A 121896-nucleotide genomic window follows, 5' to 3' on the forward strand; every position below is an offset into this window, starting at 1 on the left:
AATGTCTTCCTTGTCGCAAAGGTTATTTACGTGTGTCAGGTACTAAACTGCTCATGAGATAACGATCAGGCAGTACATTTAGTATTTCCCGCTTTCGTGTGGGGTGTCAAAGCCAACCAACTTCGAAGGATAATTTGTTTTCCCTTTAGTATCTGCGGGAATAATGCATTTGTTTGTACACTAACTTATGCCTCGGTTTGTCTGATACAAATTGGCAGATTGTTCCCACTTTTACACCCACGCCAAACCTAGAGAATGCTTTGTGGCTTTCCACTTCTATGGACCGTGTACTCAGGCCTACGTGACTGCTTTTCAGTGTGACATTACAGCCGTAGATATAAGGGTTTAGCAAAATGCGTTCCTCCCTAAGGTCCTTTTTGTTTGCCGATGCGAACACGGATATATGCCGACTCGTAGGAACTGAGCGAAGTTAAAAAAACATAAAAAATGACGATAATAACGAAATGATCTCACCCCAGAACAGTGGGAGTATGGGATGGTCAGCTATGAGCTCGAGATTTCAGAATGCCTGATCTCCCGGGCTTTATCTGCCGAAAGCGTAATTATCCGAACATGTTCGGCAATTCTCGTCTATTGTTCTTTGGTGACCAAACTATCCTCATTAAAAGTGCCTAAACTTCCTCTTGATTTTTAAATACTGCAATAAAGATCGCAAGCCGGACAAGGTGCGAAAAGAGTCGTTGATTTGGTTTTGTTCATGGAAATGTTGACATGAAATGTTATGAGCGAAACGGGTGTTCGGCCATTTAGTTTTCAAAACTAGAATTGCAAACGACGGCTGTTTGAACGGCTGGTTTAAATAAAAAAAGATGAAATAATTGCCGTTTACTTTCATAAAATGCTTTTATGGATCACTGGACGCAAGGGCCTCTGTGGTAGTGCATTATGGTAGTGCTGCTCTAGCCACTAAGAGGCGCGGTGATGGCAGCTTTCCTCCCGGGCCTTCCTTCACCCTATAAATGAACCGTGGATTCTCTTCGGTGCAAATACTTGCGTCAGGACTCCTATATAGAGGCGCCGCCGTGGCCATGGTTACGTGGGCTTTCCTGCTTCGGGCGGTTTTCTGAGCGAATGATTTCAAAAGTTTATTCTATTTGTCTATCTGTACGAAGGGGGAGCGCATCCAGTTCATCGTGTACGATTGTGTGTGGCTCTGACCTATAGTCCTTCGCCGACATATTTTCGGGTAAGTCGCCGATGTGTCTAGACAGGCTGGACAGTATTGTATAGGGGGGGGGGGGGGGTATGAGGTGAGAAGGAGCGTTAGCTGGTATAGAAAGCTTGCAGTGAACGAAAACATCGCACCAGTGTTAACAGGCATCACAACTTAAAGAAGTGTTGTTTCGAATAAGCGTCGGAGTCGCCGACAGTGATATAGCGCAAAGGAGTGAAGGGTGGGGGACTGCAGGTGGCTGCGCTGCCGCCAAGGGGGCAAACAATGGCAAGGTATAAAGGGTGAGGGGGGCATGCTGTCACTGTAGTTTTGCTCGACCTTGGTTACGCGAAGAATAAAGACAAACTTCGGAGGCGCATGGTCGATTCAAGGACAGAGTTGTATTAGGCGCGTTGCTCATAAAGTTACCTTGCCTGTTCTTAGCCGAGCCAATTTAAAAATACTGCTTCTTGTTGAATTCGAGGCTCTGAATTATTTACTAATGTAGGAAGTTTGAAAAACAGCACGCGGACAAAAACGTCATATAGCTTTTAAAAAAGACCAAAAATACATTCCCATTCTATTCCGGACATACTGTGCTTAATTCCATTCCCATTTCATTCCTTGATGCGTTGTCCCCATTACATTTCCAGTCCATACCGGGGTCGCGAAAACTTGAAATAATTCCGGAATCATTTCCTTTCCGGAGTAGTAACTCCGCAACACTCACACAGACAGCACTCTTGCTGCGGGCTGGTTGTTCTATTCTACCCCCCTTTTTTCTCTTCCTTCTTCCCTGCTTCTATAGCCGGAAAGCCACGGCCCCACTGTTCGCTGCACCTTAAATTCTCATGAGCACAGAGCGTGACAACGTTACCGTCCCGTCGAGACCATGTGCACTCTCGCATCCGATTCATGCCAGATCCTGCCCAACCGTATGCATGCGAAGTAATAAAAACGGATGAGAAAGCCACAATCTCAGTCTTTAAAACAGGTAGAAGTATACTGCACTAGAAAGGTACTATAGTAGATAGCTTGTACGTGCGTTTTCTTGAAAGTGGTGAGTGATGTGTTGCCATTTTACCGCCGGCGTGAAGCTGCGTAGCTCCGTTGCTTTAGGCCGGATGAGCACTCTTGATATTTATGTTACTCTATGGAACAACCTAGCTCAGTTTCACAGACGTTAAAGAACATCCCTAAATAACTAGGCCAACACGGCCGTCAGTTTAGTCGCCTATGCGGGGAACACGCTCAACCGATTGAACTTGTATTTCAGGCATGTCTTTGATAATGTCTCTAAGAATGGCTTTGCACAAGTTCACTACAGTTTCATTAGCTGCTTCCTGGAATCCATAAATAACGATATTCTTTCGGTGGCTTCTATTGTCTAGCTTATCCAATTTGCCAGTCAATACTAGCCTACTTTGTTCCTTTAGTGCAATAAAAGCGTAAAATTGATGGGGAAAACACTAGGTAAAAGTGAGGTTGATTTGTAAATACGGGCCTTACTATTACGTTGCTGATTATGCTACTGTGACTCGTTTTGCTAAAAACTCGGTTTATAAGAAATTAATTTTGAGTCTGAAAGCAAAAGTGCATTTTTGGGGCCACCTTGAGTCGTGATACAAACTGTGCCGCGGTGATGCACGAACGTGGGTGTAGTTGAATGCCCTCTCCCTTCACATGAACGCAACGCCAAGTCCTCACGCCGAGCGCTTACCCGCCATAGCGCGTGCGTGTGGTAAGTCCTTCAAAGATGAAGTAACGCTATTTACATTTCACTTAGATGTACCGAAGGCTCTCAAAGCACTGATTAACACCTATTCACATTTATCTTAATTGCCTCGGCGATCTGGCTGAAAGCGAGGGACTCACAGTCGTTTTTATCTGTGACTATATCATTCATCATGTCTCATAGTGCTATTAAACACTTCTTTGAACTGTGCAGATGACACGTTCCTGCAGTTCAACAGAAATGCCGAGCGCCACTGCCCACCTCTTGCACCAGTGTTGCCAGCGCCAGCTGAGGGCCGCACCGTGTTTGGCGGACGCGACATCTGGAAGAACTTCAACGTAACTACGTTTCGCGCACAGATTGGGCCGACTGGCGGCAGCCGTGGTTACGAAAAGGTCACTGGCCAGTCTGGATGGGGAATCTCATGGTGGATCAACGAGGAACTCATTCCAGTGTTGCACGTAGAACGCGGCAAGACGTACACGTTTGTAGTTGAGGGCGGCGTTGATCCAAGCAACTCTGCTCGCTACCATCCTTTCTACATCACCGACAGCAGCAAAGGCGGCGGCTCCAAGGAAAATCCGGCCGTACTCGGAAAGCCGGTATGCAATATTCTCTTCTCAGACGCCCCACTCAACTTGACTTTCTTCAAGCAGAAAATTATTCAGCCTGCTTTGATGCAGGTTATTGTGGTGCGAAGTATTTCGCTAAGTCTTCTCTTTCTATTCCTTGCCAGGGGTATCTGCTAGTACCCTTTCGTTCGGCCGAGCTGCGAAAAAATACTTTTTGCTCGCGACGTTCGCTAACACTGCATCCACTCACGGTATTGGGTCCAAGTCATTCACGAGTACCTTGTGAATGCGCCGAAAATCAACAGATACTTTGTTGGACCCTTTTTCGTCACCACTAGCGGCGAATTTTGTGTAGATGTGGAGCATTCAATCACCCCCAGTTTTAGCATCTGTCCGAACTCATTATCTATGGCCTCATTATCTCATTATCTAGGGGAAGAGGGTACTGCTTCACGTTTACTGGCTTGTTCGTTAGCTGAATGGTACATTCGAGCACCGTCGTCCTGCCTGGGAGGTCGGAAAATATTTCATCGAATTCCTTCAAAACACCACCCACTTATTCTTTTTGTGCTTTATTTAAAGTCTGCTACACTTTCTCGCCCCATACTTTTGTTGGTCATGTACCTAGGTATACCTGCATCGTGTGCTCTTTCAGAAATCTCTTCTGTAATGGTCATCCTTTCCTTAAGGCCTCTGCTTCTTTGTCTCGTTGCCTCTCTTCAGCAGGCTGATATGTCATACTTTCTTTCTTCGTGCGATTTCAGCTTGTAATATACGTTGCTTTCTCTTCTTTTTACTTCAAGTGGCCTTTTGCAGCTCATCGTGACTTTTTTGGTGTCCTTTGGCAGCAATATCAAAGCCTTATTTCCAGCCCTAAAGCACTCTCTTTTGGCTTTTGTTGTAATGTTCCTGTTCGATGCCTGCGCTTCAATGAAACTCTCCCGTACAATGCGGCATGTTTTTTCAAGCTTATCCCTTAGCTCGAGTAAATATGCATACGAGTATTTTTGCTTGTCCTTCAATTGTGTGCTTGATGATGTCTGTCGCAAATTATTAATGGTCCCCTCACTGCTCTTCCACAAATCAGCTCAAATGGAAAAAAAAGCCAGTACTGTTTTGCGACAATTCTCTGTATGCAAACGAGAGTGCACGTAAATACCGATCTGAATTCTCGGGATTCTCTTGGCACACTTTGCGTAACATGCTCTTTAACTTACCATTAAACACTTCCAACACACATTACACAAAGGGTGGTATGGGTTTGCAAAGAGGTGACACAGAGAACTCATACTGCAACTTTCACAGGTGACACAGAGAGGTGACACAGAGACATCATTCTGCAAGTTTCACTATCTGTCAATATCTATGTCGAGATTTCATACTGTGTAAACGCGCCCACGAGAGCCTCAGCAATCATTACAGTATCGACCATTGTAGGTAAATTCACTTTGGCATATGTAGTTGCGACAGCCATCATTGTGATGATGTACGTGTTTCTTTATAACAACGACTGCGACGTTTTCAAATGGTTGTTCAATGACCGACATAGCACCTAGCTGTACCTTTGACACTAGCCCTTTTGGTATGGTGTTCTGGCACTGGCCACAAGAACGGACATACCTCTTATTATCACTTTGCGTACATGGCCATCAGAATTCTTCAGCTACCTGATTGGTCATCTTCTTTATTCCTTGGGACCCAGCAGTAACAGACTCTTGCACCTGGTTGAGTACGACCCTTGGAAAATCCACTGGTGCTACTAGCTGTCTTTTCTCCCCTCAATCTCGGGTGTACCAATCTACAAAATATATTTCCCATCATCTCGAATTTATGCATACCTCTTCTTATAGTGAATCTATTTCCTTTGAAGTTAGAATGGACGTCGCAAAATCCTGTCCGTTTCTTGTTTTTTCTGTTATTTCAGTTGCAGTTACATTCAATATCGATTCCACCACGTCATTATGATCGTCCTTTTCCTTATTCTTGTAACTTGTCGATTTTTCAGCTGAACACACTGTAGCTTCTCGTGTGGCTGTGTTCAGGTCTTTTATTTTCGCCGTCTTCCGTGTCCTAAGACACTTCCTGTTTCGTGCCTTTTAATATTTCTGCTGTGAGAATGCTCTACAAGGGATCGGTCTGGTCCAGGCTTTTAACGCCAGGTGCGTTTCCTAGAATCATATCATACAATGGCTTCTGTACACATGCGGCTTCTATCCATCTACAAGTCAAAAACATGACTCGCGCTATAGTCATCCGCCTTACACTTTCATCCGCCAAACGAACTGTTTCCTCTGTCCTGAAGAATTTTGAATTTGGAACCAAGGGCTGTTTTACAAGCACGGTATTCGATCATGTGTCTCGATAACCAGACACTCCTCGTCCGTCTGGAATTCCAGTTACCGCTGACATCAATGTATCCGTGTCTTCCGACCTTGAGGACATTGCAATACATCGGCCTTGTTTTTACCCTCATTCGCTACCACATTTAGAGGGTCATCTTTCACAGGACCGTCATCTGCTAAAACGCGAGGCGCCTTTTTGTCTGGCCTTGCTCTGTACGTTTCCACTGTGTGTCCTGTACGTCCGCACATGTCGCACTGTGATGGTGAACCAAGTGCACGGCCCAGCTGACAACTTGCCGCTCTTTGTCCTGCCTTGCCACACAGGAAACATTTGGCCCACTTCGAGCGTGCTCTTTCTCCTATGACCCCTTCTCTTCTTTTCTTTTTTTTCAGTTCTTCTCTCCGCCCGGCCGCTGTGGTCCAGTGGCTAAGGTACTCTGCTGCTGACCCGCAGGTTCCGGGATCACATCCCGGCTGCGGCGGCTGCATTTTCGATGGAGGCGTAAATGCTGTAGGCCGGTGTTCTCAGATTTGGGTGCACGTTAAAAAACCCCAGGGGGTCGAAATGTCTGGATCCCTCCGTTACGGTGTTTCTCATAATCATATGGTAGTTTTGAGACATTAAAATCCACATGTCAATTAAGTTGTTCTCTTCTTCGGCATCCAAATACCGGTCCGCATGCTCTGCCATCGTGTTCAGGTTGCGTTGCTTAAGGAAGGCAGTCACTATCAGATGACAAGACGCCAGAAACTGTTCTGCGATCATGCTGTCCCTGAGTTCTTCGACTGTCTTTTTTTATTTTCCCATCTTCAACCAGCGATAAAATGGTTGGAGATGCGAGTGGCAAATAGTTGTTCTGTCTCGTTTTCCCGAGGCTTGGAAGTCCTGAACTTCTCCCGCAATCCCTCGGCAGTCAGTCGGAACCGTTGCAACAGAGCGACCTTCAACTTGTCACAATCGATTGCTCCGGCTGCTGGGATCCGACTGAAAACCACAAACGCTTCCCCAGCAAGACATATACTAAACCCAGTTGCCCAATCGATCTTTTGACGCCCTTGTGCAGTTGAAATTCTTTCACATAGCTGAATGTAGGCATCTGAATTGTCCCTCCTCTCATCAAACGGCACGATAAACTTTTGGGGACACACTTTTGCTATCCTCTGGAGTGTAGTTTATGATACCGCTCCTTCTGACCCTTATCTACTGGTTGCACTGGTTGCAATCACATGCAGCTGCAATTTCTTCTCTGTTCTCTCCTTCTCTTGCATTAGGTTTATTTTTGCACGTTCGTCGGCTGCCTCATCTCGTTTCGCTGCTGCCTTAGCTACATCCTTTTGTTGTTCTGCAACCTTCTGCGCGCTTTTGTAGCCTCCCAACCTCCCGCGCCTATCAATCTCTTCTTTCCATCATCATATATTTACATAATAGCCTCGGCTGACAAAATCGCTCCTATAACCATTCAACGTCCATGCGGGCGCTCCAAACAGTTCAGGGCACGTGACAAAATGAAAGGGCCGGCTTGCCAATGTCGTCACAATGGGGATAGCGCCCGGCACGTTTTGCTTGAGTCAGCGGGACTGACACATGAAGGCGACATGGCGTGACACAAAAACACCCTTCAATTCACTTAACAAACAAGTTACATGCCTACAGGATAACAAAGTAATGGCCACGTTCTATTACGACCACGTTCTGCGTGTGTCCCTAATCAATAGTCAGCAAGCGTCTATGGGACAAAGAGGATCGAAGTTGTTGGTCTCTTAACAGCGTCTTGCTACCGTCACTCACCACGTCTCTTAATACTGTCTTCGCCGCTGGTGCCGAACGGTGCTTTATGCGCGATACAAGTTGCTCGCTCGTCATTCCCGTTGCAAACCAGTGCAGGCAGGCACTCCTGGCACGCCCAAGAACACGCTGGTTGGTATGCAGCTCTGGGGCAGACAGGTGTCTGCGAGCACGGGCTCGCTGAAGGTCGGCGGCGCAAGCGCTCGTCGCAAGCGTCGGCGGCACGACAGCTCAAGCGGCTCCCGAGGCTTGGCAGTGTGGGGGCAGGAGCCGGGCTGCCCGAACCATCCGCTGTACTGGTCACCGTTCTCTACTCCACGCGGCCCTTCAATATGGCATGCCCGCGCGCAACTCTCGCTTCCTTGTCTTCTTCGTATTTTTGTTCCCTTGCCCATTCATTCCCTTTTCTCCTTTTTCCACTTGTCTTGGCATACCTGACAACCATAAAAACACCCAGATCTTTGCCTCAGTGCACTGTAGACCTTTATGAGAATGCATTTTGGTCTACCTTTCCTGAAGAGTGAGATAGTGTTGGGTAGTTTGAGATATTCACTCAGAAATTTCGCTAGTATTAATCGCAAGATGATTCTCCCGTAAGCTAGCTACCTCGAAGGTACGGCTTTCACTGGCGTAGCGCGTATATTCTGGAAAGCATCGCAACTTCCTGCAGGCATAGGATGTCCGCAGGAAGTCGCAAAGTTGTGCTCGCATAGTTTCAATTAGGTAGACGTGATGTCACTCCGTGAAAATGCAGAATGCTTTTTGATTACGCAGGTTTCACTGGAAAGGTGGTGTGGTATTGTACACTGTAAAAGGGAATGGTTGCAGCTATGAAGCTCAGCGCGCGTTCTCCATAGGCTCCGTGTTCCTTCGCCCTCGTCTTTTTGTTGCGGTGTGTTTCCCCAGCTAAGCTTTATGGACTAACCCAAATCAAAGTCTTGCTAAGGAGCACGAAAGCCAGTTGTGAAGATACGTATATCCATAAAAAGCTAAAACACGGTAATCGCACGCGACTTGGTCGCACCATGTGCCGACAACTGTAGCCATATGCGGTGCTCCTTACTGAAATGCAACAACTTCTGTTGCAAAAAAAAAATATATATGCGTTATAAAATAGCAAATGTCGCGTGATCGCGTGTTCATTGATACCGTTGGAAAGGAGTGCGTGGATCTTTTTTTTAATTGCTCTCGAAAAACTTAGCGTCACGCACGACAAGCAGGCAACTTTGGACGTCACATCACCCACATCGCTAAAATATGCCTCTATAAATTAGTCGAAGGAATAGTTTTCGTAGATCAGTGCGACAAAATGACCTCTTCCTCGAATGATAATCAGAGCTGCTTCACAATTCAGTTTTATGTTTTGAATGTTTTTACAATCGAATCGATAGTCAATTTGATTGTCACTATAGCATAAAAATCAAGGTTTCTCCATAAAATTTTGGGGATTCATTTCTCCATTGGTTGCCATCGAGTTCTTTGAGACAGGAAAGATTTCTCTATTTTTTTTATTGTAGAGCACTACTGGCACTGCGATTGGTATGCGCGTATTTTTTACAGGCGGAGTTCGCACGTAATAATGCAAAGCTTTTATTTTTTAGGGCCATTTACTGCTCGCTGGAGTTGTCTTGAACTCCGAAAACAAAGTTGACGTTTCCAATGGTGAGTAACTTCTGCTTGCCCCATAGCAGAAATACAACCCACTTCAAAGCTTTTGAATGACACTGTGCATGCTCTACGTTGCTCTTCCTTTTTATTATTGAAGGGAATAGACTGAATATTTTAGGCTATTCACAGCTGTGCAGATAGACCAGAACTTTTTCAAATGACTAAATAATTCATTATGCACTTCCATTTCAATGCAACAACACCACATATGTCCTATCAAGAAAACTTTTATTCATTAGCTATTTACTTGTGTCAGTCAAAGAAATGAACTGGGGGGTACAAAGTACGACTGTTTTTGAGTTATCGCGCTTGTTCCGACCTTGCATCTATAATTATATCAACACATATGCATAAAGTTTGGAGAACCGCGTGTTTGTTTATAGGCAGCAACAGTGCAGTTTAATGAGTAGAAGATGGAAGTTGCCTTGCTTTGACAGTTTTCACTCATTCGCTGCTTTAGCGCAGAAAGATCTAATATTGAGAAAAATACCGTTAATCAACAAGTTTCTGTGAATTACTCAGTTAAATCTAACTTAAGTGTGGTAAAGTTATTGCACCTTGGGTAGAGTTCGTTTGCGAAGATGACAGGGTGACTATTATAGTTATTTTATTCTACATTGTCTAAAACACTTCCTGTGCGAAGAAGGTTACGGTCGTAGCGACAATGACGACTAAACCCGTTGAAGTATATAATATAAATACTATCGCAATAAGATCTCGCCCTAACTAATGGAAGCACATTCAGAATGCAAGACACGTTCAGGTATGGAGGTAACCAGAGGGGAAAATACCACGGGTATCTTCAAGATTATTTGGAAAACTTAATGACTTATTGGGTGGTCGCTTGTCACGAGGAAAATGTGCATGAAAAAGGATACGTCTGTTGAGCAAAAACGAAGCACGTCACGAGAATCAAAATCGGAGTTGAATAACGAAAGAGCGTGGGAAGCCGCGCAGTTGTTTCTCCGGCCCAGAGACGTACCTGCTATGTTGATCGCGTCATCCCGGGTTAGATCTGGAACCTGTCTGCCCCCCGCGACCAACCACCTGCTATCGTCTTTGGCTAGGCATGCTGTAGACCACGTCCTTTGGCCTCGAGATCTTGGAGTGACACCCGTCCATGTGTGACGCCACTTTGTGGACTTCGCTTTAAACTCAACTGCTCCTGTGCGCGCATCGTCTACTTCAGGCGGAAACTTTGCCGAAAAAACAGCCTCACGAGGGTCAGCTAGCGCCCACAACGGATGTTTTCGAGTGCAGTTGTGCCTTTGTTTTAGTTGCAGCCCAATCTGCAGGGCCAAGAAGCTTTCCAGGTGGCCGATAAGCATGCCGATGCCACCGATCTCATTCCTGGTCAGAAAGTGAAACTATGTGGCGGTGTTCTCGCTCATCATCTGCAGTTTTTGCCGTGCGATGCTAATTAGTTAGGGCGTTTCAAATTTTCAATGAGCGTGCATTACTCCAGAATCCATGTAGATACAGAGAGCGGAACGTCGTGCTGTCTCATCGACGGTGCTGTGGTGTACGACGCAGGCCACGTTATTGAATTTTCGCAAGTGATGCCGTCAATGGAGATCGCATCGCATTCGCGAATCTCGTCCTTAAAACACTTGGATTTGCGACCCCGCCGCACAACGTCCCCGTGGTGATCGAGTGCGGCGCAGTGGTGAACTACTGCTCTGTGCCTCTGTGTGCTTCGTACGCCCATTATAAGTATGTTAGTTTTCAGAACAACCTTACAGAAAAGGTAACGCCTGCCCTTTCTATTGGGTATTGTTTCTGTAGTGCAACGATAGTAGCAGTGAACACAAGAAAATGTGTGAGAATTGCTGATTTCTGACACTCTGGCATTTGCTAACAACACATGAGATAATTTTTGCAGAGCAGCTGTTTCAATTGCTGCTTCGGCAGTCAACCGACTGTTCGTGGCATCTACTCTAAAGGTGAAGCAGCATCGAAATACCGAATTTGAGATAGTCCTGCTTGAATTGCAGTTACGAGCATCGGCATGGTGCAAGACCGTGTTGTATCTCAGTAAGAAAAGTCTTGAGGGGTGCCCCCTTTCCGAGTCACTGGTGTGACTCGGAAAGGGGGCATGTTCCGCCTTAATGCACCCCCTGGCCAATGCAAATGACTCTAGTTTGTCTCAGTAATGCTGGTTTAATGAGAGCAACATCATGAAATAGTTCGTATTAATACCACACGGGGCCGTAGATCAGGTATCATTGTGTAACAAATAGCTATCACTGATTGGATATACCGCGCACAGGGCCACAAAAATCATTCGTGACATCGTTTTTTGAATGTGCAAAATCATTTGTGACAGGCGTTTTTTGAATAGGTTTCGCCTATGAATTTATGGTAAGCAGTGGCGCGGGCTTGTCCTGATCAGTAGCTTACGTGTATGTGTATGTACACTAACAAAATAAAGCTGTAGACTCAAATGTCTTGCGCCGCTCAGCTACGCTCACGAGGCGCGCTTATTAGGCGATTCGGGGGCCGTGTCAACGGCTCCTTGTCTAGGGCCCTTCGCAGTTGGTTTTGGGGTGGCCCCTCACCTGATGTAAGTTGCCGATGCGTGTAGCCTGCGTGCAATAAATGGCAGAGTACTGGCGAGGCGCTGCAATACGGTCAAAAGCTTACTTGAAAGTGGAGCGTAGGGCGGGTGTAGCAAAAGTCACTTTCAGCGAAGTGCTTGCTGCCCACGGTCGATGAAAGTGCGGGGCGCTTTTCCTCTCGGTGTTTGACTACCCACTTCTTACTCAGCTTTGGGTTCATAGGATAGTTATGGAAGCGAACGCCCTTTTCACGGGTCGGTGATCATATTGAGGCACAGAGTGGTACTCGGCCACTGCACAGCACTCACTGCGGAGACAAGCGGCCGCTGTTTTAAGAAACAAAGCGCTGTGGTCAAAGTGGACACCCACGGCTGTATGACGTCGGTTTAGCTTAGATAAATATTTTCTATTGCCCTAAGTTGTCCTGTCTGTTCCTAGAGCAAGGAAATTTGTGCGGTTATCCAGGCAGGTTCACAATGATAAATATGTTCTTTGTGTTTGTTTGTGTTTGTGTTTCGTACCCTCATTATGCTTGAGTACTCAGCGTTCTATATTTGTAATGAACGCAGTAGCACATTTGATCACCAATTCATTATACGCGTACTTCAGTTTGCTTCCTTATCTGCGCATATTCTTCTTGGAATTTTCGTTATGCATTAGGTCATCTTACAGTATTTTAAGAATCTGTAAGATGCATCTGTCAGTCCTTGAGGCACGAAGGTGTGCGACCTTCGTTGTTGGAACTTACATCCTTTCAGCTTTTCTCAAAAATACTTGCTGCTCATGTCATACTGCGTATTCACCATAAAACAATGGTCAATATGCAGTATGGAGATAAGTGGAGCGGAAAAGCTACTACGAAGTGCAATGACTACCTGTAATGTGCTTATACTTTATAGAATCTTGCGGCAAATTAACTGTGCAAAGATAAACAGTAAATTTTCTTTCAACATGGTGTGGGGTGGGAAGCTACGTTTTGACAAAGCTTCTGTTGGAGCCTTGAATACCGCTTGTTGAAGCGTGCTTCAGCGACACATCGTGTTCGAGTACATTATTGTCCCTAACTATTCATCTCAGCCTGAACTTCCGTCTTTTGCTCAACTAGTCTTTAATTGCATTATTTCAAATGGAACCAGCTCGCTGGGTATGCAAATTGTACGCGTGCACCGCTCGCACCACAGCGATGCATTAATTAATAGGCAAGCTTATTACGGTGCCCTTTCCCTAAGAAGATGAGAATGCCCATTACGAAGGTGTGCGACGACGCAGGCACTGGACGCTACTGCGAATGGCAGCATAAGACTGTGGACATGAGTGATGAATCTGACACCTGGGAAAGCTTCAAGCAAACCTTGAGGCTGCAGTGTGACAGCGGGCAGCCTGGAACATTTACCTGGACTCCGGACAAAGACACGCCCAAGCTTGTCTACTACCAGGTATCTCACTCTCTCTCGATGATTCTGTCTGTTGACTCTTCCTTTTTTCAGTGCTTCACCCACTACTATCTCGGCTGGAAGATCGTAGTCACGGACCCTGAAGAAGCTGAGCAGGCGATGGAAAGTGCGGCCAGCCAAGTGCTTCTATCACACCTGCTACTGTTGTTGTTTTCAGTCGCTTGCCTTGTGCCACTTTGTTAGTGCTGCTGAAACGTCTCCGGAAATTTGCTGTCGTCTGATCTGCTCCCATTGTTTCATCGCTTTCCATAAAATCAATACAGCTTATCTGCGTGGTTAACATCGCTTGCAAATAGTATTTTTAAATTAATTTTTTTACGCCAAAGTTTATATGCAAAATTTAGAACCCAACTGTGAGCAGTTTCGCATGACCAGCTGTTCATAATCAAGGTGTGCGTAGCAGTAAGCGCACGATTGTCATTATTTTGTCTGCTTGCTTGCATCTGTGCGAAAAAAAAAACTGAGCTGGGGCTCTTTATGAGCACAGAGTCGCATGCTCGGTCGAGCACTTACAACAGAGTGAACAAACAAGCGAGCATGAAACATTCGCAGTTGTTTAGTGGGTGACCAAGGCTTCTGTTGCTTTCTCTGGTTGTGCATATGCGTGTGTGTTTATGTGATGTCGTTTGAAGAGGTGCATTATCTTGTGCACGCTTTTCGCCAAATATTCTGAAGAAATGTGATAATCCTGAGTTTTCTGTTCTTTTTTAGCAGTTTTTTGTTTTGGAATAAAAGAATGATGGGACGTTTCCCATTGTTTAGTTGTACCAACGAACTAGTTGTCCTTGCTTTTTTTTGTGCAAGACATGTGCATTGTCTCGTATTACTAAGAGCGTAAAGCATCATACATACAGAGATGCGCAATGTATTGTTGCACACGACCATTGCATAAAAAAAACTCTGTAGGCACAGCAATGGTAGCTTTCCGCCATCTCTGCGGCGTGTTAAGTCCAAATGATCCGCGCCCTGGCGCAGGAAGGGGTAGCTTTCACGTAGTTTTTTTTGTTTTTTTTTTGCCTCTCGGATCAATTTTCGAAACATTGCTGCACCTTCGTCAGAAGCAGTATTGGGCACGGCAGAGAACTTTCGTGAATTGCGCCATTCGGCAAGTGTGCATGTTTAGCCGAATGGTCGACAGGCCCGCGGTCGGACCGTAGAGGTATGGTTTCGAAACCAGGCACCACTAAGAAGTTTACTTTAATTTTTTTGTCTACAGCGACATAAAAACGAATGGACAGTGTTCTCGTCAAGGTGTACAAATGCTTAGAAATTGTGAAAGGAAACAATCGGTGACAGCACCTCGGCCTCGTACCAAGAAAATAACAAACGAAGACCTACAAAAAAGCCACAGTTTTGATGGGTTTGGGTCAAGTTAATGGCATAATATTTAAAAGGGTCGTATGGGTTGAAACGTGTCTATTTAAAACGATCGTTGAAAGGCCATTGTGATCCGGTGGAAGCGTGTTCTGCCTTGTCTTTGCGCAAAACACCTGCTGGTACTCGCTTTTCGTATTCGGTGTGTATTCCTCTAAGGGGTCTCCCTGGCCTCCCCTGTTTGACGCCAATGAGCTCAACTCCATGGCACACCGCACACCATGCGCGCGTGCGGAAGAGGGCCTTGTTGGCAGTGGCAACGGAGCGCGTGAATATTTATTTATTTTTTATTTATTTACAGTACCTTACAGAGCCCTCGAGGGGCATTGTGTAAGGGGGGCGGTACAGATATGTTAGAAAAGTATATATACATAATATCTACACATACATAGGCAAATAATGAATATAATACAAAATGCAGTTCAACTTATGAACATGTAAGCAAAATACATACTAGAAAAGTGAGTTACAGTATGTGAAGGTGAAATACAAAACAAAACTATTATGACAGCAACTACAACCTAGCAATAGTGCAAAAACATCGGCAACAGTCCTATAAACACTGATGATTACGAAGATGCGATAGAGCAGTTTTTGGTGCATAAGTATTTTTTGAGAGTATGATAGAACTTTGTGTGGTCTTGTTCTGACGCAAGATCATCTGGCAAATTATTCCACAAACGAATAGCTCGTGGAAGAGCCGACTGGTTGAAAGCGTTAGTATTGCCGTACATGCGTGATAAGCTAAAGGTGTTATGTAGTGTGCTCGAAGTTCGATGTGCTAGACTAAGGTGAACAGATGGCATCATGCTGGTGTGGTTGAGTTTGTGAAATAGTGATAAACGTGAGATGTCGCGGCGAATTTTCAGTGGCTCGAGTGCAAGGCTATGCTTAATCTGTGTTACGCTGGACGGGTAGCTGTGATTACGCGCTATGAATCGACTAGCTCTGTTCTGTATACATTCTAACTTATCTATGAGGTATTGTTGATATGGTGACCAAATGGAGGATGCGAACTCCAGTTGAGGACGGATTAGAACAAGATAAGCCAGTTTGCGCACATCGGAGGGAGCACTGTATAGATTTCGGCACAGAAAACCTAATGATCTTGATGTGTTGGCACATATAGAAGAGATATGTGTGGACCACGAAAGTGTAGAATATGTTACCATATGTTACCAATGGTCTCATTCACGCGATTAATCCCGAGGTATCCCCAAACGGAACTTATTCAACACGCTCTGGGAGTAGAAGGCAGCGTCCACTTACTCCTATACTGCCTCGCCCAAGTGGGAGGCAGCCTTCGATTCCGTTCAGCATACGGCCAACAGCCCCAATGTGAGAGTCGCCCGTTGCGCGTACCTTGCTGGACGTGAACGAAGTTTTTCGAACAACCAACACACGCTACATTAGTCTCGACCAGTGTTCTGTACTTTTCTGTACTGTAACTGTACTGTGTTCTGTACTGTAACTAATTGCAGCTCATGATTACTGAACTGAACGTGGTAATCAGAAGAGTAGGTCTGAAAATTATTATGCACTAAACTAAAGTAACGTGCAACAGTCTAGGCAGAAATAGCACAGTGCGATAGGTGGAGAGACGCTAGACGTTGTAAAGAGTTATGTCTACTTAAAACAGGTAGTAACCGTGGAGTCGAACCATGATAGTGAACTAGAAGAATAAGGATGAGGTGTATCACATTCGGCAAGCATTCTCAAATCAAGACGGTTGATCTGCCACATACCATCAAGAGGAAGGTATTTAACAGCTGCATCTTGCCAGTACTTACACCCCGCCGCGGTGGTATAGTGGCTAAAGTACTCGGCTGCAGACCCGCAGGTCGCGCGATTGAATCCCGGCTGCGGCGGCTGCATTTCCGATGGAGGCGTAAATGTTGTAGGCCCGTGTGCTCAGATTTGGGTGCACGTTAAAGAACCCCACGCACGTGCTCGAAATTCCTGCAGCCTTCCACTATGGCGTCTCTCATAATCATATGATGGTTTTGGGACGTTAAGCCCCACATATCAATCAATCACTTGCCAGTACTTACCTACGGAGCAGAAACCTGGAGGCTTACAAAGAGGGTTAAGCTAAATTAAAGACGACGCAGCGAGCGATAGAAAAAAAATGGTACGTGTAACCTTAAGAGGCAAGGAGAGCAGAGTGGGTCACGGAACAAACCGGGGTTAAAGATATCATAGTTGAAATCAAGAAGAAGGAATGTAGATGGGCCGGGCACGTAGCACGTAGAAAGGATAACGACTGGTCATTAGGGTAACTGACTGGATTCTGAGAGAAGGCAAACGCACGTAGAAGAGAGAGAAAGTTAGGTGATTATTCTTTTTGTTTGTTCGTGCACTTGAACTGCCAGTTACACTATGCATATCCAACTAGCCCAACTTTCGATTCTGTTGAAGACCTGTTTAATTTGCGGATCATGGGAGAGGCCTTTGCCTTACAGTGGCTGTAGCCAGGCTGATGATGATGATTATCTTGGGAGCGGCCGCAAAGACTGGAATGAGAGCTGCCTAGATAGCACACCAGACACACTTTATCAAACAAATAAAATGGCTAAAATCCGCGAACACTCATACCTAACTCATTAATGAAGCATGCACGTAATAATCGAACCAGGAACTAACTGGAACCCGACCGTCTAGCCCTAAGCCACTCTGTATTTACCACAGTTACTCCGAGGCTTTTCTAATCGAGTTCTCTATAAACTAACACCCTTTAAGGGGGGTGCCAACATATTTATCGCTTGTGCGTTCTTTGCTGCAAGCGTTTCTTATAGGCGCCGAGCATGGAGTAGGCATGGACTTGTGGTGCCTTTGTCGGAGGTGACGGAGAATTATTGCCATGTGATTTGAGTGCAGGTTAAAAAAATTCCACGTGGTCCAAAACTTCTGGAGTTCTCCACTATGGCGTCACTCATAATCATATGGTAGTTTTGGGATGTTAAACCCTACATATCAGTCAAATCAAAACTAGTGACATATGGCTGCCGGAATGGGCATGTTCGGGGCTGGATGCTACTTTCCTTTCGTTGTGCTGTCATTGCTTCTGTCGCGCGCGGCCGAAATCTACGTGAAGTGTACGAGGACTAAAGATTACATCATGTGTTGAAATTTCAGGGTCGTCGAAGCATGGAAAAGAAAGCAAAACTGGAGGTGCTACAATTAATCAACTAGTGCAATCAGTGAAGCTTCGCGTAAAGAAATATGAAAAGGGAATGGTAGATGTACGCTCTTTTTCATAGTTAGGGGCGAATATTAACGTGTAGACACAATAACAAAATATTAGAAAACGTTCGGCGGATCCCAAGCATTGTGGATCGATTTATACAAAGCAGTCTTCGAGTCTATGGTGCATTTTAGGGGTGAAGCTCCTTATAATACAAGGCAGCCCACCCCTCCGAAGTATCCAGACGTATGGACTGCCCTGGGCCATATTTACGGGCACACACGCACCCACACCAATGGACAGATCCACGAACAGAAGCACGGACGCACTGATGGACGCACGGACGGACGGACAGACGAACGCCTCCGGGGATATGCTGTGATTTTTGTTAGCTTTGATTCAAGTGTAACGAAATGCATGAACGTGTTTTTCTAATTAGAGTTGTTTTTTTTTGGACAAAGTGGCCTTGCCAGCCAGGCTGACTGCATTGTTGTAACTTATGGTCAGGAAGAGCTGTCGTCGTTTTAAACGAAGCGCACGCTATGATGCCATTCACAGTTCGCGTGCGATGCAGTGAATATCGTACGTAGCATGAGTGATAGTGTCGCCCCGGAGTCAAACAACATCGAGTTACAGCTTGCTGAGTGATAGAAGTGCATATGTAATGTTTATCCAAGAGTTATAAAAGCGCAGCCAACACGTACTGCAACCGAAATTGGCATTAGGCTGACATAACATTGCTACCACAGCATTAGGTGGACATCTATTTTTTTTATCACATAATGCCAGATGCCTTTTCCAAACCATGGCAGGAGTGGGTACATCACATTACAATATTACACATCCTATCGTTTCAGTCGACAAACGAAAAAGAACGTCACAGCTTTGCCGCAATGGCGAAGCAATGAACAATAGCAAAGAAATTGATTGATATGTGGGGTTTAACGTCTCAAAACCACTATATGATTATGAGAGACGCCGTAGTGGAGGGCTCCGGAAATTTAGACCACCTGGGGTTCTTTAACGTGCACCCAAATCTGAGCACAACAGTAGCAAAGAAATGGGAAGGTCACGCGCAGAATGGCACGCAGATTGAAACGTGCCCCGCATGTTTATTACACACAAATGACGCACGAAACGTACTCACAAGTACACAGATAAACGCGAATAAGCGTCTCAGTTGTTACTTCGGTGTGTCTGAAAAGCGCGTCTTTTCGCATACGGAGGCTGTACAACGGTTGCAGTGACTTTGTGTGCCCCGTAACTACAACAGAATCGTTACACTCAAGCCGAACGACAGCCAAGATGTATGATCCTCTCCATCTGGAGATAAGGGTGCTCGAGAGATTGTCCACTCCCCTCCTCTCCACGGGCCAAAGTACGCGTGAGAGATGAGAGCCGTCGCACGCTCTTTTCGCCATCTTGCTGATTATGCTGAAAACACGATAGTTCCCCACCGAGATGCCCGCCAACAGTGGTAAGTGGTAGGTATAAACAGCTTGCCGTTGAACGTTGAAGGACGTAGCCCTCCGTGGCTAAAGCCTCACATTCCGGACGTGGAGGTCCCACGTTCGATACCGTGTGCCGGAGTGATTTGTCTAGATATTTTTCTTTCTTACGTTTTCATGTATATAGATACGTATAAATATACGTTGCATGATACCGACGCCGGCGGCGAAATCCAGCCGAGAGTGTCCATATAAATATAAATATTGTGGGGCTGTAACACCCCCTGTAAAGTTGCACCTCATGACGCATGTGTCTCGCGCAGAGGCCCCATTCCGGGTTCACAGCTATCGAGTGGTGGGTGGCGTTTTGCTCGAGAGCGTTTTAAGGTTTGTCGATGCGCGCGCCCCCGTCTGCCGTTTTGGAGGGGGCAGATAACCGCGTCGTCTGCTACGGAGTCTGCCATTACGATGCCCTCTCCGCAAGCCGCCTATAGCCACCACGGCCAGCCAACGAGTGTTGCGCGGTTGCATAGAGGGTTTGTTGCGTCAAAAAGTGTGGTACCCAAACAACATGAGAAAAATATTTTTTTTTTCATCGGTAGTGTGAAGGTCTTAGATATCTACTCTCTAGTCTTCATTTTTAAAGTTACATTAGCAGCTGGAGTTGCTCGCAACAGAAATATACCATCAACGCAAGCCACGTTCACACCTCAATTAGCGTCTCTTTGGAGTTGTCGCTAACTATTTATACAGGTTAAAGATGTGAAACACCCGCACCTAAGTCACATGACCTTTAAATGTGTCCCTGGGCTGTGTGTATTCTACAAAAGTGTAAAAACAGTTTGCCATTTGCCAGCTGGCTGAAAAAAAAAGAATAAAAGATACATGCTGTCGAGGAAAAAAAAAGAGAAAAATCACAGCAGATCACCGGAGTGAATGATGATGTGTGAGGCGAAGCGTTTATCCGTGCTTCCATCCATGCTTCTGTCCGTGCGTCCGCTCATGCCTGTCCATACGTCCATTCATATGTCCGCCCGTTCAGCATATCCGCGGAGCACAGGATAGCACGGACGGACGAACGCTTCGTTCCACTAATCATCAATCATGATGAGTGGGGCTAAGCGTACATCCGTCCGTCTGTTCTTGCTTCCGTGCGTCCATGCATCTGTCTGTCTGTCCGTTCGTCCATCTGTCTGTCAAACACACTAGCACCACTTGCTCAATGAGTCATACAACTATGTGGTTACGAACCGGTCGCATACATGCATGCACCAACCCATGGTTTTAGAAGCTTCATCCCGAAAATTGCGATTGCGTAACATATTTTCATATATTGTTTTGAATTATTCAATAGCGACCTCATTTACAGACCACACATTGTAACGCACAGTATATTGTACGTTGTCTTCGTCTCTTATACCTTATGCAAACAGCAGACTGGCAAAAAATTGTTGAAAACACATTATACTATTTGGTTTTCTACCTGTGGCTTTTATGGCAATAAATCTTGGCTCACACGCATATATTGACTGTCAAACCAGGTTTAGCATGTTTCCTATAGGAATATATAGTAAATTACCAATTTTGAAAGCGTTCATTGATATCGGTAAAATGAAGCAGCCACACGGCTTTACAACAATGAGCAAGCAAATTGCATTTATCATACAGCAGTTTTGGATTCCACAGCTCTATTTGGACGATAACTTTACTATACTTCAAAAATAAGTGCTATAACTCACTGCAAATTAAGCGCAGCGCATATCTTGCTTCCACTTCCACTAGCTTTCGTTGTTTCGATTTGGCGCAGGTGAATGCGCAGCTTTACTCGTGCGTAATTTGATATCAACCTTTTTTTGAGAGAAACTTTCGATTGCTGGCATGCCTGCATGCTGCACTTCGTCCTTTTGATTAAATATTCAGTTACAGCCTTGAAAGTGGACATCAGGCTGAACAAGTTGTCTGCCCAGGATGTGATTCCTTTCAAGTCCTCTTCACAAGACATGAGCGAGCTCATAACCTCACCACTCGGATAACACAAGTTCTCTCCATTCTGAACATACTCTATCAGTGCAATTATATATGCGTGTGCCTGCCTCACCGGGCCCTTCATTGCAGTCCTGCACTGCCCACAATCTGTTTCCTTCAAGATTCCTTACACAAGAAGTCCACCTATATGGTGCAAAATGATGCATTCTACGGCAGTCAATGCTTCAATGAAAAGATTTTCGCCATCATCAATTTTCTCTTCAGCATCCGAATGACACTTTATTTTTCCTTGGGAAATCATGTCAACCGGGTACTGTGAGTCATAATTTTTGTAACTAGAGTTCGCTGGCATGTGTAAAAACTGGATGACGCATACAAGCTTTAAACTGCATTTCATGTCGTAGGCGTTAGCAACGGGCGCATGGACGGACGCACAGATGGACCGAAATGCGGACAAACGCAGGGACGAAAAAATGGAAGGACGCACAGACGAACGGACAGACACACGGACGGATGGATTGATGCACAAACTAACGCAGGGACAGACGGGCGGATGGACGCATAGACGGACGGAAGAACGGATGCATGTAAGCACGGACTGACTCATGGACGCTTCGCCCCACTCATGATCATTCACTCTGTGGATATGCTGTGACAACGTTTTAATTGACATGCAATGCAATGCAACTGGCAACTACAACTACGACGACACGCGACATTCGACCCACGGCGTAAACCGGGCTTTGCCTCTAAATAAATAGTTGAAGGCGCCGGCAGCAACAAGCGCACAACGTAGGCGCACATGTTCGCGCAATTACAGCTGGTGTACAAGAAGCAATTGAAAACAACGCATTTGTATGATCCAAAATGAACGAGTTAAATACGCATGTACACAGCATGCAAATGAACATGTATTGCACCCGGTGCACTGGTAATCGCAATTAAGCCCGATCGGAATCAAATTTCGCAACAGTGATTGGCGCCGTTTTGCAGCTGGTGTGAAAGAGTCAATCACACCAAACTTTATTGCGATTGAAAGTACCAGTGTGAAAGCGCTTTAAGTTATAACTCTCGAAATGTTGATATGGCATAAATTACGCTGCACAAACACGAACGCTCTGTGTCTTGGCACTTCTCACGCTTAATCTTTACTAGCCCCAAGAGTCGCCTTTTCGAATCTTTCGGAAATTCGAACATTGTATAGCCATCTCGCGAGTGGTTCGTGCACTCTGGCACGCAACACCCGGGAATTTTGCCTGAGAAAACGCCGCGCACGTGTCTCACTCAACCAGCCGTGACGAGACGGGGGGAGCTGAATGGCGGGCGCCGATCAGAAGGCGGCACTCATTTCTTCAAAGAGTGGCTCCACCCTCCAAAGGGGACGTGCGCATCTAGGAACCTTAGAGCGTTTAACACCACCACCAACATCATCGTAATTACTATGGTGGCGCCGGCAGTACGCCTGGCGGCAAGCCTTCGTGGCAGCACTGGAGAAATAAGCGGGTCTCTTTGGCGGGTAGAGAGAGATTGTGGTTATGGAAGGAAAAAGAAGAGAAAAGTGAGCCCCGTAACTGTCTGCATCTGGTGTGACACCTCAGCCGTAGCTCAAAAGGCATGGGGGTAAGGACGGATTAAAAGGATAGAAATAAAGGTGTATATATAGAGTGAAATGCGCAGGGACAGCAAGCGACGACGTAAGTAAAGAGAAGATAGGAAAGATGAAACACGGTCACAGGAGTCCGAGGACGGGGTACCACTGGCGAGAGCGGCCGCACGCCCAGTTCCACTCTGTTTTTGCTGTCCGATCCCGGTTTTCGACCGGTCAATATGCGCCGACAACTTTTCGGCCTCGGCCGGAGGGGACGAGGCCTGAAGCTCTCTAGGTTGCTGATTGGCTAGAAAAGACCGGTGGCCCATGACGTCATCACGCAAGCCGGAGCCGGTCGTGAAACATGGCACTCGGCTGAAGCGACGAAGTGAGTGGCAAGGCCTAGTCGGTAGTCGCGTAAAAGAAGCTTATTTAAGCGTTATTGCAATTAACACTAGAGTCAATGAGCATCCGCGCATATTTTCATCACAAGGTAGCAGCACCTTCCTGCTCTCGTCACTGGCTGCGATCGCCGATGGAACCCGACTGAGGGTTGTGTTTACGCGAGGTTCGGAAACCGACGATTTCGTGTGTTTCGTGTCATCGTTCGCTTTGACTTGTAAAGCGGAACTTCAACATCTGCAGGTGTCGTCTTCGGATGACACATAATTGTCGTCAAAAGTGTTCGATCGCTGCATGCAGAGTTTGTGATCTGTATGTGCGCCGTGTTCGTGGTTCATTCGTGAGGAGTACTGGGTGATGACACAACCTGCGGTGATAAAATTTATCGTCGTCATTCGACATGTTATGCGGCGTGTTCGCTGCTTTGCCGCTGGCAATATGATGTGGTGACCGTGTCGTGTCCGAAGTGCTCGATCGTGTCCCCAGTTGACTAAGTTTGCTAACGAGATACCGGTCGGGGTATGAGCCTGCAATGTTCTGTAGCAATGCTAGACGCAAAAGTTATTTGCGGCGTGTTTGGGCTCTGAAATGTGCCGTGAAGAGGTGCGTCAGTGGAGCTTTATTGTATATCTGGCATATCGATACAGGAATTCAATCAGACTTGAATTTGCTGTCCAGCTCGCGTATGGTCTGCTCGAAATTCTTTCCGCACTTGCACGCTTTGCTTTCATACAGTGCTGTATTAGGTACGTGCAAGAATGTTGGAGTCATAAATGACAACTTCAGGTAGCGTTTATATCTAACGTGTGAAAATAATACACGCATAAAATTTTACATAAGGGAAAAGGGAAGTCGTGATGCGAAAGTCTTTTTGATGCTCCCCAACCACAGAGAAAGCTTATCGGTAGTCAAGTGGAAAAAAAACTGCTGCGGTTCCGTACAAATTTTCATATTATAATCGAAGGCTAAATGCATATAAGGAAAAATACAGTGTAACTGTTACAAAAGTGCCACTCTAGCGTCGCCAGCGCGAAGTCGGCGACGGGAATGACAGCAGGTCGGTTCGTTCCGTACGCAAGCAGCGACAGTGAAGAGATCAGAGACGTGGGAAAACAAAACAAACTTTACTCTAGTGATATTGCAGCTACACGGGATCTAATACAACACTTCAATACAACTAACAAAATACATCGACACTTGATACAACTAAAGAAATATATAACAGAAACAATAAATCAGCTTACGAGAGAGAACTATTACAAACTACACAACTAACACAACAGAACTACAGAGGAGAAAGTTCGAAGATACAGGTGAAGGCATACGTGTGATGACCGGCAGCGTTGCGTCCCCGACGATCGGATGCGAGAAGTCGAAAAGAGTTCTGGCACGACTGCGATGTCGGCGGTGTTGCAACGCTGGTGGCTCCGGGAGGCTAGTGCTTGCAGGTGACTTCGAGCAGGTTGAGCTAACTCGAGGCGAAGTCCCGATGTCTACGTTGCAGACGTTAATATCGCGTCACAGCTAGACGAACGGCTAAGTTTAGGTGGCCAGCCGATACAGAGCCACACTAAAACTTCTAGAAGAGATGCTTGTTGATCTGTTTCTACACCATCTTGGTCAGCGACTAGTCTGCCTAGCAGGGAAAAATCCTGCGCTTAAATCCCCCTCGTGTCTCCTCGCTCTCTTCCTTGGGGACAAGAGACCTCTACCTGGGTCCAATCATGCGCGTTTAATTGATGGGGAACTCCGCCCCAAAAAATGTTTTGGCCCCACCCCTTTTTTAATTGAGAGAGGGCCCGCAACTAGCGAGAGTGACAACCTGTCGGGTTGTTGTCATACGGCTTGGCCACCAGAGCGTTTCCCACGCTTTTCCCCGTGGGAACGGTCAACCACTTAGCTCTCAGTCGGTGCGTCTTGCAGTCTAATCCTTGTTCGGGGTATACCGCGGCCTTCTACGACCTTGCAGACGTCGCCACAGTTACAAAAGGATTAACTGTCGGCGGCGACGTTCTAAGAAGAGCACCCCATTTTGCACTTCTCGGATCCCTTTCAAACGCCGCCGTTTCTCACGGTCAGTCGGGGAGTACGGCGCCCGTTAATTGCCGTGAGGCGGTGTCGCCAAAAATAGCCATCCGTGACATTGCCCCCCACTTTCAGAATGTTATTCATAACATTTGTTCACACGGAGGGGAATTTTTCGACAACAAGGAACAAAACACCACCAACAAGGGAGACATGAGGGCTGTCCCTCTCATACACAACATAACTAGGCAGAGTGCATCAAAGTAACAACAAAAGAAAAAAAACAAATTGTTAGAGTACCAGCTTCAGTTACACGCAACAATATCAAGGCGCAATACAAACAAGAAGAGGAAATAGCCGTGTACGGCAGCCATCAATACAGAATACACTGCACGAATGTATACTACGAAACAAAACGGAACAGGTGCGCTCCTCTACCGTAGTGCAATCCTTCAATGTGCATTACCGCAAGTAAAAACAACCAATACACCAAGCCAAAAGAAAATAACTCAAAATACACTTCTTATACAATGAAATACGCCCATACAAACAGAAAACAACCGGCGGAAGGAAAAAAAACATGCTCATAGACCTCAAGTCTCAATGCGCGCAACGACAACTGTACCGGGTCACGCCAATCTTAATCAATTTACGAGATCATTCGGTTTATGCTAACATCTTCCTCAAAAGCTCATTCATGCCACATCCCCATGGCAGTGGAGGCATACGATGCCACACTAAACCTTTGAAACAACTAGAAAAATGACACATTTTCTCGGTTTTTACCTTATGCAAATTTTCTTACTCATGATTAAACTAATTCGATGCTAACTTTCAGCTTTTGGCTCGGCGGTTTTTCTTCTGAACAATTTACACCGCATCACGTAACTTGCAAAAACTATGACTGAAGTCTGCATCTGCAAAGCAACACTAAGTAACCATACTTAGCACGCACGTGCAACAATTCTTCAAACTGACCGCCCCCCTTTTCTCAAGTAGATTCGCTTGAATCGCACACGATGGGGTTGCGTTCCCGGCGGCTTTCGAGCACGCCAGAGGTTACAAAAAGCACGAACGCCAGGCTGTGTCCTGCTGTCACGCCTCATTCTGCATTTCGGCCGGCTCCCCTCAGGAATGTGCAAGGGACGCCAGAAACAGGGGGGAAGCCTGGGTAATAGTGTCTTTGTGGTCGCCCCCACGCAGTACTTAGCCGTTGTGCCTTTTCGACTTTGAACCTTCGGGCAAGGCCGCTTTCCCGAAGTCGTCGAAATGAACCGCGCGTTTCGTTCGGGTGACGCACCTCCTTTTCCCCCTCTACACCTGGCTCGCCGCTTGTGCCCCCATGAACGCCACCATTGACGTTTCTTGAAACGGATGCATGGCCTAGCCTGTCGTCTTTGTTGGGAAGGAGTGGGACCTGCCCTAGGCTCACAAAGTGCCGAACGCCTCCGCTTCTTCCTTTTCCTGCGATGTTTGCTTGCCCCCTTTCTCTCAATGCCATCATCATGTCGTGTCGGGAACTGAGTGGTTGGGAAGCTCGTTGGAGCTTGTGCTACATTTTGCCCCATGCTCAAACATTTTGAACTCGGTGTCACGACGGACTGCCGGGCCAAATTATCTTTGTTAATGCTGATGAAACCATTAACTGGGCCCTCTCCGATGGCATCGCTGCACTCCTGAAGCGTCGCGTTCTCGCTGTGTTTAGCCACTGTGCTAACCCTATCTGCATGTGACGATCTCGAGACGTCCTCTCGAGGCATGAGGATGGTTTCCAGCTTCTTACTGAGTCCATTAGGGCTGCTGGCACACACCTCATCCTCGCTAGGACCGTTTTTTGATACTGTCTCTACCTCGAGACCGGCCAAGGCCTCGTTCTCTACATCATTTATATGGATGCATTCGAGAATATGCGGGCCCTTTTCTAGCGCGATTTCTGGTTCTGGCGTTTCATGACGCGCTTCAATGTCCAACGCTTTCCGACGCGCCTTGCTTTCAGACTCTTGTCTTTCTGCTTCGCGCTCTCTTTCAGACTCTTGTCTGAGCTGCTCTTCTTTTGTCCAGGCAGAAGTTCCGAATGTCCGGAACATCTCTGCCTTAACTACCTCGTAGTTGTTCGCGTTCTGCTGACTGAGTCGCGCAACAGCTTCATTTGCCTCGCAAGGCAGAACCGTGAGTAGCCCTTGACACCATGTGTCTCGCTCAACTGACAGTTCCTCGCCGGCATCGCCGTGCTCACTGCTGGATCGGCTCACCCTGCTACCCTCACTGAGGCGAATCTTTAATTGCAGTAACTGCACTTCCCGTTCTCCGGCTTCCCTTGCCGCTTTCCTTGCCGCTTCTCGTTCTTTCGCCCTTTCTTCGCGCTCTCTCTTCCTTTCTTCGCGCTCTCTCTCCCTTTCTTTTTCCCTTTTCTCCCGGGCCCGTGCCCGCTCTTCTCTGGCTAACGTCTGCGCCTGTTCCTGCTGCTCCTTAACACATTGTCTCACTTCGGCGCCCTCGAGGCCTAACTGTTTACCGTACGCGATCCACTTATCAAAATCCATACGCTCCATACTGCAACTGTCGCTATAATGCCACTACAAAAACAGCGCAATCATTGCAGGATGCAACCGCTTCAACTGTGCGGCTCTATCACCACGCTGTCCACACGGTTCTCGTTCACCCCTCACTGTCTTACTCTTTTACGGAACGTCCTGTCTCGCGGACGCCAGTTTTGTTACAAAACTGCCACTCTAGCGTCGCCAGCGCGAAGTCGGCGACGGGAATGACAGCAGGTCGGTTCGTTCCGTACGCAAGCAGCGACAGTGAAGAGATCAGAGACGTGGGAAAACAAAACAAACTTTACTCTAGTGATATTGCAGCTACACGGGATCTAATACAACACTTCAATACAACTAACAAAATACATCGACACTTGATACAACTAAAGAAATATATAACAGAAACAATAAATCAGCTTACGAGAGAGAACTATTACAAACTACACAACTAACACAACAGAACTACAGAGGAGAAAGTTCGAAGATACAGGTGAAGGCATACGTGTGATGACCGGCAGCGTTGCGTCCCCGACGATCGGATGCGAGAAGTCGAAAAGAGTTCTGGCACGACTGCGATGTCGGCGGTGTTGCAACGCTGGTGGCTCCGGGAGGCTAGTGCTTGCAGGTGACTTCGAGCAGATTGAGCTAACTCGAGGCGAAGTCCCGATGTCTACGTTGCAGACGTTAATATCGCGTCACAGCTAGACGAACGGCTAAGTTTAGGTGGCCAGCCGATACAGAGCCACACTAAAACTTCTAGAAGAGATGCTTGTTGATCTGTTTCTACACCATCTTGGTCAGCGACTAGTCTGCCTAGCAGGGCAAAATCCTGCGCTTAAATCCCCCTCGTGTCTCCTCGCTCTCTTCCTTGGGGACAAGAGACCTCTACCTGGGTCCAATCATGCGCGTTTAATTGATGGGGAACTCCGCCCCAAAAAATGTTTTGGCCCCACCCCTTTTTTAATTGAGAGAGGGCCCGCAACTAGCGAGAGTGACAACCTGTCGGGTTGTTGTCATACGGCTTGGCCACCAGAGCGTTTCCCACGCTTTTCCCCGTGGGAATGGTCAACCACTTAGCTCTCAGTCGGTGCGTCTTGTAGTCTAATCCTTGTTCGGGGTATACCGCGGCCTTCTACGACCTTGCAGACGTCGCCACAGTTACAAAAGGATTAACTGTCGGCGGCGACGTTCTAAGAGCACCCCATTTTGCACTTCTCGGATCCCTTTCAAACGCCGCCGTTTCTCACGGTCAGTCGGGGAGTACGGCGCCCGTTAATTGCCGTGAGGCGGTGTCGCAAAAAATAGCTGTCCGTGACAGTAACTTACCAAAATTGTGTGTTCAATATAAAATCTGTTGACGTGAAACTGTTACAACTTATGTCAAACATTCATGGCAGTTATGATGATAGTTACAAAAGCCAACCGAGTCACCAAAATTGTAGCTTTTCAATACCTTGCTGGGTGGCTTTCGCTCATTCTATTGTTATAGGCATATCTTTTTGCCATGAACCTTTTACTAAACGGTAACAAAATTGGTCCGTGTTAGCCAAACAGTTTTCTTGGAGCCTCCTTCGAGTACGTTTTCATTACCAATTTGGTTTGCAACCGGTGCTGGATACCATGTTCTGAAACTACTCATGCCAGTAAAATATTCCCATGAGCTATTTTGCACTGTCGCCGATAGGTTGAGAAAAGGGCACTGACAATAGACGTCTTCAGGTGTGCTTGAATTGAAACACGACGCACACATGAAGTGACTGAGCATGAGCTAACGCCTAATCGCCATCTGCGCAAAAGAAGCTTATATGGACGTCATTGTGCTTTAGTACGAGAGCTAATTAGCACTTTTGGAATTATTCATCGAAAACAGCAAGGCATTGCTACGTTTTGAATGTAATATCACCCATGGAAAGGCACAAAGTGTGCTTTGTACGTGAGTGTCAGATGCTGTCGATTGTATGTGTTTCATGCCATTAACTTCTCAAGTAATCTTATGCAGGTGAAATCTACATATTGTCACGATGAGTCAGAAGTACTGGGGGATTAATTAAACCACCGGGTAGCTAGCACTAGGACGATGCGTCAGTCGTGGCTGGCTCTCGAGCAGAGAAGAAGCACGCGATCTTCTTTTTTCCTCCAGATTGAGAGCCGCTCTTGCCGTCAACCCACTACGTGCTGGTGGCATTATCCCCCCTTCCGAAAAGAAAAAAAAACAAGTACCAAAAAGAGGAAAGAAAAGTACATAGCGGCACCGCGATGCTACTACATAGGCACGTGAAAAAAAAATTGGAAATTCGGATAAATTGAAAGTAGAAACTGAATAGTGTGTCAATACAGGAAACGTCAATGAACGAGAAAGCAAGTTCACAAAAATGAACAAAAAACACAAAGAACGCTGTACGGTAAAGGAAAAGTTACGAACAACGCGCAATAAATGGTTTCATGCGCAAAATATGAACGACGTCCGGCATCAGTCGTGTCCTGCTCCGTGCATGGGGTGTTGAGTCCAGAACCACTTCGTAGTTCACGTCCCTGACGCGGCGTAACACTTTATATGGGCCAAAGTACCGGCTCAGAAACTTTTCAGCAAGGCCACGGCGGCGGACGGGCGTCCACACCCAAACTTGATCTCCGGGGCTGTAAAACACTTCTCTGTGGCGGGTATTATAGCGTCGTGCGTCTGCCTGCTGTTGCTGGCCGATGTGCAGTCGAGCGAGCTGCCGGGCTTCCTCAGCACGCTCTGCGAATTCTTCGGCGTCAGTTGCCAACTCGTCTTCGTCTTGACACGGTAGCATAGAGTCTAGCATGGTCTGCACTTCGCGGCCGTAGAGAAGCCGAAATGGCGTGAATCGCGGGGTCTCCTGCATGGCGGTATTCTCCGCGAAGGTCACGTAAGGTAAGATCCGGTCCCATGTTTTGTGTTGTACATCGATGTACATTGAGATCATGTCTGCGAGGGTCTAATTCAGTCGTACGGTTAGTCCATTGGTTTGCGGATGGTACGCAGTTGTTCTTCGGTGTCTGGTGTTGCTCAGTTTGAAAACTTCGTCCGTAAGCTGCGCCGTGAATGCCGTCCCTATGTCCGTTATTATACTGGAAGGAGCCCCGTGTCGTAACACGATGTGGCGCATAAAAAATTCTGCTACTTCAGAAGCCGTGGCTTGTGGGATCGCCTGCGTCTCAGCGTAGCGTGTCGAATAGTCGGTCGCGGCGATCACCCATTTGTTGCTGTCCGCAGACAGGGGAAATGGGCCGAGAATGTCCATGCCAACTTGGTCGAACGGCGTGCAGGGTGCTTCAATGGGCTGAAGCAAACCAGCTGGCTTAACAGATGGTTGCTTTCGGCGCTGACATTCCCGACAGCTCTTGACGTACTTCTTGACGCTTGCTGAAAGTCCTGGCCAATAGTACCTCTCGCTCACCCTGGCAAGTGTTCTTGAGTAGCCCAGATGACAGGATGTGGGTTCGTCATGGCAAGCGAAGAGGACGTCGTCTCGCATGTCTCGAGGAACCACCAGGAGGTAAGCATGGTTGTTCGAACGAGCGTTGTTCTTGTACAGCACACCGTCTCGCAGGCAAAACGACGTCAACGAGCGGGATAAATGACGTGGTATGATTGCGCCCTGGCCCTCTAAATGATCAATGGTTGGACGAATCTCTGCATCATCTCGCTGCCGTTTTCTCAAGTCTGATGCGCTAACGGCGCCCAGGAAGCCTTCGTTTTCCTCTGCTTCCTGTCTGACGACATGAAGGGGTGCGCATGACAGCGTGTCAGCGTCTTCATGCTTACGGCTGGACTTATGGACGATGGTGACATCAAATTCTTGCAGCCGCAAGCTCCACCATGCTAGCCGTCCTCAAGGGTCGCGCCGGCTTGCCAACCAACAGAGCGCGTGATGGTCGGTCACTATCTTGAAGGAACGACCATAAAGGTACGGGCGAAGCTTGGTGATTGCCCACACGACTGCGAGGCACTCTTTCTCCATAGTGGAATAATTCGCCTCGGCACGGGATAGAGAGTGGCTGGCGTAGGCTATCACTCTTTCGATGTCCTCTTGACGCGGAACGAGCACTGCACCGAGCCCAATGTTACAAGCGTCGGTATGGACCTCTGTTTCAGCATCATCGTCGAAATGAGAGAGAATGGGCGCTGATTGCATGCGCTGTCGCAGCTCATTGAAAGCTGCTTGTTGCTCGTTTTCCCAGACAAACGGCGTGTCATCCTTTGTGAGAGGAGTGAGAGATTCTGCTATCTGTGAACAGTCATGAATGAACCGGCGATAGTAGGCGCACAAACCAAAGAAGCGCCGGACGGCTTTCTTATCGACAGGAGCTGGTAATTCCGCAACAGCGGCAAGCTCGTCCGGATCGGGCTGAATTCCTTCGGCGCTAACTACATGTCCAAGAAATTTTGGTTCTTTGTAGCCGAAGTGGCACTTCTGTGGCTTTAGTGTGAGGTCCGCCGACCGGATAGCCTCCAGCACGCTGCGCAGGCGGTGAAGGTGCTGCTCGAACGTGGTAGAGAAGACCACCACATCATCAAGGTAGACAAGACAAGTCTGCCACTTGAGCCCTGTGAGGACAGTGTCCATCATTCGCTGGAAAGTTGCCGGCACTGAACACAAGCCAAAAGGGAGCACTCGAAATTGGTATAGACCGTCTGGAGTCACGAAGGCTGTTTTCTCACGGTCTCGCTGATCTACCTCGTTTTGCCAATACCCGCTTTTGAGATTGAGAGAAGTGAAATAATGGGCACGACGAAGTCTATCCAGCGAATCGTCGATACGTGGCAGCGGATACACATCCTTTTTCGTCACGTTGTTAAGCTTTTGGTAGTCGACGCAGAAGCGTAGCGACCCGTCCTTCTTTTTGACAAGTACGACTGGAGATGACCATGGGCTGTTAGATGGTTCAATAACACCATCGTCAAGCATCTCGCTGATTTGCGTGCGTATCACTTCACGTTCTTTGGCCGACACGCGATAGGAGTTCTGGTGTATCGGGTGTGCGTCCTCGTACGTGATGATCCTGTGTTGAGTGATGAACGTCTGGCAGATCTTTGAGCAACTTGCGAAGCAAGACCTGAACTCGAACAAGAGCGCTCGTAGCGCAGTCTGGTTATCGGTGGACAGATCAGGATTGATGTCAATATTACTCATTGATGTGTAGGCGGTATCCACTAGTTCCGACGTGAGACAGTTGGTGACGTTTGCTACTTTGTGGGCAAACGCTATCGAAGTGCCACGGGAAAGATGTTGATGCTCGTTGCTAAAGTTGGTTACGAGCAATTCAGATCGGCCATCACGAAGGTGTAATACACTTCTAGCTACACAAATGTCTTGCTGCAGGAGGTGTTCTAAATTTGTCTCAGCCACCACATCACCATCGCCCAAACCACAGCAGGTTACGTCGACTAGAACACTTGCTCGTGGAGGAAGCGCCACGCTCTGTTCAAGAATACAGAGTACGTGGACACGCCTTCCGTCATCCTGCACGTTGATTGCTCGCTGGGCTGAGAACGTAACGCGGCGCTTTTGCAGATCAATGATAGCTCCATTTTCCTGTAGAAAGTCAACTCCCAGAATGACGTCACGGGAACACTCGCGTAGAACAAGGCAGCTTGCTACGAATGTATACCCTTGAATCTGTACTCTAGATGTGCAGGCACCCAGAGGAGTAACGACGTGGCCACCAGCTGTCCTAATCTGCGAGTTATGCCACGGCGTGATGACTTTCTTCAGCTGCGTTGTCAGTTTCCCGCTCAATATGGAATAGTCTGCGCCGGTGTCCACTAACGCATTAACTGCACAACCATCAATTGTCACTGCTATGTCGAGTGAAAGTCGGCCATTCTTTGCAGCAGTATTTGATGTCGGACCAGTTTCTGTACGGTTCTGCGTCAATAGGAGGTCTTCAGCGCTTCGACGTTCAGCGACCCCGCCCCCAGAGGTCACTTGGGCTAGTTTTTTGGCGGGGGCTGGGAGACCGTGTGGTAGAATACCACTGGAGCGTTGATGAAAATCGCCTCGGTGATGGCGAGCGCGACTGGCGCCCGGCAGACGGTGGTGCATGCTGCTGGGAGAGGTAGTTTTCGATTTCGCGCGGTCTCTGGCCGTAACGGGGTGGCGGTGAGTATGCAGAGAAGCCGCGAAGCCCAAGACGGCGATATGGGCACTGGCGGTACAAGTGATCAGCTTCTCCGCAGTGAAAGCACAGAGGCCGGCGATCAGGTGTGCGCCAAACATCAGACTTCCGAGGAGACGTGCGCCGATCGTCGATGTACTGAACTGGTTACACTGAACGATGGGCGACCGAAGCGCAGGGACAAAGGCCAACGGTGGTGGCGTGTACGTGCCTTCGTACTACGGTATGTGCTGCGCTGACTGTAGTGAAACAGCAGGAACAGGATGGACGAATAATGGCGGCGATGCAGCAGGGCGTTTCAAGGCTTCCGCATAGGTTGTCTCACGACGGTATTCAGCAAGAGCTGGCACAGCTGTATCAGGAGGCAAGGTGTCCTGGAGGGCCTGGTGCAGCTCATCCTTGATCACAGTTGCAATAGAGCTAACCGTAGGATGAGGTGTTACACCAGCCTTTTGTAACTCTTCACGTACTATATCACGGATGAGTTCACGTAGACAGTCGTTCCTGGCGGTGAAAATGTCGGAAGTAGACATGCCACTGACTTGCCTGTCGTATTGGTTGGATCGCTGCTGCAGCATTTTAGGGGCGAAGCTCCTTATGGCGTGGCTTGTGCGTCCCTCGTAGTACGTAACCACCAGTGGCACATACTCGAAATAGCGGTCCTTACGATTTTGACCTCTAAGGTGGTTCCGGTGAGAGATTTCTTCTGTGCGTTGTTGAACAATAAAAGATAGTGCTCAATGCACATGTTAATGGCTGCTAAAGGGGAATGAAAGACAGGAGCATTCGGCCCTTAGGTAACGCGCACGCTGCAATCCCCATTATCAGCTATTGGCATGTACATTGAGTACGATCTGACAAGAAAGGGTTGCTACGTTATACTCGCTGGGTGTAACCTCCTTGGTTTTAGAAAGGTTTAGCGAGCGTTGGGCCGCATAGCCATGAATACAGTGAACTAGTATATACCATGAACTCGAGGTGGTTAAAGGTGGGAAGTAAACCCGAAGCGCAAGCCGTAAAAAAGTGTGCATGTGCCACCTCCCGTTTAGTCCTTGAAATTTCCGCTGGATGGCGATGCTTTTACATGGGGAATATACGATGAAAAGGTGCGAGATGGTGGTAATTAGAGTGTTCAATAGATGGACGAACGGACACACAGACAGATGCATGGATGGACGCATGAACGGATCCAGGGGTGGATGCATGGACGAGTGTAGGGACGGACGCACGAACAGACGCACGCACGGACGGGCGGACGGACGCATGGACGGTCACACAGACAGACGCATGGACCGAAGAAGCAAGAACGAATGGACGGACGAATGCTTCGCCCCACTCCCCATCATTCACTCCGTGGATATGCTGCCATTTTTTTTCATTGTCACGGCCTCGGACAAGAACTGCGCGACCATCTTCGGAGGGCTTCGCACGAGGCCGGCAAAAAGCTGGTCCTTAACACCGCGCATCAACCGACGCAACTTCTTGTCCTCCGTCATTCTTGAACAGGCCCGTCGGAAGAGGCGCGTCATGTCTTCGACGTACGTGGTCACCGTTTCATTTGACAACTGGACGCGGGCCAGAATAGCTCGTTCAGCTCGTTCTTGGCGATCAGCACTGGCATAGGTCTGCAGAAGTCTACGAGAGAATTCAGGCCACGTCGTCAGCTGCTCCTCTCGGTTTTGATACCACGTACGTGCCCCGTCTTCGAGATAGAAATAGACACGACCCAGTTTTGCCGCGTCGTCCCACTGATTCAAGGTGGCTATGCGCTCAAAGTCCGCCAACCAGTCCTCAACGTCCTCGTGCTCTGTGCCATGGAACGTCACCGGTGCGCGTGGGCTTTCCAGCGTGTAGCGGTTCGACGTCGTGCTTCCCGTGCCGGTTGCCGAGGTTTGCACCGAAGCGCTGGTCATTTTTGTCGACGTGGTGGGAGCAGTATCGTCGGCTTCCGGAGGCAATCCCCTGATTAGGCGGCTGGTCCGATGCACGGGAGTATTGACTGGCACTGGACTCGAATCACGGCTTCTTGGGGGGGGGGGGGGGGGGTCTGCAGCATCCGTGTGACTACCCAGCTCCTCCACCAGTTTGTCACAATGAGTCAGAAGTACTGGGGGATTTATTAAACCACCGGGTAGCTAGCACTAGGACGATGCGTCAGTCGTGGCTGGCTCTCGAGCACAGAAGAAGCACGCGATCTTCTTTTTTCCTCCAGATTGAGAGCCGCTCTTGCCGTCAACCCACTACGTGCTGGTGGCAATATGACTGATGCTCATTGAACACAAACGTGGAACGCATAGATTGCTGCGTTCGGTATACAGAGTACACAGTAAAATGCATTAGTTTCACTGCCTCTTCATCGCTGTCACGCATGGTTTATTGTTTCTGAGCTATTTTGCTGTTTGTTTTGCTCTATGGTGACGGCATAGCTTTCGAGGGACCGATAGTGTCGTTTGACGTATACCTGCAGTGGGTTGCAGCAGTTTTAGGAGCTGTTTTATGTGTTGTGCATTGTGCAGTGTTTTTGTATTACTAATTAATCCATGCAGGTGCTCTTCTTGATCAAACTATAAAAGCTAGATTTATCTGCATCTCTCACGTACTATTTGTTTGATAAGTTAGTTACCTTTGGGCTCCAAGTGCATCTTTTGGTGGGGTGCAACTACAAAGTGGCTTAATTTGCATATGCTGACAGGTTTACACACTACTTGTAGGAGTGTTTTAATTTGAATCTTGGGTGCCTTCATTCTTTATACATGGACGTTATGGAAATGGATGACATGCATGGGTATGGTTTCACGTTCAGACTGGAACATTTCGCACACTAAAGAATCATAACTTCTCGGTTCTCGCCGGTGCCTAAATGTGTGGATTTTTAGTACACGCATTTGTGAGAGCAGATGACTAGTGAACAAATATTTGGTGAGGACTGTAAAGTTGATTTTGATGTGTTACATATCTTTGTGTTCTGGTAGAAAGCTATGTCTGGGTAAGCATCCAAATCAAGTCACTCGAATAGTTGGGCTATTACCCTCGTTTTGAGAACAGGATCAGGTGTGTTCGGATGATCACATTCGTAAAGGAGCCTGATCTAGACGGTCGTTTCAAGGAAGTTTTACACTCTCATAAGGTTCTGATTGCAAATAATGCAGCATCCGAACTTGTAAAGTACATTCGAAGCCTTTGTCGGACAAATCTAAGCCCAGTAAAGCGGCATATCATCCTGGAGTATATGCGCAAAAAGCATAGTATGTTTATTACATACTCTAAAGATTTTGATATGTGGGGTTTAACGTCCCGAAACCACCATATGATTATGAGAGACGCCATAGTGGAGGGCTCGGGAAGTTTTGACCCCCTGGGGTTCTTTAACGTGCACCCAAATCTGAGCACACGGGCCTACAACAATTCCGCCTCCATCGTAAATGCAGCCGCTGCAGCAGATATTCAACCCGCGACCTGCGGGTCAGCAGCCGAGTACCTCAGCCACTAGACCACCGCGGTGGGGCTACTTACTCTAAAGGCATATGGTGGATTATTCTCCTCGTGTTCTATAACATCAACCTGAAATAATACTATTATGAAACTATGGCAGGGAATATGGAAGTGCATGGCAAATAACCTCGAACACACTGTTGCATTGTACATGGCAGCAGCTGATGGAAACACAGGAAAGGGTGTGAAATCTGACGACTTTGTTCATAGATGAATGGGTTTTCTGGACGAATAGACCTGGAGAGATCAAGCAGTGCGTCTCAACACTGCCATTTATTCGAGTGAAAAGTGCAAAGATCCTCGTGTCACGCTTCATCCCTCGTTTTTCTGTTTTTAGCGTGTGCTATGTTCTCTGTTTTTAACAAAGAGTATCATGGTTCTACTAAGCGTCGCTTTTGCCGCCTTGCTAGTGCTGATACAAAACAGCAGCTGATTGTATCACTAGCTGCTTTTGAATTTAATGTGATAATGAAGCATAGTGCGGCGACAGCCATTCCTATCCACTCGTGCTCTCTCTCACACTGCTCACAATAATACACTGCTCTTGCCCTTTGGCCCCATCGGAATGTAGGCAGCATCACCAGGAATCAAAACTTTTCTTATACTTAGCAGCACAACGCTTGGCATGCTAAGCTACCCAGACACCAATGTTACAGTGATGAGTACAGTTGTCAAAGAATCTGATACAGCAAACAATTATTCTAGGTTTTCATTAATGAGTCACTACATAGGTGTTTGGTTGTGTACTGCGCTATTTTCATCATGCTTGCAATCGATATCACCCCTTTTCCAACCACACTTCTTGCTGGAAGCAATAAAAAAATACTGATTTTTTTTACTTTCATATTTGATTCTATGTGTCTTTATAGAACAAGCAATTTTTTTTTAATGTACAGAGGACTGATTTAACTCCATTGCACTACATAAAGTGCCTTAACCTCTCCAGCCATCAGTGCAGAAGATGTCCAACAACTAAAATTTTAAAAATAATGTGCAGGGACAAGCGAGCCAGTGAGTAAATTGATTTATATGCGGAGTTTGACGTCCTGAAACCACCATATGATTATGAGAGACGCCGTAGTGGAGGACTCCGGAAATTTTGACCACCTGGGGTTTTTGAACGTGCACCCAAATCTGAGCACATGGGCATACAACATTCAATAAAGCCTGTGGGGGTTAGTATATCTACCAGCACCAACTAAAATTTAAAAAATAATGTTCAGGGACAAGCGAGCCAGTGAGTAAAGCCTCTGGGGGTTTGTTTACACCTACCAGCATCCACTGCTTGTAGACGTTAAAAAGCGGTGAAAATCTTATTCATCAAATTTAGGAAAAAAAAGGCGATGCGTTATCTTCTTCCCACAAAGGTGAAAATTATGATATACAATGCACTGGTATTATTTCTGTTACAGTACTGTAGCTTAGTGTGGTGCACAACCGGTGTGACGAATTTGCGCAAGTTACACTTACTACAGAAAAGGGCCATACGACATATTGCGGCTGAACACTATCTGCCCTCTACAAAAATTCTTTTTCAGAAATATGATATTCTTCCAGTTTTCTTTTTGTACAATTACAGGCTGATATTATGCTATAAAGAGTTTGTCAAACATGGTACCAATAACACAATAAATTTTGCTAAATTAGCGTAAACACAAGTGTTCGACTCACCAGGCACAAATAAATTTGGACTGTACCCACCCCAAGAACTTTTTTATGACAAACAATCATTGTCCTACAGACTACCTTCTTTGTTAAACTTTTTAAACCCCGAAGATTTCGATCCTTCCTCTAAACAAGACTGTCAGATTAAACACTTCGCCCAACTGATACATTATCCTCAATGATACATCTCTCAGAATTTATGCCCATTCTTTCCTTTTTATTATTGCTTTTCATGTTCATGCCACTTCATGACCATAAATTTGAACTACTCTCTTTTTATCTTAGCACTGTTTTCATAAACTTTTTGCATTACTTTTTTGTGAGGTTACGCCTATATGTTTATTTCATATTTGTTGTGCATGATTGACTGCCATTCCTGCTGCTTTGTCAACTTGTGAACGGGGTCAGGACCTCGTCAAGCTCTTGAGCTTTTAGTCCTGTACTCCACGTTATCTAAAAGAAATAAATTGATTGATTGATTGATTGATTGATTGATTGATTGGTTGATTGATTGGTTGATTGATTCTGTGTAGTTTGAGCCACACTCTCGGCAGAAGTGAAATTCGTCATTTCGCAATGCTCAAGCAAGCATGCGTTTTATTATTCCTCTTTTTCTAAACATAACTGCAGCTATTTTTATTTTGCAGTTGCCATAACTCATTCCTATCTTTATAAAAATGCACGCGTTGAGCGTATTTCCGTTGCACACTTTGAGCGTATTCCCACGTACTATCTGTTTGAAAAGTCGGTTACCTGTGTGGTTCTTCAAGTACATCGTTTGGTGACGTGCAAATACTAAGTGGCTTAATTTGCGCGTGCTGAGAAGTCTATATACTACTTGTAGGAGTATTTTAATTTGAATTTTGGGTACCTTCATTTTTATATGTGGACGTCAGTTGGAACTAGACGATATGCATGCGTATAGTCTTGTGTTTAGACTAGAACATTTCGCACGTTAAAGAATCATAACTTCTCGGTTTTTGCAGGTAAGTAATTGTGTGGGTTTAGTACAGGCATTTGTGAGAGCAGATAACTAGTGAGCACATATTTGGTGAGAACTGTGAAGTTGATTTTAATGTTTTACATATCTTTGTGTTCTAATAGAAAGCTGTGTGTGTAAAAGCATTCAATTAAGTCATTCGAATAGCTGGGCTACTTTTCTTAGTTTGAGAACAGAATCAGGTGTTTTCGGATGATTACACTCATAAAGAGCCCAATCTAGACGGCTGTTTTATGGAAATTTTGTACTTTTATTAGGTACTATTTGCGAATAATGCAGCATCCAACTCGTATTATATAAGTAAAGCCTTTGTTGGACAAATGTGAGCCGCGTAAACTAACATATCATCTGGGACATTATTCACAAAAGCCATAGAATGTGCAAAATGCACTGCAAAGGGATATTGTGGATTATTCTCCTTGTGCTATTTAATATTAACCTTAACATTAGCCGAAAAATAGTACAATAGCGAGCACTATGGCAGGAAACGCGGAAGTGCGTGGCAAATAACCTCAAACACACTGTTGCGTAGTTCACGGCAGCAGCTGATGGAATTACTGAAAAGGGCGTAAAATCCGAAGACTTCGTTCGTAGATAAACGGGTTTTTGGCACGAATACGCCTTGAGAGATTGAGAAGTGCGTCTCAACGCTGCCAGTTATTCTAATGAAAAAGCGGCAAGATCCTTCTGCCACGCGCCATCTTAGCTTTTCTGTTCTTCTAGCGCGCGCTATGTTCTCTGTTTTTAACAAAGGGCACCATGGTTCTACTAAGCGTTGCCACTGCCACCTTGCTAGTGCTGATACAAAACAGCTGCTGATTGTATCACCAGCTGCTTGTGAATTTATTGTTATAATGAAGCATAGCGCAACGACAGCTATTTCTCTGTTTATCCACTCGCGTTCTCTCTCACACTGCTCGCAATAGTACACCGGTGCCCTTGCTCTCTGCCCCCATTGAAATGCAGCCACCATCACCAGGCATCGAACCCGTTTTCTTATGCCTAGCAGCACAACACTTTGCCTGCTAAGCTACCAAGACACGAACATTACATTGATGAGTACAGTTTTCAAGAGCTGGATATAGTAAACAATTATTCTAGGTTTTCATTATTGAGTCACTGCAAATTCCAGGACTACTTATGTTTGGTTATGTAATGTCCTATTTTTACCACGCTTGTAGTTGGTATCGCCCCTTTTCCAACAACACTTTTTGCAGAAGAGATACAAAACAATGAATTTTTGTATTTCCATATTTGATGCCACATGTAATTATGCGACAAGCAAATTGTTTTTGTGAATATGCAAAAGATGGATTTCACTGTAGCACAGAAAGTACCACAACGTCTCCAGCCTTCAGTGCAGAACCCATCCAGCTGAAATTTTAAAAAATAATGCGCAGGGATAAGCGAGCCAGTTATTAAAGCCCGTGGGTGTTTGTTTACATCTACCAGCATCCACTGTTGGTAAACGTTAAAAAGGAATGATAATCTTAATCAAAAAATTTAGAGAAAAAAAGCCTATTCTGGGTAGTTGGAGCCACACTCTTAGCAGAAGTGAAATTTGTCATTGCACAAAGCTCAGGCAAACATGCATTTCCTTTTTCTAAACAGAGCGGCAGCTATTTTGAATTCACAGTTGCCAAAATCCCGTCCTATCTCTATCATAATGCATGCTTTGAGCGTATTTTAAAATTTTTAGTGCACTGTTTGTTCAAACCACGAAAAACACTGGCATAACTTATTCAAAGCATCTTGAATGCGGCCTCCTAAACACTTCTTTCAGGGTGAATGAGGCCTACTTGTTTTACGTAGAAGAGGTATAACTGTGTCGATGAGCTCAGCTCGTCGTTAGGGTGAGTGTTGAAATGATGGACACCATTTAAGAATGTTGCAATACATGAAGGTGTGGCTTGCTACGAGGTAAAAAGTGCAACAGTAAGGTTTTAGCGAAACACAATAACAGTAAAAGCAAGGAAGAAATACATGTGCTACTACCTGTCTGAAAGAATATTGCCGAAGTGCTGCAAGCAGTGCGAAACTATGAATGCATGCAACCATATGAATTGAGAAAGCTGGTGAGAAGTGACGCTCCATAGTCCATCAGCACACACGGTAAGGTTTAAGCTGCAATACATGGAAGACTTCAAGTCATGTGTAGTGCCACTACAACGGCGTCATACCATGAGGCTGCAATTCATAGCTCATCGTACCAAATTGTTGGAGTATAATATGTACCTAAAGCATCACTGCAAAAGCTTCTCAGTAAGCTCACGTCGGTGTTCCTGCGCTCTCACAGTAGTGCCCAGTAATCGCCGTTAAGTCCACTTGTGATCAAATTTCTCAACATTAATTGTTCTGAAGACAGATTTTCATCACAGTCCTTTCTGTATTACAGGATGAAAATAAATTTGATTGAATTCGCTTCATGCCCGCTACCACTTGAGATTACTTGCTCACATTCATACTTGTGTCTACTTACTCACTCTCTGCACGCACTCATACTGACTCATGTCTTTTGAATGAGTGTAACTGAGCATACTGACCAGTTAGTATACCAAGCTATGCTCTAAAAAAAACGAGCTCTAATTCAGACAGCAGCTCCAGCAGCCTGAAGTGCCGATATGATGCATAGCCATGTATGTTTTTGTGAGACTCATTTTGAAATTGCAGTGCAATAATAAGAGGTCCATAACTTCATGCTCCGAGGCTTGTTTCTTTCCGCTACAATTGTTAACTAAAAAGAAAAGCGATAGCTTTTGTTGCTGTTCACCACGTTAAACCAAAAAAACCCAGCTGATCAGGGCTTAGCCAAATTTGTTGTGCTTTTATGCACTAATCAATAGAAAAACTACTGATCGAAGTTGTGCAAGGTACAGGTCACTCATATTTCATTTACTCTGAATTATCTGGAGATGATGCCATGGCAGAACACTTATGTATTTTGCGAGCATCCACTATGGTAATCAACAATGCATCAGTGTGTATTTTGTGCTTATTACCATTTTTATGCTACGTGTTTTTGTTTTTTTTTTCGAAATGGTCAAGTAATGTTCAGATCATTTATTATGTACCACAAGCAATGTGTTTGAATTTGTAAGCCTAAGATTGTAAGCACTGTTTGACTTCATGCAGTACATATGTTATTGTTGCGATAACCCTTTTTTCTGCATTGCCCTCGGGTGAAATGCAGGCAACGCATTAAGAAATAAATTTGTAAATACTAGCGCATCAGTGTGGCTTCATAACATGCACTGCATTGCATTTCTACTTATTCAATGAAGTACTCACAGATAGTTGTTATAGTTTGGCTGACACAGCAGGATTGAGTGCACCAAAGGGGGGGGGGGGGGGATGCAAGTGAGGTATAGCCAATGAGAATCGATCTGCAAAATAAACTCGGCACGAGACTCAGTGAAGCACCCGAGGGCCCTCTGTCTTAATGTGACTATGATACCCTTCAGTGCCGTAGGTATGTGAAAATAGAACTACACACAAGCCACCTAATCTAGGAGCAAGAATCTAGTGCACCTCATGCCATGTCACATGAACTGGCACGTTTACATAAAATAGCGACAAGCCTGAACAGTTGCCCTGCGCAAGAGCCAGTAATATACACTTTCTTAACTGATATGGTTAGTGAGACAATAACTCCCACTACTAGTACACGCAGCGTCCAGCAATATTCGTCTTGCAATCACTTAACAGGAGACCCAACATATAGCCATGGGAGATGTGGCTTTGCAATCTGTAATTGGAAACCAATTGGCAACCGTTAAGCTACAATAGCCAACAGGGCCCTGCAAAAGGGGCTTTATCCATGGTTAAACCCAGGAATGTTTTTCGGGCAGTGTTTTTGTGGGGAACAGCTAACTTTAGCCACAGGTGGTTGATGTGAAGGCGTGTAAATACTTTAGTGCAACCCAAAAAGTTCAAGCATGAAGAAGCTGTGGAGAGTGTCCGAACACACTCAACTATTCCCTTGCGCTGTCTCCTTCCATAGTAATCGAGCAGTCTTTATTTCGATAATGTTGTTTTTCATTGTCTTACATGTAGTCTCGAGCTGCAGAGGTCAAGTTATTTTGACTGAATATTCTTAGATGGATGTGAAGCAAAACTATATTTACATTGGTGACATAGCCAATCCTCATATTATTTCAAACTTTCACGATCGTTGTGTCATATGGAGTTGCGAAATTTCTTTACCGACACCTACTAGGTGACTTGCTGTTTACTTTTCACTGAATCAAGTGCAGTAATGAAAAACAAAAGATGGGGTAAAAGCTTGCATTAACCAATGCAGGAGCAATACAGGGATATGTACCAGCAAAAGCAAATAACTATACTAGCAGAAGGGGAAGTAGTTTCTGAAGTAACTACACACGAAGGCGAGAGTCCATACGGGATCTGCACGCTTTTATGTAGAACGCAACAACAAGAAAGACGAGGAACTCTCTGGCGCGCGGTAAACGAAAAGACCGACCCGTTGCTGCTTTCTCAGCTTCATAAAACACGACCTCTGTCTTCGCGTCGCGACAATATGAAATGTGTGCCGGCCCACTGGTCTGTGTATGAGTCGTAATATTGCGCAACCTGAATTTCTCCCCTCACATTCTCAGTTTGGTAGGATGAGGAATCCAGCACAGGTAAAAGGAAAAAAATGGCGAATTGAGAAATATGTAAAAAACTGGAATAGATCGATATATAGAAGTACTGGTATTTTTTGCACAAATGTCGCAAAGTTGCAATTTACAAACAATTAAAACTTACACGTGAAAGTCTACTTCAGCACAAAATTGCTGTCAGCCTTCAGATAAAATGTCACAAGGTAAGGGGTGGGGGGAGCTTGGACGTCGTGCGGGGGCGCGCGCATGAGGCCCGGCCGCAGTAGGTTGCCGAGCCCTGGTTTGTGCATTGTCACATTGTGCCGGCGCTGCGCACTTCATTAGAGTGGCCCGCGGTGCTGCTCTATGAAATTAGCGTTTCTAGAAGGGGGGGGGGGGAATTAAGATTTGTGTCTGTCTGTCTAGACCTACATGTCTGTAACCTTGCGATCAATGGCCTGATCGTCGTCAGCGTGCCTACTTAAATAATCTGTTGTGCGATTATACACAAATTCCAAATCCGGACGGACGTGGTCTGTTCCATTGATTCGCACGCGATTGGCACATTTGAGCCGTGACGAATGCTGTGACGTTCTATCTGACGTGGGCCGAGGTGTCACGTGACTGTTTATTCCGGTTTTCGGACGAAGGCAAAGGAACAATCGGAGAGACCATCCAAAAAGTACCAGATGGATTGAAATTGCTCCTAGGCGGCATGGATTGGATAGAAATGTAAGGGCTTCGCGACTTTTCAGCTTCCGGGCACTTAGACAACATGGCATTTTCCACTGCCACGTTTTTTTGTCTCGCCTGTCTAGCAGCTGCAGCCAAGCAGAGACGACGAAGCGAGGTTAAAGATGCGTTTGAAAAGTTCACTGAAGAAGAGTCCCGGCAATGTTCTCGTCTGTCCGAACGAACAGTGCCTAGCTTGTGCGACTAACTTGTCCCTATCATCGGATGCCAGCGAGTCAGTGGCCTTTCCACAGAAAGTGTTGTGTGCACTGCGATTTTTCGCCACAGGTTGCTTCTAGTGGAGTGTTGGTCGCGAGGAGCACATCGGCAAGTCTCAGACGGCCGTGAGCAACACTATCCACGAGGTGACTCAGGCCATCATCACCGTGGCTGTTAGGGAGAATCTGGCGGACTTCCCACTGACAACAGCTGCTAAGGACGAGGCAAAGGCGGAGTTTGTGCTACGCGGTTGCATCCCAGGCTTGCTGGCGTGTGTCGATGGCACGTTGGTCACCATTCGAAACTCAGAGGGATTCATACTGGCCGACACGGCGAGCTTCATGTCCAGAAAAGGCTATTATGCCCTAAACGTCATAATTGTAAGTACCGTTAAGATCCTTTCTTACTCGCCCATCGGAGCAATTGTTCAGTTGTGACGCCCAAGCTGGAAAAAGTAATAATGCAATGAATAAAAAAGAACCTACAGGGAACTGGGTGCGAGCTAGTTGGAGGCTCGCAAGGCCTCGGTAATAATAAGTGGGAAGTGTTTTGTGCGTGAGCCAGTTGCCGTTTTTGTACTGGCGTGCATGCGCAATTGAGTTGTGCATTTTGGAGGTAATCAGTAATATCCATGGGCCGCAGACGTAGCAGAAATATACACACGACAGGGAAGTATTTAAAACACAAAAATGCTTACAATCACGATTGCATGAGCTGGCTTTGGCATTTACGAGCGTTTTTTCCCAAGAGTGACGCGTAGGTTTTCACTCATCGATCATTCAGTGGAAGTCGTAGCCATGTGTACAGAAGAGGAGGGGTCATTGCCCCCCCTCCTCCCTCCTCAGTGTGCTACACCCCGTGTTTCCTTCTAGGTGAAGCTTCTTGTACCAATGATTGTACTAGTGCGCATTGTTTCCTGCATATGCGTAGAAAAAAAAAAGAGATTTATTTTGAGTATAAATGCAGTACTATTTTATGTCGCTCCTCATTGCAGGTGTGCAACGCATGGCTGCGCATCCTTGTCATGGACGCATGATTCCCAGGTTCATGCCACGACTCCTGGGTGTGGGAACACAACCCACTGCGTGCACGCCAAGCTGCACATCTGCAGCCTGGCAAATATCTGCTTGGTAAGTATTAATGTGTACTAACTGGGGCAGAGTACTCAGCTTTTATGTTTCTATTGCAGGAGACGCAGGGTATCTCCTCGAGCCATGGCTCCTAATTCCAGTCCTTGGCAGTCAACCGCGCAACACTTCCGAAAGCCGATACCTCAAGGAGCACGCATCCGTGCGCAATGTTGTGGAAAGATTTATCGCAGCTTTGAAGAGCAAGTTCTGCTGCTTGCAGCACTTTCGAACGATGCTCTACAACCCTAATCGGGCAGCGCAAATCATCTATGCTTGCGTTGTTCTCCACAACGTTGCATTGCATGCGGGTGACTGGACCTTGGACGAGTATGTTGTGGACATGCCACCAGCTGAGGATAAGGAGCCAAAGGAGAACCATATGCTAACACCACGCAATGTGCTGCTCAGAGGACAGCAGCAGCGCAGGGCTGTCGTGGGCCTTTTTTGAAGTACACAGGAACGGTGAGTTTTCATGTTTTCATATCGCACACATTAGTTATTCCAGTGCATCTAGGTATAACAGGGCTGTGTTTGCCGAATTTGAATACACAAAGTACTTACTCGTGCTTCATTATGAAGCAAGATTGCAATGTAAAAATGCGCCATTTTCTTTAAATGTCACATGAAATATCCAACACAAACACCCTTTACTATAGTAGTGATTACAGTCACAACAGACTAGATTGGAAAGCATATATGAGTGGCACTCTGTGCTGAATGTTGCCATCAGAAAATTGTGCGAACAATGCAGCAACGTCACACAATTTCTTTCACCAGAACGCATAAAAATTACGATTCCATTAGTAACATGTTGCATGAACACATGATACATATGTCCGTCTCTTCTCACAGTCACTGACTACAAGCATTCAATTGTGCATGCCCGGCTTGACGAGCAATTGTGCTCGTCAAGTTGTGCTGGTTTTTTGTCCGTTGTCCTAAACATTGTATAAATGGTGAAATAGCATTTGGTTTGAATTCTCGTCTGTAGTCATGCTGCAATGCAAAAAATACGTAAATCAAGACGGCAAACAACAGGCGAGTTCTTTTGATAACATACAGCACGAATAATTGGCTCAGCGGTCTCGTGGCTCCGAAACCATACCACGTTCAAAATTTATTCCCGCAAAGAGTCGTTTACAATGAAAACTAGATGAAATAAATCACTGGCATGTTGCTGTGATGACCATTTTTATTTGCGAAACTGTGAGACATGACCGCTTACTAGCTTAGTGCTCTCAAAAAAGACTCAGAATGTAGTTGTTGTACCTTAGCCTCATTGTGCTGAAATGAAAATATTAGAGTGAGCTGCAAAACAGTGAGGCAAAAAGATATCACATTCCTACGCTATGCGGTAATGCTGCATAAAAAGCGCAGTGAGCTAGAAAACATAGTGGGGCAATACATTTTATCACAGTGCCAGAAACCTTTACAGAAAATGTCAACTATACGCTAGTGGTCTCCGTGTGAATGACTAGACACCTTTGAATTGTGGGACAAAAACACTGCCACTGGAGCAGCTCAAACATACAATTAAAAACGTATATATTGAACATAAAAACGCTGTACTCCTTGTACAAAGTAAATGCTAACCCAAATCTAGTAATATGTACTAAATGCAAACAAAAAACGTGTAAAATAGAACATGAACAGCTACACGTAAACATATCAAAACCACTAAACGAATACTGAATGATAAAACATTGAAAATATGGCGAAAAACAAACTAAACTATGTATATGTCTGCCGAAGCGTATAAAATTGAACATGAACAGCAACACCTAAACACATTGAAAGTGACAAATCAATAATAAATAACGACAAAAAACATTGAACACATGACGAAAAAGTAAACTAAACTACGTATCCCTATCTCGCAGAAAACCCTCAGCCATTGTCTTTGCCAAGGAATGGATCGCCTGCAGGAGGCCCTTCTGCGTCGTTGCCACATTCTCCTGTGCTGCTGCCATACGCCGTGCTGCAGAAGCCATAAGGGTGTTTGATGTTTTCATCCCCCGCAGCACCTGCGATGAATCATCCCGGTGGAAAGGTTTAAGTGAGCTGCCGGTAAACTCTTAAAGGGGTGGAGCCACCAAATTTCGAGGCTATTCCAAGCTTGTTGTGGATTTCCTCTGTATACAAAGACACGAAGGGTCGTACGCTACAAATACGTACAATATATTTTAATTCACTTCTAAAAGTGTAGCAATGCTCACTCTCGCAATCTAGGCCCATCGCTTGCGCAGCAGCACTGACGTTTCAGAATAAAAGAAGCAATGGCAGTTGTCGTCACGTCACACCAAGTCTGTACTGGCGTGAGTGACCTCCCCCATCTACGAAACGAGTGTACCCAACGTACCAGCAATGCATTGGTTGCTGTAGTACTCGCAGAGTTTCGATCGCTTCTTGGCTAAGTGCTACGCATCGAAACCTGCGAAGGCGTTCTGTTTTGCTGGCGCTTGTGTGGCAACCGTGAGTGAGAGCAGACGAAATTCAGCACGATTCGCGTCACAGCCTTGAATGATCACGTGGCCAAGCCACCTATATGTATTGACGTCACTGCCCAACTCGGCGCCGCGAAACCGAAACCGAAAATGGTCCACATAAGTAGAGCAATATTGAAATATTTAGCGGAAATACACGAGTCTTGGTGCGTGCATCATGCTTCTTGGAGCTGAAGGAAACGCTTACAGCAAAGAACACCCATGCCACAAATTTGGTGGCACCACCCCTTTAACTATCTCGTGGCTGCAAGCTGCTGCTGCCAAAAATTGCATTTCCCCTCAGTTGAAGATCCACTGGCCTGATGGCATCCTTTAAAAGTGTGAAGCTTCGTGTACAAGCTATCCCCTCCTCGTGCGGACCAAAAACATTTGCTGGAACTACTCTTCATCCATCTTCTCAAATGCATGTCTCGCCATCAAACAGCCCTTTTCAGGGCTAACCAGCCTTTTGCCCGGCAGTTTATCATTGCAGAAATCCAATACCGTGCCCTCAATAAAATGCATGGTTTTTATTTACAGCCCATGTTGGTTTAGGTCATTATAATAGAGCATGAAGAATGATTACGCCCCTTATGTCAACTTTAAACAAAGGGTCTACTCATCTTGAGCGCCTTGTCGTGCTGCTCAAGACTCCGGTCCTGCGCTCAATAAAGCACTAAGTTCTCAGATGCTTGCGTGTTACTGTGTCACGGCTATCTGCAGCCGCTTCAGTCGCCTCCACCTCCATTTACACTGCAGCAGTGGGAACATCTGCCTGCTGAAAAGTGTCGTAAGCATGATCTTTCAGAAAGTGGGTATTGGTTATTCTGCCTATTTTATAACCTTACGTACTAAACATCTGCGGAAATGTTCTGCAGCTGTTCAGTGGTCAATGATACCATGTATTACCATTTTAGTGCATGCACTTGCCTGCAGGCATTGCGCGTCCAATGATAAATAAATACCCCTTGTACTGCAAGGTCTGCAAACTGAGATTTTAGTTGATATACCTACCTGCTTTTGAATTCTTTCTCCTGCGCTATATTCCCGTTTAACATGGTTCCGCTAAAGGCACCCCTTCAGGTATCAAACTCTGTCATGGCACCGCTCAGGAACCCGTGATACTGCGGCGGCAGAGTGCTTACCTGTTGATAGGTGAGACCAGAGATGCCACTGAAGCGTGTCATCCCAGTCAACTGTTGAACCCGGCCGCGGAAACCAGGCAGCCAACCCCCTCTAGTGCCCCTGAAAATACACACCAATGTGTATTTGATGATGATGCTTCCTTATCATCAGTGCACTCGTATAAATATCTTGGGCTTAACATTACTAACAATCTATCCTGGCAGAAACACGTCGAATACGTCACTAATAATGCTAACCGCATGCTCGGATATTTGCGACGAAATTTTTCTTCCGTACCCATGTCAGTGAAACTAAACCTTTACAAAACGTTAGTACGCTCTAAACTGGAATACGCGTGCGCCATCTGGGATCCCGGTCAAGTAACCCTAACTCTCACTTTAGAAGCCGTTAAAAACCGTGCAGCCCGTTTCATTTTGTGCAATTATTCCCGTCATGCCAGCGTCACAGCCATGGAAAAAAACTCTGAATCTAACCGACTTATCATTCCGTCGAAAATGCTCTCGCCTTTCTCTTTTTCATAAAATTTATCATTACAATCCATCTTTAAAAGAGAGCCTTCTCTCTTCCCCCTCTTACATTTCACCTCGTTTCGATCATTGTTTTAAAGTAGGTGTGTCATTTTGCCGAACAAACCACTACAGTGATTTCTTCATTCCCAGAACAAGCAAAGACTGGAACTGCCTTTCCGCTGCCACCGCATCCCTCATCGACCCTGCAAACTTCAAACTCTCCATTTTGCAGCAATTGTAACATTTCGCTTACTTTTTGTTGCATAACCCCCACTCCTTTCTGTAAAGCCTTCGGGCATGGAAAGTATTCAAATGAATAAAATAAAAAATAAATAACTATTCGGAACAGATTCGCCCTACTACATCTTTCCCAAGTGGACCCCCATAGAAACACAGCAAATATTCTATGCAGCTTTTGCATGTGCACTCGTGAGCAACACAAAACCTGCATCACATACCATAATTTGCTCATTAAAATGCCGCCATATCCACAAAGTGAATGATGATGAGTGGGAGAAGCTCCGGAGGTAAACCTGGTAAACCATGAATCCTCCGTACATTTTGCCCACTCGATTTTATTGCAACGCTCCCCCTAGCGTACGTCGCCGCACTATATCGAACGATGACACGCGCCATATGTGGCATCATTCCTATTTTATCACACCTCGCATCTTTCATAATCAACTACACGTACCGCCGTCTAGTTTATAACATCTTGCATCTTTTGGACGGACGGATGGACGGACGGATGGACGGACGGACGGACGGACGGACGGACGGACGGACGGACGGATGGATGGACGGACGGACGGATGGACGGATGGATGGATGGACGGATGGATGGACGGACGGACGGACGGACGGACGAACGGATGGATGGATGGATGGATGGATGGATGGATGGATGGACGGACGGACGGATGGACGGATGGATATGGCTGTACCCACGGAGGAAGGAAAAAGTAAGGAGAGGCCCTGACGTCACTCGTTGTGAAGCCGCGATGAAGCCGGAAGTCGGCCATATTGAATAGGCAAATTCTCCTCTCTTGTTTACATATGAATGCGAAGCAGAAGGCGCGACTCCCTCTCCGGCTCGGAAAGCACGTGGGCTGCGCAGCGCGTGTGTCGTGACGATCCGAAACTAATGGAACTGGGCTCATCACTCAGAGCCAGCGGGACACCTTCAGCGAAATCGCTTCGTCCGAGTAATAACAAAGAGTAACAGCTCGCTGACAACGAAGCAACTACGAAAGAACGCGCGCTAGATGCACTGACAACGGCGAGTGCTTTCACGTCATTAATTCAGCAACTGTACAGACAACACGATCGGTCGTGCGCCTTCTACAGTTGCATTCCGCCACGCGACTGACGCAGCGTCCTGCCACTGTGTCCGTGTTCCGCGTGAAACTCACCTGCGTCAGCATTCTGCGACCGTGGTGACTTTGAGCACGGTGCTAGTGACAGTTGAACGTGGTTGCTGTTACGTTGAGATTACATGCAATGCTGGTGGAGAGTGTACCAAGCGGAACAGAAAAGGTGTTTTAATACGCACATGCAAGTTGTTACTGTACACACACAACACGAAACTACGTATGTGCACATGGTCCCCACGGCGTCTTGCTGGGCTCAACAGCGTCGTCCGTTGTCACAAGCAGGAGCACTGCTCAACCGTCACTGACCTGCAAGGCGTTCGTCGTCATTCAGCTTCGTCATGGTGCCCAACGCCATTTCGCTGAACACTAACTGCTTCATCCGCGTCATCCGCCGCACGACACATGGATATGCACTTGTTCTACGCACTGTTGAAACCCCGTGATGGACAAAGAGATTTGTAAACATTGCTAAGAGTAATGTAACAGCCAGACGAACACTGCGTAACCAATAACGCGGCGCAGAGCACAGATATTGTCCGCCACGGCTCAGCACGAGACCTGAGGAGGCACACATTCCGCCGCCAGCCGCGGCCGCTCACTGCTAGACCAGCTTCACTGCGCAACACGTAACCATAACAACGCCGCCATTGTGCCTACTGAATATGGCCGCCATGATGTCATTTCCGCCACATTTTTTACGCCCTGCGCCGGCTGGGCATGCCCTCTCCTTACCTTTTTCCTTCCTCCGTGGCTGTACCCTTTAGATCGGGCGGTGGCTAGCGTAATACTTAGAACTGAACGAGAGGTGGCTACATACAGGGGACGCACAGCCTACGCCTTAAGGAGCTTCGCTCCTAATATGTTGGATACAGTGGCTCTTGCAAACATTGAGAGACAGTTGCCATTCCACTGCGCTGTCTTTTAGCACGTTTCTTTTATTTGTTCAGTCCAGTAGTCATTAGTGTCTTTGTAGTGCTGGAAAAGCACGCCTAGGTATTTTACTGGAGTTTTAAACCATTGAAAGTTAGCATAGATATCAGGAGATGTTGTCCAATCTCCGTGCCACAGCCCCAGGCACTTTCCCCAATTCACCTGACTTCCTGTAATTTCTCCAAAATTGTTGACAACGGCAACTGTCTCTTGTACACTTTCTTTGGATGTACAACACACTGCTACATCATCAGCGTATATGCCAAAACTTTTTCCTCAGCGTCAAGCAGTCTGAAACCGTGGATGGTCTCGTTTTCTATTATGGCCGAATAGAAGATTTCTATGTACAATGCAAACAAGAGTGGACTTGCCAGACAGCCCTGGCGTACAGAACGTTCCAGCCTAACGAGAGACCCCGGGATCTTGTTAATAATTAGTCACGTTTTACAGTTCTTATACGCCAGAACTATGTCCTCTGTAATCACCGATCAAACATAGACATGTTCCAGTATGGAGAATAGCACATCATGCGGGACGCAGTCAAACGCTTTCTCTAAATCAATCTGGAGGTTCGCAACATGAGAATCAAAAGCATCGCAACTCTCATGGACACCGTGCATTGTGTGTGTATTCATCCATATTGAACGCCCCTAATGCCACACGTTTGGTGTTCCCCAACTATTTAGGTGATTACAGACTGCAATATACCTACCAATGTTTTCATGAGTATTTCATAGTCAGTATTGGTTAGCGAAATGGGCCTATAGGAGGAAACTAATTTTAATTTTGCTTTTTCATCTGTCTTTGTTGCGTCTCGCAAATGAAGGTTGTAATGATTTGATTGTGTAGGCTTCCTTAAAGACAGCTTGTAGCACTGGTGAGACTTCTGTTTTAAAAGTTTTATACCACATTACACCGAGACCATCAGGCCCTGGTGAATTACCTGCGGTGAGTTTATCTCTTGCATTTTCATTTTCAGAACCGGTTATAGGCCTCTCTAATGTCTCTTTCGTTTCGAGGGATAATTGCGGCATCCGGCAGCTGTTTCTTTAAATTACACACGGGCACGTTACCGGTTAAGACGTTTTTAGAACACAGAAAATGGTATATGCCATGGGGTTCGAACTGTTTGATCTGTCGAAAGCCGAAGACAATAGATCACGTTTTTTTTTTTTTTGCATTGCTCGGAAGGGGTCTATTTTTGGGATGTTATAAAGAGAGCTCTGAAAAATGAACTTCGCTTACATTCACTAAGTATCAGGTTTTTAACAGTAGAAAAAGAGGTTGGACTGCCTTTTGATGTTATAATGCTGCTTGGCCTCCATTGTCTATGGTGGGCTAGAATGGCCGGTTTCTACTGACCCTGACAGGCGTCCTGCGCGCGTGCTTTTCCGCGAAAGCATTGCTCAATACATTGATATCCTCAAACAAGAAGAGTTTGTTCCGGAATGGCTCTCCAAAGTTGAACCCCTGGTGAACCTAAAGGAATTTTAGCCCAGCAACAACTATTAGTTCCGGGACTGTCTTGTAATCGCTTCCGTTGTGTATATTATTGTTCATGGCGACCTATATTGATGTTTCTACCAAATGCAAATCCAGTAATAAAGAAAAAGAAAACATCGCGGCTTTGTGGTAATTTAGAAACCTGCTTGCCACCCGAACGGCGCGGATTCGATCCTCAAAGGGACCGAAAACTTTATTCTTTTGTTTATTTGCTTCTTTCTCGATTTCTCGCTCCCAGACGATTTTTCGCTCACAACCAACGGTGCCGACGGCGGAATTTCTGCGACACGAGCTCTCTAACGCTATCGTGTTAAAAAACGTGCCCTATCAGGAGTAGCGAAATTTTTTGGACGTCAAACCTTGACAACTTTTATTATTATTATTATTATTATTATTATTATTATTATTATTATTATTATTATTATTATTATTATTATTATTATTATTATTATTATTATTATTATTATGTTCTTGTTGTTGTTGTGAAGCCTTGGCCCTTAGAATCGGGTCGCACTCTCGCGCGCCTTCTAGTGGCTCATCTTCAAAACGAACGCCGCTCACGCTGTGAGTCCGTGCTGGCCGTGACTGTCGCCATAACGCGTTGTCGCTATGTGCCGGGTAATAAACACCTTATAAAGTGGGTGATGTGAGACTGCACTTAATCTACCGGTCTAGTACTATATGTTGATATAGTCGTGACGGTGTTTCCTTGTTGATACAGTCTACGTAGTGCAGACAGCCCTGTAGCACAATGTACGAACAATACTGAAAGCTGCTGTACGGCTTCCATACTTTGCAATGGGCACGCCAAGCAAGCTCACATCGTAAAGCGAACTGAATGCTCGTGGCCTTGACATCGAAGCAAGAGGACTTTCGACCATTCATAGGCCACTTACATACATCTCGCACCTTTTCGCTTTCTGTAAGCCGAAAGAGCGACCACATGCTTTGCTGTGAAGTGGCGACAAAGGAACGCAGGAAGCGTTCTGAAGGCTAATTTCAAAAATAATTTTCTTTCTTAAAACAAAAAAATAATTTGATTACACATTTTTCATTACCTAACCATTGAGTAGTCTATCAAACGGGGCATCGCGAGAACTTTTCCTTGGACAGCCTCAGTACGAAAAACACGGTCAAATATGGGACAAATTGCATATTTCTGCCTCTTTCAAATTTTGCCGGATACATTCAAAGTTTGTTTCACTCCTAAACTTGTTTTTATAGTGGTAAGCTTTCCTGAAAACCACAATATTATTAAGATCGCTTAAAAACAGTTCCACTTAACATAGGAGAAAATGACAAACTTTGAAGATGTCTGTGGTTTTTGAAAATGCCTTACTGCTGTAAGCGCAGAAATTTCCGAATGCTTTGTTAGCACATCTAATAAAAACTTCTGAAGAAGCTCAAGCACAATTTTGAGGTTCCGCAAGCAAATATCGATTTTATATATAATTTTCAGTTGTGCACACTTCGGCAAAAGCAAGTGAACTTTAAGGGGGCGCCATGGTCTTAAAAAAAGTTGTTTGCCGCAACACTTCATAGGGTACACGAAACAAATGTAAGCCTTATCGGCATAATCTGTGATGGTCGAGCGCCACGTCTGGGACACTTGGCATGGAATTCCCCCCTCCTATGTATATATATATATATATATATATATATATATATATATATATATATATATATATATAGGATCTACCAGACAAGAGGAAGTCATTAGAATTGTAATGTAAATGTGACGAAAGAAAAGTGGGTGAAAAGATAACTTGCCATCGGCAGGAACCGAACCTGCGACCTTCGAATAACGTACTCGATGCTACACCACTGAGCTACCACGGCTGCTATCCCTCCCCCTCCCCCAAGTCACTATATTGGGTATATATGTTAGTTTGGACGTGGGAGTGTTAGTCAGCACCACCTGTATCCATGGCGGCGAGTATGGCACACTCTATATTAGCCTGTTTGGCGTCACGTAGCACGTGAACTTATTACGAGCTGGCAGCTGACCAATAGTCCTTCATATACAACCCAAAGGCACCAAGTCTGCCAGTACGAGACCCTCGTTAATGAATAAGGAAAGAAGTGTGTACTTAAGGGCTCGTTTTTCCGTGTTTGACACAATGTAAATGAGATCTAACAGACGATAATGCCAAGGAAAGTATAGGGGGAATAACGAACGAACGTGGGAAATCTCTTTATTTCAACGTTTCAGCTGGGGTCCAGCCGCTGTCAGGGAATACCCCGGTATTCCTTGACGAAGGTCGGACTCCGGCTAAAACGTTGAAATAAAAAGTTTTCGCACTTTTATTCATTATTTCAACCTTGGGAAACACTGGATCCTCTGAAACTTTCTCTCTCTCTCTCTCTCTCTCTCTCTCTCTCTCTCTCTCTCTATATATATATATATATATATATATATATATATATATATATATATATATATATATATATATATATATATATATATATATATATATATATATATATATATATATATATATATATATATATATATAGGTTATAAACTTCGAGAATAGTGCAGTATAGGAAACAAAACAATAAAATATTTATTTAATCCTAACAGTTTCGGCTGGTGGACCAGCCTTCTTCGGAGGATGTAAGTGAAATTTCACTTATTTCACTTACATCCTCCGAAGAAGGCTGGTCCACCAGCCGAAACTGTTAGGATAAAATAAATATTTTATTGTTTTGTTTCCTATACTGCACTATTCTCGAAGTTTATAACTTTTATTACGGTAGCCGGAAGAAACTCTGATCATCTATTTCATCTATATATATATATATATATATATATATATATATATATATATATATATATATATATATATATATATATATATATATATATATATATATATATATATATATATATATATATATATATATATAAATATACATATATATATATATATATATATATATATATATATATATATATATATATATATATATATATATATATATATATATATATATATATATATATATATATATATATATATATATATATATATTAATGCGCTTATGAGCTTTTGGAAGGTTGCTCTACATTCTGAATACGTTTGTCTTTTAGTATAATTGGCACAAGCTTTCGTTTTGATTACATGGTGTATAATGACGAAATTGTATTTTGGCTGTATTATATTACGTACTGTAACCACAATCCGTATTTACTCCTGCGCGAAATTTTCTGTTATGTCTCAAATTTCTGTGACAACGCGTATTTAAGGGATTGTATTGTACTGTATCCAGCCCCCCTCACCTTATGCCTCTTTCAGGGCCTGTGAGGTATTATCAAGTAACTTGAATAACTTTCTGTACTTTCAAACCTCTCCGTTTACTGTGATTACCTTATGTAGAAACTTGTCCGTGACCACTGCTTTACCTTCAGCGTGCCAGGGATCGAGGTGGTTGAAGTAAGACGATCGCGATAATACCAGGTATTGCATTGAAGCAAACTGTGGAAACAGATATGAAACGTTCTTTGTTCACTCTTGGTATGGAGTATAGTGCGAATAAATCCCATAACGTTAACCTTCCGATCTGTTTGATTTGGGGTTCAGGTCCTATATTTAAATTTTGGTCGATTGATTCCATGAAACAGTTTTCATCATTTTCAGAGACTTCACTGTACAATAGCACACAACAACAAAAATAAAATACAAGGTAAAAAAGTGCCATAAATACGTGAAAAAAAAAAGTGACCGTCATATTACTGTGGTACCCACCGCGCAAAGTCTAACCTCACACAATTTTTTTTCCCTGCTGTTTCCGCAAATTCCAATCAAATAGCCTCAACATCTGCACAGTTTGAATTACTTGGCGAGCCGTGCTGCATGATATATGTTTGGTAGCATGGGCCGCAGCAATATATTAAAATAATAATTATTATTATTTCTCTTGTAAACTTGCCTAGCTCTGCACGATGACTCGTTTTCGATGGGAGCTTTTTCACTTTGCTCACCCACTCTTAAAATTGCGGCCCGAGAAACTTTGGGCTTTCATTTGTCTTGAACCACGCAATTTGTAGTGAAAGCAAGATTATGTGCCGTGGTGGGTAGCCGGAGTACGCGGTGGTACAGTGTAGTGGACGTGGCATCGCTGCTGATGAAAATCCGGTATAGGTCAACGTGTCACCCATAATAATTTTCTGGTCTTCTATGGAGTGAACAAGCGAGGCCTTCCTGATCCGATGAGCTCGTTAAAGTACGTTGATAAAGAGCCGCGCTGCTGCCCTTTCAACATCACGCACAACAGATGAGGAGCCCTCAAATACCTACGCTGCAGCACGCGAACTGCTGTAGGTACCAGGGAGGTACCTAGGCATGGCTGGAGAGAGCGACAACGGTGGAAGTGACATCGCGTGAACACTATGTGTACCAAAACCACTAACGGCATCTAGTAATATTTTGTTCAAGGGCCTATACACACAACGGTGAGCTATTCTTAAATCTAACTTGAAGTGGCTCCGACAACATACAACTTCGAGGGAATGACTCGTGTTTCTAAATATAGACATTTTTGTCGTTTCATTTTCAGAAACGCGGACACAGCTGCATACACGACGTTCGCTCGCGCTTCGTCGTCTGCTACGAGGAGCAGACGACGAGGAGCCTCTACGAGGAGCCTCTTGCTGTAGTAGCGCCATCTGGACGGGAAGTAGCATACAATATCCGCCGCCCGCTGGGGAAGGCGTGCGACACTCGGCGAACCTTTCCAGCCGCAGTCCCAGTCACGAAGCTCCGCATCTTCATTGTAGTATTCCGAGCGGCGTGGTGCCTCGCTGCCGAACGTAGGTTTATTGCGCACGAAATGAAAGCAAGGAGCAAACTTTGCCTAGCGCTACCCCAGCTTTTGCTTCATGCCCGAGTTCATTCGTGCTGTCTTGTTCCCAAATAGGGACTAATATAGGGAATACAAAGTGGTGGAAAGTGACGGTTGCATGCTCGACCACCCTGGTTTCAACCTCATCTGGCGGAACCAAACGAATGGAATGACTTCTGTGAGCTTGGATTGATTATGTTTTCAGACTGCGCACATTCAAACGCGTCTGAGTGGTGTGTTTCGTGATAAGCGCCGATTAATTGGTAACGAATGGCGATAAGATTAACTAACCGCCTTTTGGCTGGCGTATTGGTACTTTGGTCGCCCGTCGTTTCTAACGTACGAAACCGCACGGACACTGCAACAGCAGCAGGTAGGTTGTTAGAGAAGCGTGGATTTCCATATATTTGATGAAATGAGAGTATCGGTACTTCCCTATACTTTTGCGGATGGTTCCTGTGTTTTTATTCCCCCGCAGATTACGGCCAAGCTTGTAACAAGACTGAAGAGTGCAGCGTACTTGGACCTGGATTCTGGTGCCACCCTGAACACCGCAACTGCAGCTGCAAGGGAGCCTTGCTTTGGTTCGTCAGCCTGCATCGCTGCACGCAAGGTTGTCGCTGCGATGACTATTTTGCTTGCAAATATTTCTTGGAGATGTTCCAGTTTCTCTCATTCTCTACTGCCGTCTTAATGAATTAGCCTGCGATGCTTTATGTTGAACAGAACATAAGATTGAAAAGTTGCAGAGGGTCCTTAACCATATTATTACTAGAGGAGAAAATGTTTACATTTCTTTTGGCCAGGTTGGGGGCGTCGCGAAGTGGTTAGGCCAAGTTAAAGGAAGCAATACCACTATTGTAATTTAGTTCAGTGATTCAAAATCATTTGTTTCTGCTTCGTGCAATGTACCCAAATCTTGACGGGAACATGAGCAAGCTATGCTGATAATTCCTCTGTGAGCATATGCCTTCACTTTTTTGCTGCTCAACTTTGGAGACCATTGAGCACATCATCAGTGAAGAGTCCGACGGAATCCCGTCTGGTCAGGACAAACATAGTCCAAAGTAACAAAAACGCCGACCAAGGTGAAATACACAAAAATTAAAAAGACGTTTCGGCTCCCCACACGGGAGCCTTGTTCACAGCGACCGCAAATGGCGTAGTGCGCATTTTTATGCACGTTTCATCACTTCCAATGAAACATGCATAATAATAGCGCACTACGCCATTTGGGGTCACTGTGAACAAGGCTCCCGTGTGGGAAGCCGAAACGTCTTTTCAATTTTTGTGTATTTCACTTTGGTCGGCGTTTTTGTTACTTTGCACTATGAGGACATCATTGTTTGGCTCAGTCATGTACAGACATCTAATGCATAATGCTGGTTTACATAACATTGATCTGACGTGGCTCTGGAGTAGAATACTTCATTGCCATGTAGAATGCCTGGGTTTGATTCCGGCCGGGCGCTGATATTTATTCATTGAGTTTGTTGGGTCAACGGCGCTAATGTCAGTTTTTCTTACCACTCTCGCATTCCAATTACCAATGTCTATTCTCGCCATCCCTGGGTAGATAGAAACAGGTAATCACCTGCGGCATATACCCGCACACCGTGCCAGTAGTATATGGGTATGTCCCACACATGCCCGGAGTAAAGGGTTTGATGATGTACTCAACAGAATTTTTACATTATTCATGTTATGACCAGCAAGAAAAATTTGTCAAGCCCTCTTTGCTTGTTATACTAACTCTGGTCTACCTCAAGTTAAGGAGGTGATCACAAGAGCACCCAGACATGGGTGGCTAGATAGATGGATAGATAAATAGAAATGTTAAATGTGCCTGCAGTGTGCTGAGAAATCTTGGCATTTAATATGTGAACAGGATGCTGTCATTGCTGCAAGAGGAAAGCACCTACTGTGACCTTGATAAGGACCCAATCAGCAAGGTACAAAAAAAGACTTGTAGAAGTTATTCACGGAGGTGTTTCGATTCGTTCCCCTGCGGCATCATTACTACCATCTTGGCTCCGCTACAGCTCTTTGGACTGCCCAAGATATCCAAGCTTCATGAACCAATGGGGCCATGGTAGATGGTCACCACTTCAAAGCACTTGAAGTGCTCACACTGCATTCTTTCACTCCTTGTAGGATGCAGCCCAACACACTTCGGCAATTCATCCAACTTAATTAACAAAGTGCACAAACTCAAGCTTGGTATTCTTGACACTACGGTGTCATTTGACATTGCGTTCTTATTTATGCGTGTCCTAATTGAGCTCGCTGTTGAAGTGTGTTCTACTGCCCTCCAAGAAGATGGCGCTTTTTCCGAGAGGACACCATTTGAGGCTCTAAACTTGCTCAAGCTCCTGAAGTTCTGCAAAGAAAATACGTAATTCATTTTTTAGGACTGCTTCTATAAGAGAGAGAAGCAAAGGAAAGGCAGGGAGGTTAAACTTCAAGAAACGTCCATGGGTGGCTCCTCTTCAGTTATCAATTGAACGCCCAGCTATAAGAGCTTTCATGTCTCAACCAAGAATATTTATTCAGTATGTTTAGGATAGCTTCTCTTCTATAAAGAAGGATGCTCTTGATACACTTTCATCACACCTAAACTGACGTGAAAGAGATGAAACACAGTCACTGACCGATTCGGATGATGATCTGATGTTTCCAAAGTGCATACGGGTTCGCGGTTCTCTGAGCTGGACTAGAAGTCGTCAATTACAGTGAAATCTGGTTATAGCAAACCTCAGAATAATGATTTTTTCAGATTAACAACTTCTTCGAAAACCCCTTTCGAAATGTCCATAGGTTTAATTTAAAAATATTTCACTACTACGAATTTCAGTGTACGGAATGTTTCAGAATAGCATATCGAATTTCGTCCCGCTTATATGTCCTCAAAACTTCAAAATAACGAATAGCGATTTTAAAAAGTTACACATGGCTGTAAAAATAATGCCTTGCTTCATATCTACTACTATTACCATGATCAGAACGCACGCATATTTTTCTATTTGTCTGCCCTATTCAAATGTGTGATAGTTTCATCGCCATCGTCATTACCTAGTGCTTGTTTTTCACATCAGGCTTTGCCCTGTGGCCATTGTTTACGTTTGGCGTCTTTACGTGCGTGCTTTTTGCACAACTGTTATCTAGCCTTGTGGTTGGTGATTGAACGTTGAAGACTAGCTCCGGAAACAGCGTGAAAGAAATGTTACGATAGTGAAAAATGCGACGTGAGTGACCTATGGGATGAAGTTGCCGATGACTGCCCGTGCATGCTTCACTTACTCTCAACACTACGCACAGTGCAAAGACGAAGTATGCACGTGAGCGAAGCTGATGACCGATATGATCCATAATATTTGTCATCATAAGGAAACAGGCCCCGTCACGGTGGTCTAGTAGCTAAGGTACTCGGCTGCTGACCCGCAGGTTGGGGGATCAAATCCCGACTGTGGCGGCTGCATTTCCGATTGAGGTAGAAATGTTGTAGGCCCGTGTACTCAGATTTGGGTGCACGTTAAAGAACCTCAGGTGGTTGAAATTTCTAGAGCCCTCCACTACGGCGTCTCTCATAATCATATAGTGGTTTTGGGACGTTAAACCCCACAAATCAATCAATGATAAGGAAACTGTGACGAGTGCAAAGATGACGTTGAAACAGTGTGCACGCACCAACATGAAGAATCTATACTTAACGTTGATGCTTTGCAGTCTGTAAAAAGCATGCGCACGCTTATGGAGCTGCCCACACCAGGATAGATTGTGCTCTTCCTCAAATAAGTGTGCACTGGTTTGGTAATATTTTGTGTTTGTTTTTTCTCACCATTAGAGCATAATGAGGTTGCACAGGTAGGTGGCTCAAGTGTTTGCATTCACCAATTTTCAATACTTCCACTAGAACGACTTTTCAAAACAACGAATTGTTTTTAGTGGTTCCTTGAAATTGATCGTATCGAGCCCAAGACTATCATCGGCATTTCTAGTTCATAAATGTCCATGCAGTAAAAAATCTCAATGTTTCTTTCGTATGAATTCTAGCCTGTCCACAGGTACACCACTAGTCCCAGTGCCACTTTCACTCCACCGATATAGCAAGTTATCCACATATGCTCCTGACGATTCGCATGGGCTCGTCCCCACTTGCTGCCCCCCCCCCCCCCCGCCCCCTGCTGAGAAAACCGAGTCCTCCACCTTTGCGGTCCCCTGTGACCCGGTTCAGCCCCAGCTAGACGAAGTCTTCATTAGGTGGAGGTGCTTAGGACTGCCGCAGATCTCTTTCTGCCAGGGATGCCAGCACCATATTCTCTCGCTGTAGAATGCCTAACAACTCCCATTTCTCTTCATACCTGCCCCCATGTACATTTAGGTAGAAAATAGTCTTTTTTGGGTCATTTCATTGACACTTTTGAATGTTGCCATAATAGGCCTTACACGAAAACTTAGAGAGAGCTTCGGTCTACAAATGCAATAAATACATAAGACATCACAGTCTTATGTATGTGGGCCCGGGCCGGCTGGAAAGTCCGGCATTATTAATGACTCAGCTCAGCCAGCAGGGTGGGCTGGGCCGAGTAAGGCATTTTTAGATTGGGCCCGGGCCAAGCTCTGGCCATGAGCTTCGTGCTCGGGTCAGGCTCGTAATAGGCCCAAGTCTCGGTAATAGGCCCTAGAAATCGGTCCAATATTATTTAAAAATTACAAAAAGGAGGCATTTGCGTGCTATCTGCAGCATTTCTTTCACTTTGGCAGAAGGCATGTTCAGATGTGTATAAACACTTATTATGACTTTAATTAAAGAGATCACAACAATCAGCTTGTTACACAATTTATGACTTTTCATTGAAGGCGTTTTGGAAATGAATGGTAGATACGCTGTTTGGGGCGCCAGTTTTAGTTCCGCCAGAAAAATTGGTCAGATTTCATCGATCCACGGTGATAATTAGTGGCCGTTTTTCTAAAATTTTTAAGTAGCTATGGACTATTCCTAGGAAAAACTTTTAAGTCGCCTATTTGACTGGACTGGCTATTTCCACTGGTTAAAAAGTTTGATTCTTATAATAGCTACCATAATTAATGTTTTACATATCTAAAGATGCCTTCTGCCAAAGTAAAGAGAATGCCGCAGGTAAGATACAGATGCCTACTTTCATAAGTAGAAAAAAAAATAATATTGGACACATTTCTTGAAACATCTGGTATATTGATATAATGGCGTGTCTATGCTGTTTGGATTTGTTGTTTTGTGGGGTTCAACGTCCCGAAGCGACCCAGGTTACGCAAGATGCCGTAGTTGAGGGCTTTGCCCTTGTTACACCACCTGGAATGCATTATTGTTCACTGCAATCATAAAGTACAAGATGTTTAACATTTTGTTTCATCGGTGTGTTACACGCAATTTCAAGAAACTTGTAATATAATTGTCCACTATTACATGGAGTGGAAGGCGCTTTAGCATACCAAAGGTTTGCCATGTGGAACTGCTGCAACAGCAATGGTTAACGACCAACCTTACATAGTGCAGATAAGATGTGTGCATTTGTATCTAGGAAAAAAATTCAAGTATACAGACACGCTACCTTGCCCGCCATGCCGTTTTCGCCTGCGTTTTCAGTAGACTCGTCAGCGCGACTTATGAGTCGTGACTACATCGCCGGAGCTGCTGTTGATGCACTTTAAGAGATGCGGAGCAACTCTTATCACTGGCGTGCCATTTGATGCTTGCCGACTTTTTTTGCTAGCAAGGTGGTTGCAAATATTCAGTACTTGGCAATTAGGTAAAATGTACCTGTGCATTTTTTTTTAATATTCAAGATGTGAATGGGGACAGCTGGACGTAATCTGAGTTGCAAGTTGTGTCATTCTGTGCTACTAAGCTTGGCATTACAATGAACAGCAGTGATGTCAAAAGAGCGCACAGACAGGGACGCTTTCAGGCTGGAAAGAACCGTCCCATTATATCCAAGTTTACTACGTTTAAAGACAAAATTGCTGTTCTTTCTGCAACACCAAAGTTGAGGTACACACTCTTTTCAGTTCACAAAGATTACTCGGCACGTGTCAGAGTTGCTTGCCAGAAACTTTTTCTTCATGCACAATAGGCTCGCTCCACCTCCTTTCAGATTCGCTTTAACAAGCTATCGATGAACAACAAGGATTTTATTTACGATTGCGTGACAGACACTGTGAAAGAACTAAAGTCATAGCGTTCACCGCCAACCTGTTCGCCGTTATCCTGCGATAATATACTGCCACAATCTTCCCGGATCAAAGGCCCCATGTATGATAGTATTTCCCTCCTTCTGGGAAATGTACGGAGCTACGTTTCTAAAAAAGACCTAAGACAGTAGACTCCTTTTAAATGAAACCTGAAGAGACCAGGCAAATATGTTTCCTTTAAGAGGAGTTTCGTTTGAGAGATAAACAGGGGTATATATTCAAGTACGAAACCAAATATGTTAGTGTATGTTATTCTATTTAAGCAGCAATTTCATTTAAGAGAGTTTCGTTCGATAGGAGTCTACTGTAGAAGCTGTTCTAAATGACAGCTCTGTCAATATTGCAATATTCACAGAGTCATGGCTTACTGCAGATATAAACACGTGCAAACTTTTTTTTGGAATGTGTAACGCATACAGATTCGACAGGTTTGGACGCCGGAAGGGTGGTGTTTTTTTACTGATTAAATCTAATATATGTTCCTCCGCTATACCTACCCACAATGAGCAAGAAATACTATGCGTTACGGTGTCTTTTCGTTTTTTCTCGTGGATTATTATTACATGCTACCTAGCACCTGGCTGCGATAGATCTTTTGTCGAGGACCTGCACAACTTGCTCTTGCACTTATTTGCTGACCCAAGAGTAATTTCATCCTCTGTGGTGATTTTAACTTTGCTGACATAAACTGGGATAGAATGACAGTATCGTCTCACTTATCTAGGGAATTCCTTGACCTTGTTCCAACTTTTAACTTCACACAAATGGTATCAACACTGACTCGTGGTGCAAACATTCGTGATTTAGTTTTGGTTTCCAACCCCGACACTGTTCAGTCGGTTACGTGTGCTGATGGCCTGAGTAATCACAAGATGGTGTTATTTGACCTAACCTTTGAGATACCCACTAATATATTTGTAGTAAGACAGACTTCACAAAAATCAATTGGGAATTGCAGTGTTTTCTTGTGCGTTTTGAGGAATTCGCTTCCATGCAAAGTGTCGAGAGCAATTGGTTACTTTATAAACAAAAATTGCTGCATCTTGTTGACAAATATGTGTCACTTGTCCGTATTCGGGGGGGACGCTGAAAAACCATGGTTTACAAACTCCCCCAGGAAACTCTATAACACAACAAGCGCTTTCTCCGGGCTGCTGAACTCTCTAATTGCAATTCCAAATGGCAAAAGTATTTTGCGTGCCTCCGAGAGTACAGTAATTTATTGTGGCAATTAAAGAAAACATTTTTTCATATTGATCTTGGTATCCTTCATGATAACCCACAAAAATTTTAGAAACTCCTACCAACTAACAACAGCGCTTCTCACAATATAATTCTGTCATACCCTGACGGATCACCACCTGTTCCCACTGAACATCGATCCGGTGTCATGAATTCTTATTTTTCCTCTGTTTTCACCCAAGAGCCCAACTTGACAGTGATACGCTTCCTGACTGCAACTTTTACCCCAGGCCTTCAATTGATGTCACATCTGTGAGCATATCGGCCTTGATCGACAAAATCAAGGTATCCAGTGCTCCCGGTCCGGATAACATCCCCACTAAGGTAATAAAAAGTATTAAAGTGGTCACTAGTCAATTTTTACGAATAATTTTCTCGCATTCTCTATCAACCAGTACAATTCCGAACGACTGGAAGTTAAGTAAAGTTGTCCCGGCATTAAAAAGCGGTGTCAGAACGGATCCTTCACATTATCGTCCGAAATCGCTCACTTGTATCGAATGGAAACTTCTCAAACACATTATCTACTCTCATGTTGCCTGTCATTTTAAAGCCAACTCCTTTTCTTTCAGCAATCAGCATGACTTCTGCTCAGGACGCGCATGTGAAACCCAACTATTTGAATTCACCACCGACCTTCATTTGAACCTTGATTCTCTCCTCCAAACAGACGTCATTTACATAGATTTTTCGAAAGCCTTCAACCGCGTACCTCATCAACGATTAACGGTCGAAGTAAACAGCTTATACATCCATTCACTAATCACGTCATGGATCCATTGTTTCCTAATTGGCAGATTGCAGTTCACAGTGATCGGGCACCATCAGTCTACATTCAGCAAAGTAGTATCAGAAGTACCTCAAGGTTCAGTCATCGGACCCCTTTTGTTCTTAATTTTCATCAATGATCTGCCCACATCATCAGTCTGGCTCTTTGCTGATGATTGAGTCCTCTACCATTACATTATCTCACGTAACGTAACGATCAGATGCTTTTACAACGTGACCTGACAGGAATTGAAAAATGGTGCACTCGGTGGCTCATGCAACTAAACGTCAAAAAATATAAATTCATGCACGTGTCGCGGAAACACTCTCTCATACCCTACTCCTGCTCTTTGCAGTCTCTTCCTATTGAGCTGGTTGATTTATACAGGTATCTCGAGGTCACCATCACAAGCAAGCTCACATGGTTTAAACATACTCTTAATCTGGTAGCCGTTACTAACAAATTTCTGGGATTCATTAGATTGTCACTATCATCATCACCACCTTCGATCCGAAAACTGGCATACGATACATTTATCTGAACTAAACTGGAATTGACATCAGCAATATGGAACGCACATCAAGCGTACCTTGTTGACCTACTTGCACCTGTCCAAAACTGCACAGCCTGTTATTACATCTCACTACGGCCATTGGCTAAGTGTCACAAATATCAAATCATCCCTGGAGATTAAATCATTAGCACTTTGCGGAAAAATCTCTCGCTTATGCTTCTTTCATAAGCCCTATTACAACTTTCCACACTTACGTGACATGTTTCTTCTCCCGTCAAACCACACTTCATGTCGCCTGTTCAACTCCCTCAGTCTTCAAAGTATTCACGGCTCTACCAATTCATTCAACAACTTCTCTTGCCAACAGCCATTGTAGAATGGAATAGTTTAGCTGACCGTGTTGTGACTGTACGTGACCCCATCAAATTTCGAAACGTACTAACAAATTTACTGAGTGCTGATGAGTAACCGATTGGGTTTTATTGTGTATTTGTGTTTTCTTCTTGAGCGCATTATTCTCTACGTGCATTTTGATTACTTTTTGTAAATTTTATTTCTTTTTTGCTTGATTAATGACTGTTTGAACATTCCTTTTCTCTTGTCTATGCTCTCCCGGTATGTAAAACCCCAACAGGGGCCTTTAAGGGTAAATAAATGATGATGATGAATGTTTAGCATTTAACTGGAATGCCCTTTGTATATAGAACTAAGTTTTGCATATTTCTTTACATCACCTTTGTGTGTTTTGCATTTCGACCGGTCTTCATTTCTCGAAGCGGAAGTGTTCTCATGGCACTCAAAAACGTGGAAGCACTCCCGCGGATGAAGTGAGAACTCTATATAAGGAAGGTCATAAATGTGATGCTTATTTTCTCTTGTACCCTTTGAAACAAGGGGGGTGGTGCATAGGCATGGATGCTTTAACCACTTTTATCGCATAAATGTCCGACGACTCCTGCGGCATCCCGAGTTCAGGAATTTTTCATCCCTTTATACTTCTTCCTCCCACTTCTGTCGTCTATGGATATAATGAATAAGTAACACACGTCAAAACTGGAGACATGAGCCCCTACTCTTGTAAAAAATTTAACGTATACTGAGTGCACTCGTTTAGCTTATGTATTCTTGGTGTCCGCAGAGAACCAACCTGCTTGCATTGCATAGTTTCGCAAGCTCCATAGTTGCTTCATTAGGGACATAAGGGGGCCACATGCACTGCGCATCACATGTTTGTTAAATACTCTAACAATACCTGTTGCTTGGCTTGTCGAAGTATTTCTGGCGGACATGCTGCTTATTGTTTGTGCTCCACCTTTTTTTCCCCACCATAGTCGCCGCTTCTTCGTTTCTGCCATACATCTCATTCTCCTACATTGTCGCTGCTGCGAGCTCAAAACCTGCAACCACAGCCCCACTTCACTGCTCTGTTGGCACCAAGGTCTCCGGCCATCGGCAACTGGGCAACCGACTCCCCTGCTTGTGGTCCCTGCCGGGGATCATGCTCCAGACACCCGATATGTGTTTGATGGGGAGCGCTAAAGAAGACGCCTTTTGGTTCATTTCAGCTCTTTAATTGGCAGTTATTTTGGAAACCTCGAATACATCTTGCTTTAAGACGGCGAAAAATTGCATGTTACACGGACTGAAGAGACGAAGAAGCGTAGTGGGGACTGTTCGAATGTATGCCATGTTATGGACGGCACTGCGCTGAGTGCCAGTAGAAGCTCCAGAGACATTTTCCCACAAAGACATAACACTCTCGATATCAAAGGCCATCACAAAAAGGTGAAATATTCAGGGAACATTGAGGACGGCGGCTAGCTTGCTAATTGCTGTGACTTGCTTTGACACATCTATAACGATTTGACGAGCTTTGACGATTTCCCTGAAGCAGCTCTGGTAGCAGTGTGCTCATGGTGAAGTTGGGGAAAGTTAGGGATTGTGCAAGAAAGTTGTGTACCAGATAAGCTGGGGTATCAATGAAGAGACAATGTGCCATTCATGATAGAGAAGGGATGAAGAGCACTAACAATCTACAACACAGGCCGTGCATTCAAGGTCCTAGGCTGTCTAGTGAGGATGGTGTTTCGGAGGAGCCCAACAATGACTGGCTACTGGCAGGAATTGGGTTTTAGTGAGAGGCAGTGTGACGTGAGTAGACATGAAGGATCTCTCCACTTTATTCGCACGATCTAAGTGGAGCGACAACAGCTGCCAGCATTCAAACCGCCTGGCACGTATTCTAGCGCGCGTCTCGAGCTGTCAGCATGGGCTGCACGAAAGACGTGGCACTGTAGCTAGTGGTCGGCTCTGGGACAATCACAATGGACGAAGAAGTAGACCATGGCGTTTTGTGGTTGTAGACAACTGAATCCCATGATGACCTGGGGGGACCATTTTAGAGCATGCAAGGTGTCCCGGGTGGACACAGTTGATAAAGGTGCTTGTAGATATTACAGTTTGGCTGGTAACGTCGGCAGCGGGTTGGTAGTAATGGTGTGGACGGAGGTGTTGGCAGAACGCCAACATCACCGTTGTAGGGCGTTCAGTGTGCTGTCAAAGATACACAAGTACACGAATGCGGAAAGGTCAGGCTCAAACAACCACATTACACGCAACACAAGTAGTGATGCGTACAGTACGTGGTTGGTCAGTACGTCGGTAAGAGGTGGAAAGTGTTGGCGGCAGGTCAAAAAGCTTGCATTCCTGTTATATGCCTGTCGATTCGTGGCCTCTGTGAAGAACTCGGCAGGAGGCAAGTCATGGAATCCAGCATGCGTGGACTCTATAGGAGGGTCAGATGATGCGCCTGCACTCATGAGAGCACCCTCAGTAGACAGCGAAAAATAAGTTTGCAGTGCAACACGCTGATTTGCTGCAGACGCAGCAGTTGCTATTACGATTTGCTAACCTGGTTTGTAGCCCATGGGCGTTTCGGTCATGGAAGCAATGTTTCTAAAGTTCGGTCACACATGGTCACATGCAGGAACTTCTGTTGTGGTAGATCCTAAAAATGGTGTTCGTCGCTGCTGGCAAGAAGGTTAGAGCATTGAGTTCAATAAAAAGTCGAGTTGGTTCAGGGATGGCGCTACTTCCGTGACTGGGGGGCTTATTGTAAATGTGGTGACGTCTGCGGCAGATTCGAGGGTGTATGGGGAGGTCACAGTCATGAAGCCTGAGGTGTCTCAGGCCGAGGAAGTCAAGGAAGACGTGCAGATGGCGGGCCTGCCTGATGGGCTGTTGTACGAGTGCTTCAAGGGAGCACATCTCTCGGTGGAGAGGCTGGTTAAAGTCTGTTACCTCGTGGTCGGGCGCAGGAGTGGATGGTCCTGTGGCTGGATTTGAGATAGAAGTTTTAGCCAGGAGATTGAGGTGGTGTTCCAGAGAGGGCTGCAGGCTGGTTGGTACCACTCACTGCGACAGAGAGGAAGCTTGAATGTCACTTCTTCCAAAAAGCGGGTGGTACGTTTGGCTGTAGCAAGCTAGCACTGCAGAGCAGAGATTATTGTTGGGCTGCAAGCTGGTTGTCGATGCGGCAGCGAGCTACTTTGCTTTCGCCCTGTAAATAGAGTGGCAAGATCTTTCACTTCTTCTCAAGTCGCTGTGCGGTCTTGGTATAGGGTCTTTTTACACAAAAGGGAGCAGAACCAATGACAAGGACCATCTGCATGTTCTCTAGCAGGCGCTGCTGGAACAACATATGTAAAAGTGCATTGTTTGTGGTAACGGTGCTCGGGCACAGTAACGATAGCAATTCCTGAAGAAGTTTCAAAGGTTTGCAGCCTCCAATCTTTTGTGAGCCCAACATTGGTTGCAGACGACTTCACTGCCATGGTGTCACGCTTTGTAGCACGGCAGTATTGAAATAACTAGCCAAAATGAGCAGTGGTGCAGATGGGATGTTAATAACTTTGGCTGCGTCATCTGGCCACAGGAATTGGGTGATGAAATGCTACTTTCATAGTTAAAGATATGTAAAAGTGGTGTTTTGCCTGGAACAACCAAGCTGTCAGGCTCTGGCTTCAAAACGGTGGCAATAAAATGCCTTCCTGGGGCCTGTGGTGCCTTGGCCACTGATGGTTGCTGCTCAGTCAATGTAATCTGCCTTGTGTTGACTTGTATTGAAAGAAGAGAATAAAATCTAGGTTTGTAGTGTCAGTAAGTTACTCAGCTCATAAAGCCTGTATGTCTCTTCTGACGTTAACACAACCTTGACAGCTGCTGCAATTAGGACCAGTGCCATAAAATCCCGAACAAGTGCCCCTCGAGCTTCTACAGGGAAACATAATTGGATGAGATTTACGCTTGAGATTGGGATCCTTGCTCTTGCTCCATCATGGACCAAAATTCGAAATGACAGTGAAAGAGTTTCTAAGAAAATTGCACAAGTGTGCTTCTAAAGAAGTGCATTATTGGATACACGTGCATTTACTGTTCTTATTGTTTAGCAGGGAGTCATTGTGGGAAATTTCATGCGTTATGACAAGTCTGGAAAGATATTCTTAATAAATTCCAACAATTTGTCACAATTCAGCCTGCAGTTCTGAGCCAGCACACTGTAATTGCACTAAGAAATCGTGCACATATCAAAATAATCTCAACTTGGGCTCCTAGCAATTGCTGATGAAAGAATCTGCAGCGGAGAACAGGTTGAAAAAAAATTTCAGGAGGCTTCGAATCTCCCTATAAGGGGAAGGAGACGTTTGTTCCTTTAGGGGCATGTGCTTGGGAGCCTACACCCTGAACAGATAACGCTCCTCTAGATGCTCTAACCACCCCCCACCCGAATCACTGTTGCTGCTGTTACGTCGAGAACACATTGGTGAGATTGGCGACGAGTTCATTGTAGAAAAAGTGCGCATTATTTGTGGTTGTTGGAGGTAATAATGAAGGAAGCCCTTCTGGCTGAAGATGGCCAACAACAAATTAGTTTGAAAGGGTACAGATTTTCCAGTTACACAACGGGTGGTACTGGTACCAATAAAGGGTGTGCAAATATTTGGAACTTGAAATATTTGATTTGAATAGTTTTGCATCTCATTCCATTGTCAAAGTACTTTTTACTGTATGCAACATTTGAACACTACAAAAATTTATATTAAGTTATTGAAATCAGCTAAATTTTGCGAAATTGCTGTACAACTCTGCAAATTAGTTTCAGTTGCTCCGTGACGCCCCCCTTGCTTCCATATGCACTTTTCCAAATTATTCAAGTGCAGTGTGTCAGAGCATGGCATTGTGTATAGGGCCGAGCACGATATTGTAAGAGTGCCTTACAGAAGAAATGGGTAGCCATCACAAGATTAAAAAGAAAACCGAGCATCCTCTGATGAAGCGCCTACACTGGACATCATGCCAGTCAGTTGTCAATGCTCCTCCCAATTGAGAAAGCATGCTCCAAAGACAATACACCAGCGCTAGTGTGTCTAGTCAGTAGCAATTTCCTTCTGAAGGAATGACGACACGTGATATGGTGGTTTCTGAACATACCAAGCAGCTATCTATGCTTCATGACAACATTAAATGACTACACATGTTGTACTGTCAAAAAATAGCATTGTACTACGCATAAATATTGTGTATACTATTTGCTGTGCTACACACCTGCTTTTTTGATGTCTGGTTTGGGAAAATCTTTTTTTGCAGGTCAGTAGTTGTGCCATGCCTATTCAGAAGTACCAAAATTTTTGACTGGTTTGACACTTGATTTCATTATTTGACTCTGCTTTAAAGTTGAAAATTTGATATTTACACATCCTTAGTACCAACATTTAGCATAGGTGAACATAACACAGTTTTATTGTAAGTGCCAAATATAACATAAATATACATGCAGAAAACCCAGCTATGTCTCAGTGTATGGAAGTTCACTTAATGGAAACAAAACTTTGATTCACAGGTTTGAACATAACAATTATAATATAATAACAATAATAATTATTGGGGTTTAATGGCCCAGAACAGGATATAATTATGAGAGCTGGGCCATAGTGGAGGGCTCCAGAAATTTAGACCCCCTGGGGCTCTTTAACGTGCACCTAAATCTAAGTACACCGGCTCGAAGCATTCTTGCCTCTATCATTGCACATTTTTGTGTTAATGCTATTATAGCTGGGTTATGGTTACATGAATTGACAATTTGAGTCTTATCTTATAGTTTGAAGATAGCCTTTCAAGAAGCTCTGCATTTTATGCAAATGACTGCTGGTGTTGCTGCTGATCTAATGACAAGTAGAGGCATTTCAGTCACCCGATCAGACAATTTTATTTTCTAAAATGGAATTTTATGCATTGATGTATCAATATTATCACACAAGTTGTAATCTAATTGAGTGTCTGTGTAATACATAAAGTTTGCTATTTTAAATACAATTTCCTGTTCCTTACCCTAAGGCATGATAGATGAGGATGGATGGCAGGAAAATGCAATTCTTTTTTAACTTAGCTCCTAAAAAATTATCTTGCCTGTTGAGCTTACGGTAGAACCTCAGTGATATAAATTTCAAGTGGGAGTGGAAAGATTCATATTTCTGGAAACTATGTATAATTGAAAACTGACCAAGTCAATTTTGGATCTACACCTAACATTTATTTCAATACGTAGCTGCTGCCTCACATGCATGCATCATAGTTCTGCTCGAGGGCAACAGGAAAGAAAGTGCTCCACCACAAGTGCATAGTAGTTCGTACACTTCGTACAAGTTCGTACACTTAGTGCCTTTTTACACTTCCATGTTCTTTTATATACTAGTACGTTGGCCACGTACTTTCAGAGCTACATTGTGTTGATAGTGATCGTGCGCTGTGGTTTTGACAAGCAGTAGTTTATTTTCCGTCCGTATGTGCTGGGTGGACACTTGCCTTGAAAATTATGTTGCTATTCATGATCACTAAATCAGAAGAGTAGGGCAAAAAAGCACATGAACCAAGACGATTTAAGACGAAATACAGTAAAAACTTAATGTTTATTGTATGTGATGTATGCACGGCACTGTGCGAAGGAAAGGGAGAGGGGAAAAGGGGCACATAAGACAGTTGACCCAACAAATCAAACAGGTAGCTGATGCGTCAAAAATACCATTTTCGTTTTCAATAAATAGATTCAAAGGCAGCTCATAGTGTGTCTAAATTTAATGTCTGCTGCTTTAATAATTTTTTTCTAGAGCTGGCCCGAATTTCCGGCCAGCGATTGTGCTTAGTTGAACAGGAACTTGCAGCCACAGCGTACCCAATGCATGGTGAGGTGGCCAGTTTTAGAACATGGCACTTGTACCCACGTAAGCGATCAATCCTGCACTGGCCCCCACGTACCACATGTGAGCGGAATAGACTAGGCAACTCCTTGTACAGACAGTTCCCCCTCTCTTTCCTTCGCACAGTGTCGTGTGTACATATACGCACCACATACCTTAAACATTAGGTTCTTGATTTGTCGGCATCCTTGTGCTTCTTTGCACTACTGATCGAAATTACGCACTACCGACCAACCCATCAGTTCATTCTTTTGATCCATGATCATGTCATCGATGTGGTTCTGGCAAGCAGAATTGTTTTGATTTGGTGAGTGTTGAATGTATATGTAGCCTCAGTTTCGCTGTAGCCATACATGATCGCATTAACAGCGACTGCAACTTCGTGCGCAGTAGCTATGGCAAACGACGAGCGGAATTCTTGAGGTGTGTGTGCTGGCCACATGCATAATCCTGAAGCTTCCAGAGCATGCTGCTATCAGCCATCGCTCGACTGTATCCGTGACCAAGTTTGTATCACCCATTGCAAGTGGGAAACTTGTTCGTAACATCTGAATTTTCACCCATTGAACATAATGAAATTCGGTTGGGTAATTTTATGAATTTGTATCAGGCTGAAATTCATATACCAAGATTCTATTGTACTTTGCCCCCCTTATTCTGACATTTTCCACATATCATGACCAGGTTAAGTTATAATTAAGAGAGACTCCAAAAAATATAATGATAAATTACAAGATCAACCAGTGAATTGCTGCAATAGAGTTTCAATTTATGATGTAGTAAATGTGGTACATTGGCATCACCTTTGTACTTTGGACATATTTCGTCACAAGTCTATTGCTTTCGCAACTGAAACACACGCATCTCTTAAGATTTTTGTCTTAACAAAATATGCGAAGCTTTCTTCATAAAGTCGCTGGGGCTCAAAATAACTTTCCGGCTGATTCCTGGTGTGTGTATGAAATGCAACATAAGGAGAATCGAGGTAATGAAGGGGAATGAATTGGGGGTCTTTGTTGGCCCCTACCATATGAATCCAACAAACGATCAAGCCAAAGAAAGCATGAGAGATGTTTTAGAAGAGTGTAGTGTTGGGTCTCTTGGTACGTAGCTTGAAAAATCAACTAACCCTGCCTTCAAAGACACGTAAAAAAGGAGAGAACTATTGATGACCACACGCATGATCGTCAATGCTACTCTTCTTGCGTATATGCTTATGAATGCCGGTTTCATCGATTTTCCTATAGATTTTCCAAAAAAATGTTTCTTAACTGCATTGTACCTTTTTTTTTTTTCAGTTTTGTTTCCGTGTATTTATTGATGCATTTTTCTCTGATATTTTTTGTTTCGTACTTCCTCCCCTTACTCAATGCCCTGTCGGGCCCTGTAAGGTATCATCAATAAAACAATAAATAAATAGATGTTTTAACTGGAGGAAAGCAACGACAACATGCATTATGTGAGCATTCTACCAGTGCGTAACGAAAAATTATTTCATACTTACACGAGGCTACTTCTGATGCAGCGGTTTCCTTGAAAGAAGAATGCGAGGCATCTGAGCAATGCATTGCCTATGATCGCCACAGCTACTGTGGGGAATTCGGTCGTTCCCAGCTGCCACCCAAGATATGTCAGTGCCAGTTTGGCTTCAACATGAAGGACCTACACAACCAGCCCAGGTGTATTGAAAGTGAGTGATCTTTTGTATAAAGTGATTCATTTGAAGGTTTTGTGTAGAAATAGTTCATGCAGTGTACGTACACTGGACTCCTCTTAAACGGAACTCGAAGGGGCAAGAAAATTTGCTCCATTTATGAGAAGTTTCATTTTCGCAAAGCTCACAAAATGAATGAAATATGACTTTATTTCAAAAGCACCAACTGTCGCTGACTGAACATAAAGATTTTGAAGTATACAACACTATTATAGTTGATTAAAAAAAAAAAAATTGCTAATATTGCTGACTTGGAAAAAAGGAGGTGATAACAATTCGCTTGGTCTTGTTCAAGCACTTTCTCACATAGCAGGAGTGCATTGCTGAAAGGCTGGTCAGGAACTTTGTGCCACCATAGTGTTCAAAGTAGCACTGCAACAGGATGACAGCATCTCTTGCTGCACTGTCAGCCACGAAAATGAGCTCGGGATCACACACCATCTCATCACCACTTGAGCACAGGTCCTCATCTTGAACTTCAGCTATAGGTTCCTCAAGCCTGTCCTCAAGTTCACGACGAGACGTCGATTTGCTGCTCGACGTGCAAGGACATGTGCAATCGCTGGATTGGCTTGGCTAAACTAGGCTAACTTTGACATTTGTTTCATGGTTGCTAGACTGCAGTGGCCACTTTCGCTGTCCATGGCTTTTGCCCGTTTTAGTTTCATTTAACCGACGTAAGTGAAAAAAAAAAATGTTGCGATTGCCCGAAACTTTTTATCAGTAAATATATAGGAGAGCAACCAAATATGCCCGAATTTGTTTGTTTATGCGGTTTCTTCGTTTAACTGAGTTTCGTTTAAAGGGAGTCCACTGTAGGTACTTGCTAAAAAGTTGGGAATTCGTATTCTTATATGCTGTGCATGAAAGGTGTTTTTTTATTTGGAACATTACCCTCAATGCCTTTTAGGCATTATTAGGGGTGCACAGACCTTCACAGAATGAATTCGCAGTCTTGCGGCCACCCAAATCAATTGGTTACATATTCCATTCGGCGATTGCTTGTGGAGAAAAAATGATGCTAAAAAATACCAGTCCTGAGAATGTATAGCCATACTTTAAATAGACTGGTTTAAATTAATCTGAAGCATTAATCCCTGTTTTTTTTATTGATTGAGTAATATAGTTCTGTCTTCAATTAAAACTTTGGTCTTGCTAAGATTGCAAGTCAAGGTTTCGTTTCATATATCAGGAGCTTTCAGATCGGCCATATTTCCTAAGAACAAATCTTGCTGTTATTAACTGAATGCACTGAAGTACATGAATTTGTTCCTTGTGAAACAGATCCCACACAGGACAGGCATGTTCCAGTATAGGTCTAATGTAGCCATATTGTGCGGCCTGTTTAACTTTTGTAGTTACATGTATAAGATTTCTTGTAAAAAGCCAAGTGATTGTCCAGTTCTGCTCTGACTATTCAATTCAAATAAATTTATTTGTTCAACATTTTAGAGATGTTTGGTGCACGAACAAAAAGCATGAGAAGGCTTGACTAGATCCGTGCACCAGGGTGTGGCATACAGTGGTGTGAATTACAACAACAATATAGGTAGAATGCATCACATAAAGATGAAAAAAAAGCACAAGGAAAAAAAGCACTAAGAAAGTACCTATAGACATCAATAAAAAAACCATAACACACATCAGAACTACAAGAACTTTTCTAGATTACAATTTGTTGGATATTGACTTATTTATTCTGTACACATCAAAACTATCAGAAATTTGCTAAATTTAAAATAAAATTAACAAACACATGTAGTACATTGAAAAAAAAAATAACAACTGCAGTTGCACATACATAATGTGTTACTGATTCAAAGCCATTGAAGCTACATCCGCACCATCTCTGGCAAGTTCGTTTTGTAGTGTAGGTAATGTCCACCTGAGCATTTGCTTTCCATAAGTCGGGCGGCGTCTTCTAACTTTTTATAAATCAGAATGGCGTATGTGGCATGCAGGGTCATTTTTTTTTGTAAATTTGGCCATTGTTTTTAGAAGCGAAATTTTCTTTTTTGTTTACAACCTGTCTGGTCGAAGTAGTCTGAAATTGTAAATATTTTGTATGCTTACAAGTTTTAGCTTTTTGAACATGTTCTGTGTGTGACTTAGGTAAGGAGGGTTAAAAACTATGCCTGTTGAACGCTTTTGAAGTAAGATAAATTTTTTAAATATTTTCTTTTGTTGTCTTCCTCCAGGTTAGTGCACCATAGGTCGGAGTAGAGGAAAATAGGGCATTGTATAAAATGTTGTTAATTGAAAGTCGGAGGGCAAAGCAGTGTCGACCCATGAGGCCAATAACTTTTGACAGCCTTTGACAGCTTTTTCAGCAAATAATTGATGCGATCATCCCAAGACAAGTTACTCGAGAAATATATGCCTAGTGTTTTGAAAGTATTCACATTTCTATTTCAGAATTATTAGGCACTGATCGAGGGACTGCATAGGATTCGTTTTGCGAGTGAAACAAAACAGTCTTAGTGTTAGTAGTATTTACGCTTATATCAATGCTAGTAGTCCACGTGTGAATGAAATGAGGTGCTTCATTTGCCCAATCCGAAAGGCACGCAATGTTCGAGCCAGCGAAAAAGAGGCTAGCCTCATCAGCTTATAGTATATGTTTTGCCCTACAATCAGTGTTAACAATGTCGTTAATAGAAAGATCAAAGAGAAAAGGACTGAGAATGCTCCCCTGTGGTACACTTATATGGACTGAGAGAGAGAGAGAGAGAACATAAGGAGAAAGGCAGGGAGGTTAACCATGGCTGAGCCCCAGTAGGCTACCCTGCACTGGGGAAGGGAGAGGGGGAAGGAATGTTATAAAGGAGGACTGGTTAGATGAGTGACCATTAATCATGAAGAACTATGAACGATGCTGCTGATAGGATGAAATAAGCGACAAAGCTTTTCCGCGAATGCTATAGTGTTACGATTTTTTAATTAGTATGTTGCCGGTAATAAGATCAAATGCTTTTGTGAAATAAAAAAAAAAGATACCAAGGACCAAGATTTGACTTCCAAACATGTCAAGAATTATTTCTTTTTGCGTGAACAATGCCAGCTCAGTAGACTTATCGTTTCGAAAACTGTACTGCGAATCCGTTAAAATGCTGTAACGGTCAGTGAGAGAAATCAATCAAACTAAATTATTTTTTGAACCCTTTTCAAAACACTGCGAGAATTGGGATTGCACGGTAATTTCCAATATCATTTTTATCACCTTTCTTGTATATGGCTGTAACTTAAGGAGGCAGACTGGTCTTAGACATTTTTTTGTTTCTTCAGTGATCTTGATCAAACTGCACAGGATTGTGCAGTTTCTTTCTGCTGAAATTAAATATTTAATTAGAGTTCACTCCCTATTGTTTAAGGCCACCATAGAAAAAGAGTGCTTAATTAAAATTAATTTTTCTGCAGCTCTCCAGACTATCCACAAGCTTGAGGAGAGAAACGAAACACTCACCGCAGAACTTAAATGCATCAAAGAGAGACAAGAAGTTTATGTTAATGAAATCTCTGCGCTGAAAGCTAAATTTGTAACACTAGAATCAAACTATGCCTCCCTCAGTACAGCTGATACTGATACAGCCGAAAAAGCAATTCTTGAACTTTCCAATCAAGTTACGACAATCGCGTCTCGTTGCAATGACGCAGAAAATAGACAGCGAAGGTCAAGCTTGCTGTTTTTTGGACTCGATGATGATCCCGAGGAAGATTGGGCCAAATCAGAAGAAAAAATAATTAATTTGTGCTCGAACAAATTAGAGTTAAGAAAAACCAGCTCGCATTTTGAACGCGTACATAGATTAGGGAAATACACACAAGGTAAAAATAGACCCATAATAGCAAAATTTGCATTTTTCAAGGACAAACAGGAAGTACTGTCATCAGCGCGAAAACTTAAAGGAACGGGATTGTCTATCAGTGAAGATTTCTCTTTTACAACCAGGCAAATAAGGAAAAAATTGTACGACTTTGCCAAAGCTCAGAACACCAGATTCTACTTAGCCGTCGACACTTTACACATGGACAAAAAAACGTATGTGGTTGATAGTATTACGAACAAAGTGGTACTGTCGACAAGATAGCTCTTATATCCTCCGCCTCTTACGAAGCGCTATATCAAAAACCGCAGCTACGCGTGCGCGGAAGAGTGTCTCCAAGATAATCCCCTTACTTACAAAACTTCATTATCTTTTACGTTTACAAACATACGTAGCTTACTGCCTAAAAAAGAAGAAATAGGTTCGCTGCTAGACGACAACGAATCTGACGTCCTCGTGCTTACTGAGACGTGGTTGCAACCTGATATTAACGATGACGAGATTTTACCAAATTTTAACACCTTTAATATCTATCGTAAAGACCGCGCTGATAAAAGAGGTGGTGGTGTTCTTTTGGGCATCAGAAAAACAATTTGTTCTTACGTTGTCGACACAAAATCGGCCCTTGAGATAATTTGGGTTGCTTGCAAAACAAGCCCTACTAACGTCGTTCTGATAGGAAACTGTTACCGCCCTCCTGATTCCAATAGTTGTTTCATAGCTGAATTGAGGGAAAGTATTACTGATGCCATTAACTTGTGCCATACTAAAACTGTCTTTCTTTTTGGAGACTTCAACCTTCCCCAGATTGATTGGAACCTTCTATTCTCCCCTTGTAACACATCATCCCAGTTTATCAGCCTAACGCTTGACTTAAATCTTGTACAGGTGGTCAATAAACCCACCCGTGGAAATAATATTTTAGATTTAATACTGACCTCAGCCCCTGATACAGTCATGGAAGTCCTCTACCGAGAAGGTCTTAGCGATCACAGACTTCTTGAAGTAACCCTTGATCTTCCTGTAACGTTTTCCGGCAAAACTACTAAAAAAATTCGCGACTATAATAAAGCTAACTATGCCGAAATCAACAATGAACTTGAAATATTCTTTAACCAGGTATTCTTGACCTCGTTTAGCAATCGCTCGGTCCACGACAACTGGGTACTTTTCCGTGACAAAATGACCGTCTTGATTAATAAATACATTCCCTTGATTTCGATATCTAATGACAAGTGTAATGCTTGGTTCGCTAAGTCACTCAACCAACTAAGAAATAAAAAGAAACGTCTCTACCGAAATGCTAAACGCCTGCGCACAGCCAGTGCGTGGGATAAGTATAAGCAGTGTTTAAACACCTACTGCGCAGCTATACGTTCTGCTAAACTTAAATATTTTTCAACAGACCTGGGCTCCCTCCTAAAAACTAACCCAAAAAAATTCTGGCGTGAAATATCTCGCAATCGGGATGCTAACCACATTACCTTACATGATGAGAATCACGAACCTCTTTCTAACAGCCAGTGTTGTTCTGCTTTTAACACTTTTTTTGCCTCAATGTTTACTCGGGAAGACCAATCCACATTACCTAACGTGCCCGATTATGATTACCAGTACATGAAACCTATCGAAATTACAGCTAAAGGTATAGAATGTCTGATAACTAAGCTGAAGCTGTCTAGCTCCGCTGGGGCTGATAATATTAACTCAAAAGTACTAAAAAACACAATTTCCATTACCAGTAACATTCTGCGCTATATTTTTCAACAATCTTTAGAGTCTGGGCAGATACCTGACGACTGGAAAGTTGCAAAAGTTACCCCATTGTTCAAGTCTGGAGACCAACACCTACCCCAAAATTACCGTCCAATCTCACTTACATCCATTTGCTGCAAGCTATTAGAACACATTATCGCTTCGCACATTTACAACCATCTTGAGTCTAACCAGTTCTTTTTCCGCAACCAACATGGGTTTAGGAAAGGTTGGTCATGCGAGACACAACTGCTAGAATTCACGACTGACCTTCACTCGAACATGAATAATAACCTCCGAATAGACTGCATTTTTCTTGACTTTTCGAAAGCGTTTGACCGTGTGCCCCACTGCCGCCTAATCTCAAAGCTATCTGCTCTTCAATTAGACTCACTAACCTTATCATGGCTTCGAAATTTTCTTTCTCTCCGGAAACAGTTCACTGTCATCAATAACGATTCGTCGTCAATATGCCATGTAACTTCCGGGGTGCCACAGGGCAGCGTGCTCGCCCCGCTGCTATTTCTTATATTTATAAACGACTTGCCTGATGGCGTCACATCATTCATACGAATATTTGCCGATGACTGCATAATCTACCACCCTATCAAAAATGTTAACGATCATTACGCACTACAGAAAAACCTTGATGTAATTATGAAATGGTGTGAGACGTGGCAAATGGTTCTAAACGCATCAAAATGCAAAACCATCTCGTTTAGCCGTAAGCATGACCCCTCCATTTTTTCATACCGTATAAATAATGACCCGCTCTCGCATGTTTCCACATACAAATATTTGGGCCTACACTTCACACAAAATCTTTCATGGTCCTCTCACATCACTAACATCCGCGCAAATGCCTCGAGATCACTGGGATACCTACGCCGTAACTTATATTCCTCCCCCGCTAACGTCCGAAAACTAGCTTACGAAACTTTTGTTCGACCTCAACTTGAATTTGCCTCACCAATCTGGTCCCCCCACCAAAATTACTTAACCAACATGATCGAGGCAGTTCAAAATAGGGCAGTCCGATTCATTTCTCGTAATTATAATTTCTGCTGCAGCGTAACACAACTTAAAATGGATTATTCACTTCAATTATTATCCACTCGCCGCAACATTTCTCTTTTATGCCTCTTTCATAAATACGTCAATAGCACTAAAATGACCAGACTTCCAATTGAACGACCCTCCTATTTATCAACTAGACTACACAACCGGCTTAGTTTCTCGCGCATGTACGGCAAAACGAACTCTTTTAACGCATCCGCTTTGCCTCGTGCCATCACGTTGTGGAATGATCTTCCCGATAACTTGGTATCTGACACTAACCCTGTTTCTTTCCGCAACAAATTGGTCTTACATTTTGTTTGATAATTTCATGTTCACAGCTTCGTTCTTGTATGTATATGACATTCATAATGCTGTGCAAAAAGTTTCTTTCTAATGCGCTTATTGCCCCCTTATTTTTTGTGCTTTATTTTTGTTTGCTTAGGACGAACTGTTCACACTTCCTGCAAGCACTTTCATGATTTTTCCAGTGTATTATACCACAATCTGTGCCAATTTAACTTACACGTATTGTACAATTCCTAACTGCTGCGTGCCACGAACTGCATCTTTCTAGTTTTTTGATAACGATGTATGATGTCAATTTATACTTACTTATCTCTTGTTTATTTGTTACTCATGTCTCGAGCTTACGTTTTGGCACCTTTCGCCCTTTTACTTGTTGTACATGTCTTTGTTAGCCCCCCTTACTCAATGCCCTAACCAAGGGCCTGTAAGGTACCTGTAAATAAATAAATAAATAAAATTGATATTTAAGATATGCCAATATAGACTAATGACAATAGATTGAAAGTATGCAAGAGCGAGTACCTTGTTGCGTAAACTTGGAGTCATCTGCCTTCATGTGAAATGTCTCCTGGGTGCTCTGGTGCGTGGGTTCTCAAACTGGGTTTTTTGAATGACAGAACGCACGTAATATGCTCCCGGTTTAACCCCATTAGCGACTAATTATTTTGACTGGCCAGTTTTCATTGTATTTTGCATTTAAAAAACCGTTCACATGCCTAATCCGCACTTCGGTATCTTCAGGTAGCGAGAGACCCACTTGGTAGCAGTACTGAAGACAAGCTTGCACGATTTACGAACTCATGGTCACAGAATGCCCATGTAAACCAGTTTAAACGATAGTAGTGGGCACCTCAGCACTTTATTCGTGACTCATGACCCGTTGGCAATCACGTGGCACAGTTTTCATAAACAGTGATACGCCACTGCCCCGTTTTGTAATCAAAACTGACAACGAGCACTTTAAGAGATGTCGCTGCGTGCTAGCTCTGGGCTACATGAGCTTTTAGGCTTAGCTTCACGTTCGACTGGTGTTTGAGTCGGCAGCCATTTCACAGTGTGACTGGCATACACCCTCTTTTTTTTTCATTTTTTCTTTTTTCCAACGATCCGGCATCTGTACGTTCAGTGGTTTGTTTGCATGGACATACTAGCCAGTTATGGTATACAGGAAATACTGTGATAGCGGGCTTACCGGGATAGCGGAAGTGCACACCCGCCAATAAGTACATTACCTGTACCGCTTACCGTACCGGCACTATTTTTCAGATTTAACGTTATCGCGTTCGCGTGGCATACGTAAACATTGCGGTGCTTTCGGACGCCCGCTTCAAAGTGTATGTAATACCAGGAGTTCTAGATGAACAGTGATGGAACAGGCCAACGTGGGCAGTAATACTAACGCGTGGTTGCACGCATAGTTGCACGCGTCAAGCGACGTTATCACCTAGTACCATATTCACTTATATCGTGCCATGTGCACGTGCTTTATGAGATAGGCGGTGCAGCAAGGTTTCTTGGCTCCCGTTCTATGCTCTTGAAAGCGATTCCGCATGATCTGGCTGTGAACAGCAGTGTAGCACACTTTTGTTGTCTGTTCAATGCTTGCAGTACACTTGACCTTATGCCAACAGTACAGCTGAGCAGATAGAGAAGGAGATGTACAAAAAGTCAAAGCAGTAGTATGCTAAATCATGTCACTGTTTTTAAGCGAAGGCCCCCTGTTATGTAACTACGATTCTTGTGCAATCGTGATTTTTAAAATTCTTTCTGAGTGTGATGCGCTTTTCTTTTTAAAATGTTTCCGTAGAACCTAGTTTCCGAAACGTTTTTTAGAAATATTATTTTACATGTTTGTTATAAAGGGTAGCACAGTTCATACCTGGCAATAATCTGTTGAAAAACTTTCTTCAAAGTTTTTTTCACTGTTATGTGTATTATAAACTAAACTTAAAATATGCACTTGTGTCCCCACATTGCTAAAAATTTGTTTTTCAATCTTCTAGGACGACATATAAATGACGCTAACTGCATGCTCCTAAGGATGGTTTGTCTGCTCCGAAATTGGAATTTTGCTGCTCCAAAAACTGCTCCCAATTCAGTCTCAGCCATCTCGCCCTTGTATTTAGTTTGCGCCACATGTCCCTGGAGCTTTTGCTCAAAGTAACGAGTCTATAATAATAATACCTGTTCTTAGCTGTACAAAGTTTTTTAATTACATAATTTCTATGTTGTTAAAGGCACTGAGTCCATCGGGGGCATCTAGTTTGAATAAATTTTTTGTACAGCTGGTCTTGTTTCCTTATGAACAGCAAATTTTCACTCGTTACCCATGGCTTACAAGCTTTATTTGGTCGGTTAAATGTTTTTTGTGGAAAGCATGCGTCGTAGATAGACATAGGTTTTTCAAAAATTGTGTCATAGGCAATTTCTGGAGTGCTTTCGATAAGAACATCAACCCAAGTTTCACGTGGAATAGACAGGAAAAGTGGTTAGCGTGAAAGCATTTATTAACCAGTAAGAGAAAACATCACTGCTGAATCAGAGTGGTGAATAATTTCAGGTGAGACATTTATATATATAAATATGGGAAAATGATCACTTTAATGACACCAGAGTTTACACATGCTTCATCCAAATTGGTAATAAAGAGATCAATAAGTGTTTCTGTGGTTTTTACCAGTTGCGTTGGAGAAGTGATTACAGTTTGACAATTGTGTATGTCTAAGAGTGCCTCAGAGGTGGCTTTATTGGGATCATCAGCCATTAAATTAATATTAAAATCGACGCCCAAGATTATCTGATACTTGTAAGCATTCTCAAACTCCAGCATAGAATTTAAGAAGCTGAATAAAAGAGAAACGTTACCGCGATGGGGGCGATAGCAGACACAAAACAAGCTTCTCCGAGATCCGCAAACAAGTGCTGCATAGTTAGTAGTAAAGCAGCAGAAGTCAGAAAGTAATTTCCACTGCATGCTATTTGAGGCTAAAATAGATACGCCTTCGCCAAGCTTTTCAGGGCGGTTTACAAAATAAGACTTTTATCCGTGCATTTTAAACACATCTTTATTGCAGGTAAACCACACGTCCATGAACATTACTATGAGAAAAATTTTATCCTGGCTAAAAAATATTCGATATTATCGTACTTATTGCGACCGTATTTGAATAAAAAATGGACAAAATGCAGCAGTGCTCATACTGAGCGATTAGTTCATCCACTTGCATCATTTTTACGGGTTCATTTCCCATCGAAAGCATCAGAAGTCAATAAAAAATGTTTTTCCTGCAGTGTATTTCAGGGAACAAATAATATTGACCAGCACGCCCTGGTTATCTCTAGCGCACACAAAAGAACGCACCATGACTGCCGAATCGCAGTAAAACCTGTCAGTATCTGCTGCACCAAAATGGTTACCAACATTTGATGATCAGTGGGTTTACCACCCGGTAACACTCCAACTTTTTTTGACGGTACCCGATAACATTGCATCTAGAAAAACTGCTTACATTTTTGAATGCCTGCTCATTAACAGCTAAACCAAAATGATGATTTTATATCCTTCACAGAACTTTTCTACAAAAATTGATGCAGATATAATAAGGATTGTTCACTCGCATTCATCGTGTTAGGTTCAATTATGCCCACTTTTTCTCAGCTAAACCTGTTTTAGTGTTTATTTTAGCTGAAATGTGCCACCACAATTTGTTTCCCTTGTATTGGATGCCTTCAAACTGTGCTCGATAAGCACCCAGATCTTTTCATTGGATCTTCTCTAGATCGTGCTCCTGTTTTATAGAAAGTGTGTCTGAGCCGTCTGATTTTTTCACAAAGATCTTCCTGTTGCAGCACCATACGTATTTCTATCCACCTTCTCTCTTTCTTGTTACAGCCATTCCAAGAAGAGGTTTCAACGTAGGACATAGGTGCTCATTGACGTAGACAGGCGACGCTGAGTTGTTGCCTAAATCACTGTTCTTAAGGCGCAGCTTTATTGCTTTCTAGAGGAGGTCATCTCGCTACTGCCGTCTTGTGAACTACACAATAATACAGCCTGGCTTGTTTCTAGCATGAATGGGGTGACAGGCCTCCATGTCATCTGGTACGTTTACTCCCGAAAGCAGCCCTACTTTGCCAATAACAACACCTACATGTAATGTTAAATGTGTATACCATCACTTCAAACAGGTTTTGTTCCAATGACTCTATGTTTGTATTTCTTTTCTGTGTCGCTAGGGGTTTGGGTTATATATGAAGTGCTGCTTCTGAAATAAAATTAGTTGCGAGTGTAGCGAGTGTCGTGTTTTGTTATCCTCTGTGTCCTCGTCAAAGTTGCGCTACTACATTATATGTTAAAATGAGCACTTATATCCTCGTTGGAGTTTTCCTAATTACCCTTAATTTAAATGTTTTTTTCCTCGAATATTGTTCAGAGTGTTGCAGAGGAGACTCAGCAGCTGCAAGGGGTTTCTTGATTTCACCAAATTCAGTGTGTAGATTACTGTTTTCTTCCTTGATTTGGCATTCTCAGTCTTGATGGCATCATAATTCTGTTGCGTATCTTCAAAGACAGCATTCATGTGTTCTATACTATGAGCATTATCATGAAGTTCCGCTCGCAGTGCTTTCACCTGCGCGTGGAAATCCCTCTCTATAGCCTCGTGAGCTATTTTTAGCTCCTGCTGCAGCTCATTCCTTACCGTATTTACTCGATTCTACTGCACCCTCGATTGTAACGCGCACCCGGTTTCCACGACGAAAAAAAAAGTAAGACATCCATTGCAACCCGCACCCATTTTTCTCGTTGGCCCGCACAATCACACCACTCGGGAAAACGACTCCTTTTGGGAGCGTCTTCCGTTTAAATATGAGGTACGGGAAAAGCTTGTGCCTATCTGACGGGCAACGGAGCATTGCCGTCGCTCTAGTTTTACCGTGGCCCAATGTCAGCACGCGATTTTGCTTCGCCCCCTTTTTCTCAACGGCTGTGGTGCCAGGCATGTCGAAGTAAAGAGGCGTCTTATTGGCATTCCCGATTTGCCCAAGCAGGTAGCCGTTGTTGTGCCGTAAGTTTAGGACGAACCTTTGATAACTGTGAAGCTTTTCTTCGTACTCCTCCGGCAACTTTTGGCATATGCCCATTCGCCTTCGGAGGGAAACGCCTTTCCTCTTCATAAAGGTAGTTAGCCAGCACCTGCTCGTTTTAAACTGGCTCCGCATTAGCCCTTATTCTAAGGCTAACTGCATAGCCTTCACTTAGAGCAGTTCTGTCGTCATGGGCCGCTGTGCCTCTGTGCCGCTCACTGCTCAATCACATACTCGCCGAGCAGCTCTTCAATTTGCGGAAACCGACCCTGCTGTAGACCACTGAAGCCTTTGCGTGAATCTTTGCTGCCGACAATCGTCTGCATTTGTTTCCGCCAGTCCCACACGCACGTTTCGGAAACTCTGAACGACCGCGATGCGGCCCGATTTCCGTCCGTTTTGGCACACGCAATGACTTTTCTTTGAAAAGCGGCATCGTGGTGCACTCGTCGAGTTTTTGGAGTCCGCCCTTCCATGCCGTCGATGCTAATGCACTACAAGATGACGAACTCCTCAGCACACGTACGAAGTGCCGCACATGGGAAACACACAGGCAGAAATGGCCGACGCTAGTAGGGGGCGGCCATTTCAGAAATGCCGATGGCAATAGAATAACCGTATTCATTTTTTCGTACTCGATTCTAACGCGCATGCGATTTATAAACTCGCTTAACCGGAAAAAAGGTGCGCGTTAGATTCGAGTAATTACGGTAATTCATTGACCAACTTCTGCATGACTCAAAAATATGATCAATATACACACACAGAACTACAACACAAACACTAGGCAAAGGCAGCAGTGGCAGCGACGAAGCGGCAAAATAAATGGCGCAGAAACTGGCACTAGTGTTTCAGAAGTAACCTGTACTAAATGGGCACTGAAAGCGCGGGAGTTGCTTGACCACTATGCTGCCAGTGCTGCCGAAAGAAATGCACACCCACCAAAGAGCTTGTTTTATGCAGCCCAGTGATGCCGGCAGTACTAAAGGCCGCGCTGTCCTGACACGCTGATAGGAGAACCACACGTGTCCAACGGCTGGCAGTGCGCAGTAGCAGCTGTCCTCTGTGCGCACTGAATTAGCCAACTGTGATCCAATTGAGCGAAATACCCGAGCTATCTCCTGAAGCATTGCACTTTATTGCTTACCAAAAATCGCAGCCAATAGAAACTGTAAATAGACAATTCAGGTGTGTGAGTTGCTTGACCGCTACGCTGTCACAGCTGGAAAAAAAAAAAGTGTTGATGTGTGATATGTGTTGAGAAAAAAAGGTGTTGATGTGTGATGAGAAAACATAACACTCAAATACTTGTATTTGTCTTCTTTTTTGATACCTTCATTGTTTAATCTGTATGTCCTTAGTTTCTTAGTTCACATTGATTTTGTCACACAAGTGCAGAAAAACGTGTAGCTGATGACACACTAGTAGGTCAGGGCTGGCATTGCAAGTAAGGTGCAGTTAAACCCACTGATGATACCAATTTAAAAAATGTTTGGAGAAGCTGCTGCATTGTCAACTTTTGTATATTTGCTCTGGTGGAATAACCTGCTTACTACTAAAAGCTTCCCATGCCACTATATGAATTATGATAATTGAAGTCTGGTAGCTGGGGGCCTGTGTTGAAAGGCCACAAAATCTTTTAAACGAGAGAAGAAAGCAAGATGTTTTGTGGTGCCACCCGCACTGCGCACTCCTAGCATTCTCCATCTCTCTCTTGGCTCTGTTCCACCTTTAATACCAAGAATATACTGTTTGCACTGTGCTGAGAGCACTGTCTGGGCATTGCCCCATTTTTTTTTGGTGGTCCCTGTTTCTCTCACTTTTGGAAGTTCTGCCTACAAATTAAGTTGCTTTTGCTAGCTGTTGGGGGCGTTGAAGTTGTTCCCAGCTGGGTAGTTTCTCTGTGGCCAAAATAGAAGATGGCTGATTGAGCAGCAGGTCATGGGCATTTAACATTGCTGGAAAAAAAGCAGTGATTCCACTCCTGCGCCAACAGCGGTAAAGTGCGCCAAATCAAATCGACTGAACTGGTATAGCGCATTACGGCGAAGAAGAAACGGCCGAGCATACCGACACAAGAGGACAGAGCGCTCTGTCCTCTTGTGTCGGTCTACTCGGACGTTTCTTCTTCCCCGTAATGCGCTATACCAGTTCAAGTACAATGAACCAACTCGCCCAATCTTCAACACTCGTAAATTGACTGAGCCATCCTGATAATATTATATAGAAATTGAGCCAAAGTTGTGGGTTTGGGGGCATTCATCACTGGCAGTAGCCACGCCGGCGCATAAGAACATGTGCAGCTTTTTGTCAGGCCGCCAAAGTCGCAACCACGTACCTATAATTATTGTGCTGAATGATCAGCGGTTGGGTGTGCGTCCCAAGAAGTGCTGATGCAGCTTTTGTTCTGCTTGGTAGTTCCTGCAGCATTTAGGCAACCATTGAGTTACTTGATATGGGGGATAGTAGCAGTGTGCTGTCAGTGGCACTCTTCTTGCTCAGCACTGGGGAGCACTTGGAAATGCAGTTTTACCAAGTGTAGTGCTATAGTATTCAACCTTATGCATGGTATGAGGGGTGGCAAAGTGAATCGCCAGGTTTTTAGAGGAGTATTTCTTAAAATGTTCAAATTTTTGCTCTTCTACAGTTGCAAATGCATTTGGGACCCCTCTGTTTGACAGCAGGGACACTGTGCCCATTGTGATGGGCTGTCTGGCAGCAGGCCTTGCCCTTGTTGCTTGCTGTGCTGGCATAGTCCAGCTGCTCAGGTAAGCTCTTGTTTGGCATGGCATGAATTTTTAAGAATTCAATAGTGTTATTCAAATGCTATTTAAAAGAGCTAGCATAAATCTTTTTTGTTTTTGCCTAAATGCTGCACTAGCTTGGTGCGGCCTGCCGAAAGCTCCTCTCTGTTTGTGAGAGCAATAGTTTTCTTTCGACTCGCCGCATCGGCTATGGTGCTAGCTATCGGTGACGCAGGTGTTTTTCCCAAAGCTCCCATCAGCCACAGTGAGCTGTGCCAGTGGTTTCATGTGTTTCTGATCAGTGCTTTATCAAGTTCTCATGAACAAGTTGAATCATTTTAGCTCGATTAGTGGACAATGACCGAGCGATACATATTAGTGCGAGAAATATGACGAACACTGGAAAGAAAACGTTCGCAGCCACGGCAGTTAAAGCCCATGTGCTATGCATTGTCAATGCACATTAAAGAATACCAGATGGTTGAAAATTTTCTAAGCCCTCCACTTCGGTGGTGCACATAATCATACTGCAGCTTTAGCATCGAAAACCTGAGATATTATTACTATTAGGAACAAAGATTTGTATTGTATCTATATCTTTCATTAATTGTGATTTAGGCTTTTACAAGCTATTTCAAGCCCCGCGAAATTTAAATTTACTCTTAAATACCAATATAGCAGGCTACATATGTAGGTTTTAGCCCCAATTAGATTTTTTAGGTATTTGTTTTTTTGTGACACGAGCACAGTGGTGAAAAAATTGTTTGAGCAGGCCAAATGATATTGGCAGTAGCAAAAAAAAAATGTATGCTTTTGTCAGTTTCTCTCTCTCAAGAAAAAAAACTTCACGTGTTTATTAGATGTACATCGTTAGACTAGTGTTGCACATGAGGTAAAGCAATGCTTAATACATATGCTTGCAGTAATAGGTAATATGTCAAAGCCAGCTATGCACTACAAACTAGTCCCACAAGCAATTTTTTTGAGACAGAAGGTTCTTTGTACACGCTCTCCATTAGATGCACACAACGAGTTTCGCTGTCCGATTTAAGCAATAAGGAAGCACAAGATCCTCATCTTGATCTCGCTCGTATGACAACTCAACTTTGCATTAATCCTGTTATTGTGAATAATTAAAATGTGGTGGCGCCAAGTTTTGTGTCAACTAAATAGCAAAGGTTAGTGCGTATTTCATTTGTAAAGGTATACTGTGCGTATTTATTTGTGCGTCATGATGTACTTATTTCTGTGATATACTATATCTGAGTATAATGTCAATCAGACAATAATCAGGAATGGTTTTTGTAAAATTGGGGGTTGCTCAAGCTTCGCCTTCAAGAGGGACAACCTACTTAAAAACTTGTTTTTTATTTGTGCTCAGATTCTTATCAAACTTGCTCTAGTATTTATGTAATTTAATATGCTGATTTCAAATATGCAGTTGATTTTCATTTGTAATACATAGTTTCCAGACAAATAAAAATACGTTTTCAACTAGCCTCAGTGGAGACTAGTTGGGAGGAACACTTGCTCAAAAGTGCTGGGTCTTCTGGAGCAGAGTAACTTTTAAAAATGATTTGGTATGATCAAAAAGTGCAATGTTACAAAATAGTTGTTTTAGACAAACTTCAGTCCAAGTTGCAGCATGTCAAACGTTTGATTCTGAAAATCAAAATGGGCACCTAAGACAAATTATGAGTTTTATAAATTTTATCTCCTGTTATTTGTTCATATTTTAGGCCCATTGCACTCTTCAATTTCCCACCTTTCTGGTAAAAAATGATTTATTGCAATTGAACGAGTAGAACCAAAGATATAGCTCCTCCCAGATTGCAAATATGTCAAAAATGCCATTTTGATAAAATCAGCAAAAACATTTCACAAAATATTCATGGGGTTGATTGCATAGAATGATACACCAAAATCATAATGGAAGGTTCAGGAGTCTGCTGTAACAAAAATGCATAATGAGCGACACCTTCCGCAATAGTAATAGCTAAGCAGATATTGTACCCCCCTTCAAAAAAAAAAAAAAAAGAAACCTCTGGAAAATGCACTCGGAGAATAGTCAGTCAGGATGCATAGACGTTTTTCACTGCTTCGGCAATGCCTGGCCGTTTTTTAGAAGAGGCCTTGCTTGGTCGCAAATCCTTCTCTTCTGCCCTACTTGAACCAGTTGGTGTGATACTTACGTTCAGCCCTTAATTGAGGACAGCTGTAGCTGCATGCTTGTTGCCGGTGTTAAATCGCAGCATGGCCTCTGCTACAGCTGCTTGCACATCAACTAAAGACCAGTGCTGCTCTTTAGGCACCAAGCTCCAGGTAACAGAGTGAAAACTCTCATTTGAGTTCAGAGTTTTATCTCTCAGACACCTTTGCAAGAGGTTATTTTCTGCCAGCCGTTGGTAAACTGGCAGGAGGGCTTCAGCTACATCGCTTGGCAAATTATAATTAGCCAGCCGTTGGTAAACTGGCAGGAGGGCTTGAGCTACATCGCTTGGCAAATTATAATTAGGCTTAGGTTCTAGATCTCCTTTAGCCTTGGCCTTGGCTGCATTGTGATGGCACCATGATTCTTCACCTGCTGGACAACTGTCCGTCAAGGTTATATGGTGATAGGCTGCGATCTCTGCGTGGCTCATGCCTTTAACCTCAACAGTATGTGACTTCAATGCACGACCACAGTAGACATTGCTAAGGCACATAGATAGTAGACAGCCCACTTGTCTATAAGGTTGGCTGTCAGCCGTCCCTTGCCAGCAAGTCTTCTGTTGCAACATACGTGTAGGTAGAATGGGAATCGGACAGTTATCAGTATTATGATTCTTTGTAACTAGCCTCACATATGCATCATTTATTAGTGAAATGTCACAAGATTTCACAAGTAGAGATCTTTGCGAAAAAACAGTTTCCAAAAAATGTCTGAGTATGTTTTCTAGCAAGCTGCTAAGAACTCCACCCAGTTGGCGAGGAACATACTCAGGATATGACTGTCACAAAATAGGGAGGATGAGTAGAATTACACCTTTTCGCGACGCGGTGCAGGGAGGTGCAAGGGAAATTAGCTCGCCAATGCGCAGCTCCCTCACCTCTTGTCGTGGCCTGTGAGTGAGCTTTTGTTTGAGAGATGACTCGGCAGGCCGCACCAACAAAGCGGATAGATCGAGCAGCTGTGGCACTCATAGAGTTTCGTAAATATACACTAAAGGGAACTCTGGCACTAGTGCCTATGGGAGCTGCTACGCACGACGCTTCAGCAAGCATGGGAATGATGAGTAGTACACGGATTTGTCTAATCTTCGTACTCAGGTTCAGTTTGTATTTGTGGGGCTTGAAGCTGTTTTGTCACGAAACAAAAATCAGCAAATGTTCAGCACTTACACTTTGCCATCTTAATATTTTAGGCTTACCATTTCAAATCGGGTCACGAAGTTCAAAACGGTTCATTCTTTCTTTCGAAACGAAACTGAAACACAGCAATAAACGAAGCCACAAGTACGATTCGCCTCTCCCAAGTACGATGTGTAGGCAATTCCGTGTACTACCCATCATTTTCATGGTCATTGAATGATCCCAGCACCAGAGACCCCTCTAGTTAATTTTAGGAAACTCTATAGTGGCACTAGTATGGGCTATGGTGCTTTTTAGATTCCTTATTTTAATGCTGTCTCTGTGCACAGACATTGAATTTTTCAACTTCCTCATAACACTATGTATGGAATGAAAATAGATCAAGGTTATGATATAAAGAGTGAAATGGGAAATTGTATTCATGAAATAATAATGAAGTTAATGTGTATCTATTGAATAATAATTAAAATTTAATTGATCTTTTATAGGCCTTTTTGAGGAGTGTGACTCGTATAAGGTACTTTGGATTTAAACCAATGTCTATTTGTAAAGCTTCACTAAGAAGAAATTTGGTTCCTCTAAAATATTAGAATTATGATGCAATGCTTTTTGTTAATTCTCATCAGGGTACGTCCCTAACTTAAAGAAAAAGTTTTCGAAAATTTCTCTCTGTATTTTTATATAATTCTGAGTTGTCTGTTCATCTGAAACTTACTTAGGAATGGCAATTTTCTGCCTTTTCTACATTTCAGGGTTCCCTGCTTATTTGAGACTCACAGAGGTGGAATTCTGGCCCCATTGTTATTTTCCTGCACCCTTCTGATTTATCGCCTGCTACCTGTGCGTCAAATAAAATCTTGCATAGGGCTTCATTATGCAGGAAATTTTGCTACAAATAAGAGAACTTAAACTATTTTTAGTTTATGTTCATATTCTGTTTGACTAGCTCACTTAAATCTGCCTGCAATATTGAAAGAGCCTTGTTTTTCTCAAAACTTGAGGAATTACTCCTTTGCTTTAGAATCAATGCATGGTGTGTCAGCGCCAATTCCTCATGCAGCCCTCTCCTGTTTATGCATGTTGCTGCATTGCATTCTGACACTACTATACAACACTAAATTAGTCATTATTCTTCGCAGTGCCCCTGATTATACTTTTTATCGTGCATCTTCCTGCTTCAATACCAGACGAAAACAAACGGCAGCTGAAGCACAGCATTATTTTTGCACGTCAAGCCAGTGCAAGCAGAAGCCTGAAATATTTACCAAAGACACGTGCAAACGCAACACTCGGCAGACAATCATTGATAGTTACTGCAAGAAAGCGCTGGCAGCTGAATTTTGCATCTAATCGCTGAGATTTCTGTAGCCTTAATTTTTCCATCTATGTGGCTTTACTTAGGAAGTGAAAAGAAATCTATGCTATCCATGAGTTGATTTGCTACGAAGACAGGGACAGTCTCAATTACCCGATATGTTGGAGAGCTCATTACAATACTTCCGACGGGAAGTCATCTGGCTTGCGATGACTACAATTCTTTCAAGGCATTGGACAACCGTCTCTATGAGCTGCTCAAGGTGTCCTCAGCCATAGACGCCACTCTTCTCTCCTTTTTCCATCTGGTATCTTCATTTGCTTCGAGACGCTGAGATGCCCTCCCATTTAGGGCTGCAGAAATAGTATCATTTACTCTCCTCCTCCTCTACCAACTGCTCACATCATGTCAGTGCTGTCGCGTATATTTACTCTCTTCCTCCTCTACCAACTGCTCGCATATGTCAGTGCTGTCGCGTATGGTCGCTGCTGCGTCCCATTTCACGGCTGCTAGTGGTTGTCTTTCAGAAGTTGGTTGAATCAGAGAACTTGGTTGAACTTCGTAGAGTCCGAAAAGGTCAATCTTGCTCTATGACATGAATAACGGTGCTGAAGCACACTCGAAAATGAAAATTGAGCGTAAGTAGTGTGCATATAGGCATGGATTTTGAAAATAGGCATTTACAGCAATATAAAGGGGCCCTGCAACACTTTTTGAGCATGGTCAAAAAACACTGCTGATCGGTGTAGATGCTCCCGAAAACAGGCGAGCTAAATATTATAGTGCAACAGGCGGCTTAGAATTCATAATAAATTCTCAAATTCAGCTAAAAATTTCTTTCTCTTCTGTCGACAAATGACAAAAAGAAATGCAAAATCTTTCATCACAGCTGTTCAATCGGCCATTGGCTGATTTGAGCATGGCGCACTTAGTCATTACAGGGGTCGCCGTGAGAGGCCGCAAATTGCCCACGTGTGCGTGCACAAATGCACTGAAAAACCGCGTATTCAAAGAAAAAAAAGAGGAAAAGTGCTCAAGCTCACAAAGGGCACATAATGTATTTTCCCTTTCCCCTGCATCCCCTCCCTGTGTAGCTTCCAGCGCTTTCATCCGGGTGATAGAAGAGAGAATGTAATTGTAGTGTGCAACAAATCTTGGTAACTCCACTCGTACCGGATGGATACGAAAAATTTTTGCGGTGGTGACTTTGTGAGGTAATAGGCTCTTTTAGTGAATCCATTCCGTAGCTACTTGACAAAAGTGTCACAGGGCCCCTTTAAGTGTGAACGCCAAAAACAGGCATTTATAGCCACTATAAAAACACAATTGTAAAAGCCCTTCTTAGCCTCTGCCTCTTATTCAGACTCTTATGTCAAAGCGACACGATGGAAACACAAAAAACAAAATAGGCATTTGTTTAAGATCCGGTCTCTGCTCATCAGTAATATATTTTATCGAAATGGTTGGTGGTAGGGCTTTTGCCTAAGTACTGAAAGAATGCAGTGCAGCCACATTGAATATTTGTTGCCTCTGAACATGGTCTTGGGCAGGGGGTCAGGTGTAAAAGCGGCTCTCTCTCCCTGGGAACCCAAGACAAAATCCTAATAACACTCATGTCTGCGAAGAATAGAAGGTTGCATCAGAGTTCGTAGTCTTGAAACTTTGCCGTTTCATCCTTTCCGCATAGTCTGTGCAGTGTATAGTGAACTGATTAGGTTTGGTTGTTCTTGCGGTAGTTTGAATGGTACTGCTTCAAGCACCTGCTGTGGCCACAACTGCTGTTTTGTCTCTTTGTTTAGAATTAAGCACCGCTCAGTACCATTCCGGACGGGTGATGCTCAGGAGCCTCAAGAGTCAGTGGTGCTCAATCTTCAACCGTATGCAGACTTGGTCCCCTTCCATGTTGCAACCTGCAATGGTCAGTGCAATGTAAATGCTGGAATGCAACATATTTTGTCTAATGTAGAAGTTGCATCATTAGCATCATTTATTTCACAACATAGGGGGGGCAGTAATAAGCAACAGTAAACTATATCACTAGATACAAAAAAAGAAAAAGAAACACAGTAGAACAAATATGCAAAAATACAGAGTACAAAAATACAGCAATAAAAGTGGATTGTTAACGTGATTTGATGTGTAAATTATCTGCTAGTAGCTGTTTGAATAGGCATGAGTGCACTGAGAGAACATCAGATCAAGGTTTACAGTGTGAACTAAAAAAACCGTAAATTTAGTTTTATGTGCAGCTTATTTCTTTGCTCCGACAGTTAATATTTAGTTCTTTGTGTAGTGTGTCTGTTCCTACATTTATGTTGTTATTGGAAGTGTGAACAGTGGCATGGTTTGTGTACAAAGTGAGGCAGTTTGGGAAATTATTAATATATATCAAAAATAACGCGCGCCCAAGTATGGACCCGTTGTGGAGCAGTAGTGTAAATTGTTTTTATGTCATATAATACTCCTCAAATGCAAACCTGTCGGTGTCTATTATGTAGGTGACTGTGCATATGGTCCTGTAGTTTAGAAAAGGGAATGCCATTATTAGAATTGGCAACCCACTAAAAAACAAAGGTGTATTATGGGCATCTTTCTATGCCACAACCACTATTGTCTTCTAACTGGCGTGGTTTCCTTGTTTTTTTAGCTAGCATGTTATGAGCATGACATGGACTTTTGAATAGTAAAGTGCCAAGCACGAGTTATGAAGGAAGAAAACTCAGGCCAGAAAGATGGTGATTATTTTTGCATGGCAGAAAGATGTCCAAGAAATGGCCCCTCTTCTTTAAGTGCACAGTGGACAGGTAGGGGTGTGCATATAGCAAAATTGCAACTTCCAAGTGAATACACATAAAAACTGAAATCAAACAGATACTTGAAATATTTTTTTGAATATAAATAGTAATATTTGCTTTTGCAAAAAACACTTTTTGGACTGATAGAGATAAAAAACATTTTTTTATAATGCAGATAATGTACTAACATTACTCATAAAACATGACTACTAATGCGATAGTGTAGATAGCCTCTTTCACAGAAGTTTTGATGTCGGCGTCTTGGTTGTGAGTGGAAAGTTAGCATTGTCTGTGAACAATCATTCTCGAGATAAAGGCAAATAAATAATAAAACTTGGAGGATACTTGAGCTTCGCCTTTGAGAGTAGAACACGATAGTTTAATTGGGCATCGTCTTCTCAAAGCTTGCTTTCAGTTATTAGTGCATGCCCCAACCCTGTTGTAAGGCAACAAATGACTGTGCTCATGACGTTGGCCCCTAGAAAGTTTCACTGCAAGTACATTTGCATACCAGCCAGGTCTCCCGGTTTGACCGGGAGACTCCCGAATTTCGACCACTTCGTATGATTGTACGACCGAGGAAGAAATCTCTCGGAAGTCTTCGTGTATTCGTCCCAAAGCGGGCTCTAGTTTGGCAATCTAGCACCAATGCATTCGCCAGGAGTGCCGATTGTCATCATCATCATTGAAGAGCTCAAAATGTTTGTAGTTAACCAAGCGGAGCAGTCGCAAAAGTGAGTGAGCCTGCCAGTAGTTCTCCGAGTATGTGAATGCAGCGCTGCCACTCTATAGGCTGTGAGTCGCATGGCAGGTGTGGCAACGCTAGCATATGGATTTGTACATACTGTAGTAAGCTGGTATAGACTTGTACAAAAGTGATATCACTCGAGTAGCAATAGAGAATGAACCTATATTTAAGCTCACTGGCTACGTTAGGTTGGCAAAGCAAAATTAAACTCACTCGGACTCACTCAAGGAATATACATTACGCTTTGAACTGACTCGGACTCACACTCATCAAAATTTTCTTCAACTAGATTCACTCAAACTCAGACCCGCGAAAATATTAGTTGCCCGGACTCACTCAGGCTCACGGCTCGATCTGAGTTCGAGTGAGTCGACTCATGGAAGTTCGCAGGCCTATGCTGGCTACAGAGATTTATCTCAAGAAATATTCATGCACAGCAGTTTTTTCACTTACACTAAATGCTAAAAAACAAATGAGAAATCAGTTGCACAACTGCTGTTCCCATAATGTATCCCAATTCGATAACACATTGCTGCAGAACTGAGTAGTATGAAGCAGAATGCAGAGAAAAGTGAGCAATTTTGGCGCCAGTATCAGTTCCCCACAAACAAGCTTATATAAGAGTAGCAAGAGAAACCTAGCTATGTGCAAACATTAATCAAAAGAACAATGGGGAAGGTTAAAATCAGGTGCTTATAAAGTGACAAGGGCCCCAGTATACGCTCACGCTACATAAATAATGGCAGGAAAGCGCACGTCCTAGCCTTTAACAGAAATGTTTCAGAGCTTAAAACCAGAATTATTTACTTATTATTTTATTTATTACATACTGCGGACCCTTAGTTCTAAGCAGGTAGGCAGTTTGAAGAGGACTTAAATAATACAATAAGTGACATAATAAATTGTTTGATGTGAATGTATCATACAATCATTGTAAACACAAAAAGCAACATAGAAAACTATTTCATACTAACGCATGTACTGAACAAAAAGAAAAGAAAGAATACTACAAATCTACGCTTCATATGTTGTGTGATTACCGTAAGAATAACCCCGCAGAGGCATCTGCACAAGCAGACGTTTGGTGCGTAGCGACATCACGGAACTGAGCTGACGGGGCGGGGGGGGGGGGGGGAGAGTTTGACTCCCTCCTACGCCTAGCCGTGCGTGGCTGAGCCGTGTCCAGGGAGAAGGGGATCCTAGGGGTTGAGCCAATGCCGGGTGATGGGACCTTTAGTGCCTCTTGGCAGAGGTAACCCACCCCTTTGACCTGAGTAGCACGTAGACAACACCCCAGGGCTAACCCACCCAGGGGAAATCGGCAGTCGACTTTTCGTGTCTCTCTCTCCCTACATCTTTGCCATTTTTTCTTTTACTTTTTCCTGTCTTCTACTCTTTTAATTTACTTCCTGTTTTCTTGGCAGCAAGGGTTAACCTTGTGTAGTTGCTCTGCCTAGGGTAGTTATATTTGGTTATAGAGGCGATGCATGGCTAGCGTCTCCAAGTGTTTTTTGTTCAACCTAGTAGCGTCCCCTTGTTAAGCTCGGAGTGGGTGGCCACCATTGCCGCCGAATTTTAATGCTCTCTATGGAAAATCCTTTTCCCGCACTCCCTCGTCGCTGCTTGAAAAGGTGGCGCACCAATGACAACTTCTTTTTTGCACAGCCCAAACAGACCTTCCCCAAGTACCATGTAATTCACAGTCACAATGAACAGAAATCAGTCCGATCCGTTTCATCATTCATTGTCTCGAAAACTTTCACAGATGAAATTGGCCCTGGCTAAAGTAACAATGGACCGCAGGGGCATCTGTGTAAGCAAGCCTTTGGTGTGTAGCGACACCACAGACCCGAGCTAACGAGGGGGGGGTTCTCACCAGAGAAGGATTGACCACCCTGGTGCAGTATCTGGCCACTACCTCCCACATGCAAATGTCAATTAACTCACGGCCCTCAGTCCTCAGCAGCTGCGAAGCAACTGACCACAGCGGCGGTCAGATCTGCAACGCAGCAGAGGGTGCTATGAATCTCTGGATCTGGACAGGCCGCCATTGGAACCTGAACTTGGCAACGTTTAACGCTAGAACCTTATCTAGTGAGGTAAGTCTAGCTGTACTATTCGAGGAGCTAGAGGGTGTTAAATGAGACATAATGGGGTTTAGTGAGGTTAGGAGGACAAATGAGGCCTATATGGTGCTACAGAATGGGCACATACTTTGCTATCGGGGCTTGGCTGACAGAAGAGAACTGGGAGTGGGGTTTCTAATTCACAGAACCATAGCTGGCAACATAGAGGAATACTGCAGCATTAATGGTAGGTGGCAGGTATCGTAATTAAACTCAGTAAGAGATACAAGATGACGATGATACAGGCTTACGCGTCTACATCCAGCCATGATGACGCTTTAGTTGAAAGCTTCTATGTAGACGTGGAATCGGCAATGAGTAAGGTAAAAACACATACTATACTGATCGGAGACTTTAATGCAAAGATAGAGAAAAAAGCAGGCTGGAGACCAGGCAGTAGTATATTATGGCATCGTTACTAGAAATGCCAGAGGAGAGCTACTAGTAGAATTTGCAGAACGCAATAATTTATGCATTTTGAATACTTTCTACCGAAAACTAGGAAACCGTAAGTGGACATAGAGGAGCCCTAATGGCAAAAATAATAACTAAATAGACTTTATGATGAGTGTACACCCAGGTATCGTGCAAGATGTGGAAGTGGTTGGCAAGGTACGATGCAATGACCATAGAATGGTACGGTCTCGAATTCGCCTAGACTTGAAGAAAAAACGACAGAAACTGATATGCAAGACGCCAATCAATGAGCTAGCGCTGAGAGGGAAGATACTGGAACTCAGAGTCTCGCTTTAGAATACATACTCGGCTCTTATTGAGGAAACCAACCTTAGCGTAGATACAATGAATGATAATCTGACGAGTATCGTTACAGAGTGTGCAGTGGAAGTTGGAGGCAGCGCAAGTTAGACAGGACACTGGCAAGCTTTTCCAGGAAATGAAGAATCTCATTAAGAAGCGTCAAAGCATGAAAGTCTCAAGTACAACAGACGAAACAGAAGTGCTAGAGCTTTCGAAGTTGATTAATAAGCGTAAGGTATCCGATGTAAGAAAGTATAACATGCAGAGAATTGAACACGCTCTGAAAAACGGAGAAAGTGTCAAAGCAGTGAAGAGAAAACTTAGGATAGACAAAAACCAGATGTACGCACTAAGGGACAAGGAAGGCAAAGTAACTACCAATATGGATAGGATAGTTAAAATAGCGGAGGAGTTTTAGAGAGATCTGTACACTAGCTGGGACAACCACGACATTAATACTATAGGAACTAGCAGTAACCTAGATGACACCCCATCAGTAATGATAGAAAAATAAGAAAAGCCTTGAAGAGCATGCATAGAGGCAAAGCTGCTGGTGAGGATCAGGTAACATCAGATCTGCTGAAAGATGGAGGACAGATTGTGTTAGAAAAACTAGCCACCCTGTTTACGAGGTGTCTCCTGACGGGAAGAGTACCAGAGTCTTGGAAGAATGCTAACATCATCTTAATACATAAGAAAAGAGATGACAAGGACTTGAAGAATCACAGGCCGATCAGCTTGCTCTCCGTAGTATACAAGCTATTTACAAAAGTATTTGCTAACAGAGTTAAGAAAACATTATAATTCAATCAACCAAAGGAACAAGCAGGATTTCAAACAGGCTACTCAACAATCGACCACATTCATACTATCAATCAGGTAATAGAGAAATGCTCAGAATATAACCAACCACTATACATAGCCTTCATATATTACGAGAAGGCGTTTGATTTTGTAGAAATATCAGCAGTCATGCAGACTCTGCGGAATCAGGGCGTCGATGAAGCATATATGTATAAACATCCTGGAGGAAATCTACCATAGAGGAAATCTACAAGCTGCTACCATAGTGCTTCATAAAGAAAGCAACAAAATACCAATCAAGAAGGGTGTAAGGCAGGGGGATACAATCTCCCCAATGCTATTTACCACATGCTTACAGGAGGTTTTCAGAGGCCTAGAATGGGAACAGTTAGGGATAAGAGTTTATGCAGAGTACCTTAGTAACCTGTGCTTCGCCGATGACATTGCATTGCTGAGTAACTCAGGGGACGAATTGCAACTCATGATCACAGAGTTAGACAAAGAGAGCAGAAAGGTGGGTCTTAAAATAATCTGCAGAAAACGAAAGTAATGTACAACAACCTAGGAAGAGAGCAGCACTTTGAGATAGCTAATAGTCCACTTGAAGTTGTAAAAGACTATGTCTACTATGGCAGGTAATAACCGCGGAGCCGAACCACAAGATTGAAATAACTAGAATGGGGTGGAGCACATTTGGCAAGCACTCTCATATTATGAGTGGTAGGTTGCCACTATCCCTCAAGAGGAAGGTGTATAACAGCTGTATCCTGCCGGTACTTAGCTATGGAGCAGAAACCTGGAGACTTACAAAGAGAGTTCAGCTTTAATTGAGGGTGATGCAGCGAGCAATGAAAAGAAAAATGGTAGGAGTAACATTAGGAGACAAGAAGAGAGCAGAGTGGATTAGGGAACAAACGAGGGTTAAGGATATAATAGTTCAAATCAAGAAAAGGGAATGGACATGGGCCGGGCATGTAGCGCGTAGAAAGGATAACCGCTGGTGATTAAGGGTAACTAACTGGGTTCTCAGAGAAGGCAAGAGGGTTGGGGGGAGACAGAAGATTAGGTGGGCAGATCAGATTAAGAAGTTTGCGGATATAAATTAGCAGCAGCAAGCACAGGTCCAAGTTAACTGGCGAAACATGGGAGAGGCCTTTGTCCTGTAGTGGACGTAGTCAGGCTGATGATGATGATGAAAGTAACAATGATAGGTAGTGGCGATCTCCTTCTAGAAGTTCGGGACAAGAGCCAGTACGACAAGCTCTCAAAACTCATAGCATTTGGTCACATCCCAGTATCAGTATAGGTCGAGGAACACAGTGTGTGGTGTCATATCTGATGATGGCTTCCTTGTGCCAACTGAAAATGAATTGCTCAAAGGATTGCAGGAACAGAATGTAGTGAAAGTATAAAGACTAAGGATAAGGCGAGATGACAAAGAGAGCCCAAGAAAGCATATCATAATTACCTTCGTAACAAGCAATTTCCCTGACTTCATTGAAACCAGTTACTGTAAGCTTCAAGCCAGACCTTATGTACCGAATCATTGCCGATGTTTAAAGTGCCAGCGCTTTGGACACAGATCCCAAATGTGCAGAGGGTTTTCTAGGTGTGTGAAGTACGCATCCTGTGAACATGTATCCGACAAGTGTGCTTCAGAAACCTGTTGCGCTAACTGTGAAAGAGATCACCTTGCCTACTCCCAATCATGCTCCGTATGTAAAAAAGAAAACAAATATTATAACTCAAGGTCACATTCAACCTATCATTCCAAGAGACATGACAGCAGTTTTTTGCTCAAAACCATTCTGATCTTTTCTTGGCTGACGTGGCGCGCCGGAGCACCGTGTTACGTTTTCGGCATTCACGAGATTTACACCAAGTGTGACCGCAGTTGCGCCAGCAGCGACTCCGGCTGGAGCAGTCTGTACTGCTCTGCCTCCTGCTCAAAAGGGCCAGCAGACTGCCGAGTCTGCCGGACCCCGCGCAAGTGCAGTCAGGTCCGAAACCGCCGTGAACGTGCTTGCTAAGCAGGCACTATCCGCCACCTCAGAAGAGGTGATGGATACAAGCCACAGTCCTCCGGCACCTCAGACCCCGAAAGAAAGGGACAGCTCTTTGGAGCACAAAAAAAAAAACTTATTACAAGGCTTTCAAACACCTGTAACCTAAGACAACACTTTTTGTACACACAGCATCACACAACTTTAATATGACACAAATATTACAGTGGGACATCAGAGGACTGCTCAGAAATTTTGAAGATATTCAGCAACTTCTATACAAAAGTGCTGTGTGTACAAGAAACACGGTTAAAATCCAAGCACACCAAGTTCATACCCAGTTACATTATTTTTCTAAAAGACTGGGATGATGCTGTCACGTCATCCGGCGCTGTTGCCATTATAGTTGATCAAGAAACAGCCTGTACACATTTACCACTGCACACACCCCCTGAGGCAGTAGCTGTCCGAGCTGTTATCTTCAATAAACTTGTGACAATTTGCGGTATTTACATACCTCCACACCATCAACTTAAGAAACACGAATTACTGTCACTCATTGATGAACTTCCTGAACCGTATCTCCTCCTGGGACACTTCAACACACATAGCAGTTTGTGTGGTGACTCCCGCTGCGATGCGCGAGGTCGCGTTCAATCAATCAATCAATCAATCAATCAATCAATCAATCTTTATTTTTGCATAGTATGGTTACATCGTTAAGGATACACAGAAGAGGGTCCCAAGGTCTGAAAAACCGTACCGGGACCCTCTGTACATGATCATTAGGTAAGGATTACAAAATATGCACGAAAATGGAAAAAATAAAAGAAATATCAAGTCAACCTAAAAACAAGTGTACAATAGTTATACAGAGAGAATACTACGATAACGATAATCGGAGACATCGACATTTTTACGCGTACAGAACTGTTTTCTAATTGTATAAATACTGATATTAAATATACATACACATACATATAAGTATATACACACATCTATATACACATATATATTCATACCAAAAGTGAAAGCATGTAAAGAGATACACCATGAACAATAACAATGTATTTCACGTAATGTTCATATGTAAGTATAGAGGAAAAAAAAAAGCACTAAAAACAGTACATGCTATGAATAAGTTATAATTATTGGTTCAAGAAATGAGCTTTGAGTGTTCTTTTTAAAAGAGGAAGAGATGACGATGTTTTGATGGGGTGAGGAAGAGAATTCCATATTTTGATAGCACAGAATGATGCTGTCATTTTACCATAATTAGTACAAGCTTTAGGCAGCAAGAAGTTATTTTTTTTAGCAAAGCGAGTAGGGTTATTATTCTTCAAGGAATCCAAGGAAATGAACTCGTGGGTGAGATCTTTATTAATTAACCTGAAAAGCAAGGTAATTAAGTTAAATGCAAATAAATCATTAGTGGTGAGCACATTATTCTCCATGCGTACGATATTAAAATTATCGCAACTAAAGTTAGAAATAATGCGCAGAGCTTGATTTTGTATATGTTGAATACAAGAGAAATGACACTGATATGTGCTGCCATATGTTGGAAATTGTTTGAACCTCCCGCGCGAATAGCGCGCGCACCAAGAGAAGGAGAACGACGAGGAAGAGGAAGAGACCAGCCGAAATAGAACACGCTCTTTTACCATGGATGCTGGCGTTTGCGTCTCCTTCATTTGGTGCCTTTAAACTCCGAAGCGTGGTTTTCCCACATCGATTTTCGGTGCTGGAAGTCGTTCATGCTCGCTCGGTGCACCCTCACAGGTCCTTGCGCCCATGGCTGGAGTTGTAGACGACGCCGGCGTAGCAGAAGTCTTCAGAACTTCAATGTGGTGCTCGAGCAACGCCAGAGTACTGTTAGCGGCGTCATCGTATTGCATGACCACCTCATAGTCGTCTGCCGCCAGGTCGTCAGTGATCAGGGTTTCAACCTCGTTGTTCAAGGCTTTAAGTTCCACGTTGCTGGCGCGTAGGCGGCCGTGCAGCATTCGAAGTCCAGAAAGCTCGAACTCATTGGACTGGAGCACCTGGTTGACCTCGTTGATGATTCTTGTGTTCATCGATCGCCGCGAGGCCCGCTTGCTCTTCGCTCGCTCCATGTCGGTCTAGCTCGCAGCGCAGCTCACCCACACCAGGAATGAAAGGCTCGGGTCGTTGTAGGCTTGATTCCCGGGTCGTCGGCACCAAAAATCGATGTGGGAAAACCACGCTTCGGAGTTTAAAGGCACCAAATGAAGGAGACGCAAACGCCAGCATCCATGGTAAAAGAGCGTGTTCTATTTCGGCTGGTCTCTTCCTCTTCCTCGTCGTTCTCCTTCTCTTGGTGCGCGCGCTATTCGCGCGGGAGGTTCAAACAATTTCCAACACCATAGGCAGCAATACCGTAATTTATATGACTATGAATGAATGCGTGATAAAGTGAAAGGAGAGCAGAAGTAGACAGACAATGTCTAGCTTTTATTAGTGCTCTTATGCCGAAAGAAGTTCTTTTCCTAACTTGTGATATATGACTGTGAAATTTTAGTTGTTCATTGAGATAGACACCGAGAAATGAAACGCAGTCGCTAGTCGAAATGAAGTGGGAGTCGAGGGTTACCTGAGGTGAAAATTGAAGTCGTCTTTGAGGAGAACGGAAAACCATGAATTTAGTTTTGTTTGGATTTAAAATCAAGTGATTATTCTGACACCAAGTGACAATATTAGCTAAGGCAGTGTTTAATTTATTAGTTAACGTTGTTATAGATACAACCAAGTCTGAGATAGTAGTGTCATCAGCGTATAACATGCATTGTGAGGGTGAAGCGTGTAGAGGAAGATCATTAATATATAGGATGAATAATAATGGTCCAAAGATTGAACCCTGTGGCACCCCCTGATTAATTGTTTTAGTGTCTGAAAACTTGCCAGATAAATAAACTGTTTGCTTTCTGTCACACAAGTAGTTTTTCAGAAGGATTAACGCTGGCCCTGTTATTCCATAGGCTTCTAATTTTTTTAGTAACATACCGTGATTAATTGTATCAAAAGCCTTTGAAAAATCTAAGAATACGGATCCAACAATGAGTCCTTTGTCTATGGAACTTTTAATGTAGTCTGTTAATGAGATTACCGCCAAGTCGGTTGAGCTACCAGAACGGAAACCGAATTGGCGGTCGTTCAAGAGATTAAATTTTTTTAGGTAGCTATTCAGGCGACTAACAAATAGTTTCTCAATTATTTTGCTGACGGATGATAAGATAGAAATAGGTCGGTAATTGGAAATAATTGACCTATCACCTTTCTTAAAAATGGGTATGACTTTTGTGTTCTTAAGGGTGCGTGGAAAAATTCCAGTTCTAAAGATGCTGTTAATTATGCTGGCCAGCGTTGGAGAGATTAACTGGCCTACCATTTTTAGGTGACGTGCATGAATGTCATCTAATCCAGGACAGGTATCTTTAAGGCTCTTGATAGTGGTGAAAACTTCTTCTGATGTTACAGGGAAAAGAAAAAACGAAAAATTAACTCGACTCATGCTACATTCAGCGCCCGTGTGATCCTGATTGTAAATTTCAAAAAAGAAGTCACTGAAAGCATTAGCTATTTCAAGCGCGTCATCGTACGTACAGTCATTATACATAATTTTTGAGATTGAAGTGTGACACGTTGTTCTGTTTAGGAATGTGTTGAGCAACTCCCATTTTCTTTTAGAATTGTTCTGGCGACTTATAAATTCTTTTTCGTAATAACTTTTCTTAGCCTTTTTGAGCAAAGAATTTAAGATGTTGCAGTACTTTTTGTATCTTGATGCCAATTTCAGATTGAAAGGTCGCTTCTTTGTTTTTTTGTATAAGTTTTCTTTTTTACGCATGCTTTTAAGAAGACCCTTGGTTATCCAAGGACATCGAGGTGAATTGTAACGCCGTTTACATTTGCTAATAATTGTATTCCGAGACACGGCTTCTCGAAAAAAATCGCAGAAACTTTCGAGTGTATATTCAGGATCTTGCACCTGATCAACTTCAGACCAATCGATATTACTCATATCTTCTATAAAGCTGCTCTTATCGAATACTTTGGCTAAGTATCGTGTACTGTCCGAGCTGGTCGACGAGTTAAAGATGATGAAAATAGGATAATGATCGCTAATATCAGTTTTAATCACCCCCGAGATAGGTGCAGGAGTGATGTTAGTTAATGCGTGGTCTAGAAGCGTTTCTCTTCCATAAAGAGTGCATCTTGTTGGCGACGTTATGAGTTGCTCGTAACCAAATCCACTAAAGCAATCAGTATAATTTACACACAGCCTGTTGTCGATATCTAACAAATTGATATTGATATCACCCACTATGAGAACGTGTTTATTTTCTGCAGCTAATATGTTGAAAATGCGATCGAGGTGAATCATAAATTCAGATGAACATGATGATGGCGAACGGTATATACAGCCCAAAACAAATTTTTTTGAATCAACGGACAAAAAGGAATGATCAAGTTCAATCCATACCGACTCACACTGCGCAATAGGTATACTAATGTCGCCCCTTCTAGTGTAGGGGATTTTATCGGAAATAAATATAGCTGATCCTCCATGACAATCATTTGAGCGGTGACAGTATTCTGATTGATAAGACGGAAATCCAAACATGTTAGTATCAGCTTGACAAAGCCAGGTTTCGGTTTTGCGTATGAAAGAAAATGGAACAGAAAGGGAAGTAAGAAAGCTACTAATATTATCGTGATTACGCCGAAGGCTTCTTGCATTCAAGTGAACGAGGCAAGGATTGTTGTCAGATATCAAAGATCGTACATTAGTGGGCGACAGAGAAGCCATGTTTCCCATATATGTTGCATTTCATGGTCGTAGTCAGAAAAGAAGGAAATCTATGTGAAAATGCGCAGATCTGAGTCTGCGAGAATGCGAAACACCCTGCTGTCGTTAGTCTTTCGCGCCTTTATCTGGCAGTTTTCTGTCCACAGAAAGGACCACCTTTTTTCTTTCTTCAACGCAAGAGCCCTAGAAAACAACTTTTTGTTCTCGAGAGTCAAGTGATCCTTTACATACACGGCCCGATCAGTCGCATTACCGAAGCCGATCTGGGATGTGTGAATCCGAGCTTTTCGCGCCTTCTTAACAAATTCATTTTTCTTCTCGCGACAAACAAAACGTGCAATGATATTTTTTTCGCCAGATTTTGCAGCAACACGGTGAACACAATCAATGTCATCAGTCGAGACAGGACAGCCTATTGCTTGCCCAACCTGCTCAAGAATGGCTGCGCATTCTTCTCCTTGAGTACATAAGACGCCCTTTATTTCAACGTTGTTCATTCTGGAATACTGATCAAAGTCTGCCAGTTTTTTTCTGAGGGCTTCATTTTAATTAGCAAGGGCTTTGTTTGCAGCAATAAGCTCGTCCTGTCTTGCACGTATTGCATCGTATTCCTTACTTAGAAATTCCACTGTATCGCAAAGCGAACCATGTTCGTCGATAGAACGGTTCTTGATTTTTTCTAGTAGCCTTCCTGTTAGGTCATTCACGAGGTCCTCCAACTTGTTTTCAAACTTTGTCTCGAGCGATTCGAGCCTTTTCGCGAGTTCAACATTTGATGGCATTCTAGTTTACGACAAGACAACAAACCAAAATGCACAATGGCTCAGCAGCAGCCGTGGTGAAGCTATTTTACAGAAAATACCTTAAAATGGAGCGCAACCAACCTGCAGATACAAGAAGAGGCGTTTACGGGATGTTGACTTTGCCGCGGACTGCTGCTGAATGTGGCGACGACGCTGTTCGCAGAGTCTTTTATAGCCCTTGTGGAGCGGCTAGCTTACTGCGCAAGTCCAGAGTGCCGCCAACAGAGGCTTGTCAGTCGATTCGAACGTCCTTCTGTCCACGTGGAAACTGATACGGTGATCGTCAATGCTACACCCTGCAGATACAAGAAGAGGCGTTTACGGGATGTTGACTTTGCCGCGGACTGCTGCTGAATGTGGCGACGACGCTGTTCGCAGAGTCTTTTATAGCCCTTGTGGAGCGGCTAGCTTACTGCGCAGGTCGAGAGTGCCGCCAACAGAGGCTTGTCAGTCGATTCGAACGTCCTTCTGTCCACGTGGAAACTGATACGGTGATCGTCACTGCTACACCCTGCAGATACAAGAAGAGGCGTTTACGGGATGTTGACTTTGCCGCGGACTGCTGCTGAATGTCAATTGATGAACTTAGCGTTATGGAACAACTTATTTTTTCTCTGGCATATGCTTCCAGAACACGAAGGAGCCCTCATATTTTAACCTCACAAACAAATCATATTCTGCCATAAATCTTGGTATTTCGTCGCCGACACTTTTATCTTAGTTTAAATGGAGCATTTTAAAAATCCATATGGGAGTGACTGTTTTTTCATACTGCTAAATACGCTGAAACAAAATGACATTCCTCCACAAGTTTCTTGGTGGAAACTCGACTCAGCCAATTGGGAAGATTACTGAGTTCTTACACACGTGACATGGGCTGTGATGAGGACGCAAGTGTACAAAACGTCAGGCATATAACCAACCCTTTAGCTTGGCTGAACTACAGACATCGCTAAACTGCTGCAGTAATTCTGCTCCAGGCTCTGATTGTGTCGTCTATGAATTGTTGAGCCTGCTACCTTCTGAAACACAAAAAACGCTCCTTACAACTCCTTATGGTTCTCATGTGAAATTCCTAGTTCTTGGAAAGAAGCCATTGTTATCGCCATTTTAAAACAGGGAACGGATCCATCTTCGGTCGGAAGGTATAGGCTGATAGCCATAACTAGTTGACTGTGTGGCCTTTTGGAATGTGCAAAACGTCACCGAAGATGTTTTCTTTGGTACTCAACTCATTGTCAGGTGCATTTCGATCACTCCAGAAATGCAGAGGGGACCTGTATAACTAGGCAGCCAGGACAGCAAAACAACACTTTCCAGGTTATCTCTCAGCCATGCGGGCCCAAAGGGCTTGAGGCGAGCCGACGGACCTAAAGAATACGCTGTTCTATCGCTTTCTGGAGACCTCTGGAAGCGCGGAAAAGTCAAAGTCCTTTCACACGTCCTAGCGGTGCCAATACAAGGGGGCCGATCACAACAGTATTAAGAGGTATGCGATTCCAAAGATGAATACTAAGAAGAGAGCTGTAAATCTGTCATAGTGCAATCTTATTTTTGGTGAAAGAAAGTTATTTTGCTCTGAAAACCTGGTATATTATATTCTTGTTGGTAAGGACATGGTGAGGAATACAGTCTAATAATATTTCAACATGAATGAGATTGCATGTGGTGAGAGACAATCTTTGATAAAACAACTCTTGAATCGGTAGAATGTGCAGCTATTAATAGATGGGTATAGAATGGGAATGCAATCTCATTATGTTTATTGCCTCGTTTTGAAGGTGCTGAAGTGCTCAAAGACAGCTGTGATGAAAGACAGCTGGCGATCACAGAATGAATTTCTTGTTTGATCTTCATCGTCATTTCAGACACAAAGGAAAAGTATGTGTCTACTATTCGCTATGTCTTATGAAGCGATGTACTTCCAATTGAAGCGACGGGTTACTGTCCCGGTTTTCCCCGTGCTCACCAGCAGCCGCACATTGGAGTCTTCTGCCTCGTATCGATGCTCGCTTTCACGCTAGTTGTTTTACAACGGTTGGTGCATGCAGCGGACATTTTGAACTACACTTTGCTTCAGCAGGCATATTCTGTGAAACAAAATTGTTTCTTTCACCTGCTCCGGCGACGCACCCACACTGGCTGCTGGCAGCTCGGTGCCGGCAACGTAGTGAAGCCTTTTGCTTATCGCTTCGAAGTTGTAACCGGTCACTCTCCAGGAAGCAACCACAGACGATGACACCAGCTTAATTTTGTTACCTCTGACAGTGTTCTTCATAGCTCTTCGTGATTCGGCACTGAAAAGAAAAAATATCCTCGAGGTTTTGCTCTCGGAAGCGCATGGCTGCTAAGTAACAAAAGGAGCATGGAAGATCGATCAGTGCAATTAGACACGTACAGTGCAAGCTTCTTACACTGCCTGTCTGCTCAAGGGCCTCCAGTCAACAAACGCCAACGTTTTACCGAAATTAGCGTGACAACTTTTGTCTGGCTTTCTTTTTCTTTTTCTGAGAGCAGGCCATTTCATTCATTCAAAGAATGCTTTTCTCTCTCTCGTCTTATGCAGCTCTCAGTTCCAGTGAAGGCGTGTTGACTGAAAATAAGCCATGGGGTGCGACAATATCGCCCAATCAGTGAAAAAAAAAAACACCTTTGGATTGAATAAGTGGATGCGAAAGTGACCGAAGCAGCTGGAACTTGCAGTCACGTGATAAAGAACTCTCAAATGGTGGTTCACAATCACGTGCTAGAAAACTCCCCACGAAGTACAACTGGATTTTGGCATCCTTTTACTATGTCCCTCAGAGGTGGAAATAAAACTATTGTTGAATTTCATTGGCAGAGTCTCAGCAAGTTTTTGTGCTTCTTTTGGAGCAAGTGTGTTCCAATGGAAGAGTGAGGGCAGGAGTTATGTTTCATTGAGAGAGTCAAAGTGAATTCCAAGCGGGAGTGACAGCAAGGAGCAGGAAAAATTGCTCCGTTAAGATTGGCAGAATGCACCAGAACTCGGTGCAACGCACTCCCTCCAACACGTTCGCCCACTTAGTGGGGTCGCTGCTGTACATGTTTCCATGTTTCCTGACAACTCCGAGTCAGAAAGTTCCAGTTCTTACGAGCAGTTGACCGGATTGTGTCACAGACACTGAAACTACTATAGAGGAATGGAAAGCCTACATGCAAGGTATTCTGGGCAGCTCATGCACTTTCGCTTCCTTCTTGTTTCCATGCTTGCTCCAGCGGTGCAAATTGCTTTCCAATCACTGATTTGCAGGCGTTGCTCTGCACCAGAGTCAAGTGCTCCCTCACAGAGTCCATGGGCTGCTCCGACTTTGCCATTGGAATTCAACATAATTCATGTACCGCCTTTTACTCCAACATGAGGTACAGTAGTAACTTTAGATGCAAGTGAGTTTTCAGATGTCATGAGCGGCAAAATCCCCAATCTTGGATAGTTTTTGCTTACATTGTGTAGCAAAAAAGGTGGCTATGCGCCGCACAGTGTGTAGAGCGATCGCAGACAAGCGAATACACTGTTCCTGGCTCTGGCAGTCTCTCTGTAGATAGAACACCAAAAAGGCCCCACGAGGCCAATATCGAAATCATGTTTGCCTAGTGTTGTACCAGGTGGTCGTCAATTCAGGCTGGCCATTAGAGGGTGCGTGAGTTCATGGATTGCAGGTAAGTCTAAATTATGCTGAATAAGATCGCCACCACTTGAAAGGAAACAGTATGGACTATTGGGCATGTCAGCTTTAAGAGCTTGTTTTGGCCTATTTTAGTGCATTGCTTCCACTGAATAGTCGATATTGATAGACATGGAAACTACTACACAACAAAATACATGAACTTAAAGGAAGCCACCCAGCACACATTTTCAAGTAAATTTAATGTGCCATTGTATCTGTTTATGTACTAACACACTATACATTACACATGCATCCACAAGAACGAAAAAAGGACGGCACAGGCATGTACACAAGAAACAGTTACGGCTTGCAAGATGCCGCCGCCATGAAGATGTGTCAGTTAGTGCCAGTGGTAACACACATCACGCAACTTCAAAATTGCCTCAGTAGGAAACAATCGTGCAATAATTAAAGGAGACAGCCACAATCTCCACTGCTTGTTGTATTCAATGTGCAGTGCTTTTTGCATTCATGTGTGTGCATGCGTAATGTATATTGTAGAAGTATATGATCAAATTCAGTGGGACAATAAGATTAGTTTAAGGTTTGCGCTGGGTGCGTCATCCTTGTTCGTGTTTTCTTCCTAAAGTTATCACTTTCCAGCTTTTCCAAAATGCTGCTCTCACAAAGGCTTCAATATTTGACAAATTAGGCTCGTCAGCATCGCTGTTATGCACAGCATCGTGTTGTAGTGATTAGTGCCATCATAGGCATAATGTGGTCTGATGTGCCTCTCAGTCACACTGCCTGCTCAATGTTTTTCCTGTCATTGATGTGGGTATCTTTATGGTTCATATAAATGATCAACTTGCCCGGGCTACTTATTACCTGATCTAAGAAGGGATACTTAGTGCATGAGCGTGCTTGCTTGTGCTTTTATTGATTGATGGTCATCATCTCTTCTAGGGACTTCCCCAGCTGTCCCCTATGCCAGCGACTTTTATCAGACCAGTGCAGCGATTGTCGAGGACATGCCGCCCAGTTACGAGGAGGCAGTGAAAGGTGCACAGATCTTGCCACCACCATCATACATGGAGCACAAGCCTGATGAATAGGCTTTACTAAAATGCCTTCCCGCTTGGCAAATATTGTGATGCGCTCTCAAGAGACTTGTCTGCATGACAGCCAGTGTACATTGCGAGGCATGATTCTTCTTTGTACATATTTCAAGGGTCATGTAGTGCCAGGCATCATCTATACAATTCCAGGAGCAGCTATCAAGAAAAATGTTTGTGTTGCTTGTCCCTGCTTTAAAGGGACACTAAAGGCAAATAACACTTTATGTAATAGCAAAAGGTTTGAAAATTTTCAAAACTTATATATCAACAGCAGTAATAAAAAATTAGGTCAATGAAGGACACCATGTTTGCCACCAGTGGCAACATTTATAGAACCTGTAAATGTTGACTAGTGGGACACTTTGTATTGAGCCTGATGACATTAAGAGTCCCGAGTACAATTAACCATTAGTATCTAAACTTTTTATTATAAAAATAGCATTTTATACATAACTGGCTTGGCAAATGGCATGGGTGATTCAAAAGTTCTGTTTTCTGTTTCGCTGTCACGTCTCGAAGGCAGCTTCTGCCAGGTAGTCGCATTATTATGGCTGTTTTCATCCATTTCTGCACCTCAAGGCCAAACAAAGCAGTCATCAGCCGCTTTCTGCATGCAGGGGATGAATGTTGGTCGGATTGGATTGCATAAGTGAAGGCTGTGAATTCTGTCTCAGTTCCGCGGCACGGTGCAGCAGCGGCGTAAACAGAATCTCACCGAACAGCGCCATCACACATACCCATGCAGAAACAGCGTCCATATTCTGGCACTAACAGCCAAATCGCATGAACTTTCCCGATGTTACACACTAATGGCCCATGTATCAGATAACTGCAGAAAACATTGCATTACAATGAAGCAGCAGCGGCCAGTAAAACAAGCATACCAGGAAGCACTATTGCGTGCATTTCCGGAGGAGTTTCACTGGTGGCAGATGATGGAATGTGCTTGTGTAGCGCCCGCTAAAAACAGCAGTGGCGAGTGCGTGTGTCACGAGGCCTTGAGAGGTGAATGGTTTTAATTGCGCTAACAGTATGCGGATCACTAATGTGCTGTTGTCTTTCAAACATTTACTTGGCTAGAAAGAAGCATATGACGTTTTTAGCATGGCGATTCAAAAGTGCATGCTGAGTTGTATTTTGCCTTTAGTGTCTCTTTAAGCACTTTGGAAATGCGAAAAGTTTCACCATTTTGACGTGTTCATAGGTGCCCTGAAAAAGCTTAAAATCTAAATTTCATCATGATAATGTGGTGCTTTTCAAAGAATAAATATTTCCCCATATTGTGTGAACTATGCTGAATACTTGTTTCTTCTCTGAAGTAATAATACTTGTTTCTTCTTTGAAATAATGTATATAACACTATTGTACCCTCATGTGTAAAGAAAAGATAATAGGCCAGTTGACACAATGAACAGCACCGACACTAATTCGCAGCTATACAATTACTGAGAACTATATATTGATAACTTGGGATTCTTGGTGTAGCGTTGTAACCCACCACCGCACAATCACTACAGTGCCCTTACTTGTAGTCCTCCTCGTGATTATGGGTTGCAATTAGTGGCACACCTTTGCTTTCTGAAATAGCAATTACAGATGCTCAAGCTGCAAAAAACACCGTGTCATTGCTGCTTTTATGCTGGCCAACTCAAAGGTGCAGAATTAAAGAGCCTCTAGTGATCAGCTACAAAAACGATAGTCTTGAAAAATTCGTGAACACGGGGCGTCAATGAAGTCGACGTTTCAACAACCGAACTTGTCTTCTCTAACTATACAAAGGGGACCAGTCAGCATTTCAGTGACTCCCCGTGTTCACCATCTCTTCAAACTTTTTTCTGAACTGCATTGCCAAATCAAATATTGTCGCAGATTTTGATATACATCGTCATAATATATTTGAGGCAACAATGTGTGCTACCATGTAACGACGTGAGGCTTTTTAAATTGCTTGTACTTTCGTGGCAGCTTTAAAAAAAGTCGCTGTTTTCCTGCAAAGGGGAAGCAGCGAATGTGCTAGCAACCAATTGAAATGTCATGCGAACAATGGCAAGCAGATCAAAACGTGCCCCGCGTTGCTCACGCAAAAACGACGCACGAAACGTACTCACAGGTACAGATGAACGCGAATAAGTGTCTCAGTTGTTACTTCGCTGTATCTCAAAAGCGCGCCCTTTTCGCAAACGGAGACTGTGCAGCGAGTGCAGTGACTTTTGTGGGTTCGGTAACTACAACATAATCGCTCCGGTGAAAGCCCAAGACCTACGATTCTCCCCACCACGAGGTAAGCTCGCCCACGCGTAAGCGTCTGTGCCCCCTACCCACCGTGGGGCAAAGTTCGCGTGTGAAATGAACGCATTAACGCGCGTCACTGCATCGTGACTTTGAAAGCAGCGACACTCTCCTCCTCCGATCTTGTTTCTCCTTGGTCTCCTCTCCATCGCACTCTCTTTTCGAACGTGGCGTTACCTGCCTTCTGCGTAGCAGACGCCCTTTCGCGACGAGAGCTTTTGCTCGGCAGGCAGCGCGCTGAGAGCATTCGCTCCAGCCGTCTAACGAGTGTAACGTTGGCCCATGACAGCTCTGTTTAATGCCACGTGTAATGCGTACGTGTGATCAGGCCTCGATAGTCACTCGACGTTGTAGTGACCAGATGTTAACTTTGCGCGCACTACCCCTAAATATGTATGTTCTTAAATGAAAAAAAATTTAATTGTTAGTGAGGACCCCCGTCTTTTCTTAGCTCATCGTTTAGCGCGTCTCCGAATAGGTTTTACACTAAATAACAACGTTCATCTGCGGCTGTTACAGCTTACCTTTTCATTAGCTGGCGCGATAGCACTCGAAGGGACAATGCGACTGTCTTTTCTTACTGAGCGCATTGGTGGTGCAAGCTTCTATGTATATAGGATATACAAAAAAAGTCACAGCTTTGCCGCAAAGGCGAAGCATTGAACGTGATAGCAACAATTTGAAAGGTCACGCGCAAAATGGAAAGCAGATCGAAACGTGCCCCGCGTTTCTCGCGCTCAAATTACGCACGAAACGTACTCGCAGGTACGATTGCACGTGAATAAGCATCTCATTTGTTACTTCGCCGAGTCTGAAAAGCGCGTGTTTTTCCCGAACGGAGACTGCAATGATTGCAGTGATCTTTCTGCGCCCCGTAACTAGAGCAGAATCGTTCCACGTAAACCCCGAGGCCAGCCAAGGCGTACGATCATCCCCTCCTTGCCACCGCAAGATAAGGGCGCGCGAGGGAGCGTCGCTCCCCTTCTCTAAGGGTACGAGCACACTAGCGGGAAGCGTGCCGCCGCGTCATGACGCGCGTCTTCGCCGCCGAGCGGTGAAAAGCGGCATGCTGGCCACATCTGCGGGAGTCACGTGACAACAGTCTCGAGCGGTCTCGCAGCGGCTCGCGAGATTTCGCGCGCTTTTTCGTCGCCTGTTCTGAGCTCTCCGACTTTACGGTGCAATCGTGCGAACAGTGGCCGGCGACGACGATCTACTCGCAACGCTCAACGTTACCGTGATGGCGTGTATGCTGTTTCTTCAGCGTCGCCGCTCTCGAAATGCGCCGCGAAGTGAGTGAGTAAAACATACAATTCATTCGCGCTCAACATGCAATGAGCCACGCAATCGCCACTTACCTGTCAATCCAAACATAGATCCTATAATATCCCATCTGTTCATTTTTGCTTCGTTATCTTTATAATCAGGCATCGTTTTGTCATATAAGAAGGGGTAGAGTCTAATCTCCTCTAAAAAGCGTTCGGTGTCCATGCTGCCGTTGTCAGCGTGCTTCAGAAAACGACGGCGTGAGAAAAATGACAGCCGGAAAAAAAAAAAAAAGAAAACAAGGTCCGTGCGTTGCTATGGCAACTACCACGCACGTCGCTGATTGGCGCTTTGCTTGGGCGGCAGCGGCCCAAGCAAAGCGCCAAAGCGCCAAGCAAATTAGAGCGGGTGCTGCTGCGCGTTCTGGTGATGTTAAAGCCAGTTTATCCTGGGAAAGTAACGAGAGAGAGAGATTAATGAAAGAGGAAGAGACAAAAAGGACGCTATTTTCTGCCTCCCGTCGCGGGGGCACGGCTCAGCGCCTTTAGGGATCGGGGAAGGGGAAGTAAAGATGATAGGAAGAAGAGAGGAAGGAAAGAAAAAGTGAATGTCATGGCAAGAGAACGTCTTGTCAGTACAGTCAGTAGTGCGAGTGAAAAGAGTCCGTCTATAAGGCGGCGAGGTCCGCGCAAGCACAGAACTCGAGGAAGGCTCGAAGGGCTTTCGTCTTCGAGCGCGCGGGAAAAAGTATGTCTTCCATTGTTTCGGCAGGTAGTCCAAGCAGACGATAGCGGCTTACCAGTGCGCAACGCTCAGTGGCCAGGTCAGGGCAGGAGCAAACAATATGCTGCAGCGTTTCGTCATCACCGCACCTTCGGCACGCTGGCGATGAAGAGCGACCCGCGGAATACATGCGTGCCGCAGGCCAGACGCTGCCAGTACGCAGGCGAAGCAACAACCGCCGCTCGCATCTGTCCAGGCCGGTCTCCGGAAGGGATGGTGGAGGTTTGCCGCTTGCCACCCGTGTGTCAGGGTGGGCCGTTGGTAAGAGCTTCCGCAGTCGCTGCCGTGAGTAATCCGACTGGGTTACCGCCTTAGTGACTGGCGTGTCGCAGTGGTGTGCTGCCTTAGCGGCGGCGTCAGCCTCCTCGTTGCCAGCTATTCCAACGTGCGAGGGAAGCCAGTGGAGGGACAGGCGCACACCACTCTCTTTGATGGCGGTCAGTTTTGCGTGCAGCAACGCCACAGTTATGCCTGCTTGGTCTGGTTGGAGCAGCGCTTGTAGGGCTGGTCGGGAGTCGCACAGAATCGCCACAGGCAACTGGGGTAACGTGGCAGCAAGGTGGTCGGCTGCCAAGTGAAGGCCGGCCAATTCAGCTGCAGTGGAGCTGGCGTGAAAGGGAAGTCGGCAGCGGATGGTTGTCCCAGTCGATGGTATGACGCAGGCAGCCGCGGTCGAATGGGGGCTGTCCCGAACGGACCCGTCCGTGAATACCAGGAGCTGCCCCTTAAGTCTTTCATGAAGTTTCGCCACGGCTGCCTGATGGAGCTCGCATGCCGGTGTGCGCCTTTTTCTGAGGTTGTCCAGAGTTAATTGTACGTCCAGAGGCTGCTGGTGTGGTGGAGGGGGTTGGATTTGACTGGGGGGATCGGGGACCAGCTCTTCATAGAGAGCGCAGATCTGTGCCATCCGTGACGCTGGTCGGCTCCGCAGTCTCCGAAGGAGGGCAGCGCCCCCGAGGGCCCTGTGAAGGCGATCCACGTGATGCAGCGCCTGTCGTAGCATCAAGAGTGACAGAGGCCAGGTCTGGGCCTCCGCCAGGGTTGCAGCTATGGGTGACTGACGGGGAAGTCCCATGAAGCGCCGAATTGCCATGCGATGTTGCCGCTCCAGTTGCTCCTTGCGGTGTGGCGCTAGCTGCACCAAGGGCAGTGCATAAGTTTGCGCTGTCGTTGCA

The 121896-nt window shown here is 44.2% G+C and overlaps 2 protein-coding genes across 2 annotated transcripts in view; both read left to right on the forward strand.

Moving 5' to 3' along the window:
- Nucleotides 1–14064, forward strand: part of LOC142777396 (protein Skeletor, isoforms B/C-like) — a 253917-nt gene extending 239853 nt beyond the window's left edge. Inside the window, exons 18-21 of the mRNA XM_075881745.1 lie at nucleotides 3123–3511; nucleotides 9211–9271; nucleotides 13105–13271; nucleotides 13323–14064. Of these exons, the coding sequence (XP_075737860.1) occupies nucleotides 3123–3511; nucleotides 9211–9271; nucleotides 13105–13271; nucleotides 13323–13472 (767 nt within the window). The 3' untranslated portion in view covers nucleotides 13473–14064. The remainder of the gene's footprint in view (nucleotides 1–3122; nucleotides 3512–9210; nucleotides 9272–13104; nucleotides 13272–13322) is intronic.
- A 45408-nt stretch (nucleotides 14065–59472) lies between these two features.
- LOC142777397 (uncharacterized) lies at nucleotides 59473–117672 on the forward strand. The gene is made up of 6 exons (XM_075881746.1): nucleotides 59473–59981; nucleotides 60087–60221; nucleotides 77143–77307; nucleotides 92008–92128; nucleotides 98570–98688; nucleotides 116232–117672. Exons 1-6 carry the CDS (start codon nucleotides 59879–59881, stop codon nucleotides 116378–116380), a joined length of 792 nt encoding a protein of 263 aa, XP_075737861.1. The 5' UTR covers nucleotides 59473–59878; the 3' UTR covers nucleotides 116381–117672.
- The last annotated feature ends 4224 nt before the right edge of the window (nucleotides 117673–121896 follow it).

This window comes from Rhipicephalus microplus, chromosome X (genome assembly GCF_043290135.1).
Source record: "Rhipicephalus microplus isolate Deutch F79 chromosome X, USDA_Rmic, whole genome shotgun sequence".
Classification (NCBI taxonomy): Eukaryota; Metazoa; Arthropoda; class Arachnida; order Ixodida; family Ixodidae; genus Rhipicephalus; species Rhipicephalus microplus.

Coding starts and splice junctions, on each gene's coding strand:
- LOC142777397 (XM_075881746.1), top strand. CDS start 59,879: ATGGCGATAAGATTAACTAACCGCCTTTTGGCTGGCGTATTGGTACTT. Junction 59,982..60,086: donor GGACACTGCAACAGCAGCAG/GTAGGTTGTTAG, acceptor ATTCCCCCGCAG/ATTACGGCCAAGCTTGTAAC. Junction 98,689..116,231: donor CCATGTTGCAACCTGCAATG/GTCAGTGCAATG, acceptor CATCTCTTCTAG/GGACTTCCCCAGCTGTCCCC.